This window comes from Cupressus sempervirens, chromosome 7, assembly GCF_028749045.1.
Source record: "Cupressus sempervirens isolate cs-2001-9-10 chromosome 7, ASM2874904v1, whole genome shotgun sequence".
NCBI lineage: Eukaryota > Viridiplantae > Streptophyta > Pinopsida > Cupressales > Cupressaceae > Cupressus > Cupressus sempervirens.
Window position 1 is genome coordinate 536940421 of NC_143124.1, and position 144179 is coordinate 537084599.

A 144179-nucleotide genomic window follows, 5' to 3' on the forward strand; every position below is an offset into this window, starting at 1 on the left:
TATCAAATGAACTAAGTAAATATTTTCAATAAGAAAGAAGAGGCATGTCCTTGTAGTAATATTCACTAGAAGGGAGAAACCTGATGCAACAATATCTCCTGCCATTGATGGCATTCTTAGAGCTCATATGCATGTTACAAGGTTCTAGGAGAGTGAGATATGCCTGTCACCCATGACTAGAACAACCTAAGCATGGCAGGGACGTGGAAGACTATAGTCCATGTTGAAGTTGTATGCCCATGAAAGGGAAGAGAAGAGTTAGAAGGTGACCAATGCAATGAAGAAGCTTAAGTAGCTCATGGCACTTTGCGCACCCACATCCAAGACATGATAGGAGAGGACTCATCCACAAATAGGCAGCTAGCACCAACAATTTTCAGAGCCCAACAGTCCATGTTTGAAGGAAAAACAGAGCATCCATGTGGGAAGGACAAGCTCCAATGCATGGAAGAATGCAGGGCTCCATGGCAGAGAAAACTCACAAGAAGGAATGGTGTCCATGGTGCACGTGAGGAGGAGTAGAGCTCCATAGCAAGGAATAGTGTCCTTGGTGGCAGAAACTACAAAGTCCCCACGTATGAAGAAGATCTCCCACAACAGCAATGGCAAGGTAGTCCACATCAAAACAAGGGAGATGCAGGTTGTGATGAATGTTGCTACCAGTTTTTATTCTTTCATAACATTTGGATCATATAGTGATGCCCAAATTGTTGGTAGCAGGTGCTTGGAGTGCCTGGCATTCTTCCAAAATTGAGTAACTATGATCAGTTATGGACAGGCCATGCGGTCTCCACTTGCAATTGGTGGTCATCTTTCACGTTTTTCTCCCCTTTATGTTGTTGGGCACACAACAAATAGTTTCCAAACATCCATAGTGATATCATTTGAATGGAAGCCACTAGTTGTAGTGGACAAAGTGGAGTGGAAGAGCAGGACAAATTGCAAACATTTTAATGGATGACGCCTAGAGAGAAGGGTCGCATCAGACCAATCCATCAAATCTTGCTTCACTTGGTGATATTATCTAGGCGGCAATTTCATGTTTTAACCCATATCCACCTGAGGATGGTTTTTTCCAATTTTAATACCATGTACATTCAATGTTATTGTGTCTTTAAAGACACATCTTTTTAAAAGATAAGTGATGCTCGACCATGGAGGGGCCCAATGTGGGGATAGTTAGCAAAGGATAGAGAAGAAGTGTTGACCTTCAACACAAAGGAAGAGATATCATGTGGCACATTTCGAGAGGCACTTTATCTATCCAAAACATGCACTATAATATACCATTAGAATCGAGAAGAGATGAATTTTCCATTTTTGTAGTTGGTTTCTACACAAGTATTCACCAGAAGCAACTATAGGCAGATTTGTAATTTTGAAGCATCCTTAGTTTAAAGTGCACATTTGATGTTTTTAGTTTGAAATGAGATCATATTTGGATGACATTTAGATAAGATTAGATTAGATTTCACTAACCAATTTAAAGATGAATTGAATGTTTTAAAGCAAGCAATTGCAAGTGACAGGTTTTTGCCGATAATATAGTTGAATTTATACCAAAAGTAGAACATGACAAACTAGGATCAAATTTAAAGCTCCAACACATATTATGATGTGTATATGATATTTCTCTAGAGGATATTTTGTTGATTACTTTAAGGGGATATATCAGATATTTCTACAATAACATTTATGGTTTTGATTACCGATAGATGAAGAAGATCAGTTTCAACAACATCAGGATGGAGACAATTTCAGTAGGACACATGTCAATATCAGATTACAAATTCAGAAACTTCTTCTCCTCTATAAATCTCTTCTCTATTCTCTTTGTAAAGGTTCTAGTTCGGGGCATTTTTCATTGCTATGTGACCACTCTTTTGGTTCTAGCCTGATTGAAATTTCCTCCACAACCGTGATTCCACATTTTTCCTCAGTGTTCCTTGGTTATGAACCACAACATATTTCTTTTGAAGCATTTTTATACTACACATTTATTCATTGGTGTTATTTTCTGAGTTTTGACATACAGATGATGTATTTATTTCAAGAAATGAATATAGAGATTTCATTTACAATTTTATTGTGAAGTTTATCTCCTTTTCTGTGAGTTTTGTAGTTCTCGGTGATATATTCCCAAAGTGCATATTGTCCATTTGCATCTTGTTATTGAAAGTTGTATGTCATTGTGTGTCTTTTTGTTGGGCCAAGGACTTGGGTAATTTTCTTGATATGCCACTGACAAAACTACAAGGATGATAGGAGGATTTGTTAAGTATGAACTTTGTTTAAAGATTGATATCTATTTGCAAGATAGATAGATAGATTAGATGTCTGGATGTACGAGTATACTTTAGATGTCCATGTGTATGGTTTGATTTAGTTTTTTCCCAATGGATAAGGGGTTGATCGGCTTGAAGATTACGTGTTTTTCTATTGCATACCTGGTTATGTTGATGATTCAATCATTAATTGAATATATTTTTCCTTTATATTTAAGAGTTGAAAGAGTTTCCCTCACTTGTTTTATCAAGTTCGTGTGCTCTATTATTAGCTATTTCATGTCCATGAATGCTTGCATAAACATAAAAGATTAAGGAGTTTTATCTGTTATCTAGATTTAGTTATATGCCTTTACATTAGTACCATATAAAGAATCTAAGGTCCACTTACATAGGTCTTGCAGAGCCTGAAGAAGAAGAAGGAGAATTAAATATCCTTATAGTTGGCCCTATTGTCTAAGTATGTGCATTGAGGATGGGAATCAGCTGCCCCTAGGTGTAAATGTTCTTTCACTAGGTTATTCAAAAGTTGTTAATTCAGAAGCCAACATGGAGATCAGATAATTTTCTCTCAAAGAGTAAAATGCATTAAGAGAGAATGAATACATTTACCATTACTATCCTTATAAAAGGAGAAAGGTAAAACCTTAAAAGGTAGAAACCCTAAAGGGAAAGATCCAAGGTCGCATGATAATAATTAATAAAAAAAATTATTATTATATGCCTAAAGTTTAGCTTAAGTAAAATAGAATTAATAAGAAAGCACCTTATTACTCTAACAAATACAAATCCTACCTATACAATGTACATTGCATAGGTATCTATGTTGGTTATCTTGCTATGAAAATCATCCTAGTATTACTCATACCTATTACTTTTAACTCCTAACACATGTCGTAAGTCTAAATTTAACTCTTAGTAACATTTTCGTATTACTGACCATAAACCTAAGCCCTTACCACAATCATTATACATAATTTTACACTAAATATGATACTTTGGATAACTGCAAACATATCCTTTTACAACTGATGACCTTAATCTCATGCTAACCCTGCTCTAATCACTCAACCTAGCGCTAATCCTAACATAAATATTATTGTTGTCTTAAGTATTACACTACTCGTAACTTAAACCTAATTTATACTCTAAGACCAACCTTTTACCTACCAATAGCACAAACCTTAATATTAAAATTATTTGTAATGCTAATAATGATCTTGTAAGGTAATCCAAATCGAATGAGTAATCTTATTGCTATTTATAATTGTAATTGTAACTGTTCACATAATAGTGCTCCTAGGGTCAAATAGTAACAATGACATAATAGTTATCCTAATGTAAAATTGGAAAGCCTAACACTAACCTTGTTGTATGCCTAACTCTAGCCCTAACCTAAACCCAAACCAAACTCTAATCTTGACCCAAACTGTAGGTCTAAGTCTAACTGTAACTCTAACCATAACTCTAACTCTAACCCTAAACCCAATCGTAAGCCTAATACATCCTTATCATTAGCCTAACCCTAAACCCTAACCCTACTCCTACCCCTAAGCATGACTCTAACACTATCCCTAACCATAACATTACCCCTAACCCTAGCCCCAATCATAAGCCTAATCCTAACCCTTATTGTAAGCCTAACTCTAGTAGTATCTCTAACCTTAACCCTAATCCTAACTATAACCTCAACCCTAACCCTAATCGTCAACCTAACCTTAACCCCAACCCTAACCCTGCTCCTAATCTTAACCCTAACCCTAACCCTAATTGTAAGCCTAACCCTAACACTTATTGTAAGTCTAACTATTATGATAACATTGACTCTAACCCCAACTCTAACCTATACCCTAACTCTAATCATAAGCCAAACACAAATCATTGTCATAAGCCTAAGCCTAACCTTAATCCTAAGCCAAACTCTAATCCTTATAGTAAGCTTAAACCTAACCCTAACCCTAAGCCTAATTCAAACCCTATCCCTAACTCTAACCCTAACACTAATCCTTATTGTAAGCTTGACCCTAACTCTAACCCTAATTGTGCTCATAATCCTAAGCTTAACTCTAACCCTAACCCTAGCCTAAATGGTAAGTCTAATCTAACCCTTATCATGAGCCTAACTCTAACCCTAACCCTAAATGTAACCTTACAAGTATAACATCTATTCAAGCTATGTCATATGTTTATTTTCTTAAATAAAAATTAACACTAACTTTAACAACATTAAAAAATCATATCTTCAAGTTATTCTATCTATCTGTAACTCCTCACCGGAGAACCCAAAAGAAATAAAGTTTCACTAAGTTTTCCAAGCATTTTTTTTGAAAGATAATAACTTAACAACAACAGATATAATATAGAAGAAACAATAACATATACATATACATAAGCAACACATAAACATATTATATCTCTTCAGGGTCCCACGATGTTGAATGACATTTAAGATTAATTAATACTAAAACCAATATATAGCAAATCCACATTAAATAATAATTACAAGTACAAATCTATTTAAATAATATACAATTATCTCAAATGCCACTTAAGCATTAATTAGAATGCATAATCATCCACTATACAAGTCATAGGGTATGAAAATCTCAAAGAATAATACACCATAAAATAAATTGCATCATCTCGTAAGATCTCTAAAATCAAATAGAATGCAATAAAGTATAATCACCCATCATAGTACACAAGAACAGAATGAAACGTAACACAGAAAAAGGAACTCCAACAATGACATTGAACTATCAAATCTCAATGGTAAAAGTAAAAAGCACTATCACCTGACCTCGTGAAACCTAAATGGTCCACTCCCACCACACTGAGGAGATAGTCTCAAGTCCCATATGGATATAAAAGCATAAGTCATAACCAACATCTAGCTCAAGGAAATCTTGATAGAGATGTATCTCAAAGGGTACCAAGACACAAGTGTCATCTAATCCCAGAGGCAAAAAAGACACATAGAAATCTACTATGTAAGTGGGCAAGTGTCGTCACATGAGCCAACTCTAAGGTTACCCTAGCAGCCACTTTGGACTATGGCCCCTTAGTGTCTCTATGTGGCACCAGTATCCTTTCGTACAAACAAGGCATACTAACGAAGCAAAGTTGCAACCAAGCATCCTCTCTACTCCCATCCTAGCATGTACTAACACTTGAGGCATGGGCGAGGAAAAATAATAAATTATTAATTTATTTTACTCTCATTTACTAAAATATTATCACTTATTAAAATATCTTACAATGGGTTACCCAGGCAACTACTTAGAGCTCTCCCTCCATTGCAAATCACTTCCTAACATACACATAGATTTCCTTGCCACCCCTCCCTCTACTCTGGATCTTCACTCCCTTGCCTTCCACACCTCTACTCTCTATGATATTCCTAGACAACCCCCTCTCCATCTCATCCTCCCCCCCACCCATTGTCACCTCTTCTCCTTTTGATGCAGTTAGAGTTATGAACAATAGTAGAACTCCAAATGAGGAAGGATTGGAAGCAAAAAAATTCATGTTGGGTATCTCTATCCTGGGTCCCTTTCTTACAGTGCTCTTTAATTGAGTGGTTTGTGTTGGCTTCCCTAACTCTTGGTCATGACATATTTATCTATTTGATCCATAAATTTGGGCCAGCTTCATACCCCAGAAACTATAGGATCATCATGGTTGGGCATAGCTTCACCAAACTCTATGTGACTGTGTTGAATGGTATCTTGTCCAGGTAGCCCAATCAGTGATATTGTTAGGCTAGAGGTCAGGTTGGGTTTCGTTTAGACTTTCAGACCACTAGTCATGTTTTGACTTTACAGGCCATCATTGAGGAAGCTCGCCACCGCTCAACAAAAGTTTATTACTGCTTTGTTGACTTTTGCAAAGCCTTTGACTCTATTCCTCAAGTGGCTCTCTTTCAGTGTCTTAGGGATATCAAGATTTTAGAGATTCTTTTTATAGCTATTATGAGGTTATACAAGCACGTCGAGGGTAGATTCAGGACTCCACAAGGTTTCTCTAATCCTATCTAGAGTACTATCAGGGTGAAATGGGGTTGTCCTCTCTCCCCCAATATTTTTGGCATCTATATCAATGAGCTTGAGGAATTTCTCTATGATTTCTCACTCCCAGGCAATGGTTTTTATCTACATTAGGTATTGATCTCTATTCTCTTATTTGCTGATGATGTGATTCTCCTGGCATCTTCTCTCAATGGTCTATAGTGGCTCCTTGAGGGCTTGGCCTCTTTCTGTGACTCACATGAGCTAGTTGTAAATATGCACAAGACTTGAGTTATGGTCTTCAATTGTTTGAGGACATCTCATCTCCATTTTTTTCTTCCATGGTACCAAGATCGAGATTGTATCTTCATATACTTACTTGGGGTTTAAGTTTTATGGACCTCAATTCAACCTAAGACCAGCCATGCATCCCAGAGTCAATAAGGGGCTTGGCTCCCTTTCTATTCTTGAGCGATAGTGTTCTTGACACCACTTCTAGGACACCACAACTAAGATGTCTCTTGTTGACTCCCTGGTTAAGCCAACTGTCCTCTATGGCTCTACTGTCTAGGGGCACTCCCTCTTGGAGTCTGACTAGGCCTCTGTTGAGAGAGTCCAAACTCTTTTCCTTTGGTGCATTATCAGATGTCACTAGCTCACACCATACAGCATTGTTCTAGCTGAGTTTGGTTTTCACCCTTTCAAATTGGGGACCATCTTTCATTTCGTTGGCTTCTTCACTGACTTTGGAGCTTTGCCAATTCCTCCAATGATCTTCACAGATATTCTTACTTAGCTTACTGTTCTTCTATGGAGGTTGTAGATTCAAACTCGGGTCATAGGTCTCATTGTTGGTACACCCAGGTCTCTACTCTCTTGGGCTCGATCGGTATTAGCTTGGATTGTCTTTCCCCCTTCTAGTTTTCTCTGGATGCTCCAACCCATCTTCTTCCACCTCAGTGGGAGTTGAATGAGCATGTTAGACTTGACATCTACAGACAGTATGTTATTACAACCTAGAAGAATCCCCCAGGTGGGCTCCATCCATGCATGGCCTTCTATGCTGAGCACTTTCTTGATATCTAGGACAGGATCATCTTACGTCCCTGGTACCTCACTCATCGTTGGACTCATGCTCTTCACATCTCCTTAGGATCTTTTAGGGTGGGATCTCATAGGCTACATATTCAGACTGATCACCAGATTGGTAGGGAGGATAGGATATGTCACTTTGTCACCATAGGGAGGTCGATACTGAGTCTCACTTTATTTTTCATTGTCCTATTTACTATGAGATCCAAGGAAGATTCTACTATTTGTTTAGAGAGTGTCGGTCTCTTCCCTCATTCTTCAAATATATTGACCAACACTATCTTGCACTCTACCTTTAGGAGACCATGCAGCTTTATAAGCATATTATACAGCTCCCTCTTTGCTTGACTTCGACCCCTACACTACTCATCACCTCTTTCTTCAGTCCTACATTTACAACTCGAGGATTGAAGCAGCCTCTCTGCACTATCTTGGTTTACACAAGATCTATGAGACCCCACAGAGATTATACTTGGCAATGTCCCTCTAGTAGACCTCAAAGGTTACCTTCTAGGGTTTTTGATTTCCCTAATGTCCACCTTTCCATTCTGGACTACTTCTTGCCTATGAGAAGTTCTTAGCTTTTGTTATTTCCTTTTCTTAGTTCTTTTGTTGTTTTGCTTTCACATTCTTCCTGTGGACACTGTTTGGTGCTCTCCCTGCTTGTGTTTGCCCTTTGTACTATTTCCAGTCCCTTAGACCCTTGTTGGTCTCTTGTTGGACATTAATAAATTTATCTTATCTTATCTAGGCTCATAAAAAGTATACATCATAGAATCACAATTTTCACCTTAGCCCTTTACAAGCAACTTGAAAAGCGCCTATAGATAAAACACAATAATCACCTCAATCCTTTACAAGTAACTGTAAAGCACCTAAAAACAAATCATAACATTCATCTCAGTCCTATGCAAGCAACTGGAAAGCACCACAAGACAAATTGCAATAATTACCTCAGTCCTAAACAAGCAACTGGAAAGCACTAGAAGATAATCGATCGAAACCTCAAAGGTTACAACAAGAAAGTCACAATTATTACCTCAATTCTATATGAGCAACTAGAAAGCACAAACAAGCAATGATCATAACTCATCATAGAAACATGTGACACATCACCATGGTCAGGTATAAAAGATTTTATACATAACATCATCACAGAACAAAACCCCCAAGCCTCTAGTAAAAATTCTGATTTGGTCAAAGTACTAAGTCAAACCCGAAACCCACAACTGTAAACCACACATCATATAAAGTACAAAACAATGTAATTTTCATAACTCATTTGGTTTTGAAAACACAACAGTTCAATTTTCACTCAAGGTTTCCAAGTTTTTGTTTCATTTTTTCAAGAATTACAATTTGACAAGGCTTTTTTATTACAACTAGGGTTCATGTTTTCGTTGTTCCAAAAGTAATCATTATTGATAAAGTTTTCTTTTATGTTCCTAAAAGAAATAAAAATCAATTTCATATAAACTAAATCCAACGTTTAGATATAACACCTCCAAGTCTCAAATGTTAAGTTCTCTAAAAAAAACAAAAATAAAATCAAAAACATGTCTATTCGAATAATTGAAATTATAACACCTTGTAATATAATGCTATTATTAAAATTTATCAAGTATTATTAAATTATTAATACTAATCATTATTAACTTACTAATAAAATAATATATATAATATACTATTTATTAACAAATAATAATTATCAAGTTAACAAATATATCAATATTAATAAAATAATTATAACCATCATGTTTTAATACAATTAATATTTAATAATAATTAAAACTATATTAAAATTTTTAATTAATAAAACATTAAAAAAGAATATCGTAGTCAACAAATGAAAAAGCCCTAAAGGTTGTCATTGCTTTAGCAACCCTTGGCTGTCATAACAGTTTTGGTTGCCTTTGCAGTCGGGGACAGGGAAGTGGTGACCCTAATCTACACTAAAATATATATATATATATATATATATATATATATATATATATATATATATATATATATATATATTTATATTTAAATAGGTTTATAAAAATATACACACACCAAATTTCCCCGCCCCATTAATATGATTTTTTAGGATTTCCAGTATGTGATAAAAGTTATCATAGTAAAATATTTACTGTGGTGATTTTTATTAACATATTTATAAAAAAAATTCTAATACAGATCTGATAGGGTAACGAAATTTAAATAGTCAAAATTGGTAAATTAAATCCAGTTATCTTTTCCAAACCCTATCCCAAATTGAAATCAGATAAGAACATGGATCTTAAAATTTTAAAAGCTCAAACGAAGAACAATAATATCACAAATAAGGGTTTCAACCCAATTTAAATTCTAAAAGACCATTCTATTTAGACACAGAGAAGACATATATTTTCAATGAAAGAACTATTGCACAAAACCCTCAAGATCCTACCTGGATCTGATGCTAACAACCGAATGCACAGAACTTGCAAGTAATTTTTTTTTCTTTCAAAACCCTCTTCTCCAATTTTGGTTCCTCCAAACCTTTGTATGGAGAAATGAACTCTAATTTCCTAATAAAGAGTTTTCCCTCAAATTAGGACTTCGATTTTGCAATTACGCAAAACCCTTTTCCTTTATTATTTTTATTATTTTAATTTCATGTACAAACATTTTGTAATTAATTAAAATAATCTTTATTAAATCAATTCTTTCACTCTTTAATTAATTCTCGAGACATTTTTGATAAAATATTTATTAACTTAAATAATAATAACATTTAGAGTTTATTATTAAAAAAATGAACTCCTAAATATATTATTATTAAATTATATAAATATGATCACACCAAAATTAAAACTTTAACTATATCTTTAAATTTAATTCTTCTATTTAATTAATTTCTCAATTAATTATATATAATTGTATATTGAATTTTCTTTATTAAATTTTCATTAAATTATCTTCTAATATGATTTAATTATAACATAAATCACAACAGACCCACAAACCAAATATGAAAACTCAATTAAAGACAAAGAATAAAATCAAACTTTAGGGTCAAAATCACAAATTCACGTCACTTAACAAATTCGGACGAGTAAACAACTTGGATACTTGTCCTACTTTCTAGGACAATTGGCTTAGGTTAGGATTTAGAATCAAAAATTATCTCCCCACTTTTACCATTGAGATATTGTGATAGGGCACGTTCATCCTAACAATTAAAGGAAGTTGATGTCTGGTACCTACAATCTACATAAAATTCGGGCATGTACATACACATAATATAAACTAAATAGGCAATGGCAAGAAGTGGTGCATCATGTAGATCCCAACTAGTAAGTGATTACGACTCCCTCCCTCAACTATATCAGAAACATCAAACATAAAGTAAAACAAACAAGTACACCATACACATGCAAGTATGGGGTAAGTAACAATAGAACTGCATATAAATAATTCATCTACTTATCATCATGAGATAATAGAAAATCACTAATTGAACATACATATATCATTATCGAAATAATTATGAATGCATGAAATAATTGAGCATCAATAATAGCTCATCACATATAAATCCATTAAGTATGAAATAACATCTAATCAAATTCGGTAACCAAGTATCGTTAATCATAAGACATATCCATCAAATTGGCCTTAAAGAATCCAAAAATCCAACATGAAAAGTCAACTAGGGGTAGGCATTACACTATCTAACCAAATAAAATACACTGTATAAAATAAAGTTTAAAAATAACAAAATTAAATTAATAATTTTATACTACACTTTAGAAAATTAAATGTCTTTAAGTAACATAATAAAATAATAAATTAGTAAATTAATTTAATTATTTGACACTAACATTAACAAAATTAAAATTATAAAATATTTTTAATGTTGCTTTACAATCGCTACTAGCTTTTATATATAAATTCTAGAATTGAAGGCCAAAATTGACAACTACAATAGCTTATTTGCTTTATCTAAGCAATAGCCCCGACTATTTATATGGGTTAGTTGGGTGGAGCTTAAATAATAGAATTATGTAAGGATATCCATGCAGTGGATGGTGCCTGACTATAGACCTCACATAATGGCACTTGATGCCCCTACAATCATGACACCAGTCATCAAATAATGTAACAATTTACTTGTTAGTACAAGTCACGTGTGTTATTCAGTAGATACGATATATATCACACACTCTAACCCACAATAATAAATAATAATTAATAATAAAAAATCCAGACTCCTTAAGCTCTAATCACTTTTCTCTAATAGAAAATATATGGCCTCACTTCAAATGCACCCACACTAGAAAAACAAAGCAACCTAAATTGGCTCCAAATTAAAACATGTCTTGTTGACTCCTCCTTTTCAACCACATACTTTCAAAAGACTCTTTAATAATGTTCTATCATGTATTTTTAAATTGAAGCTATGTATCTTTAAGTTTTCATGAGTCTTCACTTTATCAATACTACCTCTAGAAATAAATAAAAAATTAATGTCCACATGATAATATGTCTATTTTCATGGCTGCATAACCACTGTGTGGTTCCTTTCTCAAATGAGAATATCACACACAAACTTCCTCCATCCCAATTGAAGCTATGTTTCTTTAAGTTTTCACGAGTCTTCACTAAATCAATACTGCCTCTAAAATAAATAAAAATTTAACGTCCACTTAATATGTCTATTTTCATAGTTGCATAACCACTGCCTGGTTCCTTTCTCAAATGAGAATATCACAGACAAACTTCCTCCATTCCTTATGCATTGAACCTTCTATGTTTTTCGTGTTACTTTTATCATTGTCTTTGACAATAATTCATAGCCAAAGAGAGACGTCACAAGAAATTGCATAGACCTATGACATATATTCTGGTAGTATTTTTAGAAGGCATGACATAATGCAATGCTTGATTATTTTAAAAACAACCTCCCAATAAAGATTGGTGTATTCTTTCCTCTCAAATTTCAAAACCATTTCTCAAAAATTCAAACAAATAACGCATGATATATATTCCTGCTCACACTGTAATTGACATCTATATTATATTTCAAATTGAAGCTAATATCTCTCAAGGCTCAAAATAGTCATGGCATCATAAAAACAATTCCCTTTTTTTAATTCAAGGGATGACATGGCATACCAGCAAGTAGGTGAAATAAACAAGCAAACAACTTGCTTAAGCAGTGACCAACCAGCTGAAGTAGCTCAATTCAATATCTAGGGACACATTTCCGACCCAAAGTCCCAAGTTTAGGGAATGGGTCAAGAACATTTCCAAGTTGTCCCCACCATAAATTATTTAAATTACCATTATCAACCTTTGATATCAATGACAACATACTCAACATTATATTTGCTTCTACACATAAAAAAATTATTTCCTAAACAAGAAAATGTTATAGGAGTAAGCAAGATTTAAAAAGTATGGGGCATTTTCCATCTTGATGCCAACTAGTTGAAATACTTCGAAGAAATATTTGATGATGAATTGTTTTTTCTTATTAGTTGGCTAATAGATGAATTGTTAATATCCACATTTTTATGAACCTTCCATTTTGGATGAAGATGGTGAACAAATGCTACCTTCATTGGAAGGCATTGTTGTTGACCACCACCAATACATTTAGAAGATTTTGTCCCATTAGAAATCAACAAAGACACAAAAATAAGGGGTACACCAAGGAGAAACTAGAAGTACTTTTGTGGGAATTGAAGTTTCTATAAGATGAGACATGTGATCCACAAAGATGTGTAAGAGTGTCTTTACTAATTTGATGTTTCCAAGAAAATAACGAGGATAGAAAACATTTGATCATGTTCACAAAATGTAACACTAAATTTCTTGTGTCGGGCAGTTATCAAATTATTGTGGCAGAACAAAACCAATGAATTCATGTCAATGGGAAATTTTTAGAATTTAAAATGAACTCTTCCCAGCCCTAGATCCTTCTAATGCACACATAGAATGTTCCAATATCCATTTAAAATTTAGGAAAGGCTATATTCCAAGTCATACAATATGTTGAGATTCAAATTTCAGCCAATTTTTACCTTTTATAAATTTCATTTGGATTTTATGATGTTTAATGTAATATTATTTTATTTTAAATTAATATTGAGTTATTTAGTTTGATTATTTAGCAATGTCAAACCATTTTGACAATTTTGTGAATATATTATTTAAATTTAAAAATAGATTGATTTATATAAGGTAAAAAATTATGTCAATTTTTTTTGAATTCTTACCCTTGTCAAATTTCATTGTAACTTTATGATCCACAAATTCGAATTCAAACCTTATGAGATAGACTATATTGTATAAATTATTTGTATCTTGATAGTGAGCCATGTAACTTATAGTTGCATCTCCTCTCTATATTTGTTCTTGGTGATCAATAATATAATAATATTAGGTAGAAATGGAATTGTAAATACAAGCAGATTTTTTTCCCCATCCAGGATTTTTCCAAAGCAGAGTTTGAATCAGTATTGAATACCTTGAACTTTCTACAACTATGCTGTTTGAGCAACATTGATTCCTCCAATGCTGTCATTTGTTCAAAGAAGTAAGACATTGGAATAATTGTATGTTCTAGTAATTTCTACAAGTTGATTTTGAAGAATTTGGGATTAATAGCCCGCTAAAAAAGGGTTGTCTACCATAAACAGATGTTGAAAACCCATTCACCCTTCGTCCTTCGTCCCCCTACACTTCAACGGTGAAATAGTGAATATTTGAATATATGTCAATATAAGTTATCTACACACCCACATTAAAATGAGCTTTAAATAAACTCTCTTAAGATTTTCTTTCTCCATGGTCAATTTTTCTTAACTTATAAGACTTAATTTTAAGCATTACTTGGGCTTCTTCATGACGTTGAGCACATACAGTTATAGAATAATATATGTTGGTGAGAAAATAACCTCGCCAAAGCAAGGAGTCCCATATCGTAAGTAGGGATGCTTAAAAGACTGCGACCTAAGAAATTCCAAGACAGGTACTTTTTAGTTATTGAACTCTGGAATTCAACTGAACCACGTAACTTCTTTTTCTATTTTGTTCTTTACAAGACTAATTCCAGATACAATCATAGGAAACTTCCCATACTATGTTAAAGCTTGTTATCTCTATGTTGTAAATAATTCATGTAGAATCAACCATCCAAGAAAATAAGCCAACTGCCGTAAAGAACTTCGAGTACACGGGGCAGCAAGACAAACCTGCATCAACTGAACTTGATATGCAATCTCTAAGAAGAAATGCAAAAGAAGCATTTCAAATCACCACATGGTGCAATATATGAAAAGAATCAAAGATTGGTATTTGACTTAAAAATACAGTAATCGTTCTTAACCAGGTTGTAATCTTTGCCAATATCTAATAGATATACAACTCATCAAATTGCATAAGGCAGTTGTATGCAGGAATTAAATGAGCAATTAATCTGCTTCTCCGTTATGCCTTGATTTGTGCTCTCATTAATACATGACTGGTTTCATGAGTATCACTCTCATGTCCTTAAAATTATTTTTATATCAATGACCAAAACTATTTTTTCGATGACCCAAATCCACCAAAGCCCATCGTTGCTGCCACATCCTGATCACAGTCATCAAGATCTTCCTCCAAGGCTTTTTCTTTCTGTCTCAAACAATAAATTGTAAAAACAAGACACGATTTCAAAAGCATGCAGCTTAATGCATCTTCAGCATAAACGATTTGTGGACAATTTGGCTTGCTTAAGTACACTTTCAAATAGGAAAATATGCAATAAGCAGGTAGAAACAAGATTGTTCTACACACACTAGCTTAGTATAAAATACGAGCTCCCTACCTTCTTTTCCTTTTTCCTCTCCTTCCTCTGTCGTTTTCTCTCTTCCTCCTCTTGCTGCTGTTTCAGTATCCTCTCATCCAAATCTGCAAATATTAGCTAAAAGATGAGTTCAGAAAGATAAGGGTGGTAAGTGCAATAAAAGATGCTGTAAATTGTATGGGTTCCCCTCTCCATATTTGCCAAACTCAACATCTTAACCAGGTAAACAGAGCTTACAGTTTACAACATCTCAGTTTACAAGTAGCTGCATACCCAAGCATGATACTCTGTATACAACGCAGTAATAAAGAAACATATGCCTCGTAAGAAAGGTTCTGAAAGCATGTTTATGTAGCGCATGGGCTAATTAACATATTAGGTTTAAAATTTGTATCGAAGTTCACCTTGTTCGGTAAAGCTGCTAACAACCTTCCTTTTCTTCAGAGATTCAAACCACTGTTGGACCTGGGAAAGCAAGTTCCACAGAAAGGGAAATGTTATGATGTACACACAAAGTAAACAGAAAACTCAGAAGGGAACAATAATAATCTGCTACATAGAAGATACAAATTTCACAAAATAGTGAGGGAAAAAATTATTTTGGTTTGCTTGGTTAAACAAAATTGTTCTACTTCTTTGAAGCTAATAATCTATTATTGCATGCTATTAAAGGATGCAATTACAGAACAATCCCAGTAGAGTAGAAAGTGAAACATCTGAGAAAGTGCTTCTAAATGCATTGAACTTTGTTTTGCAAGCTTGTTTGTAATAGATGTCAAAATTTGATGTCTTCCCAAATCACTTCAAACAGACATCAAATACCACATGTTCTGAGACAGCACAACTGAGCTGTACTTTTCCAATAGCAAATAAAGACATACGTCAGACAGTGGGTTTGAAGCTTGAAAACCTAGCTGTTTCTAGATCTTTTACATCTGTCTTACAGTCCATAATTACAAGACTAGCAAGGACTTACCCTAATTTGATGAGTCCCAAGCCGAGCAAGTCAAAGCAAGGTCTTGGAACTCATGACCTGGGTATTGCGTGAGTCTAGATATGTAAACTCAACAAGGTCAATGAAAATCAAGAAAAATAGGCACAGAAATTAGAAATTGCTTTAAAATGAAAGCATGAAATTCAAGGATTTTTTGAAGGGTTTGGAGGACTTTAAAAGGATGGTTGAAAGAGATAGAATCATGAAAAATGGTGTTGCCTATAGACTCCCACTTGTGGTGCCTTCCCTTGCACTGCTGGGGGCGTTGCCCCTAGGCTGCCACAAGGGTCTCTGCAGACTGCCCTTCAAACCCAGTGTTGATGTTACTCCTAAATCCGTGCTCTAGGCTTATAAAATTGAAAAATATATATATCTTTTTGGGCCATGTTGGATGGAAGAGCCTTTTTTGGACATTTTTCCACTTGAATTTCTAGTAATTAAATTACATTTGTACTTCAAGTTTGCTAAGTCGAACCCTACCCTAAGCGATGCTTCTAAGACTGTAGCAGCATTTACAGGCATGTCTGAGATACCAGCGAATTAATCCACAGAAAGCTAGTAATGCTGGGCTGAGGGATAAAAAACTCCTTTTTACCATGGTTCGTGACTTTTTATTGTAATTTTTGGTTTTGGTGCCATGGAAATCATGAATCTGAGTCTAAATCTTGCGATACTGGTCTTAGCACTCTGTTTTTCAAGATGTCACCTTAGAGCTGTCCATAGTAGTATTTTACACTTCCTGAAAGAATTTCAGAGTTTCTGTCACCTTGGGTGTGGTTTCCCTTCCCTAGTTATGAAGCTGCCAAATTGTATAATCAAACTATCATAGATGTTAAAAGTCCTAAAAATCACTTCAAATAGATATTGTTCACCATGTTCTAGAAGATAGCAACAGAGCTTTATATCTAATTACCAATAAAAAACCATAAGGCGTCTGATACTAGATCTTTCATGTGATTTGTCTCCTTGGTTTAAACTTTAAATTGATTTAGTTTAGACTTCCTCGGAATATTTCATAGTTGTGTTGATTTCCCTATCCTGCAAATGGAGGAATTCTAAAAGGGCACAATATTTCAGACTAAGTTGGCCTATGCTAAGGAACTACAGAGCATGTACAGTTCACAAGCAAGGGTATTCATCTAAAGCGCAGGTAGCAAGTTCACACAGAACCTAAAGGAGGCTTTCTTTCAATTGTTTTCTGGCAGCTAGAGGCAAAGGCAAAGGACTTGGAGATCAAATATCACCAGAAGTCGAGAGAATCCTGTTGGGGCTCGTGCTAAAAATAAGGCAATGCCCATAATATTTTTAGGAAGCTATGATCAAGAAAGAATCAGTACTCTAGATGGACTGCTGAAGAGTGCTACAGTTGTTGTGTTAGCATGCTAAACACCAATTCTGATATAAGCCCGGATCCTCAGTTCTGCAAGGCAGTAACTAATACATTCAGGAGTTAGCATAAGTAATGCATGACCATGGTACAACAATGTCCAGAAGCAACCTGCAAATCAATCAGATGCGATTGAGGCTGACTGAGGATTAGATTTATCCTCTTGCATAAATTCATATATAAAGGATTTGAATAAATAAGTGATATAAAGCATCAGTCCACTATCCATTTCCTTGAAGGCTTTCAGCTCAGGCAGCTAGAGATTGCACGTGGTGGAGTATGTTACCAACTAAAAGATACCATAAAGGAAATTAGTGTTATGACTGTTTCTATGCATTTAGCTTCCAAATGCTATAATGTTTATTGAACTAAAAAATAAATTATGAATTAAGGAAAAACAGAGCCTCTTAAATAACCTGATCATCCAAGATTTCCCTCATTGTCAGGAAGCATCCACCTTATAATTAGCTCCATTGTAAATTTCTTAATATAAAGTTACCTACAGCACTGTTCCCAACAGCAGCTCTTAAGGCCCTCTTTCTATCAGTCAGGAAAGATTATGATAAGTAATCATTTCCTTGACAATATGGGAAGAAACAATGTTTTGTGATAATGATGATTAAACTCCTGGGTTATCAGTAAGCATCTTTGATTTCGTATATCGAAACCCTGAATCCCAGTTCTGACTCTGTATTTAGGATTTTATATAAACCTCTCAATGATAGTTTGGAAGCAACAGTCCTTTTCTTATCAGTCTATTTCTAGCCGTTCTGAAATAAACATTTTTGGCTATGTTGCAGCTGTTATTGTGGGAGTTACTAAGGCTGCTGGAAGAGAGGGCACTAAATTGAAGCCCCATTTGAACTATCAAAAAAATTATCAATGGTTCTTGAAGACATTGGGAGTTTGAAGGTTTTTTAGAAGCAGCGGCAGTAATAATCACATACTTCAAATTGTCATTACAACTATAGGCCAAAAGCTTAAGCCTTTTGTTTGTTTAGCCTGTAAAAGGCTGTTGGGAGAGATAGCCTTGAATTGAAGACCCATTTGATCTATCAAAAAAATGATCAGAGATTCTTGTAAAAGTTGGTAGCTTCAAGGTTTCCTAGAAACATGGGCAATAATAATCACAACTTGTCATGCACAAAATTTCAAGGCAAAACACAACTACAAAATTTTTTTTTGAAAGGTAATTAGGTTGTTCACACATAGCCAAGTTGCGGTTAAGTTTTATAGGTGATTAGATTAACAAATTACATCATGATTAATTTGATGGGGGAAAACTATTTTTATAAGCATGTGATCACATCTACCACTGAGACTTAATCATAGGGTCTAGGTTCTAGGTTCGTAATTTGGTCCTACATACTGTTGGATGATTGACCATCACTAACTTAGTTATTACGAGTGGCATTTATATTATGCCAAGTAACTAAAACAGGGTTTACATGCATAACATGGTCACATCATATAACAACCCATTTCTTGCCACCTCAATGGTCATAATGCAAAATACTAGATAACATAACTTGCGCAGTGTTGTTCCTCCTAGTTTTTATGTCATAATGGTTTTCCCATTAAATGATGCATATGTATTTGTGTATACAACAATCATTAGCAACGTTCGATGTATTCATGGGATTGTGTTATACACTTGTCTTATATACTGTAAGACACCCATAAGCTAATTGTTAAGACATAATATGTAATTTATTTACACTATTCCAAGTAATTACTAGGCCATAAGTTGAAGGACATTAGGTACATCAGAATGCTAACTCTAACCGTTACACACACTGCATATTATATAATATGAGTCAATTATATTTATAAAACATTCATCATTTAATATTATGATAAGTTTTCAATACACATTAAATATTAAGTACAAATACTATACATCATTAAGTAAACTGTTTGTATAGAGATTTTGTACATCTTCGTCAATTGAATAACACATATATATTGTATGTATCTTGATCCGGTATAGTTAGCATAAGATAATATAATAGGTATATGTATATTATAATCTCTCAAAATTTGTATACATAATATACCACCCCCTATCCATAACCAATTATATACTCGCTAACACACTGACTACACTAACCAAATTCCTAACTATTCATGATCCACTTTCTCTAATAGTAACACTTAATTTAATATTACCTATAATATTTATTCCACTTAATATTACCTATAATATTTATTCCACTTTCACTAATCCAATACTAATTTCTTCCTACCCACAACATTATTTCTCAACATTTTCCCATGCACTAACTTTTATTAATACTAAATCCCTTTTAAATATCCCTAAAACTATACTACATTTCCTAACACACATCTATCCCTTACTCAACTATTTCTAACCCCTTTACACCTTTACCCAACCATGTGCTCCCAATCGCTAAGCACTGACCCCACCTATAGCCGACCTTAGAGACCAACTACATGTGAGGAGGGGGGAAAGCATTCAATGTTTCTGACATAGCCTAGCGTTGGGTGGTGCTCCTAAGCACTAAAGTTCATGCGCTATCCCGAGCCCTTTTAACCCCCACGCATTCCCACTCCCAATAAAACCATATGTGCTAGGGTGGCCACTTGGCAAGACACGTGAGCAGTGACCAACCAAGGAAAGGGTGGGGTTGCGTGTTGACCTTGGTCTCATCAATTCGCATGCCCTTTCAAAGCTTGGCACATGGGTTTAAAAAGGGGATGTGCCTTGGTAATGGCATCCCACATAAGTTCCCCTTTGTTTTGTTTATTGTTTTATATGTGTTGTGAATAAGATGTGTATATCCTCTCCCAAGGGTCACGTGACCCTTTTAGGGAGAGCTTTTAGGAAGGGTCCTTAATATTTTAAGATGTATTATATTTTTTGTTAGAGTTAATGTTTACTAGACTTATGCTTTTTGGGTTTAAAAGTTAGAGGTCCCAGGGAATATTCCCTAGGATTATTTTACTAGTTTGTAATAGGGAGAGGGATATTTTCCCACTACCCATACAATTTCCAGAGAGTAAAATGTGCATGTACAGAACTAATTTCTTGTGGGAGTTTGTCTATTTGCTCCATGCTCTTTAATCAACTATATTGCTAAGTATATGAGTTTGGTGGTGGTTTGACATTATTTATTTTTATGATATTTGCTTTCAACATATATATCTAATTAAGTGAATCTATTTAAAAATCACTTGAGAGATAAATTCAACTCATGAGATACATTTAAAACAAGATCGAATATGAACTAATAGGTTAATCTATTCCATCATTAATGGAACTTTATATGATATTTCCTATTGAACAATCCTTTGAAATAGATTGATTCTTGATTCAAATTAGCATGATGCAAACACTATAAGTTCATTTCAGGTATCAACAATGGTCCTATTCTTTGGAATGAATCCCTTCCATACCCAACTATGATACAATAATCTTTCCTTTTCATTACATCTAAATGCATAATATAGAATTTTAAAATGCAATTACATATGATCATATCCCCAAATTCTTCATTCCTTTCATGGAACCATTCTTCACAATGATGTACATAGGATAAAAATCTCACTTTTACAATGCAATACACAAAGACATAAGTGAAGGATTCAACTTTTACATTTCAATAGATAATAACATGGAGAAGGATTTCATCCCTTCAAATACATTACAAAATGGCATTTCCTTTCCTTGTGTTCATCAAGACATGGGTGACACCAAGCTTCTTCCTTGGATCCAATGAGCACAAAACCTACAAGAATGTTTACACAAGAACCATGGAGGCTCACCTCCCATCCGCACCGAGCTTGGGGAAACAAGGCTCAAACAGGTTACAACATACAATCTTGTAAATGCATCAACATCGCAATGCAACACTTGAACAATCCCAACTCAAAGTTTTCACAATGGTTCACAAATGGAACCATGAACGTAGGGTGAAAGTGTGCTTTTCAAAGAGGAGACTTGCCATATCAAACAATATCTGCAATAAGAAATTGCCATGCTCTTTCAGGGCTGTTATAATCAGCAATTTCCATGCCCTTTCGGGGCTTTCATAATCAGTAATTTCCATGCCCTTTCGGGGCTTTCACAATCATCCTCCTCTTCACAATAAATTCCCAAACACACTACCATCAACTATAGCTTTCTTGGAGCCCATACTCCATAAACTTCCTCTCTCCACCATACTTCCCTTATCACTGCCAAAGCAAGATATGAATGATTATGGCAAACAGTGGAGCCCATACTCCAAGGTTCTCAATTTCATTTTCGAGCCCAACTAAGCCCTTTACCCAAGGCTTTTGTTCCTTCCCAAGGGTGAGTGAAGCCTTCTGTTACATCCCAAAATTTTGACCTAATTTTAAACTTGTTCATAACTTTTGGATTTAACGGATTATTCTTTCATGATCATGTGAAATAGGTAGTTATTTATATATGTTGTATTAACTGTTAATGAAGATGGTCGTTAACCATTAACTATTAATAGATGATTAGTAGTTGCTTGATTTAAAATAATGATTAATATGTTTATATGAAATTATTATAGAATTGTTATTATGGCAAAAGTGTTTTCATGGATGATTGCAAGAGAAGATGAAGAGGGGGGAAGCATTGTTAAACGGGATCATCGTAATGGGATGTTTGCTTAGTTCAGTGACCAGGATCGACAGGTATGACCTTAAACTCTTTTGGAAAGTATGCAACAACTTGATTACAAAATACATTTATGGGACCCGCATGAGCTATTAAGAAAAATAATCTAGGAAAACATAAAATAATCTAATTAAAATATAAAACATACCTCAAGAGATTTTAATTGATCATCCATCATATTATTATAATAGATATTTATATACGTGCATATAAATATAAAAATGGAATGGCATCATTAAATTATAATAACTTAATTTAATGATGTCACCCCATTGATATACTTACATGAATGTAAGTATATATTATAATAATAGTGAAATTATGATCTTTCCAACTTTATCTTCCAACCTTTTAATTTTTCTTTCCTCTTCTTTGTTTTAATCGAATTAAACAATTGGAAATTCAAATTGACACAATCTTTTAAAACCGGTGGGAGCCAAGAAGTCACGATTTGTTTCTTTATATGAAAGCCGTGAGAGGAGTCGAGATCATTCATTCCACACTCGGCCACATATCTTACTCTCTCTACCACCTTTAGACCCCAGCTACACACCATTTTGTGAGCCAAAAGTCCCTTCTCTTTACCAATCTAATCTGTAATGTCCCCATCTTTTTAGCATCTCAATGGAGTTCTTAGCCTTTACATTCTTTGAACGCTAAGTGTAGAAATAAGGAAAAATTGATTAAATTAATTTCTCATAAAGTCATTAAATAAATTAAAATAAAAAAATGACTTTATATTTAATTAATTTAATTTCCTAGAAGCACAATTAATTATTGTATTGCAAGAAAGAAGCTTCTAGAGAGTGCATTTTTTAGAAATACAACTAATTATTGTATTGGAAAGGGGGAAGCTTTTAGAGAATGCAATTAAATAATATTTTATTTCCTTCTAGAAAGAAAAGAATAAATAGAGGTGAGAGCTTCATTGTTTATCATCTGATTATTGTGAATTGCATTTGATATAAACTTGGGAGAACTAAGGTTTCTGATTTTAGTCAACCATTGGAGAACATCAACTCTTTAGTGTTGCAACCATTTGAGTTGGTGAAATATCCTTTGAATTTGGCATTCGAGAGAGCTTCATTCTGGAGTTATATTTGTGCTTAAATTGGAGCATACATTTTGATTGCTACAATATGCATGCGCAATGCCACCCTACAGTATTTATGTTTGATTCATTTCCATTCTTGGGCATCACTATTATCAGGTTCCTCTTGCAACTATTAGTAGTTAGCATTGTCATTTTTAGGCATATGATTTTGCTGTGATAATTCAGAATCAGATTTTGGCATCACTGTAGTCATTATTGTAAGCCCATGAGAATGAATTCAATAAAGGAGATACATGTTGCATGCCATTTGCTTGACAAAATGTCCATCTAATAGCATATATGATCAGCATAATAGTTGTATGTCAATTGTTTGTCAAAATCTCAGTTCATTGTAGGTATGCATTCCATATCTAGTTTCCATGTATATGCATTGAAAATACCAAAAGAACTGCACTTGCATATTAGTCCATTGTAGGAGGCATTGTAATATCATTTGCAAACATTCTAAATTTCTTAGCATTAAGAGGCAGCACACAAGTGTTTGACAATATTCCTTGAGCTAAAATCAGTCAGTTCGGGCAAAGGATATTACATTGGTATCAGAGCCAAATCCTATCATCTTGAGGGTTTAGCAATCACAAGCCACCTGGGGTTGACTCTCACAGATTTTACACTATTAGGCAAGCTTTGTTTGACAAGGAATGAGATTTTGACAGGCAGCTACACACCATGGGTGACAGGCAAGAGCATAGCCCACCAAGAGACAATAGGAATGAGGATCAGGAAACAAGGGATTTTTGCAGAACAATGGTTACAAGACAAGAGCGAATGGCACAAGCTTTGCAAGCACTCACCACCATGGTTGAGCGCATGAACCCATAGGCCAGACAGAATCAAGAATAAGGGGATAACAAGAGTGCAGTGGGATCGGCTAGAGCTCATAGAACTCTTTCTAGGACAGCAAATAGGCCCACATGTCCTACCTTTGTTAAAGAGGAATCGGTACAGGAACCAATGGAGGAAGTTGAGGATGAAACATTTGCAGATATCCTTATGGTTGCAAATGATGAATGGGAATTATTAGTTCCTCAAGTTCGGGAAAGGATGACATTTGAACACTTTTTAAATCAGAGGAGAGAACATTCCAAGTCACTCAAACAGGATAGAAGGCCTAGGGGTCAAAATAGTGAGCTGAAGAGGGCTACAGGTAAGCTTAATATGACTACATTTGATGGGAGTGGTAAGATGACAGCTCAAGCTTGGGGTCATAAGCTTGACACATTCTTGGCACGAAGGCCAATGACAGAGATTGAAGCTATCAAATATGCCACTTTTCATTTGGAGGGAGTAGCATATGATTGGTGGTACCATGGTATGGTAACACTTCAGCATAATCAAGTAACAGAGTACCAAGAATTTGTGGATAGGTTGGTTGAAAGATTTGACAAGAAAGATCCAGAGGTTTACTTCTGAAAATAAGCACAGCTGAAACAAACAGGAAACTTCGAGTATTTCATTGGTGAATTTCAGTGGTTGGCAGTCATGGTGCCAAACATTTCAGAGCGCAGATTGATAGTTCTTTTCATTGAGGGTCTATCCGAACCACTAAGAGGTTGGATAAAGGCATTTGATCCCATTTCTTTACAGGAAGCTATGAAAAAGGCAAGAAGTATGAAACATGCAGTCCCAACAAATAAATTTCTGTCCAAAGAAGCATCTTCTAGTAAGGATAACAAACCATTTTATAAAAAATCAGAGAGGACTGATTTTAAAAATGATTCTAAAAATAAAACTCCAACACTTTTTGATAGGGAAATATTAAATGATTCGAGAAAGAAAAAATTATGTTTCTACTGTAAGGGACCCTATGATGCAAACCATGACTGTCCTCTTAGACCAAAGGGCAAAGCTAACAAAGTTATGTGGGCATACTATGAGGAATCAGAATCAAATAATTCAGACCAGTAGTCTAATATAGAAAAAATAGATGGTGAAAAAAATGAAGACAAGGCTGAAAACTTGTCTAAAATGGAGTCCAAGGATGGGAAAGGAGATGGGCAACTTAGGGAAGTTCGTCTCACTAGTATTAAGTAGGAAAGATCATTTCGAATGAGAGGAGTACTTGCTGGACAGCAAGTTATAACTTTGGTTGATCCCAGTGCCACTCATAATTTCATTGATGTTAGGTTGGTGGAGAAGCATGGCATACAAACAGAGGAGTTTGGGGGAATTAGAGTGAGGGTAGCTAATGGCTATGTCCTCAATTGTGATCGCAAGATCACTGGACTCCCATTGAAAGTTAATAATTATGTCTTTAAGGCAGTTTCTATGTTGTGCCTATGGGAGATACAAATATAGTCTTTGGGATGAGTTGGTTGCATGATATTGGTGAGTTCACTCTTAATCTCAAGGAGATGTAGATGAGGTTTACAGTGAATGTGAAGACATAGATTCTTAAGGCAATCAAGTGGTCTCTTTCCGGAGGATGGCTAGATTGATTCGACATGATCAGGTAGAGTGGGCAGCAGAGTGCATGTTAATGCCATCATAGGAGGGACAACAGAAGACTGAATATCCTCCTAATATTTAGGAGCTTAGAGTTAAACACTCTAAGGTGTTCAGTGACATTCCACCAGGTAGACCACCAGACAGGGTTATTGAGCACATCACTAAGTTAGAGGAGGGGACTAAGCCCATCATGATTACACCTTATAGGCATCCAAAGAGGTTGAAGGATGAAATTGAAAAAACGATAAAGGAGTTGCTATGGGCCACATTAGACCAAGCAAGTCTCCTTTCGCTTCTTCAGTGGTGTTGGTGAAGAAGAAGGATGGGACATTGAGGATGTGCATTGATTACAGGGTACTTAATAGGACGACAATTAAAAATAGGTACCCTATTCCTAGGATTGATGAGTTGATAGATTAGCTTCATGGAGCTTGCTTCTTCTGAAAAATAGATTTGAGATCAGATTATCACCGGATCAGAGTTAGAGAGCGGGACATCAAGAAGACAGCCTTTAGATGTCATTGTGGCCATTTTGAGTTCATAGTTATGTCATTTGGGCTAACACACCTATTACTTTTCAGGCAACAATGAAATAGGGTTTTCCATCCTTAGTTGAGGAAACTTGTATTTTTCTTCTTCAATGATATCTTGGTGTACAGTATATCTTGGGAGGAGCATTTGGTTCACCTTGACACGGTGTTGGATATTTTGGGCAGAGAGTCGTTGTATACAAAGGAGTCAAAATGTGATTTGGATATGACAGAGTTGTTGTGTTTGGGTCACATCATCAGTGTAGAAGGCGTACGCATGAATCTTGAAAAAATTCGTGCCATTATGGAGTGGCCTTCACCAGTGAACCTTACACAGTTGAGGAGCTTTCTGAGATTATGTGGTTTCTATAAGAGGTTTGTGGATGGATATTCCAGGTATGCAGCACCCTTGACAAATTTGATGAGCAAGGGAGCTTTCTTGTGGACTCCTGAGGTACAGGAGTGTTTTGAGAAATTTAAGGAGTTGATGTCTTCTTGTCCAGTGTTAGCATTACCAGATTTCAGCAAACCTTTTGAGCTACACTGTGATGTTTCTGGAGAAGGCATTGGGGTAGTGCTTATGCAGGAGAAGCACCCTATTGCTTATGAGAGCAAAAAATTGAGAGGGCTAGAGCAGATCTTCAGCATATATGATAGGGAGATGTTAGCCATTATGCATGCTTTGGCTAAATTTAGACAATATTTGGTAGGTAGCAAATTTTGTATCAAAACTGACCATAATAGCCTAAAACACTTTTTGGGGCAACAAGATCTCAATGATAGGCAGAAAAAGTGGGTGAGAAAGTTATAGTCCTATGACTTTGATATTACATATTTTAAGGGGACACAGAATGTAGTTGCTGATGCCTTATCACGTAGGCCCCATTTGAGTTTATTGACAAACATATCGGAGGATTGGAGACACTTGATCCTTGCAGAGTATGTAAAGGATGTGTGGACAGACGGATTCATAGATGGAACTATTTAGGACAGCAGATACACCCTTGTCAATGAGCTCATCATTTACAAAGGGCAAATATTTTTGTTCCAGGCTCAACAACGAGGAGGATGGTTCTGAAATCTTTTCATGATTCACCCATGGCAGGACATCCTAGTTTCTACAAGACATACCAGCAAATTAGAGAGCACTTCACATGGAAAGGGCTCAAAGCGGAGGTACTTCAATATGTTAGGGAGCGTCCCACCTGCCAGCAGAATAAGCAAGAACACTCCTATCCATTCGGTCTACTTCAGCCAATTTCGATTCTTGATAGGAAGTGGGAATGTCTATCTATGGACTTCATCACAGGACTGCCTAGAGCCCAAGGCAGGGACTACATATATGTGGTTGTGGATTGTCTTATGAAGTTTGCACACTTCTTTCTGATCACTGCTACACAGGTGGCAGAGTTGTTCTTCAAGGAGATATCTAGATTATATGGCTTACCTCAGAGCATTGTAAGTGACAAAGACAATAGGTTTATGAGTCATTTTTGGCAGGAGCTATTCAGGTTGTGTGCGACAGAGCTCACTTCGAGTACTAGCTACCACCCTTAGACAGATGGTCAGACGAAGATGGTGAATAACTGGGTGGAGTGATATCTTAGAAATTATATAGTAGGGCAACAAAAGGCATGAGTAAAGTGGAATTATCTCTATGAGTATTGCTACAATACCACTTATCACATGTCTATTCAGATGTCACCCTTTATGGCCCTATATGGATATGAGGCACCCAATTTTATGGATCTTCTTTTGAGTGATAGTAGAGTGCCTAGTGAAGGTGATTTATTACAGGAGAGTGAAGACATTGTTAAGACTCTCAAGGATAATATAACCAAGGCACAGAATTAACAAAAGAAGTATGCAGACTAGAAGAGGACCAAGCGAACTTTCGAGGTTGGAGATATGGTGTATCTTATGTTGCAGCCTTACCGTCAATCCACTCTCAAGAAGAGTGGTGTTGAGAAACTTAAGCCACGATACTATGGTCCATTCAGGATTATCAAAAAAGTGGGAGGGGTGGCTTATGAGTTAGATTTGTCAGTAGAGAGCAAGGTGCACAACATTTTTCATGTGTCACACCTCAAGAAGGTGCTAGGACATCATATTGTTCCTTCTATAGTGCTTCCACCCTTGGATGATGAGGGAAAATTGGTATTGGTGCCTAAAGCTATCAATTTCAGGGAAAGGAACCTGAGGTAGTGCACTATAAGAGAGTATTTGGTGAAATGGAAGGACCTACTAGTAGAGGATGCGACATGGGAGAATGAGGAGATTTTGCAGCATCCGGACTTGAAGTTTCTTGAGGACAAGCAATTTCAAGGAGGGCGGACTGTAATGTCCCCATCTTTTTAGCATCTCAGTGGAGTTCTTAGCCTTTACATTCTCTGAAGACTAAGTGGAGAAATAAGGAGAAATTGATTAAATTAATTTCTTATAAAGTCATTAAATAAATTAAAATAAAAAGTGACTTTATATTTAATTAATTTATTTTTCTAGAAGCACAATTAATTATTGTATTGCAAGGGAGAAGCTTCTAGAGAGTGCATTTTCTAAAAATACAACTAATTATTGTATTGGAAAGGGGGAAGCTTCTAGAGAATGCAATTAAATAATATTTTATTCCCTTCTAGAAGGGTGAAGGAAAAGAATAAATAAAGGTCAGAGCTTCATTGTTTATCATCCGATTATTGTGAATTGCATTTGATATAAACTTGAGAGAAGAAACTAAGGTTTCTGATTTCAGTCAACCATTGGAAAACGTCAACTTTTCAGTGTTGCAACCATTTGAGGTGGTGAAATATCCACTGAATTTGGCAGTCAAGAGAGCTTCATTCTAGAGTTCTATTTGTGCTTAAATTGGAGAATACATTTGGGTTGCCACAATATGCATGCACGATGCCACCCTACAGTATTTATGTTTGATTCGTTTCCATTCTTGGGCATCACTATTATCAGTTTCTTCTTGCAACTATTAATAGTTAGTATTGTAATTTTTAAGCATATAATTTTGCTGTGATAATTCAGAATCAGATTATGGCATTATTGTAGTCATTATTGTAAGCTCATGAGAATGAATTCAATAAAGGAGATACATGTTGCATACCATTTGTTTGACGAAATGTCCATCTAATAGCATATATGATCGGCATAATAGTTGTATGTCAATTGTTTGTCAAAATGTCAATTGGTTGTAGGTATGCATTCCACATCTAGTTTTCATGTATATGCATTGAAAATACCAAAATTACTGCACTTGCATATAACTTCATTATAAGAGGCATTGTAATATCATTTGCGAACATTCTAAATTTTTTAGCATTAAGAGGCAACATACAAGTGTTTGACAATATTCCTTGAGCTAAAATCAGTCAGTTTGGGCAAGGGATATTACATAATTGTCCATTGCAAGCAGCAGCCCTGCCGAATACACCCTGTCATTGAGGAATAAGCCTTTTGCAATTGATACGTCTGTAGTGTCTTAAAAAGAACAGACTTCCAGAATTGGTTGCAAAGTTTTCAAACTTCATTGCCTCCGCACACCCATCATATCTTCCATCTCGTCCATTGAAGCCTTGTTCAAGCAGTTCAAATTACTGCTCCTTGTAGTGCAAATAATCCAGCTAAAGATCTGTGACCATATGCTCTACAAATAACGTCTCAACACAAGTGGAGAGGACCAATCAGAGTTCGAGTTCTTTAGAACAATATCAAATACTTAACTGGTCATGAATTATCCTTCCAAAGTTTTCAAATGCAATTCTATAGTTGCCAGCTAGGATCAAAACTTCTTTCTTATGTCTATATTCATGTTATTTAACTTGCTGAATAAACCATGAAGATTTATAAAGAACTTCTTAATTTCATTATATCCAGTTGAATAGTATCCCATAAAGAAGAGTTTCTAAATACAATAAGAACTTGTATGATTGTTGTTGATCTCAAGAATAAGATGTCACAACTCATGATGAAAGATATCAAGGGCAGAATGCTCATAATCTTTTAATACACTTGGAATTCACCAGCAATGTAGCCATGAAATGGTGAAGAGGTGTAAAAGGGCAAAGTGCTCATAATCTTTTAATACACCTGGGAAACACCAGTTGTGTAGCCAAGTATGGTGAAGAGGTGGAATAAATGTGCAAGAAAAAAAAAGAGAAATTAGACATGAATAACTTAAATGAAATTTACTTAATAGCTCATGCTCATCCCTGTAATGGAACATGTTGTCAAGTCGAGCGGTGATGATCAGGTCGTTGAACCTATTAGAAATCTTTGGCCAAGGTAGTTTATAGGCATGTTTGCCATCTAATGATCACTTGATGTCAGTAGCGTCAGTTATGTAAGCATGTCCATTTCATAACTGAGTGGACATTCAAAACACCAAGATGCTCTGGTGGTTGGACTTAAAAACATCCCAAGCCCGATCTCGAAGTAGGGAGGCTCTTTCTAATTTAATATAATGTGTGGGGATGAGTATGGTCCAAAGTTGTGAGGTTAAGCCTATGTCAATGCTTGTCCTCTCACCAAAGTCGAGGCTTGCACAACTAGCTAAAGATCCTTCGATGATACTTGTGTGTTCCATTCCTTCATTTCATGTTAAGCATCTACTTTTATCATTAATCAAGTTATTTCAGTTGATCATGAATTCAGTTATGATTAGTTAATCGTTAATCAAGTTATTTCAGTTGATGATGAATTCAGTTATGATTAGTTAATCGTTAATCAAGTTACTTCAGTTGATCATGAAATTAGTTATGATTAATTAATTGTTAATCAAGTTAATTTAGTGATCATAAATACAATTATGCTAGTTAGTCATTAATCTAGTTATTTCAGCTAATCATGAATATAGTTATTTTATGTTAATTGTTAAAAGTAGTTAATGTCATGTGAAAAGGATTCAATTATATATTTATGAATGTTGGGAGTTTTTAGTTTAAACCGTCTTTGTTTTAGATAATAAATTTTGTTTGTTACACCTTCACACCCCAAAACAACATTCATTGAAAAAAAGGAAAGAACACCAAGAAACTAAAATGCAACAAATAACACACCACAATATTTACGACAAAACACATAATGCACAATAATATTTCTCCATGAACATAAATTCAATGCCATAATGCAAGCTTCAGTGAGAAACTATGGCATGGGCACCAACCTTGAATCCAAGCAATTGGCAATGATAGTTGTTGAAGAGCTCCCTTAGTTTTTTTCCTTCCAATAACCCTAATTGTTTCTAAACTTAGAGAGTGGGCGAACACCCCACTAGTTTCTCACAAGTCCTCTAAAAAGACCTCAAACCCACTAACTTACTTTTGGCAAAATCATGAAGCCCACCATCTCTTACACTATTGTCCCTTCCCAAAATGAAACTTTGACCAAATGGGAATGTGAGGGTAACATCATGGGGCAACTCGATTTTCGAAATGGTTAAAGAATGCATTTTTTAGAGGGTCTTCTAAGTTAGCTAAGCACTTAAATGGTCAAATTTAGATCCCTCACATGTTATACTATCATGTGGGTGGCTCATTTTCACAAAAATAACACTTTGGGACCACATTTAGCCGCTCTAAACCCTTGTCAAGTTTGAACTCGAAATTCACATGATAGTGACCCATCCCAACACTCTCCCAAGTGGGTTTACTTAAGTATAAAATAAGGATTAGGTTTAGGTTAAGTGACCACATTCCCAAAACCCTAAGTGACATGTCATCTACACATGTACAGTTACAAGTGTCAAGTGACACATTAAAACATATTTCACATCACAATGACATGTACTTATGCAAACTCATGCAAACTCACATTTACAAATTAAACACATAACAACAAGGCATTGAATCTTCCAAAGATTTGCCTTGGCTATACCATGTTCACATAAGTTTAAACCTTGTTTCCCTTATTAAATTCCATGGTTCAATTTCCTACACACTAAATTTGAGCATTTGTAGTCCAATGAAAATCATATAGAAATACACGAATATATGTGCATGACAATTTAATATTGCATACTCACGTTGACTAGCATATTCACTTATTACAATTAACTTTCCTTTCTAATCATTTTCATATAAAATATTTGCAACATTAAAATATTAAAGCCTGCATATCCACATTAATCTTTGCTTAACAAAGTCAAATTAACATTATGAATAACATCATAATACATTTTCTATCATAGTCATGAAATACTAAATCTATAACTATTAAATCATCAAACATATAAATTAGGTCCTAGTACATATCATGAGCGAAAATCGTCAAATGTAAATGTAAAAATTAGAGGAATAATATAAATCACTAGTATCTTTTCAGTTCAATTAAATATAGTGAAATTACTAATAGTGTCTCATTATCATTATGAAATAACACATCATAAGGTGTAAGTCCTTAAAATCAATTATGGCAGGTAATCAGGATGCTTGCATAATCATGTCAACATAGGTCCAAAATCAATCATCGGATACAACCATTACATCCTATCAATCAATATAGTCTATCCTACTGGAACATCAACATATTGGTTTATCTTCCCACTACATGCACAAGAATTTATTTATTACGTCCACATCATACTTAATCATACCATGCAGACACCCAATTCTAATAAAAACTTCCTCTCACAAGGGTGAGTGTTGAATCATCCTATTAGAGCATATGATAATATTAAGTCCCCTACATAGTTCTGGGGCTAGTACCATGACATCCCAAGTCTTGATTCAATAAGGTCTCGGCATATCAGCCTAATATGACATTAAAATATCACTTTACGTCCTTAACTTTTTAGCTTTCTATCATATCCATAACATTTAGGGTTTATAATAAGGCACTAGAAAAGGGGCCTTACACAACTCCTATGGATACTATTGTTCAGAAACCCTTAAAATGAAGCCCCATTTATCTATCAAAAAATGATCAAGGATTCTTGTACAAGTTAGGCACTTGAAGTTTTATCAAAAGTGGCAGCACCGATAATCACATATTTCAATCATAACTCCTTCAACAAATACTATATGCCAGAAAATTAGTCCTGCTCACTTTTTAGGCTAATAAAGTAGCTAGCTAAGGACAGTTGGGGCACATGGCCTTCAATAGCTACCCTCCTAATGCCAAGCTGACTAGAGGTTTAAATGACATCACTTAAATACAACATTACACATATTGTGCATATTTTAAGCATAACTATCTTGGTCACCCCCAAGGTCTATCAGGCAGCAACTTTCAAGTTGCCCTATGGCAAACCAAATCTCAATTCTGGGTCTTAACAGTGCAATTCAGATTTTTTTACTATTCTTCTCAATAACAGATTTGAACCCTCTAGCCCTTCTAATTTTTCTATCATTATATTTCTAGCATCTTAGAAATTAATATTGACAGACATTTTTAAACAATTTTTTTTTTTTGTAGAAATTCACACTGTTGATAGTGGCACCCTTCAAATGATGCCCATCTGATCTATCAATAAATGGCCCAAGAATATTCGATAAAATTAGATACCCAAAGGCTTGAGGGGAGAAGCAGCAATAGTAACCATAACTTCTAATTCTTTCCTTCAACAACTGATAGGACAAAATAAGAATGCTGATATTCCACCAAAAAAAAGTAGCTAGCTGTTAAAATGCTCAACAGCGTTGAAAAATACTGAATCTAAGTTCACAGGTCTGAATCAGAACTGGTGGTATTGGATCTTCAAGAGGCAGAACATTTATAGATTTCGATAATCTCCTCTTTGTGATTGATCAACATATATAGTGCCATCAAAAGACATAAGAAGGAATGGATGTAACTGTTCAGGCAAATGTCTCTTTGAAGAGACATGAAAGCAAATACTAATTAACAAACAAACCTGATAATTTGTGGATTAACCATTGTACCTTTGGTAAATACACCCGATGGTTATCAGGCATGATTTAAATGCTAAACAATTCATTCATATCCTCCAGTCTGTTTATAGGAGGATCATTTCACACGATCCATCCTGATGCACATATGATCAATATAGATCAGGGATGGACAACCTGATCCAAGAGACAACAGTAATCTGATTTCTCAGATTTTCAAACTTAGGTTTGTCAGTTAATGTAAGGATAATCCTAATGAATTTTATGGTAGGATAATTAAGTATAAGTGTGTGTATGCATTTATACCAGTTCATATGATGAGCTGGTATACATACATGCACACACATATGCATACAGTTTGCCAGTTTATCCTTGAATTCTGACTGACACTATCATGTTTTAATACTCCCTCTTAGCTAGGGAAGATAACTAAGTATGAACTGGTTTAAATATCACCTAACTTGTGATATCAAGGAGTATACAAAATATCAAGTCACATGACATTCGTATGTCCTAGTTATGGTATGTGCACTAACATCATGTCACATGATGACTACCATAACATATCATGGCATGTCCACAGATATTATGTTACATAATATCAATCATAATTATCTCATTAAGAACATATTGATACACAACAGATATCAAGTCAGCATGATATTCATCATGATAGTGAACATTGTAAAGTTGTCACCTTACAATGTTGAATACAAGTGTACATTACATGAAAGATCGTCACCTTTCAGTAGCGTACACAAGGGGCCCATAAAGTCATAGAGTCACACATATGACAAAGGAGTTTACACGGAGTCACCACGGATTCTCTCACGTGGTGTTATCATGGCATCATACACATTACATCTGCCATGAACATATAAGAGGGTGGATCCATCACAACTATTCCCAGAGAGTGCAACACAAGTTCCACATTAAGCTTCTCTCTTACAGAGAAAAATCCAATAAGGTATATTTCAAGAAATCACTAAGGCTAAGACTCCCTCTCAGCAATGGCTTCATTCTTCACAAGTCCAAATAAGACTTGGTGAGAATATGATCCGTTTGTTCTTTTAGTGATAATGTACCTTGTCTAGAAACCATCTCTATGGTCTATTACAATAATAGATAAGTTGTCTATTATTAGTTAATGGTGTAATGACCCTGCTCAAATCTGATCCCAAAATGCTGATAAAGGTTCAAGAAAACACTTTGCATACAAGGGTCATATGACTGATAAAAAAATTTCAGTTCGATTTTATGGCTCTTTCCTTCACTTAGCATCAATAAGAATGCTTGCAAGAGAACTTTGAATTAACTAAACAATGACCTAACATGAATGTGCAACTTATTTTGACAATATTCAATGCATATATGTGACTGAAACTACTTGCAATATACAGCTACAACAACTAGTAATTTTGATAAACACTTGGGATGCAAAATTATAACATTATTTATGCCAAAAAAGAGAACCTACAGCCAATTGACATTTTGTCAAATAATTGGCATGCAAACTAATAAGCTGATCATGAATGATAAATACATATTCAATTACACTATATCAGACCAGCAACTTATGTCTCCTTTATTGCACATAAAATGTCAACTACAATGCTAGTATGAAATGACCAAGACTCTTGGCTTACATCCGCATGAATAATGCTTAAATCTGTTACAACATTTCACCTCCAACCTTACCTCTTAATATGCATCTAAATGATAAGAACAATGTATGTAATATCCAAAGGAACTTGATTGTAGATGGCTGTAATAATTTTTTCCATTCTTGCCTTTTTGCTTTGCTTTTTCCGATCTGCTTTTTCACTTGCTTTTTTCGGATCTGCTTTTTTGCTTTGCTTTTTCGAACTGCTTTTTCGGATCTACTTTTTCGGACTGCTTTTTTCGGATCTTCTTTTTCGAACTGCTTCCAAAAACTCAAACCCTCAGGTAGTCTGAGTATACAAATTAAGCTCAACTTGAAATGGCTGAATACCACTTCCAAAGTGCAACCCTTCAGAAGGTTTTTCACTTCCTCAGTTATGCAATCTCTTGAGAGGTATCGTTCTCAAGGATTATGCTGAATATTTGCAGACTATCAAGCTCCACAAATGCTCATAGAAGATGTAGTGAGTTACCAAATCCTACGTATCCAAATGGGAGCCCAAGCCATCTATTTATCTACTTTCCTAAGAAGTTACTAAGAACTTCTAGAAACATCCTTTTCTAAGAAGTTACTAAGAACTTCTAGAAACATCCATTATAAAATCCCATTATAATGCACTTTTTTATAATAAATAACTTTGTAAAATAAAAGTGCAACTCAACTTAGAATTATAACATGTAGGCCCCGTATAAGAAGTGACGATAAAATACAAATAAATAATATCTCCAAGAGCACAATGAGCCATCTAATCACCAAATAACGCAAAAAAATGACTCTCTCATCAACCCCATCTGCCTACGAGAGTCTGCAATAGGAAAATCCACGATTAACGCCATGTCGAACTAAAGAGGGGGCATTACAAATGGTTATCTATTGCAAATATCTAATAAGCTTTAGTTTGCTTTCTTTTTTGCTTTTGTTTTTTAAAATAGAATAGTTTCTATTCTTTACGATCGTTTCCTAAGGAAATATTGTCTCATTCTTTTATATAAATTGACCATCTAGTCTCTGTTAATAACAAGCAAGTATTTACCAATTACTTCTGTAACATGGTATTAGAGCTAATACTTAATTTTTTTCGAAAAAAATGATAATTTCTTCTTGAAAAATTATTTGTTTAAATTTTTTTTTTTAAATTTAGTTAAATTCTCTAAAATCTGCCTAGGGTTTTCTACCTTGCAAACTTCAAAACAGATCACAATCTCGGGCTAGGGTTTTTGAGACTGGGTTTCTAGCAGCACACATTTTACATCTTTCAAACTTTCTGCAAATCGCCAAGCAACACACGTTTTATGTGTTTCAAACTCATCTGCAAATCACGTATTGAAAAAATCGCAGGTTCTGCAAATCGTGGTCGTTTTACTTGCTCGCAACTTGTCCAAATTTCACTTTGCAACCCATGGCAAATCGTGGTCATTTTGCTTGCTCGTGACTAGTCCAAATTTCACTCTGCAACTCGTGTTCGATATTTTTGTAGCTCGCATTTGGATTTGTGCAAATCGCATCTGCAAATCGAGTTTGTTTTTGTAGTCATTTTGCCCCCCATTTGCACGTCCATTTTGACGAATTTTGAAGGATTTCGGAGGCCAAACTCATCTCTACCAGCAAATCCCGATCTGTGAAAAAATCTGAAACAAAAATCAGCCATTTCTTTCCAAGAAATTGCCTTTTTTTGCAAATTCGACCTTCCAAGCCATTTGCTAGGATTTTGCTCGAAACCCTAAATTTTGAGCTCGAAATTTTTTCGATCATAGATTCTTGGTGGGTTTTTTGAGAGCTCATCTGAGTTGTCGTCCATTTTTTTTAGGTGCCTCAATTTTCATGCCTCGATTTTCGAGCCGGCGGATCAAAAAATCGACAGCATATTCCTTCAGGATTTTTCAAGTTCTCTTCTGGGTCACTCTAATTTCTTTGGGTCTTCCGTATTTTTGCCTCAAAGAATGTGCCTTCACAAATTTTCATAATTTTTCATTGAAAAACATGCCATGGCATCTCTTCTGCTCGAGCATAACTCCAAATTCAATGGTCGAAATTATGGCACCTAGAAGTAGCAGATCATAGCCATTTTTGAATATCGGAACATCGATCAACTTGTTCTAGGTGTTATGAAGCATCCAACTTCTCTAGGTACTGATCAAGATACATGGGATCTGAATAATTGAGAGGCAATGATGCTTCTCAAATTATCCGTGGCTGATGATCAGCTTTCTCAAATTCCATCTGGCAAGACAGTTGTCGAGATCTAGACACATCTCAAAGGTCTTCATGAGACTTCTGACAAAAGCAGAGCCTTCTTTTTGAAAAACACTCTGTTTTCTATTGTCATGGATGAGCGCACCTCACTCCAGGCACCCCTGAATTGGATTCAGGAAATCCGTGATCAATTACTTGCCATCATTCACAAATGAAGCAAGAGGATATTGTGGTTATCACTCTCCAAAGTTTACCAAAATCCTATGAGCATTTTATTGAGACTCTCAACATCACATCTTCTAATGTTGATTTGAAGTTCACTAATCTCTGCACCCTGTTGCTTCAGCAAGATCAATGGAAATAATAGTTCAGTAGCAGCTCCACCTCCAACTCCACAGAGCAAGCCTTTGCTGCGAAATCCTTTCAGAAGGATAAAGGCAAGTTTCAGCAGCCATCTCAGCAAAAATCTTCTGCTCCAACATCAAATGGTTCCAGAAAGAAGAACATTCAATGCAACTACTGCCACAAGTTTGGACACATGAAGGTTGAATGTCAGAAATGCTTAGTTGCATAGTCTAAGCAATCAGGTTTGCAGCCCAAAGCGAACAGTGCAAAGCACACTAAACAAGCGAAATTTGCCTTTTACGCCTTCATGGCTAAAAGATCTATAGATCATGTGAAGTCGTCTGCCAAGTACATTGGTTCAGGTGCCTCTCATCACTTCACTCACCGCAAAGACTATTTTACTGACTACCAACCTTATTCAAACTCTGTTATTTTTGGTGGCAGAGAAGAGTACACAATTGTCAGTAAAGGCAACACTCAGATTCAATCTATTGGAATGAATCTCAGATTCCTTCATGTGTACTACATTCCAAGGATGGAACCAAATCTACTCTCAGTAAGTTAGTTGCTACAACACTCTCCACACTTGGCAGTCACCTTTAGTTCACATCAGTCCACCCTCATTGATCGGGCGGCTAAGTCTACTGTTGCAGTAGGTCTTGAGGATCATGGTCTTTTCAGATTTACTGATTCTAGTGATTCTCAGGAATTAGCTATGGCTGCTCGGAGATCTTCTGTCAGCAAACTTTGGCATCAACGATATGGGCACTTAAATGTACATTATCTCTCACAGCTTGCTCGGGATGAACTTGTTCTTGGATTGCCAAAGATTCAAACTCAACACTTTGGAGTTTGTGACGCATGTCAGGCTGGGAAGCAACATCACACACCTTTCACCAATGGCGATTCATGGCGAGCTTCTCAGGTACTTCAACTTGTTCATGCCGATATCTATGTCCGTATGGCAACTCCTCCTATTCTTGGGTCCAGGTATTTTCTTTTGTTTGTTGATGATTTCAATAGAAAAATGTGGGTGTATTTCCTTAAAAAGAAATCAGATGCATTTCCTGTATTTCAAAAGTTTAAACTTTTAGTTGAAAAAGAGTCTGAGAAATCTATTATTACTCGTAGATCAGACAATAGGGGGGTGGGGATTTTGTTGTAATGCTTTCTCTAGCTTCTTGGATACACATGGCATCAAACGCCAGTTAACCACACCCCAGACGCCACAACAGAATAGTGTAGTTGAATGTCAAAATAGGACAATCACCGAGATGGCTCATTCCATGCTCGAACACAGACATGTTCTGAAACAGTTTTGGGTAGAAGCAGTTAACACTACAGTTTATCTGTTGAACCGGTCACCCATAGTGGCAGTCAAAGGTAAAACTCTGAAAGAATTGTTGAGATAATGGGTGTTGCACACATTGCATAATATTGTTATATTGTATTATTTTATTTTATTATGTAATGTTGTATCTAGGAGCACCTAGATGGACGTGCAACATGTAAAGATTCCCACGGAATATATTTGATGAGTTGTATTGTAACATTGTGATAATATTTTATGTAATTATTTAATATTGGGGAAAAGAATTAAATGCCCCATATTAAATGTGGGGTCAGTGGGTTAGGTGGCACATGGTTTATGTAATACCACTTAGTGGTTTTGTGGGACTTGCTACTATACAAGCAGCCGCAAAGGTAGTTGTTAGTGTGACAAGAAGGAAAAAAAGGCAAGAGTCGAGTGGGACAAGGCTTGACAAGTTAGCCAAGGGAGCATTTGTGAAGGTTGGAAGCATGGCATGGGATGTGTGGATTCATGCTTGTTCACACAGTTTGCTCGGTTGTGGCTATGTCCATGAAAGCTTCCATGATTGTATTGTTTTTGCTGAATAATACATGGTGATGGATGCTTTTGGAGGCTGGGTTTTTCCCTTAATGAGGGTTTCTCAGGTTATATCTTGTGTCACAATTTTGTGGGTATGTTGTCTATTCTCTTGCATGTGGATTTTAATTCCATGTTTATTTCAAATCTATTATGGGTTATGTGGAAACGGTTATATTCTTTGTTGCAAGTTTTCTTACACCTAGTCAGGTCGCAAGCCCAGAATAAGTCACTTGAAGGTTTTTGGCTCCCTTTCTTTTGTTTGGATCCCTGATGCATCACACACCAAGTTGGATGCCAAGAATCAAAAATGCATGCTTGTTGGATATAGCAGTCTTCACAAAGCCTACCGCCTGATCGATGTTGAGACATCTTGTCTCATCTATAGTCAAGATGTAGTCTTTGATGAGCAGCGAGGACCATTCACGCCTATTTCTCCTATTCCTGATCCAGTAGACCAACCTATGATGACTCATGATTTGAGAGTTCGGCTTCCATTAGGTCCACCTGATGGGAGGACTCCAATAGCTCCTACAGCTCTAGTTATTCCAGTGATACATGTACAGACACCTCCGGCTTCTCCTGCAGGATCACCTCACTTTGTAGATGCTTCACCTGAGTTTGCTCTAGATTCTTCTGATGATGATCCTGCTGATCAAGCATCTTCTGGTACTAATGTTGGTCATTCTCCTATCTAGCCTAAGTGGTGGGCTAAGACATTGATCTTCGTGATGATGAGCAAAGAGGACCATTCTTGCTTGTTTCTCTTGTTCTGATCCAGCAGACCAACCTATGATGACTCATGATTTGGGAGTTCGGCTTCCATTAGGTCCACCTAATGGGAGGGCTCCAATAGCTCCTATAGCTCTAGTTATTCCAATGATACTTGTACAGACACCTCCGGCTTCTCCTACAGGATCACCTCTCTTTGTAGATGCTTCACCTGAGTTTGATCCAGATTCTTCTGATGATGATCCTGCTAATCAAGCATCTTTTGGTACTAATATTGGTCATTCTCCTATCTAGCCTAAGTGGTGGGCTAAGACACTTATTGATCTTCGTGATGATGAGCTCGTTGATGGGAGAACTACTCAGAAAAAGAGCAAAACTACAGATTCTGTTAACTTTTCTCTCATGGCCAACATTCACAGTGTGTTTGAACCTCAAACATATTTCAAGGCTAAAGGCATTCCAAAGTGGGAACAGGCCATGACTTCTGAAAACCAGAGCTTGCTGAAGAACAACACCTGGGTCCTTTCTGATCTTCCACGAAGGAAGAAACCCATTGGCTGCAAATGGGTCTACAAAATCAAATACAAATCGAATGATACTTTGGATAAGCACAAAGCTCGATTGGTGGCGAAGGGCTTTTCTCAGCGTCAGGCATTGATTATGAGGAGACCTTTGCTCCTACTACAAAGATGAGCACCATCAAATTAGTCCTAGCCATCGCAACATAGTTTGGCTAGAAGGTCCATCAGATGGACGTCAAGAGTGCTTTCCTAAATGGTGATCTGCATGAAGAGGTCTACATGACGCAACCTCCTGGTTTCAAGGTTGCTGGTAAAGACCATCGGGTTCTCAAATTGGTAAAAGCTCTCTATGGCTTGAAGCAGGCCCCTTGGGCATGGTACATAAAGATTGATAAGTAACTCAGTGATCAAGGCTTCAAGAGGAGTTCTTCTGACTCAAATTTGTACATGAAGACTACTAACAATGACATCATCCTTTCGGTTATTTATGTGGATGATCTAATCATCACTAACAGTTTGGCATCCTTGATTTAGGGAATCATACAGAATCTATGCCAGTCTTTTGATATGACTGACCTTGGGGTCATGCATTATTGCCTAGGTGTTGAAGTTTGGCAACAGTCTTCTGGTATATTTATCTCTCAGTCCAAATATTTCAAGGCCTATTAGACAAATTCCGTATGCAGAATTGCAAACCTGCATATACACCTATGGAGAAAGGTCTCAAGTTATTAGCAAAGTCTAATTCTCCTTCCATTGATGATACTACATATAGGCAACTAGTAGGCAGCCTCATCTACCTCTCTGCTACTAGGCCTGATATCAGCTTCGTAGTCAACTATATTTCATGCTTTATGACAACTCCTAAGGCTGATCATTGGATCGCAGCAAAGCGTGTGCTTTGTTATGTGAAGGGCACTTCAAATTATGGACTTCTGTACTCTTGAAGTTCTAATCCTAAACTTAGTGGGTTCACAAATTCAGATTGGGCAAGCTTTGTTGATGATAAAAAGTCAACATCTGGATATGTGTTCAATTTGGGAACCAGTGCAGTCACGTGATTACTTCCGTAACATGGTCTACTTGCTCTAAATCACTTTGATCAAAAATTTACTTGGTAGATCTTCTAACAACTCTCTATTATAAAAGCATACCTTGATTTATAGTAGCATGAGTGAAATGTGAGGCTCCCTCTTCATACAGAAGGATACTCATAATCTCAATCATAAAAGATATCTTTATCCAAAAGTCTCTAGCATGAATATCAAATGACTAATGAAAACTTCTTCGGAGCTATTGTCCTGTGCATTGTTTGGTAGCATGCCTAATGTACCAATCTTCTTTTCTTATTTGCACATCAATATCCACTAAGTTGCTAGTTCAGGTTCTGATGCGGATGCGGGTTCAAGATTTGGGTTCAAAATTCGACCAAATTTTTGGGGGGTTGGGTTAGGATTCGTTTTGGGTTCATCCATACAAAAACTTTTTTTTTTTGAATTATGTGTGTATATATATACAACAACAAATAAGTCCATACATCACTATGCTAATAGTAAAGCAACATAGCAAAATATGCCACCATAGCTATGTTTTCGTTCAATAGTCTATTAATTGCATCATTTAGCCATAAATACAACATGGTGCACTTGCTTGGTCACATGTGTGGAACATATTTCCATATCAAGGGGAACAGTTGAGAATGAAAGGAATTGTGAAAAGATAAATGCAGTTATCTGAGTTTTTTATTTTCTATTGGTTAGAAGATTTCTAACCAGTCTAGATCAGAAGTTGAGATTCAAATTTCAAGCCCTAGATTCAAAGATATCATATCTTTTTAAAAGAAATTCCTCTATAATCGTCAATTTGGATTTACTCTATAAGCAAGTGTTCATTTTCATTCACAAATGCATAAATGACATATAAACCATCTTTTTTGGTTTTTTAGGGGTCACTTTAAGGTTGGGAGGATCAAATAGACAAAATTAGGCAAAAGAAAACACTTGAAAATTGTCTAGAAAAATGTTTTGAGGCCAATTTCAGCCCAGGTTCAGCCACTGGGCAGAAAATTCTTCGAAATTTGCTGCAAATTCGTAGTTCTGCAAGATAATTTGGGGAGAATTTGAATATCACCTATAATCATCAATTCTTTTAAAGAAATTCCTCTATAATCATCAATTTGGATATTCACCTATTGTCAATTTGGATTTCCTCCATAAATCCAAAAGCAAGTGTTCATTTTCATTCACAAATGCATGAATGACATAGAAACCATCCTTTTTGGTCTTTTTAGCGGTGACTTTAGGGTTGGGACGATCAAATAGACCAAGTTACGCAAAAGAAAACATTTGAAAAATGTCTAAACAAATGTTTTGAGACCTTCAGACCAGGTTGAGCTGCTGGGCAGCAAATTCGTAGTTCTGCAAGAGAATTTGGGGAGAATTTGACAAGGAGCAGATTTTGTACAGAATTGAACCAGACTTGAAGGTTATTGGAGAGAATTTGGTAACTTAGAATATCCTTGATACAAGTTACTCCAAGGAGATTCCATATGCAACAATAAATCAGAGAACGTCTCCATATGAGAGTTTGTTAAACAATGGGAATGAAACATTGATTATTATTCCCCCCACAATGTAAAATTCCCACTCTTACATTGTTGAACAATTTTTCATTCCATTAAATATGCAAACTTTAATTTTATTTAATAGATCTCAGAGCCTCAGTCTACTTGACAGTCAAAATTCTGTCCAAAATTGACTACTAATAGAGTAGGATTTCTCCTTGCAACGGTAATTACTCATGTGTTGTGCATAATCCAATTTATTATCATCATTTCACTTATCGACTGAGCTATCAATAAGAGAATCAAATTTACCATCTATATTGGCTCTACATCTTCGCCAATATTTGTTGTAACTTGTAATCTTAAGGATGTCTCTGTACTCAGTTTGGAGCGAGATCATTCACCAATATTTGTTGTAACTTGTAATCTTAAAGATGTCTCTGTACTCAGTTTGTAGCAAGATCATTGACTTATGTTTAGAGTTGCTGCAAATACTTTCAACACACCACATTCAGTTGGTAAATCTGCTCTCCTTGGAGTAACTATACAAACATTTAGGTGCCCCAGCTTGTCATAGATAACAAAAATTTCTGCTCAAACAATAGTACCACTAGAACCGAAGGAACCTCCTCAAGAAAGGGGTAAGCTCAAATATCAATTTCCATAACACAGTTAAGACACCTTATTTGCACTCAGAATCAGACTGAAGTCTTCAGACATCTAGCAGACTTAAATTTCTATGTAATCTTTCTCAACAACATACTGTTGTGTCTTTTCTTAAACAACATATGTATCAAATTCCTTAGGAGTAGAAAAGTATAGCTCGGAACATGACAGCCTCCTGTCATTTTTGTTTTTTTATAAATATTCTAATATGGGTGTTATTTCAACGACTGAAAGCCCAGCATCCATTAGATGTCAGTAAGTGCAGATAGCCAAGCTTGCACCGGTCAAGGGAAGTTTCCTTTCTCACATACATTCCAACATGATAAAGTATCAAGTTATCTAATACCATAAATCTCATAACTTGCTATTACAGCAACACTTACTCCCTTAATGCCCGATTTAGGAAACTCGTCAATGGTAAATGTAACTATAAATTTCCCCATCAAACTTCATCTAGTACCTTAATTTCCATGACCTGTCGGATCCATCTCAAGATACTCATTAACATTCTTCCTAATGGATCACTAGTGAGGATATCAATTCCTATACTGTAACCAGTTCTGGGTTGAATGCATTTCTAGCAAGCTCTTTGTCCATGTGATCGAAATACACCTTGTTGAAAATACCAACCAGTATTTCTACCCTTTGTAGAATGTGTCACCTTGCTTCAAAATCTTGAGAATAGATTTCACTGTCATGCTTTAGGACGAAGACCCTCAAATCATGAGCAGAGTCCATTTAGTGCCCAACTCTGAATATCTAGTGGTAATAAGTTATCTGCCATTTCACTTTATGATTTATATTGTTAAATAAATATTTGAGGTGCCCGAGGTTGTCTTCTCACAGCAAACATTTTCCAACTCTAACTATAACAGCTATCTGTCCATGAAGTTATTATAGATGAAATTACTTACAGATAGTGGCAAAACAAAAATATCTCCAGCCAGAGTCTCCTGAGCTTGTGCACAACGAACAGTTCACATAATCCACTTCCAATGAATAGCTATTAGTGTCACTGCACCACTGATAAATGCTTCTTGTGCAAGAGAAAACTTGCCGTCAACCTGTATAGAGCCCAAACACATAACATGCTCAACGCAGATTACTCCAATCTACCATTACTAGTTCACGCTAAACAGAGGTGTCATTCCAAATTCTCTTCTGCACAAAGAGTTCGGTTGCACTGTAATATGGAGGCCACGTTGAGAGATGAGTATTAATTGAGAACAACTGATACCTCTGAATGATAGGGTTGCCTCAGCTACTATTAATACTAGACGCCTCCATCCTGATATTGCCTGTTCAACACCCTACAGTAAGGATCTTCACATACGGAATATAGTTTCCAATTCCTCTCAAAATTAATAATCTCCAGAATTAGGATTTACTCTGAAAGAGAAACACCACACATACACTTCACGATGAATACCAGTTGAAGAACCATGCGTATACTACCTCCTGAATTTATAAAGTGGATGAAATTCTGGCCCGCACGAGTCTTTGACAATGGTGCCCGCATGCTAGCCGATGACAAAGAGAAGACGAAATGGTTATTATATTCTTAATACCGCTTCCAGAGTTGCGCAGATAATCAATTCACCTCTTTATGATGCTCAACGAATGGCTATGAAGAATTAAATCATTCCATCCCAAAGCCTTTGTTCATTTGAATCTTCATATGTAAGCTTGGCACATGATTATTCACGACAACTATTTTCTCACCAAATGCTTAATATTATTATTCACCTCACACCCATATCCGACAACCCCACATATAAATTCAAAATATATAATATTTATTTGAAATACTATACGCAATGGTCGAATATTATTTTCACTGGCATGATATATCTCACAAGATATTTTCTTGAACTATACAAGTATATGCGTCCAATACCATAAAAATGAAATGGTAAATCAAATTAAATTATTAGTTAGCCGATAGGCTTTCACCTGGGCGATAGCCCACCGAGAATTCCTCACGCTGCAGCTTCCAAACGGGAACTCTGTCATCGGAATGTTCGTTGCCGATCGTTCCTGTTGTGTTGGCAAATGCTCTGACTCACAACATCCAAACACTCGGTCTATGCTGCATGGGAGCTACTGTGGTGGCTTTGCCAATGAGTTACTGGCAGGAATGGTGCCACGAAGCTCCTACGGTGGGCTTCTCCTCATCCGTCCAAACTGCTGGATAAACATGCCATCGAACACCTTGCTTTCAACTCACATCAGACACGGAGGTGCTCACTATGAATTACCGCCCTAGCTAAAATATATAAATGATGTTCAAGGCATACTATTTACAGTGGCAGAGTTATTTAGAGAGAAGATCTCGTGACATTGGTAAAGTCGCAGGTGATTGCGACATTGCTGTAGAATCCTACCTTATCAGTTCGCTCTGCATCCTTTTCATCATATTCTTGTAGAAAGGTGTTGCTGGAAATGTAATATTATTCATTTTTACATCTATATGGACACAAGCTAGGCAGAAACTGGTAGTTGTCCCTTCACGGGCTTTAAGTATAGACTAGGTGTTAGTTTATTATCTTACAGGCATCCTTGCTGCCATTTTCGGAGGTTTTGACCCATTAGCCTCGAAGTGTATTTTCCTCTGTACACATTATGTTAGCACTGTTATTGGTGCTATAGCCAAAGTTACATTTCTTGTACAGTGAGCTCCTTTTGAAATACCACCTTATTTGGAAGTTTATTTGCACAGTGTTTTTTTGTTTCTGTACATATCATGGCAGGGGTGGAGAATAGCTTGCTAGACCCTCTTGCATGTGGCTGCTAATGTCTGCTGCACACGATTATGCCTGTTTTGGCTACGATGGGATGTGAAATTTTGAGTATATAAGATTCAAGAAGTACATAAACTAAAATGCTCACTGTTTTGTAACAGCTGTCCGTGCTTGTGCAGAATTTCTCCTTTCATCTAGTACGTTGGCTTCATTGCGAAATCTGCAAGAACTTCATAAATCTTTTGTGAATTACCTGCTTGAATAGCAGAAAGAAGGATAAATTCATGCATGGGCATGATTAAAATTTGAGATTCATCATTTAGGTCGTGCTCGAAGGAATTATAAGATGGAGAGCGGATCTCAGAACAAGCATTCAAGCAGTTATTATTACGACTGTGAAACTGAGATTATAGAATCGTCTATATGGGGTAAGGAACACCGCCATTTTTCATATTTTTTCACCAATTCTGTATCCAATGCTTTTAACGGTAGTATAACTAAGAACAGGTCTGGCGAAAATCAGATTAGGTCTAGACAAGTTTCCAGACATTTAAGCTTTCATTTTTGTTTTCATTTTTTCCCCGCCTTTAAGTTGGACTTGAGTTGCATGGATGAGGATGACGAATATTTATACCCATTAAACAGAATTGTTATAAAGGCTCCATTCAGAATGGCTGTGAACTATACTCTTGGAGTTGACCCTTGAATTTCTGAGGCAACAGAGCTATCTGTGCTCAATTGAGTAGGACAAATCATCTAGCCAGATATGTATAGAGGAACTATTGGCTCTTGCAATAAGGTGTACACATCGTGTCACTAGGTTAGCCTGCCCTCTAGCGACTGTTGTATGCCGCTTATCGTGAGAATTTCTCCACTGCAGAACTTTTTCCTCGGGCTCGAGCTTCCAAAAATGCATGAATTTATGTTTGAATATAAGTGTCAATTGCTTAAAAAAAAATTTTAAAAATTGTTGAGGCCCTTTTGGTTTATCTTCTGAATGGTGAACTCTTTGTGGTCTTGTTTTGTTTATTCTCTGGATGTGGTGAAACCTATATCCCCTTTGTAATTTCGTTTCTTATACAAGTAGTGTTTACTCATGAATTATCCCTTCTCTGGACTAGTGCGAAAGCTAGAATCGAAATAACCATCTTCATCGAACAGTTTGGAGAATGTGCTGCAGCTCTGTTAATTCTGTTGGTCATTCATGTTTATCATAAAATTTCTCTTGTAAGCTTTCACAAGTGAGGATCTGATGCAGCAAATTGGTATCTTACTGAATGGCAACCTAAATAGCTAGCATTAGCATGCATTCTCTTTCTTTGGTAGCCGACAGATAAACACCTTCTTCCCTGCTTATCGCCCGTCGTGAATTCCTCACGCTGCTGCTTCTCGCCTGCTGCCGAATTTTCCTTCCCGCTGCCGGCATGTCCACGCCATAGACCTGGTTATAACTATGATGTTCGAATGAGTATCACATGTAGACAGATAGCTGCTTTACATGTAGACAGATAGGTGCTTCCCAGATGGATGGAGGGGCCACGAGTAGGTCGTTAGGGTAAACATGTATTACCCGAATTCCAGACCGCCACGGCCTCTGCAATTACCTCCAATGCACCGTCAGAGACCCCTATAAATTCACAAAATATGGGTCTTGCTGTAAGGGGTAGCTCGCTCTTTTGCTACAGATTGAATTTGTATGTTCGTCTTACTCGTTACTCTCCATTCTGTTTCAGTCATGCTACTTTGGAATACCATTTTTGGCAAAGCTTGCAACGTTGCTTGCAGTAACTAGACAGATGACGGAAGAGGCTTACAACAAGGGGTTGGAGAATAGGCCTGCACAGTCTTCTTGCTGGACGATGGTGTTAAGAGAAATAGGAGGACGACTGGTACCATTTGTTTGGATTTGGATTGTTACTATTGGAATTTCCTACGATCTATTTTGAGATCATCTTACCCCGCTTTACACATGCTGTTCTCGGTGACCTCACTGTTGATTTTGCTTGCTATTGCACTATTCTTTTGACAGACTCTTGATCCCCAATGATTTTGAGTTTTCTTTTACTATATTTGAATGAGGATGATGATTTAATGGCCTTCTAAATGATTTTGCTACTAATTATGGCCTCCCAAATGACTTTGATGTGAGAGAATTTTGACTCAGAGGCATCGACGTCTGCTAGACCACCACTCCTACAAGTCCCTGGCATGGCACAGGTGCATACATTTAATCTTTCCTCTTTGCATTGTTCTTGCGAATGCTACCCCAATTCCAAGAGACTTCAAAATCTGGAAATACTCATATTAGTGTATTGCAAATGTATGGTGTCAAACAATCAAGAGTTGACGATTAAATACTCACATCAAATGCTAATGACTGGTCCAGCCAACCTCCAGTTCACTTTACCAGTGCCATTGAAGTTGGATATTAAAAATACTTCCAAGAGGCAGGTTTGAAATACAGCTTGTCTATTGTGAGTTTGTCAATTATTTTGGTAATAAGGCGTAAGGCCCTGCCTATAAGAAGAGGGAGGTCGGGGACTACTATGGCGATGGATAGGGGTGGGTGGGAGGAGAGGCTAGACAGCAGATAGGTATAAAGGGCAATTGGGGGGTTATCTCGGGCGGGGAGGCCGAGGCCATGGATAGCCACATAGAGATAAGGGGGGCCCTCTTCCACTAGACCATCTATAGTCCTCTGCGAGGCAATTTTCAAGCAGGTCTGATGATGGAAAATAGAAATAGCTGCCTATGTAAGTAAAGTTCTTTCCTTGTGGAAAAGGACAGTTGGTTCCCATAACCTCATCTTGCCAAGAGTTTCTCCTCTGTTGTATCCCATTCCTATTACAGGAGCATTTATTTATCTCAGCACAGTGTAAACTCCATTAAAAGTGGCTCAAAAATAAAAAGATGTGGCATACCAATGTGCAAAAAAGGAAGATTTAGAACTCACCATGATAAAATGAATGGCTGATTTAACTTATTGATTACATTAATAATAATGTTATCATTTGTCACACTATCAATATGAGGTCCAGGGAACTGGCCATTGATAAGAATCCTCTCCAACAGAAACAGAACAGATCACTCAGTCATGCAACCAAATCAATTTTCATATAGAATGGACTTCGATTGAATATGATTTTTAAATAAAGGATACAAAAATCACCTGTTGAGTGACACCAAGAGGCCATAAATTGTGTCCTCTTTAACAAAATTACCGTGTAATTGTTTCTTTTGTAGCCCAAAAAAATCCAGAATATGCAGAAGGAAAAAATTAAGAACAAATGATTTTGGCTAAAGTCACTGTCAATATCAAGCATTTAAACACCATAGGTGTATTATCCTAATATTTGGTATCTAATGCAAGACCAAATCTATAAATTTCCAAGACAAAAAAACAAGTATACGAGAACTAAATCAGAACCCATATCCAAAATTGTATAAAACTCCAAAGCCCTAAGATTCCATTAACGGTGAGAGCCATATCAATGGCAAACCCTCACTAAAACCAGCAACTTCTAGAAATTTTCTCCTAAATTAATTTTATTCGATACATATTTTTATCAATACTTCACAATTAATATTATTGATATTGAAAAAACAATAGAGAAGAAATTAGAAATATACTAAATTTCAATCATGAAAACAACTATGACTTTTATAGGTTACAAACAGAAGTTAATCCATAAATATCGTGCCTATGCAATAACTAATTTGAGCACAAGCTGATCTACAATTGTCACTTGGGGGTTCGGGTGGCATTGGCCACGAAAGCTTCTGGCTAGGGACGCCTGTGAAACCTCAGAAATAGTTTCTAATTCTGGTTAATAAAAGTTGAACGCTTTACATGATGCAATTCTCAGATCACATATTTAGACCAGGAACTGTTTCTGGCAATAAACTTGTACCCATCACTTAGCCTTCTTCACCCTAATTTAACAAGCTTACAATAAAAATGATCTCTGTAAGGGACTATTGAAGACATGAAATTTCACGGTCCACAATATAATCTTGGCAATTTTTGGATTTGATATGGATTAAATTCTATGATCCATCATTTTTCTTCCGTAGTTAACCTATCATGACAATGAATCGTGAAGGTTAATCTGAAATGTTGTTGAGTAAAAACGTTACATAATCAAATCCAGAAATACTGCCAAAATCCTTAAATGACTGTTTTTCCAGCTCTGTCTTTCTTGTGTGTGTTTTGTATATAGTCCGGATATGTATTTGTCTTTGATACGGAAAGTGTACAGTTAGCCTCAGGTGATATACCGATATGATCTATTTAAATTTGAACTTAATGTGACAAAAGTTCAGAAGAACTGAAAATAAGTTATAACTAATAAGCATAAAATGAGTGTGACTATGCACTAACCCTAAAGGGAGCCAAAGCACTTTCTTCTCACTCATATCAGCCCTCTTTGGGGTTCATAGTTGAAGACTGTCCATAAATTGCAATAATCCCGCGGAAACAGCGGGACAGTATTTGCACCCATGCCCCATACTAGGGGGCATGTGAATGCAGAAGTTCTTGTAATACTTTAGCTAGCATACAGAAATGTAACTGTAATTTTTGAAATAAGAAAATGAATTACAGCTTATGCACAAAAATGGCTTTGTTGCCAAGGTTTCAAATAGGTGGACAGATTTTTACTAAAGTACGTTCTTGTAATACTTTAGTTAGTATACAGAAATGTAACTGTAATTTTTGAAATAACAAAATGAATTACAAAATGGCTTTGTTGCCAAGGTTTCAAATAGGTGGACAGATTTCAGTAAAGTACCTTAAATGACCTATCTGATTCTTACATAAATCATAATTAGAGGCTTACATAGATAGAATGGTCACCCACATAAGCTCAACACAATCCACCCATACAGCCTTATGACTTACTCTCAAAAGAGGTCAAAATGTCGTCCTTAATTCATTCAAATACAAGATCAGATCTAAACATCCGGGTTCGATCAAATTCAAAAATTGGTTTGCCCCTGAAATGACCTATCTGATTCTTACATAAATCATAATTAGAGGCTTACATAGATAGAATGGTTACCCACATAAGCTCAACACAATCCACCCATACAACCTTATGACTTACTGTCAAAAGAGGCCAAAATGTCATCCTTAATTCATTCAAATACAAGATCAGATCTGAACATCCAGGTTTGATCAAATTCAAAAATTGGTTTGCCCTCTGTATCAAACTCTTCACGATTTAAGGAATTGGTTTGCCCTCTGTATCAAACTCTTCATCTTCATGATTTAAGGAATATTGTACAATTAATTTCTACAACAAACTAATGCTCTGTTGTCACCTCTACTCCACATTACAACAGCAATGCCTATCAGCTATACCCTTGGACCCTGCTGGGGTACAAGCGCTAGTATAAATCTTTCCAAAGCTATATCGAAGCTTTATAACCAAAGATTATATTCATTTGTATTCATGACAATGACATATAAAATATTGTCCCTTTACAATATTCATTCCACACAAAATATTCAAGACATTGCAAATAATAATAGTGACGGCCACACAAAATCGGTGTGGCAATATTTTAATCTTAGAGCTAAATGTCTAAAGTTTCCTTATCAAATGTTTGATTAAGTTCTCTTCAAAATATGAAAATGCTGACAAACACAAAACACTCGTAGCCTTGGAATGGACTGCCAGAATAGAATATTGTTCAGAAATCATATAAATGGACACTGACTTTATTTCTCCGACAACTTCACGGCAACTCTAGGCTTTATTCACGCTGTTGAAGATTTATAAATATTTTATTTCTGCAATTTTCAACCCTTAACCTGGCTCTGATACCATGTTAAAATGCTCAACAGTATTGAAAAATACTGAATATAACTTCACGGGTCTGAATCAGAATTAGTGGTATTTGGTCTTCAAGAGGCAGAACATTTATAGATTTCTATAATCTCCTCTTTGTGATCGGTCAAAATATATAGTGCCATCAAAAGACATAAGCAGGAATGGATGTGATTATTCAGGAAAATGCCTCTTTGAAAAGACTTGAAGGCAAATACTAATTAACAAACAAAGCCGATAATTTGTGGATTAACCATTGTGCCTTTTGCAAAAGCACCCGATGGTTATCGAGCGTAATTACAGGCTAAACAATTCATTCGTATCCTCCAGTCTGTTTATGGTAGAGGATCATTTCACACAATCCATCTTGACGCACATATGATCGATATAGATCAGGGATGGACAACTCGATCCAAGAGATAACAATAATCTGGTTTCTCAGATTTTCATACTTAGGTTGAGAAGTTAAATGTAAGGATAATCGTAATGAATTTTACGGCAGGATAATTAAGTACAAGTGTGTGCATGCATGTATACCAGTTCGTACATGCACACACATATGCATACAGTTTGTCAATTTATCCTTGAATTCTGACCGATGATATCATGTTTTAACACTGACTAAGAATAATATGTAAAAGAATGAAGGATCTCTGATAGAGAGACACAGATATATGCTTTCAACCGTTCTGATTATTTCTGCAGAAATATTGATATGATATTTATCTAATTCAATATGTATGCTTACTGAATCTGAAGTCGATTCAAGACAGAGATATACTGTTTCAGACTTATGTTATCGACTTGGAATAGCTTAATAATGCTTATTGTTTATACTGCAGATTGTATTGCTGAAGGAAGGAGATAATTACCGTTGTGATTGATGATTCTCTTCACCGGCGATAGTATATTAAATATAATAGCAAAGAGTAATGTTACCGTATGGACATGACTCAACATGGCCAAAGGCCACATAGGGTCATGGCCATACGTATTCATGATTCTTAGACTAATGATTGGTTAGTTAACCAATACAAATACTAAATCATAGCAATCAAAACCCTTAAGGTAAGCATAGATTAGTAAACGCAAAACAATGATTAGCATAGGTACAGTATACTTCACTTCTGCTAAAGCTATACTTTAACACTCCCTCTTAGCGAGGGAGAAGTGAAAGACCAGGGATATCTTAAAGACTCAAAATATATAATAATATCAACATTATTGATATTCATTCACCAAGCAAACTATCTGACTATAACACTCTGAATGTAGTGACTTGTCAAATAACCAAAATCTCAATGTTATGAACACTATCATAACATGTATTACGATCTCCAGCATTTCCAGATCAATAATTAGAATGATCGTGATACGTTTGTTATCAATGACTTCCAGCATATCCGGATCAACACCAAAATTCATCATGATAACATGCCTATCATTTGTAAGATCATCACCTTACAATGATTACCTTTTGAACATATATGTCTCTGAAAGATCGTCATCTTTCATTACATTGATGCAACTATTCAACTAGAAGAATAAACACACATACAATTGAAAATCTCAAATTTTATATTCAATAATTACAATTTGATCATACCAAGTTTTCCTTTGAAATGTTGCAATTTAACCTTGGCAAGAGGCTTGGTATGAAACTCTGGAGTTCGCTCATTAGTACTTATGTACTCTAATCTGATAACATCTTGATATACCATATCTCTGATTCAATATAATATGCTTATATCGAAGAGAAAAACTGAATTTACAGATAACTGATTTATCTTTAGGTCTTGAGTACAACATTGCATATGTCATTTATGTATTCAACCTTTGGAAATGTATCACTCTCCCTCTGATTCCTCACTTTGGGATTCTCTTTTAAATTTATGCACTTTACCTCTTCATTCAACTACATAAAATGCAAGATTTTCATCCTTTTCATACTTAACTTCTGCTAGGGCTTCTTGAATTTTCTCCTGTTCTAAACAGATGTTATGAGTGTGACCAAATTTGTCACATTTGAAGCATTGTACTTTGGACCAATCTCTTTTCTTGTATGATTTGTTGAATTCCTTGTTTTGATGAATTCCCTTTCTTTTTCCCTTATTATTGGTACTGATTTGAGGAGCTTGAAATTCTCCCTCTTGATTTGAAATGATTCCTCTCGTAATTAATCTTGACTCTTCTTGAGTGCATTCGCTTTTGAGTAGTTCAAACTTAGGAAGTTGTGGTCAAGAACTTAGCCCATGAATAAATGTCTCCCAAGATAGTGGTAGTCCTTTTAGGGCTATAATGCTAAGTTCTTTGTGATCTACTTGATTTCCACTGGTCGCAAGTTGATCTTTCAACTCTAAGATTCTTAGGAAATAGGACGTAATAGTTTCTCCATTATTCATCTTGATGTATAATAGATCTTGCTTTAATGTAAGCAAATCCGCGTGTGTTATTAATTTCGAAAGTATCCTTTATAGTGGAGAACATCTCAAAGATTGTCTTAAGATTTGCTATGGATGGAAGAATGTGGTCTCTAACTGAATCTATGATGATCTTCATGGCTTTGTTGTTGCGTCTTTTTCAAGTTTTGTCTGGATCATTTTTTGGCATAGATTTATTTTCCTCTATTAATTCTTCTAACTCGATTTCACATAGTACAATCATTACTCTGATTTTCCATGATGCAAAATTTGAAGCCCCTTCAAGTCGATCGACTAATCTTACATGATTCACCATTTTGATTTGAAAAGATTTAAAATCTGATATTAACACTTCTGGAATGTAATCAAATTATATATCAGGGTTCTCTATCAGGAAGGCTCTGATACCATGTAAAAGAATGAAGGATCTTTGATAGAGAGACACAGATATATGCTTTCAACTGTTCTGATTATTACTGCAGAAATATTGATATGATATTTATTTAATTCAATATGTATGCTTACTGAATCTGAAGTTGATTCAAGACAGAGATATACTGTTTCAGACTTATGTTATCGACTTGGAATAACTTAATAATGCTATTGTTTATACTGCAGATTGTATCGCTGAAGGAAGGAGATCATTACCTTTGAGATTGATGATTCTCTTCACCGGCAATAGTATATTAAATGTAATAGCAAAGAGTCATGTTCCCATATGGACATGACTCTACGTGACCAAAGGCCATGTAGGGTCATGGCCATACGGGTTCATGATTCTTAGACTAATGATTGGTCAGTTAACCAATATAAATAATAAATCATAGCAATCGAAACCCTTAAGGTAAGTATAGATTAGTAAACACAAAACAGTGATTAGCATATGTATAGCATACTTCACTTCTGCTGAAGCTATAGTTTAACATAATAGTGCTAAACAAATGAATTTAACATAGTGATGTCCAGATAAAATTCCCCTATGACAAAATACGAATGTTGGTATTTCACCAAAAAAAGTAGCTAGCTAAGAATAAGAGTATTAAAGAAATGTATTTAACATTGTGATATCCAGATAAAATTTCCCAAACGAAAAACTGGTGAAATGATCTCATAATTATAATATGGAGCATGGTGTTCAACAGCTACCCTCCTACTGCAGAGCCATTGATGTTTGCATGAGATTACTCAGATATGATACATTCCTCATACATACTTCGAGCATCTTAGTCTAGTCACCCTCTGGGTGTTTCAGGTTCCTAGCCTTTGACATGGTCTGTAGAATGCAGAAATTATAATTAACTATGGGTGGTGAAAGTACTAATTTCAACAGTAGCACTTATCTTCTGACTCAGATATCTGAACTAATTTTTGAAAGCATGTCAATAGGCATTTCCATCTAACCTATTGCTCCTGGGGATGATTTATGAATTGGCTTTCCAGGACTCTTGATTTGCATGCCACAAGATCTCATAGCACTGTCTACTTCCTATTCACAAATAAAGCAGAAGATTCCAATTACATCGATGGGCCCTTCTCATTAAAGCAAAGAAACTGTTTTATTAAGCAGTAATAAAACTCAAGGCTTTCTGTGATATTCAGATTTTTCTCTTCCCTCTTTAAATATATTTCATTGTTATCTAAGATGTTATACCTAGGTGGAACAATGATGAGAGATCAATTAATGAGCATAACACTATCTAGACTCTAAGATGTAATATCTAGGTGAGCAGTGATCACAGGCCAGTTGGAAAAAGAATTAAAATTGAGGACAATCAGCATTCTCATCTTCACATCAATCCTCTAATGGGAAGACAATGAATATAATCACATTTATAAAGCTAAAAAAGAAGTGCTTTAAACTCATCAAGCAATATTTATTTCTATTTACGTTTAAGAATAATATTTGTTAACTAGAACATACAAAATATATCATTTAACCATATCCACATGGGGATGCCCAATGTTCCAAGTATTTACCTGTTCCACAGATGCTCGTTCAACTCGCATCGACATACCCAATGCCCTTTGATCTGTTAAGAAAAATATAAAGATCATTTAACCGTTGTAACATAACAACGTTTGACAAATGACAACTCCCAAACTTCTGGCAATATTTTTATAAGATCTGATCAGAAATCGGAAACTTACGCTTTTTCCTGTTTATGTGATCTAAATAGTTTGTTGAATCTTTCACTACACATTCACAAACACTGCAGTAATATCCAGCCTGAAATGACAATGAAGTGCAAAATAGTGAAATGCGATATTTTCAACATATAGGATTCACTCAACAATGATTGGGAAAAAATTAAAGAAAATCAACATAACTGCAAAAACCATCCTACTCTACATGGAGGATGCAACAAAAGCCTATGGGTAATGCATGGTTTACTAGTTCTACAGAATTGTGGACAATGACATGGTAACTATAACATTCATGAGATGTCATGAAAAGGTTTCCTAACACTTCGTTTCATCTGTCCACCAGGTTTCCAATCAGAATTCCATCAAATTTTAATGGTGGCATAATTTTTGCATATGAAGTCAAAATTAATCATTAAAAATGGAGATGAAACTAGAGTCAGAGGAGCATCTGTCCTCCATGTGAAACTCTCCAGTTCATCAGTTTGACTCCTTAAAAGGAAAGTATAGTCTTCTCTATTTCCCCGGTAACTTGATCAAATGAGCTCCAAATGAAACAATTAAAACTAGAGCATCTTCCCATACATTTCCATGTATCTAACAAAAAAACAGAAAATATATAATAAAAAAAAAAAAGCTCAACCAACAACAAAGTGAAAGAAATATATATTTTTGTGCACAAAATATAGCATTTTCCTCTTTGCTCATGGTAGCAATCTAGATTCAATACTGCATTAATTTGAGTGATATTGGTGAACTTGTTTATTGTTATTCCATCATATTGTTGTTTCTATATTTGTTTGCAGTATTATTCACGAATTATTAGTTTATATTTATAATTCATTCTAAGAAGCTTTAAGGCTTTAAGCAAGTTATCAGAAATAACTTGCACAGTAATGTCTGAATCATGTATAGATACTTTCAGATTCAAATTAAACATGGACTCATTTTAGGCAGATAGATCACAAATCTAAATCCCTAGTCAGCACTTGAATAAATTATAAGACCCCAAGCTTGGCATCCAATTTACTGTACTCAATAAAGAATGCAAACAATCTCTTCAAGAAATTACATATTGAGAAGAGAATTTCGGATTTCAGTTATTCTATGCTATATAAATTTCAGCATGAATATCTCATTTGGAGCCCAACCAGATCGAGCTTAGAGATTTAGGATTAGCCAAAAACAAAGAATATCAAAGCTCAAAAGTGTTCTTCATGAATCAGGAATATTCTAATAAAAAATAAGTAGAGCTATACATTGTAAATATTACAATTCCTTAATCTCTTCATGGAATATTTGATAAACAAAGAAAGATAAAAGGTAAGAGCCAACAACACAATGGTAACTTGTTAACCTCTCGTGTTGGAGGGCTTAGGTTTGAGTCTACTCGAGCTTAATGCGTAATAATAATTAATTACAACAAATAATAATTAATCTAAGCTTCGGGCCATTAGCTATCAAACAAAAAGGAAAGAAAAAAAGTACACAACTGCTGGCTTAAAGGAGCAACTGGACTGGCAACCTGTGTAGAGAAAAGCATGGTCAATATTTGCAAGCATTTGAGTTTTTAACAAAAATAAATCAAATTTGGTAATGAAAGGCATTGCACGTAAACAATTCATGCACATTAAAATCAGGCAAAAAGATTGTGTAATATTTAAAGGCAACTCCAATAAATTGAACAGATCAAAAGAGTGGCAAGTGCATATCTGCCCTACATGATAATCTGCCAGTCATTGAAAGGCACGTTAAAAGAGAGTTCTAACACAAGAAAATGCAACATAATGGAGCTGCACATTATGTTGCGGTGCAAGTATCAAGTCATAAGTGCAGACAACCACGACCAGCACCTTTGTCATATGCTTATAGAAGTGGCCTAACATGAAATCTAGGGAAATGAAAAGAGATATTGCATCCATCAAAACTAAAGAAATAGATAATACACTAAACTAAGACCAACTTTATTGTATCCATGTTTCAAATGATCTCTTTGCAAAAACAAAGATCTTTGATAACAAAGTTGCAATTCATCCATGAATTAATAATTTACCTGTGTTTTACCTAAGCGAGAAACCAGATCGACTTCATAATCTCGATGCTTCAACGGTTTCCTTTGCACAGCAGGAACTTTGGCTGCAAAAGAACAATTCATTCGTGAATTAATTTGTTGAGAACTATCCACATACCATATATGAACCTTAAGAAATAGCAATGTAATTTATGCAAGTTATGTTAGTATTTTAATTCTTGAACTAAGAAATTCTAAGAAAAAATGGTAATGGGAAGGAACATGCATTCATTTGTAGTTAATCACTGAGTTAATTTAAAGACCTTTAGCTTTAAAATTTTCATCTTCCTCCTCCTGCATGGCAGATTTACAACTGTGTTATAAATCAATCACAAACATTTGAAAAGCCTTTAAATAAAAGATCAACACCACAAATCCATGTTTTGAAAGGGAATAAAGACTACAAGCACACTTCTTGCTTGCATGCACGCTCAAGGTAATCATCTCGGTCCCATTTTCTTCGATATGTATTGTCAACTCCACTGGCCTGTAAATATCAATACAGCAATTTAATCAGATCATTAGAACATGCTACCTACTGATAAACAACCACAAGTTGCATAAGTAAAGATAAAGAGTCTCCAGTTTTTAGGACAGAAATGAAACAAATAACTTTCCACTATTTAATGCACTTACTTTACTGCTGGGTTGAGCCATGGTGAAACCAGTATGCACAAAATTCACGTTGCCAAAGAAAGCCCAGCACTTCACACTTTACAATAAAGATCAAACTGCAATTTACAACATATGATACATCACACAATCTCATATGTGGTATTTAAGAACTTCAACTAGACAAAAGCCACCAACGGATATTTGAGTGTGACTAACATAACTAACCACTGCATGACACACATTCCTCAAAATGGAAACAACAGTGGTACAAATAGAAAAGCATAGATTTCAATGTCAATAAGAGAGACGCCTGCAATTTAAGAAAATCTACTATTATTATATTATAAAGGAAATGCAAATAGATTATTGAAGAGAAAATGAGAACATCCCAAAGAAACTTGAGTGGCCACCAGCAAGTGCATAAAATAAGCGAGATTTCAATAGTCAGATTTATATACAAAAATATTTGTTTAGCTATCATTTTAAGTTTTTCAATGCAGTTTAAAATCTTACACTGCAACTCAAATTGTCAATTAAATATGGAAAAACTATTCCCTCACATGTGAATCCCATTGTAAAAATGACTACTCCATAGTAATCTATACAAGTTCAAATGCACTAACACTGCACTCAAAATATTTGTGATAGTTTTAATACCATGTGGCATTGTTTTAAAACTTGCAAACATTGTGCATTGCAGAGGGCATTAACTCACTAATTTGCTCATGGGCAAGTTTGGGCAAGTTGCAGGTCAGAACTTGCAGAGATTGCTCTGCAAGTCTATACTCAAAACTCACTCTATGTGCAGTTTTGCCAGGTTTTCCTGAGTTCTGCAAGGTTTATAATTTTTCATTCATTTTTGCCAAGCTTTTTCTCAGTTGTCAAGTCTGAGTCATAATTGTGTCTAAGGAGCTTTGCCAAGTTGCAAGTTGAGTGTAGACATATTAATTATGAATAACCAGTAAAGTGGCAGAAAGGAAATTTTATAGTATTCTAATATTTATTTCATTCCCTCAAGGATATGAACTTTTTGCCCCTTGTGACACATTTTGCTTCCTTCAACATATTGACACATTTTGCTTCCTTCAACATATTCTCTCTTTAACCAGAAAATTGATACATGAGCTTCAGGTTTTATTGGCAGAAAATCTATCACTTATGTTCTAAGTAGATACCAGAAGGGCAAATTCTCCCATATGCTCCTCCTTCAACTCTGAATTGTTCATTACAAGTGTATTTTCCGTTTGCGAATTCAATGTCAATAACTAATAAATTGTACTAGTTTGTTTTTATCCCTGAAGGATATGAAATTTCAATCTCATGCCCTAGTCTTTCCTTCAAACAATACCGAATTGCAGTTTTTTTTATCGGTTTTAAAATAATACCGAACTGCAGTTATTGTTACTGGAAACTGTGTCAATAAGTTCCAGCTTAGTTACATGAGTTTAAAGCTATGTTACCAAACTCTTCCTCGGCAACCCCAAAGTCTGGTCAGGTTCTTGCAAAAGTCTGCTTCAGAACTTCAAAGTCTGCCCAAATTCTGTCAGTTGAACCTGGCAAAAATTTTGTTGTTTTTATCATGAATTTGCAGATCTGCAACAGGACCCAGGCCAATTGGCCAAAAAAAGGACTTTTTAAAAATAAAAGAATTGGTCTATTTTAATCAATCCACCCTCCAACCCTAGAATAGACTACTAAAATGACCAAAAAGGTAAAACATATATCATTTGGACTAAAACATTAATATATAAGGTTGTGTATTTTGCTATGTTGCTTTACTATTAGCCTAGTGGTGTATGAACTTATTTGCTGCTGCATATATATATAAATATATATACATATACGTATATAGACACACATGTATATTTTTTTAAAAACATGTTCTTGTACGGACAAGCCAAAAATGAATTCAAACCCTCCCCAAAAAAATTGAACGACTTTCAAACCCAAATCTCAAACCTGTATCTGAACCCAAATCCAAACTGAGGTTTAAAACCATATTTTTGTTTGTTGATTTTCATTTATAGCATTTAGTTAAAATAGATTTCCATATACTGAAGTATATATCATATAAATAATTATATACACACATGCATCACATAGCCACACTAATATAAGCCATGTCACAAGGTTCAAATTCAAGTTCATGTTTGTCGACAGTAAAATTCATTGAAATTCATAAAGCAATATCATATTAAATTTAAATAAATTATGCCTATTAATGGGCCTTTGAGGGTTAAAACTCAACAAGAAGGGGTAAGTGGATTGAGGTGGTCTCCGTCAAAGAAAGGTTGGATTAAGATTAATTTTGATGGCACATCCAAAAGCAGCCCTAGCCTTTCGGAGTCCAGTTTTGTGGCTCAGGATGAGAAAGGGAGTATCCTTACCATAGGAGCAAAAAGGTTGGCAGACAGTACAAACAGTGAAGGAGAATGCCAAGTGGCAGTTGGGTCAATTTTGATGGCCGAAAAATTGGGGGTGCAAAGGCTTCATCTTGAAGATGATTTGCAACTTCTTGTGAATGGCATAGGAAAAGAAGAGATGGATACATGGTATCTCAACGAACATATTCGGAGGATCCGAGACCTTATGGGGGATTTTGTTGATTTTGGGGTGGCCCATGTTCTTTGGGAGGCCCACACAATTGCAGACAAACTATCTAATGTAGGGGTGAATGGGTCACTGGTGGACAAACTTGAATTTTTTGAGATAGGGAATGGTGTTGATTCTTTGGCTGGAAATGATTTTTTAAATCTTGCTCCTGATGTCACATCATTGTGAAGTCAAGGATTTATGAATTTGGAGGTGGATAATGTATTGTTGAGCTGGTTAAATTGGTGATGAATTCACTCAGGGGTGATTTGGTAGTGTGTGAATTGTTTGGGGCAGGATTTCTTCTACCTCGTATCCATCATAGCATAGAGTGATGAGATTTTTCGACATCATATTGGAGGATGGGAGTTTTTCTAGAGGCTTTGGTTGTCTTTAAAGGCGGGAATGTGAGTAGTATAGCATTGTGCTCTTGATTGCTCTCCTTCTTGAACTCAGAGTGTCTCTATTCATGGAGACAAACTTTTCTTTAGAGTCGCTAAGCCAACTGCCTAGATTCAAGGGGGCGATTTCAATGCAACGGATCAAGAAACTGTTCAAATTCGATCATGTGGAGTTTTGGGAGGTTGTGTGCTTGATGTTTGGGGAGAGTTTCTTAACACAGATCTAAGGCCCATGACCAACTTGGACATTTTGGTTTCCCCTGTGTGTTTGGTCCAAGGGGGCTAGTGGAATGGAGGAGATCATTGCTAGGGCAGAGTTGGGTGTGGGCTTGCACATGAATTATGGCCTTCGGCAACTCACTGGTGGTGGTGACGAGAACATGCAACCCTTGGACATTTGGACTTTGTCTTGACCAATGTCAGTAAAAATGGTGGATGTCTAGAAGGGACAAAGGGATTTGCTAGTTTTTCTGCAAATATCAAAAGTGGAGAGGCGAGGGTTGTGGAGAGGACAAGGGTGAAGCATACTCCGGTGAAATTGATAACACCTTTGGAGAGTGAAGGCATCCCTATTCCTTGGTGTCAAATTCCACCAAGAAGAGCAATTTGCAGTGGTGGTGGTCGAGATGGTGGCAGTGTTGGTGGTGTCAAGGGTTCTAGTAGCAGTGAGCGTAGGGGATCATCCTTCCCCAACTTCTCAAGGGAGGAGGCAGTGTGGTGGTTTCTCTAATGATTGGATCTGGTCTCTGACATTTTTGGCATACCCAATTTTGCTAGTATGGGTTAATGTGTCTCTGGGTTGTGTCGTTGTATGCGTTCAATGTTGATTTTCATGAATTTTGGGCTTTGTTGGGTTTTTTTTGGGTTGTATTCAGTAAACCTATCTTTGATTCTAGTGGTTTTTGGGGTGGAAAGTTTTAAAAAACAACTTGAAGTGGCTTTGTTATGTCTTTTTGAATTAATAAAATACTTATTACCGATCAAAAATTAAATTAAATTAAATTAAATTCAATACATTATAATTATTCTTTAAATTATTGGTCAAAAAAAAAAAATTTAATATACTAAGGAATTTAATTTAATTATTATCAATATATAAATAATAAATATTACAATTTAACTATTAACCTAAAAGTATATTATAATTAAAAATCAAATTTATACATCTTAAAATGTTAGATTTTAAAGTATTGAATAGAAAGCAAAATTAAATAACAAATGTGCATAGTTTAAAACATAATAGATATTGAGTTCATTACAAAAAAACTAGAAACAAAAATAAAGAAAAAACCTAGAAAATTGAACTATTAAAAATGAAAAGAGTGGTTGTATTAAGCTTCTCCAACCTAAAGGATATTGCCCATGAAGCATGATCTGTGTCTGATTCAGCTCAGCTCCCTTGTAATCCAACATTGAATACAATTCATTAAAAATAGTTGTGTTTGTACTCTCTTAATACAGAGTACAGCGTCACATGCTGCAAGCTGTGAAAAAATTGTCATGCATATGTTGCAGTAGGGCTACATCCCATTAATTTCTTCTCCTACGGCTTGAAAGAAACTTCCCAATAGAGTTGTTTCAGATTTTTCTTATTAATAAAATGTGCCCTATTTACACGTATGAATTTTAACATTTTTTTCCATTTTTGATCTTAGCCAAATTTCGACCTCATGGCCAAAGTTCAACAGGTGTTGTGACTTATTTTATAGGTATTATTTACATAGATTGCAATTTATATACAGCAAAGGTAAAGTAGCTTTTTGAACACAGACGAGCAAGACAATACGGTTTGGTGCATAAGACCTCCTTGTAAATGTAATTTGTATAAGTAAAATTATAATAACGGCAGTTTCGTAACTTTTATTGAACATTTGACTTGAATCGATAACCATAAGATAGAGAAACAGAGAAACACTTATCCAAAGTCTACTTAATTTTTTCGAGTTTTTGACAAATACCACAAACCACAAGCTAGATAACATAATTGAGAATTATTATTTTAATATGGATTTGTAGTGTTATTAGTTAAAATAGAGAAAAGAAAAAGGAAAGAAAATCAGGAAGGTGTAGAAAACATAAAAATAGATTCCAAACATTCAGAAAGCATTGATGAAAAACAAAGGGAAGCTCTTGGCTACTTATCTAGTGCAACGTTTCAAATTTAATGCCAAGGAAAGTTACATAATTCATGGCATATTCTATCAGTGGGAACAGGGGAGAGGAGAAATGTGTGGGCACACATCCCCATAGAACACAAAGACTATGGAAACCCCTCAAGATGTGTGTCAATGTTGTTTTTGTCCACATTCCCATCCACTCAAAATTGAATCTTCTTATAACCCTTCCATTATCTAGCACCTACTTTTTATCCTTCCATCCATCCTATCCAATATTTTCCATAAATCTATATCATGTTCCATCCAACCATCCATTTCCTTACCGTACCAATTTCTTTGAGTACACCTTTAATAACTATGGTCCATTATTGTATATCATTCAAGAGTATTTCTAAAGAATAAGATGATTGATTTATTTGTCCATTTCCCATATGCATACACTATTATCCAAGAAGGTCAAAAAGTCAAAAGAAGGAAGAAAAAAAAAAAGCAAATTCCATCACCTTATTGAGAACCTCACAAACAAATGTCTAGGTGATATCAAAAAAATGATAAGGAAAAAAAACATTTGTCCACTAGTGAAAACCTAACAAACAAGCACTTTAGGCAAGTACCATGATGAAAACTTGGTAAACAAGTGTCATGCATAATCTATGAACATCCTATGTTTCATACGTGGGGGCAGGTTTTGTCCATGTCATTATATCATATCCCCCAACCTATCATACTTGGGGGAAGGCTTCATCCATCTTATCCTATCCATCACATCCTTCGTCACTCATATCTATTGAGTATTATCCTTTGTCCCTCATATCTATTATCCTTCTTTACATCTTCTTTTTCCCTTTTCCATCTTCGATCTTGACAAGACTGAGGACCTTCATAAGCATATTGTGTCCTGTCTACTTCACATTGTCCATATCCTGTTTGGTCCTTATAATTAGTTCTATATGCATTCCTTTTAGTCCTTATTTGGCCTTTCAGGCCATATCTTGCTTATCCCTTTGTGTCCTACACTTGTTGTATCATTATCCTATCCAAATCCATCCCTTGATCTTGATATAAAATAAGGACGTAAATGCAAAACATGTTTTCAAAAGCCTCTTAACATATCCATCCTTGTAGATCACTTGAAATTCAGTGCACCATGTCATTACCTTATCCTATCATTATTCCATCTCTTAGCGTGCAAAAAGGAACATGTTCTTCCCTTGTCAAATAGTCCTTGGGAGTCAAATCATCCCCATTGCCATGATAAAGTCACCATCCTTAATCCTTTGTCATTCCATCAAACCATTCATCCATTCATAATAATTTCCCTACCCTGTTAGACATTCGGGCAAACAAATACATCTAGCTTAAGCATTAAAAATCTAAAATAACCAAAAAATTAAAAATTAAAAATATCTTAAAAATCCAAAAAAAATTATATAACTTTTGAAATCGAAAGCAATTATGTGTTGATTTCCAGCACAAATTTTTATTGTTGTTTTTATTTTGTTTTCAAAAAAATGTCCTTTGCAACAAGGCAAGCGTTTCAGCAAACATAATCAAGAGATGTTGAAACCTGTGCTTCATGAATCGTGTATCAAGTGACAAACCTCCTCTATTGAGTCAGAATCAATCCAATCAAACTTGACACATCAGCCAACATCATTATTTAGCATTTGGTACTTTGTCCCACCATCACTTGTCTTATACAAGATTCGTCCTTCCCAAGCTAGACATTATCATGATCCATCATTTGTTTTATACAAGATGAGTCCTTCCTGAAACCAAACACATCGATCTTTATTATTAATCTATCAACTTTAGTGATTAGATCTAACTCGCTATTGGCTTGCTTGGTTCATAAAGTCTTATCTTTCATTGATTTCATTCCAACCATGTTCCTATGCTACTAAAAGATATCACCGAGTGATGAAACTGGCCAGGATGGTTCATGGCCTTTTATTTGATTGCATTTTGTTGCCATGTTCTTATGCTTCTCAAGAATGCCACTGAGTGGTGAGTGGTTGGGATGGTTCATGGTTTTTGTTTGTGGGATGTTTTGGGGTATGCAAGGTGTCTATGTTGGCACATTCACTTGTTGACTATCGCACATACCTCGACTCTTGATATACATATGGTTCAAGACAAGTTGGGGCATTCCTTGTCTACAACAAGTTTGTTTTCATGCAGAAAGGATCACAAGATCACTTTGACTTCGTATATGTCGCCATGCAATGCACTTGAATTGCTCTAGAAAGAACTCTGCAAAAAGACAAATAGTGCAGTAATCAAGAAAAGCAAAGTTTATTTTTGTTTTTTTCCCTTTTGGTTTCGTCTTGTGTCCTTTCATGTTGTCTTTGATTCTCTTTCGTCTTGTGTCCTTTCATGTTGGTTTTGTTTCTCTTTTGGCTTAGCTTGTGTCCTTCCTTGGTCAGTCTTGTTTTGGTCAATCTTGTTTTCTTTTGGTCTTGTGTTCTTGTCGTCATTTTTGCAAAATTGGCCTATTCATTCAATTTTTCGCCAATTTTTTCAAGAGGGCATCAAGCCTCTCCATCCTTTAGTCTATTGGGGAAACTTTTCTATGCAATTTTACAAACTTTCTTCAAAACAACATTCAGCGTTGCACTAGACACAAAAAAACTGTCAACAGCCCTAGGTCACCTTTATAGTCATTTTTTATGCCTTTGGTTGATTTTGACCATTTTTTGTCAATTTCAAGACTTTTTTTTATTATGGTGAGTCATTTTAATTTATTTGCTATCCCGTTATCTATTTTGATTACCTTGTCACATTTTCATGTGTTTTATTAAATAATTTGAATAATAATTTAATTAATATCCTAATGTTTGTTCCTAGGGAATTAATCATTTAATTGATTTACCCATTTCCTAATCTCCCCTTAAATAAATTTCATTTATTTATGCCTTTATGTATTTTATTTCACATTTGAATATATTAATAGCCAAATGGCTTTATTTCCCTTTTTATGTCACATTTAAATAATGATTATATTTAAATGTCTTTAGAGTTTTTGGAGGGAACTAGCAGATTGATTTTATTATTTGGCTTTTAGTAAATTGACTATTAGCTCTTCTTTTCCCTCTTGTCAATTTATTTCTTTATTGTAACCATTCAATTTTTAAATTGGATTTCTTTATATTGGGCTTTCTTCTTCCTTATTGAGCTAGCCACGATTCGAGTATCCTCGTTGTTATTATTTTGATCATACTTATTTTTCGAACATATGAGTGCAATTTCCATATCAAGAAAAACATTAAATTGGAGGTGAAAGAAGAAAAATGGAGCATAAAGGGAAGTTTGCATAATGTTATTTACATTTTACATTATTTTATACAAATTTATTTTAAAAGCTTCATCGAGTGATTAGGATAGTTTACTTCTAATATTAGTAAGAATTAGTAAAACATAAACATTATAATCCAAAGATAATATGTTATGTTAATATAACATAAACAAGTCTAATAAGTCTACTAGTTTAAAGCCCTAAAAGGTAGTAATTGTGTGTGTGCATGATATTAAAATTAAGCCTGTATATCTTTCTTACATGATAATTACATATTAATAATAAAATAACATTAATCATTTGACTTGATTATACCCCCCTGAATTTTAAGCAGGAGCTTGCTGAAATCATGGCTTATTGTAAAGAGAGAGTTAGACACTATGTGGCAGATCGTTGGGTGGATCAGCACAGGTTAGATATTGGAACCATGGATGAGAGGCTTATTCTGATCCGGAAATTGCTGAATGGTCTGATCCCCAGGGAGTCTTATCTTCATTGCGGCTTCTTCTTGTGGTCAATTCTTTGTGGCTTCTTCTTTTCTCCTGACATGTGAGGAGGCTCTCTCCCCATACTGGGCTAAGGTCCAGTCCAAGATTCTTATCCCTAAGATTAATATATTTTACTGGATTTTTATTCAAAATAAATGTTTCACCATTGATAATCTTTGCAAGAGAGGTTTTATGATCCCGAACAGGTGTTTCCTTTGCCTTGAGAATGAAGAGTTTTCCTATCATCTATTGTTTCAGTGCCAATTTACCTCTGAGGTGTAGACTATTTTATTTGATAAATGGAATGTATCTGGGGGTATGCCTAACTCTTTGCAAGGATTTGTGGAACAATGAGTTCGTCCTTCCAAAAACTTTGGTTTGTCGAATCTCTGGAATATTATGGCACCTCACACTATTTGGGGGATCTGGAAATAGAGGAATAACAAAGTTTTTAGAGATTAATATCTTCAGTCTTCAGTTGTTGCACAAAAGATCATGTTCAATATTACGAAGAACCTGAACCTCTTATCTCTCAAAAACTCCCACTCATATGATCAAGCTTCTTGTGAGGCTCTAGAGATTACTCAAAGATAGAATTGTAACATACCATTTTTCTAGGCAGAAAATAGAGAACATATTCATAGATTATAACAGGCTTTCATAACAGAATGACATAAGGTAGTTATATCCACTGCTTCATTTAGAAAGAAAACTATCAACTAAAAGCATTGTATGGGAATAAGTAAACAAAATTAAAACAACGACTATTTCAATTTCATATGAAAGAAAACTAATATAACTTTCATAACTAACTTCTATAATTACACTAAATTGAAACTTAATGTTAAACCATATATACAATCATGCATTTCAAAAGTAACACATAAAGTATGTACGAGCAAAAAGTTAAGAATTATACATGTATCAAAATAATTGGCAACTAGTTGCGCAAGCCTCGACACCTGGTGAAGAGGAGAAGCATCGGCTTAGGTTTAACCTCCCAACCGTGGAACTTAACATATCCCCACACAATCTCTTATGAGAAAGGCCCTCCCTACCCTGAGTTTAGGCTTGGGGCACCATATCCCTACCATCCGAGCATGTCAGTGTTAGAGTTTCGGCTAAGTAGTAGACAAGGTTGAGGAATTCCTCCATCCCCTTTGTTAGCTAGCACTCTGACCTCTAGTGATCAATTGTGGCAAGCATGCCTTTAATCTACCTTGGCCAAGGATTTAGATGGGCAGATGAACAGTTCGATCACCAATGCTCAACTTGACAATAGAATATACATTAGACGACCATGAGCTGACTTGGACTAAGCAATTTTAAATGTTCACGTACTTTAGTTACTAATTCTCAATTTGTTCTTACAGGGATACCTCTCCTCTTCACCCATTTATGCTTGAGTCCACTAGTTTTGGGTGCATCCTAGGAGATTTCTGGTATCTCTGTATTCATTTATCAATCAGAATTTTTTTATACCAAACTGATTCTTATCTCAACTGGTATATGGATAATACCACTATATAAGTTAGATAAATACCTTGTGAAATATGAAGGAACCATCTCTATGCAAAATGTTCATGATTATGCATTTTACAAGTGTTTGCTCAACGATTATAATGGAGTAACTTCAGGCCTGATTGTGCAGGTCTATACTAGCAAATGTATGCATGGATAAAAGAACTATAATATAATGGGAAACAGTTTTGATATTTTTCAGAATTCTATATACTCTTGAGCCTTGGTTAGGGCTAAGATGCTTATCCATGATCGTGGATACACATTACTATAGTATTCATTCATTTCACAGTGGAAATCATCTAAAAAGAAATGCATCGTAAAAGACATAGCATATGTAATATGAAATAAGACTTGCGAAATGATTTCATCACCTGAAATGAAGATTTAGAATCCATTGTCATGGTCTAACAACACAACTTCAACACGGGAATGCCTCTTATGCTATTAGCAAAGCATGACTGATACTGCAATTGTGGTATCGTGTATAAACTAGGAATAATACTTGTCTCTTTAAAGAGTTATAGAAATGAACGAACTTTGCTTAGAGCAATCGTATGAGAAAGAAATGATTTACTGTCCGCTTGTCCTTAGCTGCGAGGAATGTAAAATAAAGCCTCCCATCACTTTATCGGTTACAAGCAGGAAGTCTTGATCAAGGCCAAACATCGGTTACAAGAAACTTCTCATATCTTTCAAAATTTAAAAGGAATAATGCTGATATGAAGGTGGCAACCGCTCATTGATATGGAGCCAAAATTAAGACAAGTTTTATCATTATATTGATGCACGCACACATATATGTATATATACATGTAGGTGCAAATTATAGATGTTAGCAAAAATAACATGGTGTCATTATATTTTATATATATATATATATCTGTTGACCACACCACGGTCTCAAAAATAAAAGGAAGGTTATTGTTTCTCTTGTGTTATTAAACATTTAAATGTTTCTCCATTTTAAATCAAAATATCAAGAAAACACAATAACTGATAATTGTCACAACGGCTACCCACCACTAACATTTATCTTAAAATATAAGCATTCATTTTTAGTTGAAATAACAATAAACAACTAACGAGTCATTTTCACATGAATCAAAATGGTTAACCATAACTTCCATTTCACAAGACCATGACATTTGAGAGTTTTTAACTAACCATTACAATGGCTATAAGATTACTTTAAAAGATCAAAATTTTGGGATGTAACAGGAACCTTTCTATTAATATTTTTTTATCTAATAAACTTGGTAGAAGGAAAAGGGAAGGCCTATGTTGGATGCATCCTCCGAATGGTTGGACGAAAATCAATTTTGACAGGGCGGCTAAGGGGAATCCTAGGTCGATTAGATGTAGGGGAGTGGTTAGAGATATGAATGGCATTGTTATCTCTGCAATGGCACTCCCGCACTCCCTTTGGGTACCTAGACCAACCACCTTGCAGAAGCCATGGGAACCCTTCAAGGTATCAAATTGGCTAAGGATATGAAGGCAGACAATGTTTGGATTGAAGATGACTATCTTAATATAATTAAGTGTTTGAGAGGGGAAAGTCCAGCATCTTGGAGTATTGAGAATATTATAAATGAACTCAAAACTATAGTAGGAAGATTTAAGAAAGTCCAAATTTCCCATATTTATAGGGAATATAATAAGGTGGCTGACTATATAGCAAATTTGGCAATGATAACAATAACGAGGAAAAGTGGAAAGGCAAGGGCAGATTTAATAATGTTTTGACTAGCCTCATTAATCATGACAAGAATAATAGGAAGCAAGCCAAGTTATGATGACACAGTCGATTTCAAGGATCTACACGTTTATATGGAAGGACAACAAGTGTATTATTACTTGAAGCCTTCGAACATTTTATTGTTTTCTTTTTGGCTTTGTGCTCTGAAAATTTATGGCGATTTCTGGTGTTTATCTCTGTATTTGGAAAGAGCTTCAGAACAAAATTTGTAGTATGAGAGGAGATCTCAACAAGCTCAAACCTGCTACCTACAAACATGTTCGTAGAGACATGGAGATATGGAACAAGCTGGTTAAAGGTAGGGTGATGCCGCTTGTGGAAAAGCTCAGAGGGTATGGCATAAATGTTAGTGACATTTTTGTGAGGGAGTGAGATAATGGTACTATCAACATTAAGGGCATGAGTTTTGCCATTAATGAGGAGCTAATTGTGGAAGCCATGGGGTTGTCGATTGATGGAATGAAATATTACAATGACAAGAAGCTTGCTAATAAGGCTTTTGTTAAGTATCCCAAGACTTGGGGGGGGAGACTCTGTCTAGACAAAGGTAACAATTCCTTCTATGATTTTGACTGATTCAAACCCTTCTCGAAGTGGATGTTCAGAGTCATTGTGGAGTTCTTCACAATGAATGGCAGGTTCATGTGCCTTCATCTTTTTCACTTCATTTACTTGAGTCATTGTAGACATAAATGTCACATTTCTTTTTTGTTTTTCATGTTGTCATCTTTGAATGCGAACATTTATGACCATAAGAAGAATCTTAAGAAGATGGTCCTGCACCAAGGTCTCATTTTGATTGTAACATCAGGTTCTTTTACAACTACAAAATCAGCTGAATTTTAATATTCTAATTATCTGTTGAAATATATCTAAACTAAAACTGAAGTTAATCTAAATTCTAAATCTATTTTAATTACTGAATTTTCAAATTCATTCTAACGTTTGAAAATACTGAAATTTAATCTTGATCTAGACTATTGTAAGAAAAACTGCAAACTATCATACTAAAAAGATTCAATTTATGATACATCTATTTACAGAGAAAGAATATTTCAGTTATATATATTGCATAAAAGAAATAAAGAAACTTAAATAAAACAAAGATATGTACTAATTTACTTGAGAGTCTTATCCAATTAATTGACCAAGCTTTGACTTTGGTGAGAGAAGAAGCATTAACGTAGGCTTAACCTCCCAACCGTGGACCTTTTACTTATCCCCACAAGTTCTAAATAAATAGAACGGCCCTCCCTACCCTGAGGTCAAGCTCGGGATGTTCATCGATCCAGTCATCGGAGTACTCAGGTGGGTTGAGGTCCCAACAGCTATTCGATTGAATAGCTAAAGTATCAGGACAACAACGCGATCATTTTGTTGTGGCATGTTTGCCCTTTTATCGCCCTGGCCAGGGATTTCAGAGGTGAGTTTTTATAACCCGATCTCCACCGCTCAGCTTGACAATTCATTATCAAAGTGGAATTACATGAGCTTTTCAGATTATTTTGTATAATATCAATTACTGATGTCTTTCTCGTTTTTCTTTTTGTCAGATTCATCTACACCTCACACCATCAATAGATCTTTTGATTGGTGATTCCTCGGTGCCTGAATCTGTTACATCTTATACTTTTTCATAAGATTATGACTCTGCATGCTCAGAATTTCTTTGGTATTCAAAGTTGATCATTATTACTGATTTTGATTGATTGGGACAGAACATTTCATGACACAGTTCAACAGATTTATGACACGGTTGACAATGGTATAGTTTTACAATCAAAAACATGGTTGAATGAAGTGGTAAGAACAAACAAAATAAGATGAGAACAAAAGTCTTACTACTTCCTTTATTGACACCATCATAAGTATCAACTACTTTTATTATTATTCATAGGTACAAGCTCTCTGTTGGTATTTCTAATATGATGAGCACATGGTAACAGCAGGATCCTACTCAGTGCACCCAACTCTTACATTTAGTACCAACTCGACCCAGAAATGACTGAGAAAAACATGAGTGAAAGAAGTTAAGAAGATTTATCATATCCTTACTTGGCTACGGATTCAATGTGCCCTATTTTTAAAAACTCTTCAATCTACCCGCAAATTCCACTGCTCAGTGATACGCAAGTAAGCTCTCATTTCTGCTCAGCAATATGATATCGTGCTAGGAAGAAATTAAGGTTGCAAGTGATACGTCTTTCAAAATAGACGATGATTCTTAACCAAATTAAATGTATATGCCGCAAATGAATCTTAGTCGGGTAGAACAGGATTCAAAGCAAAAAAGATAAAGGACAAACTCGGGTTGCAGGATATAGAGACTCTGAGACTATGGCGGAATCATAAATAGATGGGAATTGTTGTTATTGCTCGAAAACGACAAAGACCACATATAAATTGATGTTGCACAGCTTTACAACTTCTGTCGTTACAAGACTACAATGCGATTTGAATTTCCATCGATTGGAATATGAATCGTTGGAACAAAAGGTGGAAAAAGGTTTTATTAATATAATTTAATGTTATATTATTATTTTGGTTAAATTATAATTAAGTATATGCAAGGTGACATTATTGTATTATAGATCTAATATAATAGTGCCACTTTGCAAATATTTAATTATGATTTTAATCAAAATAATGATATATTATTAAATGATATTACTATTAACTAAAGGTAAGAATTTTCTTATTTAATTTTTTTAATCTTATATTATTTTTAGCTCATGTAACTTCCCACTTTGATATTTGTTATCAAGCTTTAACAATCCTGCCATGGCGACTTTTGATCAAACCTGATATTCCTGACAACTAGGTCATATGATCATTCCATTTCCGTATGACCTCATTTCGTAATGCTTCCCCTCCTTCTCGAGTCTTTATCCTGCAACCTTCAAAATCATTCTCGCCAAAACATCAATTTCATAATTCATAATTTGTTAAATAATATCGTTAGGAATTTCATCATAAATAATAACTGACTGAACAACGGCTAAAAAAAATATTTTCATGATCACAACGGCTAGAAACTATATTCACTTCACATGAACACAACGGCTAAAAACTATATCCACTTCACATGAACACAACGGCTAAAAACTATATATTCATTTAGTTCTTTAAATCGATGCAACGCCTTAAGATAACTGCTAATTTCGCATGAACATGAATAAATAAAACAACAGCTATAACTACCATGATGGAACAACGACTAACTTCACTTGAACTTGAAAATTTATTCTGGTTCAACGGCTAATTTTAACTAAGAGAAATTAAGGCAAAAATTGGGATGTAACATTGATTCTGTATAACCATTTGAAAAGCAAGAAGGTTGATAACCCCAATTTGAGAATTGACGAAAGTTGGGATGGGAAGGGTACCTCCCATGTGGGACTTGAAGAGGGTAGTGTGTCCAACAAGTCGAAGGATGATTAGGATTTAAAGGCTAAGAAAAAGAAGAGTAAGAAGAATAAGAAGCCCCAGAAAAAGATTTATTGGAAAATGTTGAGGATGGTACCGAAGATAGTGACACTAATCTGTCCAAAAAAAAAGAATAAGAAACCCCTTCCCAATTCGGCCTATAAGAGTCCTACCTTCGATGGGGAAGAGGGAAATCATATGGACGATAGTGAAGAAGTGTCCTCTACTAAAGGGCCCCCAATGGTTGGCCCTCCCCAAAGATCTTATGTGATTTTTGACAAGGATGTTGTTGGGGGAACGCTCGTGAACGCGAAGCTTGCCCCAGGAGAAATGTGTATTGGCTCCCCTGTTTTAAGACTACTAAAGAGACAAAGACTACGGTTGGCCCTGCTGACAAGTATAAGGATTTGGCTGGTAAAGGAAACAATGTTCCACTTCTTAAAGATTTCACCAGTAACATTATCCATGATGTTCCTATTTCTCCACCTGATTTTGATGAGGACATGGTGAGACCCAAAGATGTGGTTGCTTACTTGTAGTATACAAATATCCAAGGCAAGGACCCTCCTTTTGGTGCATTGCAAACTACAAGGTCGTTATCTTCAAGTGCCTACAAGGTTAACAAGTGGACTTTCCATGAAATAAAGAGCCTTAATCTTAGAATAGGGCCCTCTCTGCGAAATTTGAAGAGAGATCAATGTGAATGACAAGTTGGCTAGGGATTGGGAAAGAATACTCAGTGGACTGCACAAGAGAAGAAGTTGGTCCTTGATTTTGTAGAGGCTGAGGGTAACACCAAAAGAATGCTGGAGAAAAGCATTGACCCTCATTTCACGTGCTTAGAAAATGGAAGACACCCTCCAGAAAATCCTAGAGCATAGCTTGAACTCAAGAAAGCTTGTGTGAACAATGTGAATATGTCGGATCAAAAACTAGAAGGGAAGATGGAGAAGAGGGTTGTGCTCATTGATGCTAACAAAGACTAGGATAACTATGAGTGTTCGGGAAAGCATACCAGATCCAGCAAAAGAAAGATGATGGCTATGGCTCCTATTGATGATCTAGATGATCTCAAAAAGGTCGTCAAGAGGATGACTAATCTGGGAGAAGAGGTCTCTAACACCATTTAGGAGTTAATCTAATTCAGGGTGTTCTGGTTTTTTGTCTCTAGTTTGCGGTTGTCTGTTTTTGTTGTTTTTTGTGTTTGTGTCTCGTTGTTGACCTGCTTGCCTTTTTTGGTGTTGATTTTATCTCGTCCAACACCAATGGTCTATTTGTAACTTAACGACATATTATTCGATATAGTAATAGGTTTCAGGTCCCTATAAAACCTGCTTTTCCCTTAATCAAAAACATTAATCATTTGGTTATAATTAGAACTATCTATTATTTAGATAATCATTTATTATACATAATTAACAAATGGTTATAATTATCACATGATTGTATATTATTATTTATAACTAAAACTATTTCAAAAGGACATTACATTCTACAATATTCTAAGGTGGTTATTGGTGCTACATATACAGAGATGAAGATGGGTTTCAGGCTCAGTTACAAAGGATAGATTGTTGCTTTGTTCTTGTAGATTATTGTAATGAAAATGCCCATGTGGCTGTAGCATGTTATTTCTTGAATATTGTAATGTCATTTCATTAAAGATAATAGAAATCAAGTGTTTCTATTTTTGCAATTATTGAGTTCTTTCAATTTTCTATTTATTTCCCTATTGTGTTATTTGTATTTGAGCTAGTAACAAGAATACACTTCATCAAGTGGTATCAGAGCATAAGCTCTGGAGTGTGTAAATAGATCACTGAACATGAAGCAATTTGCACCAAGACTATGGTTGTGGGTTCAAGAAATAAGGAAAATGCCTCCATGAAGGAACCGTGGTGGAAGAATCATTAGTGTGACAATAGAAGGTTTTAGAGCCCCCTAGAGACAAGTGCAAGCATTGCAAGAGTTGCGTAGAGGAGCTAATATTAAGGCAAGAGACGAAAGTGAGAATGAATCTGAAGAAGAAGGATAGTTTGAAGAAGAGCAAGAAATGGTGAGAGATCCTGACTAGTCTAAGTTTTTGCAGGTCATTTCCAAGATTGGAAAGAGACCAAAGATTGAAGTTTCCACATTTTCTAGAAATCTTAATCTAGGAGAGTTGATTGTTTGGATCAATGATATGGAAGAGTAATTTGAATATGAAGTATCTTGAGAGGGTTAGATTCACAAAGGCCAAGCTGAAAGGTCATGCTAAAAATTGGTGATAAGAAGTTCAGTTAGAGAAAAAAGAAAAGGGAAGGAGAAGATAACAAGATAGGATTGGATGTGGGACAAATTGAAGAGACTGTTCAATCTTGTTGACTATGAGCTTGATTTATTGAAGGAAGTACAAGGGTTGAAGCAAGCAAAAAAAATTATCCAGGGGTACACAAAAGATTAATATTGAGTCCTTATCAAAATGGGTCATTCTAAAGCCAACAATGAGAAGGTGGTCTAATATATAAAGGGTTGAGGTCGAGTATTCAATAAGAGTTGATAATGGTAAGAATGTATATCATTGAAGATGCAAATCAATTTGATTTGAACATAGAAGAAAAATTGAACAAGTTTGAGAGCAAGCAAAATGGAAAGGTCATGTTGGAAAGCCTAGTGGATGGTCTTATGGAGGCCGAAATGATTAGAATAAGAATGATGACTCTAATAATTAGAATTTTAAGGGAGATAATACCTATCATAGTTGCAATTAAAACACTAGAGATCAAAGAGGAAGAGGAAAAGGATGAAGATTGGGAAGAGGAAGTTTTTTGGAATGCATTTCTAGTGCAAAAGGGCATAAAGCTTATGATTATCCCCAACATCAGGTAAAGATTTCCATTTGCAAGAATGGATGACATCATGGACTATTTGAGTAGAGCCACGTACTTCACAAAGAACAATCTAAAGAGTAGAAAGGAAATAAATATATAACAACCTTCAAGACAAAGGAGGACTTGTATGTGTGGTTAGTCATGCCACTTGGACTAACCAATGGACCAAGCACATTCGTGTGGCTCATGAATGAGGTATTGAAAGAATTTTGTAGTGAGTTTATTACTGTTTACTTATATGATATTTTGATCTTCCATAACACACTGAAGAATATATATGCATATTCGTAGGGTCTTTGAGAAGCTGAGGGAACAAAAGTTGTTGATTAACATGAAGAGGTACAGTTGTGTGAAGGACCCGATATTTTTAGTCTATGCAGATGCTCTTAAAATGGACCCAGAGAAAGTGAAGGTTATCCTTGAATGCTCTACTCCAAAGAGTGCTACTAAGGTGAGATATTTGCATGGTTTGGCTAGCCTTTATGGATTGCAAGAGCAACAAATAATTTGATTAGTTGAAAAAAAAATATTAAACAATTTATTTTAACACTTCTAGATTTTACTATGGTATTTCAAGTAGATTGTAATGCTAGTGGAATATCAATGGAGTTCTTTTGATTCAGGAAGGTAGCCCCATTGCTTATTTTAGCAAGAAGATGAATGATGCCAAAAGAAAATGTTCTACTTATGATCAAGATTTCATGCTATAGTTCAGGCATTGAGGAAATGAAGACATTATCTTTTGCCTAAATAGTTTGTTTTGTTTACTAACCATCAAGCTTTACAATATTTGAATAGCCAAAGAAAGTTGAATCAGAGGCATTTAATATAGGTTCAGTTTTTGTAGAGTTACACTTGTTCAAAAACACTAGAGTAGAAAGTCTAATAAGGTTGAAGATGCCTTGAGCAAGAGGCTGAACTTGTTAGCAAAGATGCAAATCAAAATTGTTAGTTTCCAAAAACTCAAGAGTTTATACCCAAGGATTCTAATTTTGGCGAAACTTGAAGAGCTTGCATAGAACCTGTTACTCTAGACAGGACCAGATAGTTAGATTTTATAATCCAAGACAATATGTTATTCAAAGGTAGCCAATTGTACATTCCAAAGAGTTCCATGAGGAAGAACCCAATCAAGGAGAAGCATAGTGGAGAATTGGTTGGACACTTTGATCGAGATAAACCATTGCTCTGGTTAGTGAGCATTGTTATCAGCTACAATTGCAACAAGACGTTAAGAAGTTTGTGCAAAGTTGTAGAATACATCAAATGAAAAATAGAATATAAGGTTGGTGGGAGGTCGATGCCTCCATCCCCTCTAGGTTGGCACCTTTGTCTAGCATAGACCGACAGATTTGTGACATGTGCTTAACTACTCTTGTGGATCCTTATCTCTAGCTATTGTAAAGTTCATTGACAGCTCGAGCTTTTGGTGTGACGGCAGTAGTGATTTGAACAAGTGGTCTTAGAGCGTTGGGTTACAAGTTCAAATCTCTTGGATCATGCTAAGGGGGGGTTTTTGGGAGGTCGGTGCCTCCATCCCCTCTAGGTTGGTGCCTCTGTCCAGCATAGACCGACTGATTTGTGACATGTGCTTAACCGCCTCCCATAGATCCTTGTCTCTGGCTGTTGTAACGTTCATTGATAGGTGGAGCTTTTGGTGTAACGGCAGGAATGATTCCAACAAAGGTTATATCAATCATTACCTCTACCAAAGAGGCCATGGGAGGACACTAATATGGACCTTTTTCTTAGTAGTGTTACAGGACTCTGTGCATCTTGGAAGCATTTTGTGAGTGTTTTTCGGCCTCTCGACTCTAACTTGACAAATCTAGTGGCCAGGACTCTATCATGGCCTCTTAAGCCATAAAGTGAAAAATAAACAACTTTTAATTGTTTTTAATGATTTCTTTGGCTTATATGATCATATTGCAATAGCAAGTTTCAAAAAATTGTAATGGTGATTCCCAATAAGGCAACCAACATAGAGTAGTAAAAAATGTCATGCATGTAGTATGTATAAAACATAACAGTTTGTCTATGAAGGAAATTGCCAATAGGATTTCTCCAAAAAAAATGCCAAAAAAGCAGTGTGATATCACAAAGTCCTAGAGACCAAGTATTAAAAATTTAAAACAGCACTTCAAATTGGAAAGTATTGCAACAAATAAAATACTTTCCTTTCAAGAATTCAACATCTCCAAAACAATAAAAGAACAATTTTAAGGTTTGTGAAAGATTGGAAAATAATGTTTGTTAAACCAGTCATTTGACAAAGTTAAAAGATAATGACACTTGAGCAATTATATACTTGATATCATTCCAAAAATTCATAATGATCTTTCGAATCTACTACGAACAATTTTTTTTAACAAAGCTGTTATGAAATAACTTGCATGGTAGACATGAAATATATTGTAAACAACTGATAATAATATGCCACTCCGAGGCAGCAACCTCATAGTCCACATCAAAGGAGATACTACCCATAGTCTTCAATGCGAACGCAATACTCAACATGATGATAATTAATAACCTATACCTTCTATATAATTTTAGTTCAACTTATTTCCTCTAGAAATTTGCATTTATACTTATGTGATCAATGTACATTGTAAACTGGTGTATGTGTGCAAAGTAGCTTTTATTTATCTCAACTATTGTGTCTTTGATGTTAATTGAAGTTTTAAATCCTAAAAAATCTTTGCATTATTGGGTTTTTCAATTTTCCAAGTCCCAACATCGAGTCCGAGCCCAAACCAACTTATCAAGTTCTAGGCCAGTCTGAGTCTTGTAACTATGGTTCTTGATTTATAGAGGACTCCAAGAGAACATGATTTCATTTTTGTGGCAGTAGACAAGTTCTCAAATATGGTACATTTCACTCTTTGTAAAAAGACTAATGATGTTGTTCATGCGGCAGAATTGTTTTCCAGCAAAGTGGTGAGACTATATGGTCTACCAAAGAGAGTAATTTCAGATCAAGACACTAAGCTTGTTGGGTACTTTTGGAGGACTGTGTGAAAGAAGCTACAAACAGATTTGAAGTTCAGCTCAGCGCATTATCCACAAACCAATGGGCAGACAAAAGTAGCGAATAGGAGTTTAGGAAATCTGTTGAGGTGCTTAGGTGATAACCCAAAGGGTGGGATCTAATCATACCACAACCAGAATTTGCATAGAATAATTTTGTGAATAGAAGCACTGGTAAATCAACATTCCAAATTGTATATGCAAGTAGACTTGGAAATGTTTCAGAAGGAAGTTGGGCAAAGGAGAGAAAAGTAGTGTCCAAGCTGAGGACTTTGCAGAAACCCAAAGAATTCACATGAAGAGGTGAGAAAGCATATTAAATAAAATGAATTTCAGTACAAGGCTAAGGCAAATCAGAAAATGAGATTAGGCAATTTCATATTGTAGATGAAGTCGTGGTTCATTTGAGAAAGGAGAGATTTCCGGCAGGAACATATAATAAATTGAAGAAGTTTGAACCATGCAAAATCCTGAAAAGGCATTAATCAGGAAATGCTTATGAAGTACAGTTACCCAATGAACTCAATAGTTTATCTGTGTTCAATATTTTGTATCTAACAAAGTAATGTGAAATAAATATTAAAGATAAGATAGCAGAAGCACAGTGGAATATTCCAACACCTACATCAGCTATAGAGGAGATAGAAGACACTTTGGATAGTCGTGTTGGCAAAAGCACAAGAAACGGGAAGTATGAAGAATATTTGGCAATGGAATATTCCAACATCTACTTCAGCTACAGAGGAGATAGAAGATATCTTGGATAGTCATGTTGGCAAAAGCTCATAAACAGGATATATGAAGAATATTTGGTCAAATGGAAAGGAAGTCCTATTTAAGGTTTACTGTGGCTATCAAAGGAAGAGTTTGACCACTTGGGTTTCCTCTGCACACCTGAGATGTAACAAGGTCACTTCTCATATTACCTTGAGTATCTGTTGTGAGAGTATCTAAGGTAGAAGAGTGATCTTGCATCACCCAAAATATTGTTTTCCTAATTTTTCAATAAGGGATATCTTGGGCAAGGTTGCTATTTATGAAAAGTTTACTATTTTTAGTAGGTTTTTTATTTGAGCATGGATTGTTCCACTTACTTCCCTGGAGTTTCATTTTGGATATATAAGTCTACCCATAAATTTTTATGGCAAGATCAAGTTTGGTTTTGAAGATATTGACTTTTCTATTTTATAGAATGGCACAAAGATTTTGAACTCAACTATGAAGGTCTTAGAGGCTCCGGAAAGGGTCAAAACCTGTCTAGAACAATGATACGTTTATCCTAAATATAGAGCGCTTCAAGTGATTTCTGAAAAGTGGTTATAATACAAAATCAGGAACACCATTCAAAAGTTATGGTTTCCAGAAGTTATGCTATGAAGACTCAAGTTTTGATACAAAAAAGGAAGTGAAAAAATCACTTAAAAATTGAACCGTTGGGTGCGAAAATGGAAAAGTTTCACATTCTAGAATATTCTAAGGCAGTTATTGGTGCTACATATGCAGGGATGAAGGTGGGTTTTGGTCTCAATTCCAGAAGGATAGTTTGTGGCTCTATCTTGCAAATTATTGTAATGAAAATGCCCGGGTGGCTGAAGCATGTTATTTGCTGAATATAGCAATGTCATTTCATTGAAAGTAATAGAAAACAGGTGTTTTTGTTCTTGCAATTGTTTGGTTCTTGCAATTTTCAGTTTATTTCCTTGTTATCTTGTGCGTGTTTGGGTTAGTAAGGGGACTATACCTCATCACTTCGCAAAGAGAAAGGGGCTCTCACCGGAAGACACTGTGTAGGAATGGATAGACAATTTTTAACATCTAGACAAAAATTGTTTCAGGTCAAGCAATTAGAGGATGGGAGGACTACGATGAATCCGATTTAAAAGTGTTGGTTAGCCAGCCAGGCAGTGCTCATTAGCACCCTTTTATTTACTTATAAAAAATCTTTAAAGAAATAAAGTAATGATTAGAATGGTCTTAGCCGACTTAAGGAATTAACTAAAATTTAAAATAGAATGTTTTTATTTCCTTTTTAGGGCCAGCTTAGCAAAATCCTGTGGGATCGCCTACTTAAAGGGAGGCTCTAAGGTCAAAGCATATGCTTAATTGTCTTTGAATGCCATTTGCACATAGGTCTGCTGGAACGGAAACTTCAAGGACCCTTCAAGGTGGGATGTCAACCCTGCCATTGCTGAACCGATTTCTACATCTGTTAATAGTGACCATTCTCATTACTTGCAGAAGCCCATAATTCACAGGAGGTAATAGAGTCAAGCAGCTGAAGGTAGATCACAGCAAATGCAGGAAGATAATCAAGTGAATGAAGTCTGGCACCACTCCCAGGCACCAATATCACAGGTCTGATCACAAATAGGTGGTGGTGAAAAGGCAAAGGTAGAAGCAATTGGTGGTTCCTGTAGATGATTTTATATTTGCTCAAGCTTCAAACTGTAGTAACACTTCTGCAGACATAGCCACCTCCTTGCTATATGTCTCTCAACATCAGCAGAACAGGACTGCTGGACACACAAGAAGAAGAGATCTCAGTTATCTGGCAAGGCATTCAACCTCAGAAATATCCACACAGTCAACAAAGAAGGCCCAAATTGGCACAAGGGAAGATTTGGTACCATGGACCAAGTGCTAGTAACGGTGCATAATCAAGCATCAAGAAGTCTGTATTTTCAGAACATTTACATCTGCAGAGTGCTGTCTGAGATAGTCAAAAAATCTGAAAGCGATAATCTGTCACTATCTATCTGAACTGGTAGAAGAAATATTTTTAGCTATTGTTAAACAGTACATGGAATACTGAATTTTCCCTTTATTAAATAGTTGGTTTACCATGTCAGCAAATTGGAAGAATTTTTCAGTTTGAAATTTTCTGTGTTAATTAATGGAATTCTCAGCAGAAACTTTCATAAGGTCATAGATTGTAATTATTCTGATTTAAGTTCCATACTGTTCCTAAATAATTAATTTGGTACCATTTCTATAGATTCTTCGGAACACATTGCATTTTTTCTGGTAGAAACCAGTAAGGGTCTTTACAAAGGTTTTTATTTTTTTAAGGAGTAAAGACACGTATTTTCTGTCTGTCACAAGTTGCAAACTTACAACCCTCCATGTTTTCACTCACACATTGTACATGACAGAGGAAATGAATAACAAAGACTTCAATGTCTAGCCCAATCTGCTAGAGTCGTGAAGTAGCCTTGATGCTCATGAAGGAGTCCGTGCAAATCCATTTTAGACCTTATATAATCTTCATATAGAAATAAAATTAAGTCAGAAAGTGAATCAGAAAGAAATTCTGATTCACGGGATAGAAGTCCTCCAATGAAAAATTTAAAAAGCAAATAATGCAATAGCTGGTGGAAAAGAAAGTAGTAAAGGAGAACCTACCCTTTCAGCTGCCAAATTAGTAGAAGATCATATAAAGGATCTGGCAGAAAATTTTCTTGGAATGGATACAAAGAAACCATGGAACACAGCAACAGGATTTGCAATCTTAAAATGAAGAGAAGCTGACAGCCAAAAAGAAGATAGAAACAAGGTAATCTGAATCATTACTGCAACATTAGCAGGAAGAGTTTGGGCCATTCCCCAATACAATATCAAAGGAAGCAAGGCAAAGAACCCTTGAAGCCCAATTACAAATTGGGAATCTTGACCTCATGCTTAATTTCTGATATAGAAGTAGTTTTTTTTTTTTCTTTCAACAGCAAGAGCTGATTTCCACTACTGTTATAGTACTTGAGTTTCTAAGTTTATTTGAGCTCTGTTCTTTACCATGTCATAGTCTTAGAAACATACCACTTTGTTATGAGTGACCTTGAGAACCCCGTTTTCATTGCAATGCATGTTGCATCACTTATTGATATCTTGCGTGTATGGTAAGATAAACATAACTCAATTCGAATATTTTCCTTCTGTATTCCTCAACTCGATGAAGATTCTATTATAGAGCAAAGAGATTCTTATGAACCATTGTTAAGGAGGTCACTCTTGCTATGAAATGACTTAATTATCTCATACTAAGAGCAATTAATGCCTGCTAAAAGCATCAAGTTTCTAACACAACACCCCTGTTGTACAGATTTATTTCCATCTATCAGACAATACTGCTATTCTCCAGCAGGAGAATAACTACCATTAAGTTTATATGTAAATCATCATTAAGAACTGACAGACAACAAATTATGATTATCAAAACAGAAGCCTTACTGACTCCAAGACTCTCTTAGAATTGCAGTTCATAAGAAGAATAACTGTATATATGTGCTCTTTGTAAAGTTCCCGAAGCTCCTCCATTGGAAATCCAATGTTCCTCAAAGTTGACACTGTTGCAAGCAAGCTTGGTTTTCCTTCCTAGGCAATTGATGCGGAGGCAACAAGCTATGGATATCAGAACGCTTTATGTCAATGCTTTCAAAGAAGGGCTTGAAATCATTAATTGTATTATAAAGCGGAACTTTCTTAAAGGCTCGAATTAAGTTCTACTGCTGTACACTAGATACCAGCTTGTGTATAAAACATGGCATTGAGGATAATACCTCTGGCATTAGTAAAGCTAAGATCCCTCGTATAGTAAGATAATATTGAAGCACTTATTAAAGTCGGTACTTCACATTCACTGGGGTTTCAGCCTAGGGCTGTACGCTGCTTTCCCACTGAACAAAAGTTGAAGGCAACAGTTTCAAGTTTCAAGTTTCAATGATGAAAATTCCAGTTAACCCAATCCTGTGTAAAAAACGCAAATTTAGGATTAACCACATGTTTCAGAATGGCCGCTGAAACACTGGTAGGACACATATTAGGGGTTATTGCTGATACACTTACTGGGGAGATTCCCGATACAGTTACTGGGGAGTATATCACAGTGATCAGAGCCAAAATTAGTGGTATTTAAATACTTTTATGAATGGAGCCCAATTGTGAGCACTGTGAAAATTTTCAACGTAAATTGTAACAATCAAGTTTGATGTCACGATGGAATTACAAATGAATCGGTGTCCAAACTAACCAGTCCGTGGACCAGTCATGAGTTCAATCCATTCTAAAGTTGAAAGTTACCTGGGAAATTATGGTGCACAATAGAGGGCAAAGTTCTGTTATTGGATTTTGGAATTCATTCAAAGGATTTATTTGCGCTAAAGCAATGCGTGGAACAAACCCTGCAGTACGTGGAGGATGAAGGGCACGAGTTACCGCCGTAGCCATTATATGTATGCTGGAGCCTGAAACAATTCCATGTATGTCGTAGCTGGTGATGGGATAATTCAGAAGATATCTCGAATTCCTCTCCCTATCGGATGTTCATACCAGCCATCTCTCAGATTTTTCAGCTAGGTGAAACTTTTACGTTGCACAGCAATTTCACGTCAGCCCAAAAATAGTCTCAGGCGGGATAGAACTCGAAGTTCCCTCCGGAAATAGTTTACTGGCTATTCGCTTAAAATGCCCGTGGCTATACAGCCACGAAAATGCACTTCCTTTTATATTGTTTTTTTAACTTTTCAAAAAAAATTTCCTAGTCCTCTCCTACGTAAGGAAGTGCATTTTCGTGGCTGTATAGACGTTGCCGGATAGACGGCTCCACTTTTTGGTAGGCGGTTCGTATGCATAATTTCTGGTACAACCTTCATTGCGAGAGAAAACATAATATTGGAACGCATTGTGGGCAGAGCCATGACTGTTTGATCTTGGACTTCTTATTTCGCCACCTTCCACAACTAATCATTCGATGGTTTTCACATTCACACAAATGGACACTATCGTGGTCACGTTAAGCCTTCCGTAGGTGCTACTTTGAGCACGTGTCTCAATTGGAGCTCCACCGCTATCAACTATATCATCATCTTCTTCATCAGAGAAAATGTGATGCCGAATGGAACCCTGTCAAGCCCGAGCTGCAACAATTCTATGTGGACTGCCACCATTAGATGAGAATATTTACTACGATGAAAAAAATCCTCCGTCCCTTGAGCTCAAGTGCATGTATTCTTTGGGAAAATTTAAACAAATGTATTGAGTAAGGAAAACTGCTTATTCATTGTAAAATTGGACTGGTGTTTGAGGCAGGGAATTTAAGCACTCTTTTGCCCAGTAAAGAGGTGATGACAAAGGCTGTATACCTTCCGAGTGAGTTCACCGTGAATGATTCCACGTGGAGTTGCTATCTGGCCTAAAATTTTCAGAGATTATCGCATACGTTTAATATGGCATTAATTTCATGCAGAAGCTGCATGGAATAGGTGCTAGGAACTTCTTGGTTGTGGGTCTCGCCACAAGGGTGCAAACCCTTTTATTTGACTATGTTGAATATGACCACATATAGAAGCCTTGACATCCATGACATTGTGGTAGGAAAAAAATGATGAACGATCAGGATTGACATGATGGTTGTCCACTACTTTTTTGAGTTGTTTTGATAATTGATTTGCAAAAATAGGTTAGGGCTTTCCAAACAGAAAATGCCTACACTGTAATTAATATTTATATTTTAAAAAAATATTAAATATTTGGAGAAATATCTAATTAGTTTGTTTGAAATTATATAATGAAAGATGTATATATAATTTTTTTAAATATATATAATAGTATTTAGTTATTGAAACTAAAATAGACATAGTACAAGTAAGAGTAATGTGTAGTGTGAAAAGGGTCTCAATTTATAGTTTTGGAAAAAGATGAACTTAAGTATACCACAGTCAACAAGAATATTATTATTTGAATAAGGAACATAAATATCGTGTGATATTGCTATTAGGATTGAATTGTGTAGTTTTTTAAGTTAAACTCATTGACCCATATTTCATGAGTAGTGGTTCATGTGAACCCATCTCTCATGAGAAAGAGTAAAATACTTATCACTCATTGGATCTCGGTGGTCCCTACAAAGGTGAAGCATCAAGATGTCCTAGGAGGTCATCCATCCTATTACTACTCCATCTTGAGTGTGCTTAACTATGGAGTTTCCTCCATGGTTAAACCCACTCTCTTGCAACCCCATTTGCAAAACCTTCACAAAGTGTTGTGCCTTATGAACCAATTATTAGAAATCCCCTTAAGCTTATCAATTGATAAGTAGGAAATGTTTTTCCACAACGAGTCAAATTGTGATATTATTATCAGGATTGAGTAGTGCAGTTTTTAAAGTCAAACTCATTGACCCATATTTCATGAGTAGTGGGTCATGTGAACCCATCTCTCATGAGAATGAATGGAACACTTAACACTCATTGGATCTACATGATTCTCACATAGGTAAAGCACTAGGAGTTCCCAAGAGGTCACCCATCCTAGTACTACTCCATCTTGAGTGTGCTTAACTACAAAGTTTCCTCAATGGTTAAACCCACTTTGCTTGCAACAACATTTGCAAAACCTTAGATGAACCAAATGTTGTGCTTTATAAACCATTAATTAGAAAGCTCCTTAAGATCATGAATTGATAAGTAGGATATATTTTTCTACAATAATTCAAATTTTCATATTGGTATCCAAATTTAACTATGTAGTATTTTGAGTTAAACTTGTTAAAATTAAGCGCACTCAAGTTGGAGTCGTACTGAGATGGGTGACCTCCTAGGAAGTCTCGGTGCTTCACCTTTGTGAGCATCACCTTGATCCAATGAGTTTTAAGTGTTTCATCCATTCTCATGAGAGATGGGTTCACGTAAGCCACTATTCATGAAATATGGGTCAATGAGTTTGACTAGAAAAACTACACAGTTAAATCTTGATAGCAATATCACAATTTAACTTGTGGAAAAATCTCCTACTTATCAGTGGAAATATTATCAAATGTAGGGAAGGTATGAATAAAAAAAAGAATGTGGATAGTGTTGATATTGAGGTCTTGAAGGAAATTGTGGATATTTTGATGTCAAATTATTTCATGCATTGAAAATTTGAAAGGCTTAAGAAACAATACATCACTACAAAGTTCATAGGCATTTAGTCAATAATAGACCTTATCAAGTGATAGGTATCTCATACATAAGGTGGGATGGTTCATGAAATTAACTTCTCGATATTAGCTGACTTTCTTCAATTTATTTTCCAATATGAGCTCAATACAGACAAAGTCCTCAAATGACGGTCATAGTTAATGGGCAATGTAGGCATCTATGCTTGGGCTTCTACTCCAAGTTTTGATCCTTACTTAGAACCAATCAAGGCATTGCCAATTTAGATTTGAATGCACAAACTCCCATTTGAACTAACATTATTCTTAATTAATTGAATGAATTTTATTATTTGATTAACTTGTATCATTCTTCTAATTTAAAGTTAAAATACAAATATTTAACTTCTTTCTTATAATTATGTAATTTTAGAGTATTTAACAATACTTTTTTTTTCTAATATTGATTTAATCAATTAATTAATTATTTTATGTACACTAATTGCATAATCTTTTTTATTTAATTAAATACATTCTTTTAATTTTTCTTATAATTAATTTAATTTTCCTTTCTTAGAAGTTTTCTTTTCCAATTATACACTTCAGTTATTTTCTCTTCTTTTCTCATTATTTTTGTAAAGTAGAGTATGAATTTAGAAATAGCAAGTTAATCTCTTTTAATTTTTTTGAATTGCTTTATTTTTTAGTTTATTTTTTAAATTGGTCTAGTTTTTAGTTTTTTTAATTAGTTTAGTTTTTACTATTTATATTATTTTAGTTTTATTTTTTGTTCTTATCTATATTCATGATATTTTCATTTATTTTCTTATTAACTTTTCATAATACATTTTTTATGTAGAGATTTTTTTAGATGATCATTTTATTTATATATGATAAATTAAATATAAATAATACTATGCTTGGTCTATTTTATTTTATTAAAAAAAAAAAAAAAAAAAACTTATAGAATTTAATTTACTAAGTAATTTTATTATTAAACACTTATTGACTCATCCTTGCAAGCACAAAAGGGTGCAACTACAAGTTAAATACTTATTTTAATTATTTACTATACTTAAATAAGTTCTCATCTCTCATTTCTTGATCATGACACGATTAAATAATATTTATTAATTTAATAGAATATCTTCTTGATTCTTGTCACTTATAATTAAATTCATTAACTTATTTAAATAAATCAGTTTTTCATTTCTATAACCGGATAACTATTTTAATTATGCAATTATGTAATTATCTTTTACATTTTTTATTTTTTATTGGTAATCATACAATCCTTTTATTTTATTGGTTAGGCATTAACTCCTTCATTCTTAGAAAATAATAATATCTATATAGAAAAAATGGCTCTGCAATGATTGAGGGAAGGTGGAGGATCAATTCTTTTTCAACATAATCAATGGGTGGATTGATCTTAGATGTGGCCTAGTAATTATGTGTGTTCTATAGATATTTGGGCTAATGGGTTTGCAAGAAGAAGATGGCCCTTCACCTGTAAAAATAAACACATTGAAAAGATGCTTTAGAAACCCTAGTATGTGCTTCACTTCTTCCTCCACCTCTAACAAATTTAGAGGGAATGACTAGAATCAGGAGAAGGAGAACATTGTAACGCCTTGCCAGGGAACCCAAAAGAAATTAACCTAAAGTTTCACTAAGTTTGTCAAACATTAAAAAAAAAAGATAATTACTTACCAACAATAGATATTATCTAGCAGAAGTAATAACAACAAGATATAAAATAATAGTAGAAGCATTAACTCACAAACATAACAACCATCATAAACAAACTACATCTCTTAGGGTTATGTGACATTGAATCACATCTAAGTTTAATTAATATTAATCTAACACATAACAATTCCACATCATTGAATAACTACAAGTATGAATCCATTTAAATAATATACAATTATAGGCTACCACTTGGCAATAAACAAAATGCACAATCATCCACTATACAAGTCACAAGGTATGAAAGGTTGAAAGAATATACATCATAAAATAAATTACATCATCTCGTAAGATCTATGAAATCAAATACAATACAAATATAGTATAACAATCCATCATATAAATACAAGATCAAATAGAAAGGAACATCTGCACAAACACATCTAGCAATGACAACCAACGGTCGAATCTCAATGGTATAAGAAATTGTACTATCACCCGACCTCATGGAGCCTAAATGGCCCACTCCCACTGCACTGAGGAGATACACTCAAGTCCCATATAGATAACAAACACAAAATTCAAATCCAATATCTAGGTCAAGGAAGCACCTAAAAGAAAACCATCTCAAAGGGTACCAAGAAGCAAGTATCAATTAATCCCAGAGGCAATAAAGACACATAGGAAATCTACTATGCAAGTGGGTAAGTGTCATCACATGAGACAACTCTAATGTTACCCTGGTAGCCACTATGGACTCTAGTCCCGTTAGTGTCTCTATGCAGCATTAGTATCCTTTTGTATAGACAAGGAATACTAACAAGTCAACTCTAAGGTTGCCCTGGTAGTCTTTTAATAATTCGGACCCCCTAGTGACTTTCTGTGGTACCAATATCTTATTAGTTCATTTTATACCCATTTAATGAAATGCTATCACTTATTAAAGTAACCTACAATGGTTTACCCACTAACCTCTTTAGGGCCTCGGCCTCCATTGCAAACCACTTCCCAACATGACATACAGATAACCTGCCCTAAGCTCAACAAAAGAAAAAGATCTCAAATTACTATAAACCACACATTAGTTCTTAAACAAGCAATTGGAAAGTACTAAAATATTACTGATCATAATCACATATTCTACCAATGCGATCATCCTAATAGGACTAATCCAAAATCAAGTACACATAAACCAAATCCAAGTCATAACATGAAATCACCAAAAAAAAAATTCACATAATCACCTTTATCTTATACAAGAAACTGAGAAGTAATCAAGGATAACTAATCAAAGACTCTAAGGTTATATCATGAAAGACACATCATCCACCTCAATTCTACACAAGAACTGGAAAGGACATCAAAATATCTGATCAAAATCATCATAGCACACACATGACACATCACCATGGTTAGGTATAAAAGATCATAATCAGAACATCATCATGACATCACAGAACAAAACTCCCAAGCCTCTGGTAGACATCTTTACTAGTTGAAGCTAAATCAACCCCAAAACCCAACATTAGCAAACCACACATTGCATGTAGTACATACAATATAACTTTCTCAATACATAAGATTTTGAAAACACAAAGGTTTAATTTTCACTGAAGGTTTTCAAGTTTTCATTTTCATTTCCAAATATTATAGTTCATAATGTTTTCAATCTCAAACAAGGTTTTAGTTTCCATTTCTATAGTTCTGAGATTCACTAAGGTTTCTGAGTTCACTAGAATCCTAGATGATTCAACAATCCATATAAAGTTGTTTAAACATTGTTTCATAGTTCAATTTGTTATCAAAACCTAAGATTTAATAACAACCAGGGTTACAATTTTCTTTTCCAAGAATGATTGTTTATAGAGTTTTCGATATACAAATAGGGTTCTAATTTACATACATCATTTAACAATGTAATCCTAGAATTTCATCAAATTCACTTAGATAGATTAGTTAATAAGTTCAAAATAAATAGTTTAATTAAATCCAATTGATTTAATAGTAAAACTCCATTTAAACCAAACTACACAACTTACAACTAACTTAATAACACTAATGCATTTATTAAATAATAAGTATTAAATTATTTAAAATTCAAATTATAAAATCATTAATAAAATTATACTAATTTATTAATAACTATAATAATTATTTAATAATATAATAAAAAATTATTTTAAAATTACTAATTACATTTCATATTAATTAAATTAATTAATAATAATTAAAATTTATATTTACTAAATTAATCAATAATAAAATAAAATATATTAAAAAAATATTAATAATAAAATAAAATATATTAAAAAATTTGTTAATAATTTACAATTTTAATAAATAAAAATTTTATATTAAAAAAAAATTGAAAAATTATGTTTTACATCCACTAGCCAAACCAATACTGCTCGTGGCAACCTTGGGCCTGTTGTGGCAATAACAAGTCTACCTATGGCAGTCCTTTGGCCTGCCTATGGTAGCCTAGATGCTGACCAAAAAAAAGATAGTAGAAGAAGGGGGGTGGGGGTGGCAGCCCCAGCTCACCATTAATTTTTTTTTTTTACAAGAAATTTATTTAATAAAACAAACAAACACATGCCCCCTCATTTTTAAATTAATTTTTTGTTCTTACTTATTTTTATAATTATCACAGTAATTATAAATTATTGTGGTAATTATATAAATATACATATTTTTCAATAAATAACCAATACAATCTTGGTATAGAAACCTAATCAAACAGTCAACATCTATAAAAAAAGATTGGTTTTCTTTTCAAAACTCACATCCCGATTTCAACAAATCCATTTACAAAACCTCAAATTAACAACAAGGGTTTTAATCTCTCCATTCGTTACAAATGTTGTTGAAAATGAAGAGTAATAAAAACACAAACAAGGGTTTCATATTTCCAATTTGTATACAGATAATCTCAAAATGAAGAACAATAATATCAAGAACAAGGATTTCAGATTCAATTTATATACAGAGGTTACTTAGATGAAGAATAATAAAATCACATTCAAGGGTTTCAAATTGATTCAATTCTAAAAATAGATTCACAAACATAGAGAAGACGTAGAAATCAAGGAACGAGCAACTACTGCACAAACTCACAAGATCCTACCTAGATCTAATGCTAAAATGATGAACACATAAAATACGCAAGAATTTTCCTTCCTTTCAAAAACCCTCTTCCCAAAATTCGGCTCTTCCAAACCTGTGGTATTGTAAAATTAGCTCTAGATCTCTGATAAAGATTTCTCCCCTAAATTTGAGGCTTCAATTGTGTAATCACGCATGAAGACTCGTTTATCTTTAATTTTTATTATATTTTAATTTCATGCATAAGCTTTATGCAATTTAATTAAAATAAACTTTATTAAATAATTTTCTTTCTTTATTTAATTATGAAATATTTTAATCATATATTTATTAACTCAACTAATAATATTATTTAGAGTTTATTATTAAAAATAAAACCTCAAAATAATAATAATTAAATTGAATAAATATAAATGCACCTAAATTAGGACTCTAATTAATTCTTTAAATTTAATTCTTTTATTTAACTAATTTCTCAATTAATTAAATATTAAATTTTCATTATAAAATTTCCATTAAATTAAATCATTAAATATTCTTTTAATTTGATTTAATTATAAAAGAGAATCATCACAAACCCACAAGACTAAATACAAAAACCCATCATACATAACAGAATACAAAATCAAACTTCAAGGTCAAAATCATGAATTCACGTCAGTTGACAAATTCAAAAAGGTGAAACTAACTCATATACTTGTCCTATTTTCTAGGAAAATTTTCTTAGGTTAGGAGTTGGAATCAAGAGTTATCTCCTCACTTATACCATTGAGATACTGTGATAGGGTACACTCATCCTGGCAATTCAGGGAAGTTGGCACCCCATACCTGCAATTTGCATAAAATCCACACATGTACATACACATATATTCTAAACTAAATAGGTAATGATAGGAAGTGGTATATTGTATAGATCCTGACTAGTAGGTGACTATGGCTCCCTTCCTCAACCACATCAAAAATGTCATACGTAAAGTAAAATAGACAGGTACACTATACACATGCAAGTATGGGGTAAGTAACCATAATAACTACACATAAATCATATATCTAACTATCATAATGAAATAACTAAAATTCATTAAATGAAGATATATATCATCATCAAAACAATCATGAACTAACTAAACTAACTAACTAAACATACATATATCATCATTGAAAGGATAAACATAAACACATGAAATAACTGAACAACTCATCACATAAATCAACTGAGTATGAAATGACATATAATCAAATCTAGCAACCAAGCATCGATAGTCATAAAACACAACTAGAAAACTAGCATAAAGAGTCTAGCAATACAATCCAAAAAGTCAACTAGGGGTATGCATTACAAACACAACCTTTAGGCCCACATTTGATTCAACAATGCCTCTAAACAGTTTTAAATTCAAAGATATTGAACATAAGTTTTGGATACCCAAGGCAAAGACTCAAAAAGAGGTAAGTTGTGAATATATAAACCTTAAAAGTGTCACTATGAGGGAAATTATAGTGTTAGTCAACAATAAGGTATGGGAAGGATCCTCAAATGTATTTGCAAAAAAAAAAGCTATGTTTATGAAATAGACAGGACAATGACCATCCTTAAGAAAACTACTATCTTGGGTTTCAAATCATTGGGAGAATGACTTCAAATTTAAGACTCTCTCAAATAGGTTTCTCATGGTAATTTTCTCGTCCAAGGATGATAAGAGCCTTATTTTGAAAGGATGCCCATATATGATATATGTAAATAGTTTGTATATGAGGGATTGGATTTCCAACTTCAACCCAAAAACATAAAAGATCAAAGACATAGGCACATGGTTTAGATTGAGAAATCTACCTATCGAATATAGAAATAAGGACACCCTTAAACAAATAGGGGATTCCTTTGGCACCTTTATGGAGGAAATGGTTGATCCAATAGATTTTTCAATATATCATGAAATCCTTGTGAAAGTTTAGGGTAAATATTTACTACCAGACCATGTGGTGTCAGGGTTTGACAAAGGGGAATGGTGACAAAAATTGATATTGGATTCCTTGAACCAAGGATTAGAGTGTGCATCTGAGGATCCAAAAGGGAAAGGCTTGGAAAAGGAAGTAGATATTAATGTGATAACAAACCTAATCGAAGGATGAAATTACATGGATATCTATTGTCTTCAAGGTGAATATGATATGATTTTACTAAGAGCCATTGGACCCATTTCTGGTCTAGAGATAGATAGTTTTACTCTTGGTTTGAATCCATTGGCTTGGGATGAGCTTACTTCATCAACCCAAGTGGTCACAGAGACACCAACTAAGATTTATAAGGTAAATCAACATTCATATTTCCTTCATATACATGTTTATGATAATGTGGTAGTAGTGGATTAGGGTGCAGTAGGCAATAGTGTGGCTTCAGAGGAAGGTGTTTGCAATTTTTCCTTTAGTTATCCTAGATACTTTTGAATGTGTAGATCTAGATTAAACATAAGGAACACTCTTTAGGAGAAAGATTAGGGAAACCAGTAGGAGAGTTGGACACCTCAACTTCACAAGGAACTTGTCTTCATGAGTCAGAGGAGGAGCAGGTTTTTAAGGATATCCAAATCTCACCCATCAAATATCTTGAATCCTTGGAGAGACTTAGAGATAGTGGGGGGAATTGTTTAGACTTAGAATCTGAACATGCCTTTACAAAGGATGAGGGAGACCATGATCTTTTGGGTTTAGATGATGAGTTGGATGTGATAGACACAAGATCCATTAATTAGACCCTGCATACAATATTTAAACCTAATGTAGGAGAAAATAATTAGAGAGATATAAATTCTAACAAGGAAAAGTTGGTGTTAGCTAGTTGTGCAAAGGACCAGGAAAAATTGCTGAGATCGGGAAAAGGGTACACCTTTTCCTGACAACAATGAAGGTTCTCTTGTGTAGTGTTAGGGGCTATAATGCCCCTAAAAAAGTGCCTTTAATCAAGAGATGGCTTGATCAAGCAAGGTTAGATTTTGTTTTATTGCAAAAGACAAAGTTGGATAGTAGCAGCTATGCATTGTTTGATAGGAAATCTCCTAAGTGGAAGACTTATTTAGTAGAGGCTAATGGTGCTCCAAGAAGCTTGACAATCATGTGGTAAGACTCAATGATAAGTCTAAATGTGTTGGCTTCTATTGATAATTGGAAAATATGCATGTTAGAATGATATAATAACTTGGGGGTGGGGGGTGAATCAGTTATCCTCAGGTCTAGATGTACCAATTCAACTTTTACTAACTTCAAACAATTTAAACAACCTCATAAAACCACTCAATGCATATACCAACTCATCAACAACTTAACATATCCATTCATCACTTAACTCTTTGTTCAATATATGTTGCCTAATAGATAATAAACAATAATAAATATCATGCATCACACATATAAAATTCATACATATATAACACCAAGATTTAACGTAGAAACCCAATTTGAGAAAACTACCAAGTAACATACTGCCACTTTTCACTCTTTTGAAGTGAGCTCAATTAAGAGCCAACCCTATTAAAGGTTACAAAATACACTATTAGGTGTGACCCTATTAATGAATTTAATCACCCTACTAGGAATGACTCGGTTAGAGGACTTTGGATCATTCTATTAGAATGCCACCTTGATTAAAAGATTTACAAAATGACTATTAGGTCAACCTTGATTAAATGATTTTGACAGCCACAATAGTTAGAAAGGAACAACTAAGTTTGATCTATCAAGATATAACTCACTTTGCAAATTCAAATCTCCATTCACTTTATTTGTTGGTTCTTTGACTAGACTTCATTATACTCTCCATCTCCAATATGCTTGGCAATCCTTCAAGCAATCACACTTCACCAATTTCCTCACTCTTCCTCTACTACTCTATTCTTCATAGGTGTAATGTCCCTACTATTAGGCTAGTTTGGAACAAGTAGTACCTACAAAATAATGGTTAGAATCACAACAAATAAAAAATCTAAGTATATTATTATACCCTCTATTTTAATCGCTATCTTAAGGATGTCTCTAGATCAAGCTTCCTAGATCTTAGCTACCTCACCATATTCCTAGTAGCACACTTCTTAAGATTCTTCTTAGAAGGGACACCCTCTATCCAAGTCCAATTACATATGTATATGTTGACATCATTAGAATATTCTAGCACATCGAAATTATCCATTGATTCTTGACCATGGTGGTCAGATGGAGATCTTAACATCTTGCATACCATATGCTTCGATTCTCATTAATTTCCATGGTGCTATCCCCATGAGCTAACACAATATTATCCACAAGTATGATTCATTAATATAAATAAATTCAAAAAAATAATTAAGAAAATATAATACATAAACATACCTTTATTACCTTCTTCTTTTCTTGGTCCATATGGCTCTATCATTAGTCAGTCCTTTAATGAATCATTCCTTCTAAAATATCTCAACTCTATATTTACTTTATAAAATTCATCATTTTCTAATTATAAAGAAAGGATAAAATATACCTTTTTTTATTTCTTCTTTTCTAAGATTCACAACCTTTCACAAAGAAAATCCTTTGAAAAGTCACAACACTTCATAGTTATTATCCTTTCAAAAAGTCACAACGCTTCATAACTAAAATCCTTTGGAAATTTCCTAATACTTTATAATCACAATATTTTTGAAGAGTCCCAACTATCCTCTTGAAGGTTGACATTGTTAGGAACCTGTGTGTTCCTTCTGTTTATTTTGTTAGAGTAGAGTTGTTGGACGCATATGCTTTGTAAGTCGTCCCGTGAGTTTATTTTATTATCCCACATGCATAGGTAGTATTACTTTTCTAGATCGTACCCAGTATATAAGAATAGGTTGAGGCCCTTGATGGGTACGGACGAATTTATTGTATTGAGCTTGCTCAAAGGAGGTTACCCCCTCGAAGTGGCCTGCGATCAGTAGATTTATTTTGAGTTCTGCTATCACTTTGTATTCTGTTATTTCGAGCATTCTCACGATATTGCTATAAGGAGGTTCTTCTCATCTGGTATCAGAGCACTCTCTTGGGCTCGCTGGGTGGAAATTACATCAAATTTTTTTCTGTCGTGGCCTTCAGGTTCCTCTCACTTCTAATATCTCTTGTTATTGCAATAACTCTTTTCAGTTGTTCTGTCTGTGAGTGAATTTTTTTAAGTCGACTGTTCAGAAAAAAAAAAAAAAAAAAAAAAAAAAAAAAAAAAAAAAAAAAAAAAGAGAGAAAAAAAAAGAGTAAAATTTTTTCTGTTTTTTAGTCGTAGCTTCCTTGTTTGCTTTCTGTTTCTGCTCATACTTCCGCAGAACGTCTGCAATATCATTTCGCATACTTCCTTCCTTGGCGACCCAACCCCAAATTTTACATATCAAAGCCCTAAAACCCTCATTTATCTAATTTTAGGGTTTGCCCTATCTTTTTCACCTCTCATCCAATCGCCACCAAACTGAGCCACAAGATTCAATTCCTCATTTTGCTCCCTTATCCCTCTTGGACTGTTCGCCTCATTTTGCCTCCCTACCCTTGAAACCCTCATTTTTCTTTTTCCCTTGTCTCTAGATAGTCTCCCACCACCCGTCGAACACCCATTTCCTATATGAGTTTTACCCAAATCCAAGTTTGCCGTAACTAAAAAAGTTTTTGTTTCTCATCTTCTACCCATTTCAAAAAAAAAAAAAAAAAAAAAAAAAAAAAAAAAAAAAAAAAACCTTGTTTTATGGTTGTTACGCGTACAGGAGCAAAAATCATGGAAGAGGAAATTGCATCCCTCAAAACCAGACTTCAAGATCTGGATGACAAAATTCTGGGTCTTAACTTTCAGCAGTCAGCCATGAGCCGAAACCATTCAGGAGATACTGGGTCCTCTTCTGGCAATTTCCGTGGACCAAAGCTTGATTTTCCACGCTTCGATGGTTCTGATCCGACTGGATGGATCTATAGGGCAGAGCAGTATTTCAGCTTGCATAATACTTTGGATAACCACAAAGTCTCCCTTGCATCTTTTCATTTGGAACATGAAGCTCTTCAATGGTTCCGTTGGTACATCAAGGCTAATGTAGGCCCAACGTGGAGCGAATTGTGCACCCTCATTTTGGAGCGCTTTGGCCCTAGTTCCTTTGATGATTTCACAGGAGCACTCACTAAACTGCGTCAAACAGGCACTGTAAGAGAATACCAGACAGAGTTTGAAAAATTAGCTAATCACACAGAGGGCTTGTCTGATGAATTCTTCCGTAGTTGTTTTGTCAGTGGTCTGAAGGATGCACTTCGCTCAGAAGTCAAAATGTTTCGACCTACTACAATGATGGAAGCCCTTGGGTTGGCTAAGTTAGCGGAAGACAAGATTAGTGCTCTACAACGCTCCAGATCTAATTTTGTTCCATTCAGAAATACAGGTTCTCACAACCCTCCAGTCATACCAGCTCCCAGAACTACTCCGATCAAGCACTTGTCTGAAACAGAGATGCGAGTTAGGCGAGACAAAGGGCTTTGTTATAATTGTGATGAGAAATGGTCTCGGGACCATAGATGTGTTCAGCAAAAGCTCTATCTCTTGGATGTGGATTCTCCACCGGAACTGGAAGAATATGTAGATGCTCAGGAAACAGTGGATGCTGAGGTTGAGCCTCACCAGCCTAAACCTCCTTCCCCAGAAGCTCCACCAGAGATATCTGTCCATGCTTTGGCAGGAGTCACTACTCCACAAACCATGCGGGTCCAGGGTTTCTTCAAGAAGATCCCTCTTACTATACTCATTGATTCTGGTAGCACTCATAACTTCATTGATCCACGCATAGCCAAACAGGCTGATTGCTTTATCCATCCCTGCTCTAGCTTTGAAGTCATGATTGCCAATGGGGGCACTTTACCTTGTAAAGGGAAATGTCGCAATGTGCGTCTCTCTATTGGAGATTATAACATGCGCTCTGACATGTTTGCCTTACCCTTAGGTGGCTGTGATGTGGTTTTGGGTGCCCAATGGTTACGCACTCTTGGCCCCATTCTCTGGGATTTTGCTGAACTTTGGATGCAGTTTTCAGCCGAGGGGCACCAACACACTTTGAAAGGCTTACAACCAGGGTCTCTCAGCATCATCAGTTCACACCGTATGGAAAAACTTCTTAAGAAGAATTCACATGGTGTCATCGCTCAGCTCCATTCCATTCAGATGCAGCCATCAGCAGTCTCTAGCACTCCTGCCGATCTCCAACACATTTTGGACAAGTATTCTGGTATATTTGCTGAACCTGTGGGATTACCTCCTTCTCATCCAGAGGACCACCGTATTCAGCTCCTTCCTGGCAGTGTTCTGCCCAACATCAGGCCCTACCGCTACCCATTTCATCAGAAGATCGAAATCGAGATACTTGTCCGTGACTTACTGAAGCAAGGTATTATTCGCCCTAGTACCAGTTCCTTTTCTTCTCCAGTTCTGCTTGTTCGCAAAAAAGATGGGTCATGGCGACTCTGCATTGATTTCCGAGCACTTAATCATCTCACTATAAAGGACAAGTTTCCCATTCCAGTTGTTGATGAACTTCTTGATGAACTTCATGGGGCTCATTTTTTCTCCAAGTTAGATCTTCGTTCTGGGTATCATCAAATTCGGGTTAATGAGGAGGATATACCTAAAACTGCCTTCCGCACACATGATGGTCACTATGAATTTTTAGTCATGCCCTTTGGCCTCACGAATGCTCCTTCAACATTTCAGGCAGTGATGAATAACATATTTCGACCATACCTCCGGAAATTCATTCTGGTCTTCTTTGATGATATCCTCATATATAGCAAAACTTGGGCTGAGCATCTCCATCATCTGGAGCTTGTCTTGCAACTTCTCTCTGATCATCAACTCTGTGCAAAACTATCTAAATGTGTGTTTGGCCAGGAGGAAGTGGAGTATCTCGGGCATATTGTTGCACACCATGGAGTGTGGGTGGATCCTACAAAAATAGATGCCATGAAAACTTGGCCGCATCCTAAAACTCTCAAGAGCCTTCGGGGTTTTTTGGGGTTGACTGGCTACTACCGCAAGTTTGTCAAAGATTACGGGAAAATTGCAGCACCATTGACAGCTCTGTTAAAAAAGGATGCCTTCTCCTGGACCCCTGTTGCTGAGACTGCATTTGAACAACTGAAACAGGCTATGTGCAGTACACCTGTTCTCGCGATGCCAGATTTTTCCAAACCCTTCACTATTGAGAGTGATGCTTGCGGCAATGGATTGGGTGCTGTTCTCCTGCAAGATGACCATCCTATTGCGTTCACTAGCAAAGCCCTCTCTGGTAAGAATCTAGCCCTCTCTACTTATGAAAAAGAAATGATGGCTATTTTGCATGCTGTACAGAAGTGGCGGCCATACCTCTTAGGGAGTCATTTTTGCATCAGAACCGATCACCAAAGTCTGAAATACTTCCTGGAACAACGGGTATCCTCTCCTACACAACAGAAATGGGTCAGCAAACTCATGGGGTATGATTATGAGATCACCTACAAGAAGGGTAAGGAGAATATTGTGGCAGATGCTCTTTTTCGCACATTTGATAATCAAGCTTCCCTTTCCGCTATTTCTAAGCCCATTCCCAATTGGTTAGCGTCTGTTCAGCAGGGCTATGATAGTGACTCTTCTTTATCTCAAATCATTCACCAGCTAGCCAATAATCCTTCTGCTATACCACATTACTCTTGGGATGGTGCTTCTCTTCGATACAAGGGTCGGCTAGTGCTTCCTCAGAACCCAGCTCTACATCAGGCTATTTTTTATGAACTCCATGCTTCTCCTTCAGCAGGGCACTCAGGCTTCCTCAAAACTTATGAGCGAGCAAGGAGAAACTTCTTTTGGAAAGGAATGAAACAGACGATTCAACAGATGGTGGCTGAATGTGATACTTGCCAACGCCACAAGGGTGAAACGACCCTCCTTCCTGGCTTGCTCGAACCATTGCCCATCCCTACACGGATTTGGACTGATATTTCTATGGATTTCATTGAAGGGCTTCCTAAATCCGGTGGCAAGACAGTGATCTTGGTTGTGGTTGATCGTCTCTCGAAATATAGTCATTTTTGTGCCCTCAGCCACCCCTATACTGCCTCCTCTGTTGCACAAATCTTCATGGACCAGATATTTCGTCTTCATGGACTCCCTTCTTCCATTGTCTCTGATCGTGATGCAACTTTTACCAGTCATTTTTGGACTGAACTGTTTCAGAAAACTGGCACCAAACTGAAGATGAGTTCGGGCTATCACCCACAAACTGATGGTCAAACGGAAATTGTCAATAAATGCTTGGAAACTTATCTTCGTTGCTTCACTTCCGAACAGCAACATCAGTGGGCCAAGTGGCTCCCTTTAGCTGAATGGTGGTACAATACCTCTTACCACACTGCCTCTAAAATGACTCCATATGAAGCAGTCTATGGTCAGGCACCTCCAGTGCTCCTTCCCTACACTCCCAACAGCTCACCAGTCCAGGCAGTTGACATAGTTCTCCGCAGCAGGGATCAGATTCTTCGTACCTTACAGGATAATCTTCACATGGCCCGTAATCGGATGAAACAGCAAGCAGATCAACACCGTTCTGAGCGCTCATTTCAAGTTGGGGATATGGTTTTTCTTCGTCTACAGCCATACAAACAATCCTCCCTAAAGCTGAAAGGGCGTCATAAGCTGGCCGCAAAATTTTATGGGCCTTATCAGGTTCTGCAGAAGATTGGTTCAGTTGCTTATAAACTGGAACTTCCTCCTTCTTCCCGCATTCATCCAGTTTTTCATGTTTCTTGTCTAAAGAAAGTTCTGGGTACCACTGTCAGAGCACAAACTACTCTCCCTGAAATGGATACGGAAGGATCCATTATCCTGGAGCCGGTAGCAATCATTGACCAGCGCACTCGCCAGCTTCGCTCTCGCTCCATCTCTGAGGTCTTGATTCAGTGGCATGGCATGCAACCAGAGGATGCTACCTGGGAACCCCTTCTTCAGATTCAACAACAATTTCCACACCTTAAGCTTTGAGGACAAAGCTTTTTTCTAAGGGAGAGGGGATGTTAGGAACCTGTGTGTTCCTTCTGTTTATTTTGTTAGAGTAGAGTTGTTGGACGCATATGCTTTGTAAGTCGTCCCGTGAGTTTATTTTATTATCCCACATGCATAGGTACTATTACTTTTCTAGATCGTACCCAGTATATAAGAATAGGTTGAGGCCCTTGATGGGTACGGACGAATTTATTGTATTGAGCTTGCTCAAAGGAGGTTACCCCCTCGAAGTGGCCTGCGATCAGTAGATTTATTTTGAGTTCTGCTATCACTTTGTATTCTGTTATTTCGAGCATTCTCACGATATTGCTATAAGGAGGTTCTTCTCAGACATCCTTTCAATATCATCGATACCTTTTTTAGAAAGTCACTTCCTTATTTTCTTCATATTACTTTTCTCGTCCATTTTTCCTTTTTGAACTCCTATCTTCTCTTCTTTTTGTCTTTCCCTGAAATAAACTTTTCTTCCTTTTATATCTTAATTTTAAGGAGTGTCTATTTGTTAAGCATCTCTTGACTTTTCATTAGATTTAGTTAATTTATATTATTTATTTATTTACTTATTTGTGTTTATTATTATTTGTTTTTACATTCTATTTAGAAAGTTAACATACTTTCTACAATATTATCTCCTACATTTATTTTTATTTCTTTATTTACTCATTGAAATTTTATTATTTTTTAATTATTTAAAGTATCATACTAAATTATATTTCATTGATAATATAGATTAAATAATAATTATTTCCTATTTTATATTTTAGTATTAGTTTTAATATAACTTGATTATCATCATTTATTTAATAATATTATATTATCTGATTATTATTATTAAGATTCTATCTTAAAATGGGGATATGACAATCCACCCTTCCTCAAATTGCTTGTTCTAATTAATAAAGGATACTAGTGTAATGATTCTCCTTCTGGATTAAAGTTGAATGACGTAACCTACAATCATTTGTTAGTACAATGTAGGAAATAGAGATTAAATATGTTAGCAATGTTGTGCTAATTAGATATTACTATAAATACTACCCTTACTACCCCCTCCTAATCCCTCAAAAGAGATTCTTGTCAAATTTTATATCTTGATTAGGCAATCGTCATATGAATAGCATCTCCCTCGTGTACCTTTTGGGATCTCTAATTGATACACTATTTGGTAGAGATCTCTCTTATCTTTGACATATGCATATTCTTAATCTCTACAATATATATTGTCTGTAAGAGATTCACTATGAACCTCTCTCTAGGAATTCTTTTAAGGATTCCCGAAATTCACTCATGAATGTCATCTAATCTTTGAATCTTGTTCATGGAATTTGGAATCTAAAGGGATGCCCTCTACCAAGGATCTCCTTGGTATTAATGAAAATATAGATTCTTATTTGTACTAAAAAATTGTTAAGCCCCCTATTATGTATTTAATCACAAATATCATAGTGAGGTATTCCTCTTGAATCTACATTAGAATCTCTTATGATATGTGTGTTCCTCTTCTTTGTATGAGGAGTGTAGAGATTCTATCAGTCTCTGTATATTGTTTTGGTCTTCTCTAATAAAAGTCTACTTTCTAAGACAAATTTCTAAGGCTAGCTGATCAAGTGCCATTGTAATTCCAACATACTTGCTCCTCTTTACTTAAAAACTTCACTAGTTCATCTACTTATCTCTCTTTTTAAATCCTCATCATCAGTCAATTGATATGCCACTCTATACTATTAGTAAATATCTTACTAGTAAGGTTTCTTATCACTAAAATCATAATAATTTTTCCAATTGTAGTTTCTAACAATCTTCCTCTTTAGCATTGATGACAACACCTCTAATTACCTTACAAATGCAAAATATTTTCTCATGATTTATCATTTACCACTCCCTATGTGATTTGATATAGATCTTCATTAATATCCTTAGTTTCATTCTAATTCTCATCCATAGGTGCATGGATATCTGACACTAATTTTAAGACTCTCTTTTTCACATCTCTCCTTAAAATTGAGCTTTTCCCTCTTTCATTGGATGGATGGATGGTAATTGTCATACATTCTCCCTCTTATAAGATTTATAGATATTGAATTGTAACTATATATATTCCCCCTCTTTAATAAAAATTCCAAAGACATCATCCATTATCCCATCATCTTCTCTTTGTCACTGTCTGACTGATCTTATCTAGCTTCTTTTGTCATCTATGACTTGACTCCTTCCTATCTCATCTTCTCATACTTTTTTCCATCCTTTCATAGATTTAGGTAACTCCTAAAGTGTGACCTCCTAAATCAATGCATAAGATATTCTAGTCAAAACATTTGATGCAATGTTGCATCTCTTCTCAATTTTCCTCAAATAGTGGGATGGTGCCTAACTTACCTCTTAATACTCAAAAGAATCCTTAGGTAATGCCTTAGTGAATATATCAACTATATCTCCTCCTTTGTGTTCACATACTCCAGTCCTACTTCTTCCTCTTATACCAACTCTCTCAAGTAATGATTGTTGATAGCAATGTGTTTGGTCTTTGTAAGCATCACATGATTCTTTGATATATTTATAGCACTTTTGTTATCACAATATATCACAATAGGTTCAATATTCTCTTCCTTCATATCTTTCAATAATTTCTTGATCCACACAATGTTAGAATAATTAACTACTACAACAACATATTTAACCTCTTCTATGGATTGAGAAATACAGTTTTGTTTCTTTCTTTCCCATGAAATCAATCTCCTTTCTAGAAACACATCACCTCCATGTTTACTCTTTTTGTTATCAATGTTTCTTGCCCAGTTAGCATTTGTGTAAAATTTTATCTCAAAATTGTCATTCTTTTTGTACCATAACCCATAGTCTTATGTTCCTTTCATATCTTAGAGTATCCTTTTCACATCCATCATGTGATTTTCTCTAGAATTAGTAGAAAATATAGCAAAAATTCCAACTGTGAATGCAATGTCAAGTATTCTATGTACAACATATTGTAATTTTCCAATCATTGACTTATATAATGTTTTATTCACTCTACTAGAATCATCATTCTTTGAAAGTTTGTGACCAACGACCATAGGTGTTCCAACTAGTTTTGAGTATTCCATTCCAAAGGTCTTCAATATCTCCTTGATATACTTTGATTATGTAATATAAATTTGCTTCTTCATTTAATAAAATTGCAAAGCAACAAAGAACTTGATCTCTCCAAAAATTTACATCTCAAATTATTTCTTCATCTCATTAGCAATGATTTACACAAAAAATCCTTTCTTCCAAATCTAATATCATAAAAAAAAATTATAGCTAGCAATATCTTGTTCTCAGATTCACTTTTTAAATACATATTGCTATTGTCATTAGTTCTTGCAAAACCATTTTTTACCAAATAATTATATAACCTTTCATACCATGCTCTAGGGGCTTGCTTCAAACCATATAATTCTTTGTGCAACTTGAAAACCATATTCTTTTTGCTAGGAACAAAAAATCCTTCAGGTTGATCAATATAGACTTCTTCTTCTAAGATTTCGTTTAGAAATGCAGATTTTATATCCATTTTCTATACCTTAAAACCTTTTTAAGAAGCATATGCAAGAAAAAATCCCACTCCTTCCAACCTTGCAACTAGGGAAAATGTCTCTCCATAGTTAATTCCTTCCTCTTGTGCATATCCCTTACAAAATAGTCTTGCTTGATTCCGTATGACTTCACCTTTCTCATTCAGCTTGTTTTTGAATACCCACTTGGTTCCGATCATATTATTGTATTTTTCCTTCGTACTAATATCTATGTCTTACTCTTTTCTATTTGATCAATTTCTTCATTCATTGCCTTTATCCAATCTTCATTCTCCAAATCATCTTTAACTAATTTCACTTCAATCTCACATAAAAAACATGTATTTACTTCATGTCATGACTCCTAAATCTTTTCTTCTAATTATTTGGTCAAGTGTATGGTTCCTCCTTACATATTTTGCAAACAAGTCTTTTTTCTTCTTCATGTATTTCACTTGATTCTTCTTTCTCATCTCCTCCAGGTATCTCTAGCTACAACTCACCATGGTCTCTCTGGTGCTTAGTTTCCTCTCTTTGATGCTTGACTTCTTCATTGTGTGTCTTGGCTCCTATAATCTAATGCTCAGCAGCATGTTGATGCTTGAAAATTCTTTTTTGCTAAACCTTGGTAGTGCCTAGCTATTGATGCTTGACAACCTCTTTGTCTAGTTTAGGTAATGTACTAGGTTCCCCTTCATGGATGTAGACAAAGTTTCTATAATCTTTAGGTTCTTTTTTGCATTCCTCTTCATGATTTACTACAAATTCTTCAACTCTAACATTTGCACTTTCCCCAATTTTGTTAGTGTTAAAATTCAAACACTTAAATATACCTTTCTTTTAGTGTAATTTTGTAGAAATATATTTTTATCACTCTTTGCATTAAGTTTTCCTTTCCTTTCATCTTTCAACATGTAACACTTGCTTCCAAAAACTTTGAAATAATTGATATTAGGTGCATAGCCATACCAAAGCTCAAAAGGGATTTTTCTTGTACCTTTCTTAATTTGAATTTAGTTTAGAGTATAGATAGAAGTACTTACAACGTCTCCCTAGTACTTTTGTGAAACATTATTTTCCATCATTAGTTTCCTTGCATAGTCCATGATTGATCTATTCCTTCTTTCTGCAATTCCATTATTTGGTGGAGTCCTTGGTGTACTCATTTGTCTCTTGATTCCTTTGTCATTACAAAATATATTGAACTCATCTGATATGAATTCACCTCCTCTATCTAATCTCAAGCACTTCAAACTCTTTTGTGTTTCTTTTTCAACTCTAGCCAAATACCACTTAAACATTTGAAATAGATCAAAATTTTCTTTAAGAAACATCACAATCATCATTCTATAAAAATCATCAACAAATAGAATAAATTTTTTTACCATAATATCTTTGGACTCTAATAGGATAGCATAAATTAGTATGAACCAGCTCCAAAATAACATAAGAATGGTAAGTATTTCTTTTGAAACTAGACTTTTTTATTTTATGTCACCTTATCAGGTTTGCTCAATCTTGGTAATCCTCTTACTCTTTTTATATTACTAATGCTTGCCAAATTATCAAATTTTACATCACATAGCCTCTTATAGCATAACCAAATGCCTTCAAATTATGCAAATGGAAAAATATATTTAGATATTTCTAGATAGAACAAGTTATCTCTTGTTTGATCACCACTTCCAATTAGTTCACTAGTAGCATCATAAATCTTGGGCTTCCTATTTTGAAATTCAACTTGGTAGCTTGAACTATTTAATTGTGCCATACTCAACAAGGTATATATCAAACCATCGAGCCAATATACATTATCACATTTAAATTTATCATTCAATATAAGTAATCCTTTACCTTTCACTTAACATGGTGCATCATTTCCAAACTTAACACTACTTCCATTATAATATTCTAACTTTTCAAACTTACTTGTATCACCATTCATATGATGTGAGAAGCCACTATCAATTATGCATCCATTATTCTTATTCACATGTGAAATTAATGCAATTTTTTTATCTTCATTATATTCATCTTTCATTGCAACATAAACAAATTCTTCATCATTTTTATTAGAATTACTATTAGAACCATCTTCCTCAACAATGTAACAATATTTCTTACCTTTTCCTTTTTACTCTTTGCTACCTCAACTACCTTTTTTGTCTCTCCTTCCTTGGTATTTTTTTCCCTTTTTTCTTCCTTTCAATCTCTATAAGGACATCTAGCAATAATATGTCCAAATTTGTTACATGTAAAATAGATTATAGGGAGTTTACCTTTGTATTTTGATTTTCCTCTTAGTATCCTTCTTGCCAATAGTGCTTCTAACTCATCAAGGTCATCATTTGATTTGTTGTCGCTATCCACATGCTTACTCTTCTTTCTCTTAGATCCATCAAGGGTTAGTTGAGACTTCAAAGCACATTCAATACTAGAAGGTGAATAGTTATCAAAATTTGACAATTCAATTGCAATGAGTCTACCAATCAAACTATTCTAAGTTAGATCATTACCAGGTGTACATCTTAGTTCTTGAATTGTAGATACTCTAATTATATTACTTATCATAGTATCATAAGATATGATTCCTCCAACACCTCTAATATCATTCATGACTTCCTTGATTTGGCCACAATATTGTGCAATAGTATACCCTTCTTTCATTCTCATGTTATCAAATCTACCTCTCTAAATTTAGCTTTAGCCCTTAACACATTTTTGTCTCTTCCATGGATTTGTGCCAACTTATCCTACATTTTCTTTGTAGTAGTACATTCCTTAACATCATCAAGTTAGCATAACTCAAGGAAGATGCAAGATTTATCATCATTTGATTATACTCTCGCTCCTCCTTTATTTGTTCAACTGTCATGGATCTAAGAACTTCAATGTATTCATTTTCTAAATAATACAATGCAAAATCTCCAAATCTAGATAGATACTATTTCATTAATTGTTGCCATTTTAGGAAGTTCTCTTTGTTCAATTTAGGTGCCTCTCTCTTGACATCTTGATCTTTACTTGAAGTACTTCAAACTTTACTTACAAGTACCTAGACCTCTAATACCAATTATAAGAATGATAGAATAATTGAGAGAGGGTGGGGGGTGAATTAGTTATCCTTAGGTCTTGATGTACCAATTTAAATTTTACTAACTTCAATTTTTTTTAAAAACCTCATAAAACCACTTAGTCCATATAGAAACTCATGAGAAACTTAACATATTCATTCATCACTTAACTCTCTCTTCAATATATGCCAACTAATAGAAAATAAACAATAGTAAATAGCATGCATCACAAATATAACATTCACACATATATTGCACTAGGATTTAACATGGAAACCCAATTTAGGAAAAATCACCAAGTAACATTCTATCACTTTTCACTCTTTTGAAGTGAGCTTGATTAATAGTCAACCATATTAAAGGTTACAAAACACACTATTAGGTGTGACCATGTTAAATTATTTACTCACCTTGTTAGGAGTGACCTAGTTAGAGAACTTTGTATCATTCCATTAGAATGTCACCTTGATTAAATGATCGACAAAATGACTATTAGGTCAACCTTATTTAAAGGATTTTGACTACCAATGTGGTTAGAAAGTAATAACTAGGTTTGATCTGTCAAGATATAACCCACTTTGCAAATTTAGATATCCATTGAGTTTATTTTCTAGTTTATTGACTGGACTTTATTATACTCTCCATCTATGATCTTCTTGGAAATCCTTTAAGAAATCACACTTAACTAATATCCTCACTCTTTCTCCATTACTACATTCTTCACAAGTTCACAAAATTTCCAATCAACAAAAAACCAATGTTAAAAAACATGTCTTATGTCTCCTTAAATAGTTAGCTTTGATTTGTTGTCACTTAAGCATCACTATAGATCTTAGGGTTTGATTAAATTCAATGAATCTATTCATCATTTTTTCCTTCTACTCTTTTCTTGATACTTCTAGAAACTTCTCAATGAATCCTTGCCTTGATCACATGAAAAACTCAATTCATGCATTCAATTTTCCATCTCATTAATCCTTATCATTTAGGAATTTTGACTAATCCAAAAATTCAACTATTTCAGACACAAACTCAATTCTTTCGCAAACTATTATTTTGTTGACACTTGGTCATCACTTTGTTCTTCTACTTGATCAGTACCATATAGCTTGGTCACTACTATTCTATCTTAGTCAACCTCGATTGACTTTCTCGATCTTCACTATGCTTGATCATTGCTACATTTTCTTCATTATCTTGCTTTGCCATAACTATTACTTGACTAATACTATTTTATTCACTATCTCTTAAGTTCCTTAATCTTCTACTCCATTAGCCTACTAATACTATCACTCCTCAAGCTTAGTATTTTACTTAACTTCTTATTTTCTCTTCTATACATCAATTTCCATTATCTTCTTCAATGTAATGATTAATCAATACATTATGTTGTCAAAGACTAACTAATCAAGTGCACATTATAACTCAACATACTTGGTCCTCTTTACTAAATAACTTCACTAGTTCATCTAGTTATCTCTCTTTTCTAATCCTCTTCATCAATCAAATGATATGACACTCTATACTATTAGTAAATGTATTGCTAGCAAGGCTTGACATAACAATTGTTCCAATTGTAGTTCCCAATAGTGTCAAATTTTTTCTCATTAGCTGAGAAGTAGGTTTTTTGGTTTTAATGTGTATGGTCCCAATAGCCTTGCACAAAAAGACAGTTAGGGGACAAAATCAATGATCTTTTGGTACATCATCCTAATGATATTCATTTATTAGATGATATTTTAGTGTTGTTCTCCCTTCCAAAAACAAGAAATGTGGAATGTCAAGATAATGGGTGTTGCACACATTGCATAATATTGTTATATTGTATTATTTTATTTTTAATGTAATGTTGCACCTAGAAGGACGTGCAACATGCAAAGATTCCCATGGGATATACTTGATGAGTTGTATTGTAACATTGTGATAATATCTCAAGTAATTATTTAATATTGGAGAAAAGAATTAAATTTCCAATATTAAATGTGGGGTCAATGGATTAGGTAGCACATGGTTTTAGCACACGATTTATGTAATACCAGTTGGTGGTTTTGTGGGACTTCCTACTATATAAGTAGCCACAAGGGTAGTTGTTGGAGTAAGAAGAAGAAGGCAAAAAGAGAAAGAATCGAGTAGAAAAAGGCCTGACAGGTTAGCCAAGGGAGCATTTGTGAAGGTTGGAAGCATGGCATGGGATGTGTGGATTCATGCTTGTTCACATAGATTCCTTGGTTGTGGCTATGGCATTGAAGTCTTTCGTGGTTGTATTGCAATGGTATTTTTGTTGAATAATACATGGTGATGGATACTTTTGGTGGATGAGTTTTTCCCTAAATGAGGCTTTCCCAGGGTATATCTTGTGTCACAATTTTTGTGGATATGTTGTCTATTATCTTGCATGTGGATTTTATTTCCATATTTATTTTAGATTGATTATGGGTTATGTGGAAATAGTTATATTCTGTATTACATATTTCCTTACAAGTGGTATCAGAGCTATGGTTTTATTATTATAACCATGGATTGAATCCATGGGAATGCATGAGAGGATAAAAGAAAGGTCAAGATATATGAGATTATTTATTGCAAATTTGAGTGAGATGTTGGTAGATTTTGGGCATGTGAAATTGTTGGACAAAAGGGTTTTTTAGATGTTTCATTTAAATGAGGCTTTTAGGGGGAGCTTGCATAAATGACCTCTTGGGTAAAAACAAACCTCACCATTGGATCTGGGTTGATATTTCCATAAATTATGATACATAATATGCCCTAGTTTGGCCATGTTCAGAAGAAAAGAAAGAGGCTTTCTATTTCAGCCCGTGATCTTTGTCAAATTTAATCACATTAGAATTTTCGTCACAAAAAAAAATCGTAGTAAAAATGTTAAAAAGATAGTCTTAGTAAAATGACCATAAATTTCTCTCATGATATCAAATTTAAGAGTTCTTATAGGCATTGGAAAGCTAATTCAGAGCACTACAACTTGGTGTAGGTTTGGTTCTATGATTTTAATATTTTCTCAAGTTTTAAGACCTTAAAATTTAGATGTTGTTTATTCTGAGCACAAATTAGGGCATAACTTGGGCTTACAAAGTTACATTTTAGACTTTGAGTAGTCAATGAAAAGCTATTGTAAAGCTCTACACATTGGTTCAAATCTGGTGTAGGTTTGGCATGGTTTATTTGGTGATATATTAATTTGAATAGTTTATGGTATATATTGTCTATGGTAGCATTGTGAGTTTATGCCATTGTATGTTTGGAGATTTATGATTTGATGTCATTTATACTTAGTTCATATTTTAGATTGGTCTTATGATGATATGATTATTAGTGTTTGGTTTGGATATGTATGATGACTTGTTGGGTCTACAAGTTGTGGAGTGTTGTAAGTGGTCTATACTTATATATTGAATTTATAGCTTGGTTATGGGTTGTCTTTGACCATTGATCTTTCATTATTAGTGCATATTCAGATTGGTGGCTTGGATTTGGGTTGTCTATACCCTAAGTTAGATGATTTGATAATTTTTCCTTCATGTAGAAGGGATGAGATGTTCTTATCAAGCATAGTCATGGTGGAGGATTGTGGTTGACTATTTTATGCTGACAAATTTGACATATTGAGAGTCAGATGCTTGGTTCATGGTGCCATAGATTTTGGCATGACATGAATGGATATATAGGTACATTCTTGATGCCCATTGGTTTGGATTCTTAATTTGGTTATGATGGTATATCTTCTTGGTTGAGGATCATGGTTATTTGGTTTCTTTTGAGGAGCTCATAATGTGCACTTTGATTTCTTTGATGGTTTGATTTCTTGGTTGATTCTCATGGTTAGAGGATGGTTATTTCATCATGATGTCATGGATAGCTTGGATAAATAGTTTAGTGGGAGCTTGTGATAGTGATGAGGTGATAGTGCAGGATTAGTTCTTCATTTGGTTTGTATCTTCTTAGATTTAGAGATCTTGTTTTCACTCGGTGCTAACACTTTGGTTATGTGAGTGTAGACTTGTGGGATCTTCATGTAGGAGATGGTTGTTCATGGTATGTGGAGATAGATTTCTTCATGGTGAGTGGGGGTGGTTGTATCTTGAGGACTAATGGGGTTCTTGGTAGAGGTGTGGTTTATGATTTCATTTGAAATGTTATGCTTGCTGTTAAGATGGTTTCATTTTTATGTCATGGTATACTCTTTATGTGCATTTAAAATTTTGACATTTTATAGTATGTTCATATGGAGCATGATGTCTCTTTGGTTTAGATGGTTATATCATGTTATCATATTTATGTTCTTGAGGCCATGGTTGGAACTTTGACATTGATCTTGGTTTAGTTTCTTGGTGTTGAGTACATTTATCATAAGTTGGATACTTCATGATATTGCTATGTTGCATTCAAGTTGTCATGGATTGATTGGTTATAGGTGCTCATGGATATGTAGAGATGGTGGCGATACTGATTTATTTTGGATTAGAGAGATATTTGTTGGGATAGTTGATGGTTTCAACAGGAAGTCCAAGGGGCATTCACTTGATATGGACTTGAGAGGAGATTTTTCTTAATTGAGTCTTGATTGGAAACTTGGATATCTTGATGAACATTCCCATTCCCCACTCTTGGTCTACTTGGTAGTTTTTTACTTGAGAGGAATAGCAAATTATTTTCTTAGGTGCATTATGTTTATTCTTGTATTTCATAGATATGGATCTTGAGCTATGGTACATGAGTTAGTCCTAGAGGGTTCATTTGAGAGATGATTTAGCATTGGTTATCTCCATTTATATATGTTTTGATACTGGTTAAGTTAGGGAGATGGTTTTATATTAGGCATATTTCTTATTTTAGAAGTGGTTTATGAGTTTGATCTTCTTGTGAGAGGCTTACATCCATGATTAGTTATATGGTATGGCTTGGGTGTTATTGAGGCTTCTTGTTGGGTTTTTATGGATGAGAGCATATTTGCATTGTTTACACCTGGAGGTGTGTGTAGATAGGCATGATATAGGTTATGATTTGCATGGTTTCTCTTTGGTCTTGGTTATCTTCCTAGATGCTCGATTTTGCTTACATTGGATTTGAGATTGGTTAGGGATTGTGGTCACTAGTTTGTGATCATGTATGTCATGTGACAGATGACATGGTTATTCTTTTATCTCTTTTCTCTATTGGTTGTGTAGAGCTTGGGAGAGTGTTGGAGATTTTTTATGAGAGTTTTTCTTGTAGGTTATTAGTTTGTGTATTTTGGATGTTCTTGGTACTACATGGATTCACTTATTTGAGATGTTGTGAGTGGATTGGTTATAGATTTGATATTATCTTTTGTAGTGGGAGCTTCTTGGTATATATGTGGTAGATATTTCTCTTGAGGCTTGTGATTTCAGGTTATAGATTGGATATGTTGATGATGTGAGATTCATTTGGTGTAACTTTAGACGTATGGATAGTTGGATGGGTTTGGCACTTGATGTGGGTGCTATTTCAGCTATGGATATATTTGACAACTATGGATACATGTGATTACCTTTGGATTTGTGCTTGGAATTTCAATTGGTATAGAATTTTATGATCTTCTAATGTGACAGGTTGGGTGGCTTTCTCTCTAGATAACTTCTATGTATGTCAGATGGTACTGACATAATAGAAGGTGGCTTCATTCATGTTTGAGATACTTGATACTTTGATTTTGTTGTGGGTACCATGATGGAGCACTTCATGTACTTTGATCCATGATGGTGGGTGTGCTAGGAGGAATTGTTTCTTTGTTCATTTATGTGGCTACGGATTAACCCTATGCAATGTATACAACAAATGGGAGATAACTGAGATAATGGGTGTTGCACACATTGCATAATATTGTTATATTGTATTATTTTATTTTAATTATGTAATGTTACACCTAGAAGGATGTGTAACATGTAAAGATTCCCATGGGATATACTTGACAAGTTGTATTGTAACATTGTGATAATATTTCATATAATTATTTAATATTAGGGAAAATAATTAAATTTTCAATATTAAATGTGGGGTCAATGGGTTAGATAGCACATGGTTTATATAATACCACTTGGTGGTTTTGTGGGACTACTACTTTATAAGAAGCCACAAGTGTAATTGTTGGAGTAAGAAGAAGAAGGAAAAAAGAGAAAAAGTCAAGTAGGAAAACGCTTGATAGGTTAGCTAAGGGAGCATTTGTGAAGGTTGGAAGAATGGCATGAGATGTTGTGATTCATGCTTGTTTGCATAGATTGCTTGGTTGTGGCTATGGCTTTGAAGGTTTCCATAGTTGTATTGCAATGGCTTTTTGGCTGAATAATACATGGTGATGGATGCTTTTGGAGGCTATGTTTTTCCCTCAATGAGGGTTTCCCAGGGTATATCTTGTGTCATAAATTTTGTGGGTATGTTGTCTATTCTCTTGCATGTGGATTATAATTCCATATTTATTTTAGATCTATTATGGTTTATGTGGAAATGATTATATTCTTTGTTGTAAGCTTCCTTACATGGAAAAAGATGGATGGGTTAGAGTCAAAGTGATATCTTAGACTATATTATGATGAATGGTTTAGTGGATGTTGAATTGAGAAATTAAGACTCTGTTCATGTTTCACAACTATTAAGAAACAATGTACCTGATACCAGGATTCTGAGGATAAGTGTTGATCTAAGGGTTAGCTATCTCTTATATTCAACTAAGAAATTTTTAGATCTGGATCCAACTTTAATAGAATCACCAGAGATTCTCTAATCTTTAAGTTCTACAAAACCAAGGCAAGTGCACCTTAGGGATATGTGGATATATGACTAGTTTATGGTTCTTGACTACAACATATACTTAGTAACATTATCTTTTCATTTCACTCCTATTCTTTTCAATAGAAAATGGTCCAATTTTTCTAAAACTTTGTAAATAATCCTTGATACCATCAGCTAACAATGACATACAAGGAATTATTACAACTAAGTGCTGACCAACAATTTAACTCTTCAAACAATAAAGTAAAATTTGATTTGATTTTAAAAAAATTCTTTATGAAACTTCATAATTTCTTCAACATGTAACTAAATAAATGATCAGTTCCCTATTCAGAGTCCACCCAACAAGTTTTGACCTAATTAATTTCCTTACAATCAATTATATCAGCAATTAACCCTAAACCCCATTCTTATGAATATCCTTCTTATATAACTGAAAATATTATCAATTTATTGAAGCATTTACTTGATTCCTTGAATTAAAGGCAGGAAAAAATTGATATACAATCTATGCTAGTTGCATTAAATTGCATAAATCTTGCTCATACAATCTCAACATAACCAACACATAACAATGGAGACTTTAGAGAAAAATATATGGAAAAATTCTCTTTTTGCATTAATTCTCCTTGAAAATCATGCAATACTAATGTAAACTTGGAAATAATTCAAAACATGATAGCTTATCATTTTATGTTTACATGTATTCTCATACATATAAATGAGTACATCACAAAATTGACACAAAAGACTTGTTGGACCAAATGAAAGAATAGCATAATACTAAAAATTACATAAATTTTGACCCCCAACTCCACATCTTGGAAATCATTTTATAGAAGGATTGCAAACAACTTCAAATGGGAGGACACTTGTCAAAAAACTATTGGATACAAAATGCAAAGATATTTCATCCTATTACAATTGTAAATATTCTTTGTACATGATCAAAATTTTGGGTTGCAATTACAAAACTAGTAGGTGGCAGTTCCTTTTGTCTTCAACATCCTATCATTGTCTTTTCCTTTTCCTTGTCTTTTCTCCTTTCTGTCTCTAATTACATAAATGATTTTCCTAGTCACTATGTATAGATGATATTTCTTTTGTATCAACAATGACTTCTCCCAGATGCCAACATTAGTGTCTATATCTAGGTAGGTGGCATTCTAACTGTATTGAACTCATCAAGTTGTTTGTTCCATTTAGCATCCATTATTTTTCTAACCTCTGCAATTACTTTTAACATCTCTGATCCTAACTTGTAGAGCATGTCAATCAAATCATAAACTACTATCACACCTACCTCATTACTACTATAGGTTAGGAATCTAGGATAGTTCACTATGTTGTCAAATGCTAATGACCATTTTACCCAATCCTTTACTCCTCCATCCTCATTCAAAATTGAAGGCACAAGATTTGGTGTTTCTGTAGAAATTTTATTCATTTTTTTTTTCTGAATCTACTACAACTTTCCATTGAAGAAACTACTTAGATCCCTTACCTTATGGATAATATTTCAAGTACCTATAATGTGTAGATTATGTAGATCTTTCTTTTGAGCCAACAAGGGTACATGGTTCTCAAAAAATTGAAGATAAGTGCCCCATTAAGTAAGGGCCTCTTGCAACACAAGATACTTGCTATGCACATTCTGTGATACTTATTTTAGTGCATTTATTTTGTGGATCAAAAAATTCTTGATTGTCCTTATTTCTATCTCCTTTCCTAGCTCCACATCCTCTTCTTCATCTACATCCATTGTATGGTTTGATGCTTCCCCTATTTTAGGTACTTGGCCTTCTATTTGGATGCTTTTCTCCTTGTACTTTGTAGTTGATCTGATAGTGCCTTTAGTTGCTGCTACTTCATTTTCTAGTTTGAGAGTTATTTGTTCTAGGAAAAATGTCTTCTTCATTTCTTCCTCGTAAATCCTTGTTTTGATAAACCTCTCATATACTTCTTCCACCTATGCTTGTGGGTTATGCATTCTATTTTTACTTATCAATGCCACTGAGGTATGCAACCCAAAAATATGGTCACTAGAAGTGGAATGAAAATTCTAGAAAATAAATTTTCCCCTTGGGGACTCAATATTCATTAGAGTTGGCTTCTGGTCCTCTAGAGCTAAACTTCATATTGCTATTGTCTAGGCATCAATGTTGTATCTAGAGCCTTTTACTTCTCCAAACATATTTTCATCTTCAAATGAAATAAAATTGTCTTGCCTTCTAATCTGATGTAGCAAGAAAGATGAGCTGATTTCCCACCCTAGGAAGACAATTATACCACTTCTTATCACTAAGTCTCTTTCCTCTTCCATAGTAAGGGTCTCACTAGAAGGATCATATTATTGTAGTTTTTGTACTAACCCAACAACTACCTCATTAGAATCACCTAGTTTCATTTGCATGGCTAATTCATTTTTCTTTATCTTGAACACAAAGCTTTTAAATTCTTTAGATCTAATAAATTGTCATCATTCATGAATTCATTTTCTTCAATAATTTTGTTATCTAGCATTTGAGCCTACAATTCTATCTTCTTCACTCTCTGCTCATCTTTAGATGCCTGAGATATCAGATTTCTTCTCTTAATGCCATCAAAGTATTGAGTCCTTCTTGGCATAATTTTCATAGCCTTTTGCTAAACCTTTTTTGGTATATCTACCATTTTCTACTCAGCTCTTTATTCTTCCCACTATGAACTTTTAGGCTAATCCTTCTCATCATGAGAAGCCTTAATGGTTATATCTTCATAAGAGAATTCTACCTCTAGTTTCTTTTTGTTCTCCTTAGGGACCTATGATGATATCTCATTAAAGTTCTCTACACACTTGTCAAACTTTGACTAGTAGCCTTCCTCAAGATAAAACCCCTTAAAGGATGGATCCACCTTTCTCATATCAAACTCAAAATTTAAAACACCTCTATATTTTATCATTCTCTCCCTACATTCATCCTCATTCAACCTATCAGAAATAAAATATTCTTCCCATATCAATTTTTTGGGAAGTAAATTATATCCGCTCATGTCTTTTAGGGCATGTCTAATTACATTACATGTGTCATAGGTTTTGGCTAGCCCAGTTGGTAATTTGAATTTCCTTAAAAAATCATTAGCATCCTTAATGAAATTTTTGCCAATTTCAAAATCACCTACCTAAGTACATCTACACAAAAATGTTTCTTTCTTAATAGTCTTGTCTAGGTACTCTTTATTGAATGAAATTAATTGCCAAAACACTTCTATAAACCCTATTCTTTTAGGGACATATTTGGGTAGGATATGTGGTGGTTGGGGGCACCCAAAATCTCTAATAAAAATATAATCTTCAAATAGAAAGACACTACCCCAATCATGTGTTAATTGTTTTCCAATGTCATAGCATAATTTAGGTTTAACAATGTTTCTAACACTCCTAGAGATTCTTTCATTTCCTAACCCTATCATTTTCAAAACTAGATGCACAAAATCATTATAGAAAGCAATAGCATTTGAATATTCGTGTCCATCTTTGCACTAACAGTCTTTTCCCCTATTCCTCTATGCATTCAAAGAAGCTCTAATCAAAAGAATAATGATGAAATTTGAAATTTGCTAACTATCTTTACTATGCAACAATGATTTATTCATGGATCCTATCAATGATGTAGTCCACAAAATCATATCCAAAATAATGATTTGGATCTTAGATGTTGAGTGCCATGATATAGAATTCTTTGAAGGCATTCATGGTTCCATATGAACTGAGGGATTTATTGAAATCAAAGATAGTATTCTAAAAGTATTTTTGGAAGAATTCAAGGGGTATGATTGTATCATTCTCTTTCTTCTTTGGAATATATCCCTTGTCCTTATTTGAAAAAGGGACATGTCTACTCATTTCTCTTCCCATATAAAAACGATTGTGCATCTTGAAATTCTCAATCAAATATTCAATATGTATAGGTAATGACATAGGACCTCCAAAGTTGAATGCTTCTATAAATGTTTCTTTCTCCAAAGGCAAGAAGATGCTTTTTTATTTTCTGTGGAATGACTTTCTCACTAGATTATAACACTTGATTAGTTCTTTTTCCAAGTCCACATCCACAAAGACCTCTAGCATGATCAACTTGCCTAGATTTTTGATCCAAGGGTTACATATTGGTACCTTCTCTACCTTGTTATTATGAAAGAACCAGAATAATTCATATCCATTTCTGTTAAGAACCTTTGCATCCACAAAACACATAAGGATCTCTAAAAACATGATCATTAGAAGCTTGAGCATTAGAAAAGCCAGGTAAAATATGCATCCATTCCTTGAGGAATGTGCTAGGGCCTTTTGGTTGTGCAATAGGATCTTCAATTACTGCTTGTGCTATCAACTCTCCTTATCTCTAAGCTATTTCTACAAGTAATTCTGTCAACTCTATATACTGGATGTTGAAAGTCACTAGAAATCACTTTGTAATTTAGTATTAACTCGAGAAACTTAAGAAATTATGAAAATGGTAATGAAAATTTCCATATCTTCTAGACTTTATTTGTTTCTACAATGGGAGCATGGCATTCATGGAAATTAAGAGCAACACACTTGAAAACCTATCAATCTTTGAAAAGATGGAAAAATCTATGCTTTTTCATATCTTCATACCTCTAGCTCATGTTCTTTTTATCTAGCTCATACATGGCCATCAAAATTGCTTTCATCCCTTAAAAATGATAGTTGTGATGGTGTGAAGACCAACTTATCACTTCTTTTCCATGACTTATATATTCCTCTTCATTTTGGCTGTGACCATGCAACTAGGCTTATCCTTTTTGATGTTTTGCAACCTTGCATCTTATCTTTCTAACTACTAAGTTCAATCTATGATGCTATGAATATCTTTATTCACTTCTTTGCAACTCAATTTTACTTTACCATTTAAACTACTACAATCTAACGATAAATTATTTATGTACCATTTCATACTTTCACTTCTGTTTATGCCTTAAAACATTTTATCCTTGTGATGATGCATTGCTTTATGTTCTTACCTTATCACCCCTTTGCGACTATTAGAGAAGATGATCATTCTAACCATGTGATGATGTGCCCAACATTTTTCTTTAACACTTTCCTCATCTTTCAATTTCATAAATTAATTCCCTAACTATCTATGGAACCATACAAGAATGTGGAAAACTTTATTAACTACAATATTCCTTTGTTCAAATATTCATACCATTATTTGCTTACTTTTACTTGAATTGCGAAGATGCACTCCATTTTTTTGTTTGACTAGTATCTTCTTCTCATAGCTTTGCCACTTTAATTCTATCTGTCATGTAAACCCTTGCAAACTTTCACTAGTCTTTAACCTTAGCCATCTTGAACTTATCATTGCATTTTTGCAACATCAATTTGGCAACTACAATTTAACCTTGCAATGATGTGATCCATACCATTCACCACCTCATTGGCTTTAGTCTAAGTTATTCATTAACTCTAGTGATGGTGTGATAGTGTAAAATATTAATTGGAGTGATCAATGAATCTCTCTATTACAACTTAACATATTACTTTGCATCAAACCTTTGCAAGCTAGAAAAAAACATTTCTTCTAACTATTAGGCACCTTTAACAGTTTTGCAACCTAGACATCATATTCATATTTTATTCACATGATCATGTGATTAGGAATTTATTTGGCTGACCTATTTTCTTCACTTCTTCATGGTTTAAACCCTTAACTCAACAAGTAACCCCACAAAGCACAACTAGAAGATTTCACAACCTTGCTTCATTAACTTGAGGTTTCTTTAATCCACCTACAAAAATGTACTTTCTTACAATTCTTAACCATCAATGCCTTTTTACATCCCCACAGCTTAGTCTTCACATTTTATCTAACTCCTTGTGATGTTAGACTGACATCTTTGTGAACTTCTTCCTTTTATTCGCATGATCATAGCTTAAGACATCCTTAATACTTTATGACCTATAACTTTGTGGTGATAGTTTAGACTTAACCCTTTTCCTTTTATCACAAAATTACCACTTGAAATGCCTTAAGTCAAGAATGACTTGTGATCATGTACTCTTCCTTGTTTCACTCGTTTGCATCCCCAATCTTGATGTTACTTTTAGCTACTATAAAGCTATACTGAGCTCAAGATAGACTATTTTGCCCATTTTCCACCTTGGAAATAGTTATTAAGAAAAGAAAGGTGATCTTGCAATTATTGAGAGTTCACAACATCATGACTTAAAAGATGCAAAAGATCATGAAGTACAATTATAAAACATTAACTTAAGACCTAGGGATATACAAGTATAAGGAGGTTTTTCACAATTCTCCCCTTTTAAAAGTATATGTATTTGAAATGAACTAAAATGGCATGACAAGACAAAAATTGATTTAGGGTTTTTTCATGAGGGCTATCATAACCTTTTAGAAAACCTAAGCCTTTTAGATATAGGTCTTCCTAATTTTCATAGATTTTAACAAGACTACAAGAAAGTGAAAAATCAAGCCAATAGTGGCTCTATCTGGGGATAATGGATAAGTTGTATCCATACAAGAATGTAGAATTTATGGCAGAAGAAGACCACACACTCCAAACTCATCACAAGTTTTTTAGAGAACACACCTGACCAAGGAGGAACAACAAATATATACACAAAAAATAGGAAAACACAACACCAAGACAAATAGAGGCTATATAAAATTTATAGAATAATGCAATGGAACCTAACTACTACTCATGGAAATTTAACAAGTGTTTTTAGCAAAAATACTTTTTCAAGAATTGTCCATGAACTGGTAGCTCAAGAATGTCACTAGATAACTTTCTTATGAAATGTGAGTCTTCTCCTTTATTACCATGGATCTAATAAGGGCCAAGCTAGATGAGATCAAATTTACCATGCTTTCCTTTGTTGACATATCAATCAAGTTTGTTATTAGTGACACACACTTATTCAGATTGTATATAGCTACCAAGCTTATTGTACAACTATCAGTGTTTACCAAGAATTTTAGTTGTTTCCAAGTTCTATAGTTGTTACCAAGTTACTTGGACAAATCCTAGTGGTTACTAAGTAGATTCAGTTAGTGTGAAGATTAGTAGAGTAACCCAAGCATCTTAGTGTAAATCAATTTTACTAGTGTAAGCCGAGTAGTGTAGTGCTTACCAAGTTCATAGCTCATGTGATGCATGTATAGTGTTAACCGAGCTCAAGGTAATAGTGTTTACCAAATATTGCTATGGTAAACAAGCAATTTGGTTTATTTGCACAATATCTATCAAGTCACCAGTGCAAATTGAGTTCTAGACTACTTGGAAGTGATTAGTATGGACTAAGCTTCTATGTCTACTAAGTGCATGATGATGTTGAGCATTGACAATGGATGCCGATTATTAGAACCTCACCAAGTTAGTCTTCAGAACCCAAGTGTCTTCATGTGGGCCAACTTTGTAATATTTGTGTTAACATGTATTGTGGCTGACTTTGTAATTTAAATAATTGGATTGGTATATATGTTATGTATTGTATCACATCCAAAGTATGAGTATGAGAAGAAGTGTAATGTAATCAAATGCAATTAGAGAAAAGAAGAAAAGAGTTAATTACAAAGGCTACAATAGTATAAGGAGCAGCAAAGAGATATCTATCATAGAAAGGTGATTAGTACTTAAAGGAATCTCATTCAACAAACCAAGTTGCAAATTAGAGATCAGCTATTTTTTCATCCTAACAAGTGGATCAGTCAAATCCTTTAATAAGGTAGACCTAGCAGTATTTTATAAATCTCTTTATCAAGTGCATACTTCATTGTATGTTTAGAAATCCTTTCACAAGGTGGACCTAGTAGTCCTTAATGCTCCTAACAAGGTAGATCATCAAAAGTGATCAATGTAAGCTTTAACATGCTAACTTTATACTATAGTACTAAAGTTTGTGGATATCATCGCCACCCCAGTTTTACTTTCTATTTGGAAGGCCTCTAGGCCACCAAATCAATGTGTCAAAGTTTTATGAATGCTTTCATGTTTTTAGTTTCTTATGCATGCAACTAGATCAGATTATATGTGACGAATTAAATGCTAATTGGATTGTTCGATTAAGGATTGAAATTGTTGAAGTTTTAGAAGTTACTAATTCACCCTTCCTCTCTTAGTAACTTAGCATAGTCTTGAATATTTCCAACAGCCTTTCTCTTCCAACATAACATTTCATAGTAATACTAACTCTTCAGGCTGGAACTTCCTCTCTGATGCTTTTATGTCATAGAGATATTTCATATATTCTTGAATCTTTGCATTTTGTGTAGAAGCATCCTTCCTTGTTTCATCCAACTATAAAATATCATCCATTCTCAATTGCATATCATCAACAATGTCTTCATCATATACCTGGATGGACTTGTACATATCATTTATATTTTTCTAAGGTAATCTTTCCTAGATGCCATATACTAGGTCAAAGGGGACACAACCAATAGCTTTTTTCATTGTAACCCTATCTTCCCATAATGCCAAAGGTAACTTAGAATCCTAAGTTTTCTTGTTTTCTCCTAGATTCCTCTTGATGATTTTGAGAAAACTTTTGTTGTTGGATTCAACCTGACCATTTCCTTGAGGATGGTATGGTGATGATGTAGAGTCAATAATCCCATATTTTTCAGAAAAATTCTTGTACTCATATGATTTGAAACACATGGCATTGTTACTAATAATTTTCTATGGACAACTAAATCTAATAATGATGTTGTTCAATATAAAATTTATTACAAATTTTCTTGCATTCTTGGTAGGAATTACTTCTGCCCACTTTATAAAGTAATCAATAGCAACAAGGATCCATGAATTCCTTCCACTGGATTTATTAAAAATTTCCCCAATGAAATCAATGCCCCACTATTGGAAAGGTGTTTGCACCTTTACTAGTGTTAATGGTACCTTTCCAAAAAACTTTAACTTTCCATTGAATCTCTAACATGCATCACATTTCTTTACTAATTCTTGTGCATCTTTAAATAATGAAGTCCACCAAGAGCCAAATCCAAGGATCTTGTGGGATTTTTTTTTTCTCATGTAATGATCCCCACAAACTCCTTCATGCATTTCACTCAAAATTTTCCTTGATTCCTCTTTATCAACACACTTCAGAAGGATACCCTCCATGTCTCTCCACCATAGCTAACCTCTAACAATAATATATCTCAGAACATGTAATTTTACATCTCTTTTATGATTTTTAGTCAATCCTGATGGAGTCTTCATGTGTTGTAAATAGGATATTACATCTTTGTACCAATCTGAAGTGTCCATATCATATAGATCACTCCTACATTCATCATCGAGTTGGTTAATCAAATTTTCTTCAAGGTTAGCCTCTATCGTCAACTTTGTAAGGCCTTGACCTCTAACCAACTTAATGATTTGGATATCAATAGTAAATTTTTGAATCCTATCGATCCATCTATATTTTCTTCCTAATAATTCTTGCTATGAGAATATATCTTTCACTACAAGATTTGGAACAAATGCAATTAAAGTGGCTCTCATTAGATAGCATTTGAATGCCTTTACTAATTTAACCAATGCATATTCTTGTTTCTTATTTATATCATACTTAAGTTCAACAACCTACAAAAATTTGCTAAAGAATGCAATAGGTTGTTCAAATCCATCCTTATTTTTTTGCAATAGAACAACAACAACTATATGGAAAGAAGCAAAAAGAGAAAAGGTGCATTGATTTGGAGTAATCAAGAGTTCTCAAAATAGGGGCATCCTTAATGGTTTATTTTATCTCATTGAATTCCATTCTTGGTTATGCATCCCATTTGACCTTAGAGCCTTTCTTTAACATATTGGAAATAGGCCTACTTACCTCTGCAAAGTTGGTGGCAAATCTTCTGAGAAAATTGATCTTCCCAAAGAATGACTGAATTTATTTTACATTCTTTGGTTTCTAATTTTTATCAATTGCTTCAACTCTCTCAAGATCAATTCTAGCTCCTTCTTTTCTAACTAAGTGGCCTAATAGCTTATCCTCTATGACAAAAAATGCACATTTTAGGATTCAAAGATATTCCAAATTTTAATACTTTGATAAATTCCTTTTCTAAATGCATGCAATGATCTTTTTCATCTTTTGAGTAAGTAGTTAAATCATCCTAATATACTACCAAAAAATTGTCAATCATATCCTTGAAGGCTACATCCATAGCTCTTTGAAAAGTAGCCCCAACATTTTTTAGACCAAATGTTATTCTACTATAGGCATAAGTCCCAGTTTTATAATGCTCCAACTCTTTCAAAACCACTTTATTGTAGCCTGAAAACCCATCCATCATGGACATATGTTTTGATCCAATTACTCTTTGTAACATTGCCTCCATATTTGGCAATCCATAGTTATCTTTCAATGAAGATATGTTTAGATTCATAAAATCTATGTATAACCTTATATTTCCATTTTCCTTTCTGATAGGGACTAGATTTGACACCCAAGTGGAATGCCTTATAGGTTTAATTATCCTAGCATCTCTTAACTTTATTATCTCCTCATGGATTTTGGGTACAAGAGTAGGGTTGATTGGCCTATGCTTCTGTCTGAAAGTCTTGGCTCCTTCTTTTAGTGGCATTTCATGCTAAAAGAGATCTTCTCTATATGCTTTCAAGTCATCATATGACCAAGAAAATACATGTCTATATTTTCTTAGCATACCAATCAATTATTGTCTAATTTTTGGGGCTAACTTTTTCCAATATAAAATTTCTTAGTTGCCTCATTAGTCCCTAAGTTTATTTCTTCTAGATCCTTAGCATTATATTCTTTTCTTTCTACTTTGGATCTATCTTGACTATCGAATACAGTCTCCAAAATAATTGATTCCTTTGGGATCTTATTTATTTTCATCTATAAAAATTCCTACCCAAAGACATTCTCATTAGCATTAGTATTTTTGACATATACTACACAATCAATCTCTTGTCCCTAGAACTAGTCTTCACAATTTAGAAATCTGATTATATCTTTGTCTTCTTCAAAGACTTGCTAATTCTAAACATTATCAGGAATAGATGACCTACTTTCTATTTCAACATTTGATACACCAACAAAAGAAATGTCATTAGGTCTAATAGCTACATTAGCTAACATGTTAGCCATTTTCTTATTACTTCTACCCTTCTAGGATATTCAAAATGCATCAAAACATTCAATTATATCCCAAACAACATTTCTGTATTTTTTTAATCTTTTATTCTTTAACACATAGACTGCACTGACATGGGAAATAATCAGTTTAGAATACCCAATAACATGCATTTTCTTGATTCCATGACTTACTGCAACTTTCAATCCTAACAAAAGTGCTTCATACTTAGCAATATTATTTGTGCATGCAAAATTTGAAGTAAATAAATATCTAAAAAATATTATTTTCTAGAGATATAAACACTACTCCAACTCCTGAGCCCTCCTTAGAAATTGCTCCATCAAAATACATGTTCCATAAATTGTGCAAATTCATACAACAAGTAACTTCTTGTTCAATCAATGGTGGAAGCTTCTCAACTTCTTGAATAATCAATTCTTCTCTAAAGGCATTAACATTAGTGTCTAAGAAACATGTAGCATCCTTGTCAACACTATCTCCAAAAACATAATTGACCCTCGGCTCTCTACCAATTTTGATAGCCTTGTCACCTATATGAAAAGTGGTATATGATAGGTTACATTGTAGGCTACCTCCCATTGCAAAACTCCATTTTTTGAGAGTAGCATTCCATAGTGAGGAGGAATATCAAATACAATGACTGTCATGGCATTTTAAACCTTAGGATAAACAACTAGCTTGAAAGGCAATGCATTAATAGTATCTATAATAGACACTTCCCTTGCATCCATGGACCTAAACCTACCTTATTTGGTGTCTATTTATAATCTCAGAGCCTCCATATATTTGAAAGGCATTATGGTATTATATGATCCTAAATCTATCATACAATTCTTTAAGGTTTAGCCATTTATGACTAGATCAAGGAAAAAAGGATCAATATCTTGCAAGTAAGCTACAGATGAATTGTCTAAAAACATTTGAGGTATTTGTGAAATGATTACAATATCTTCTATTACAACTTGTATCTACTATATAACAATAGGATTTTGTTCAATATTACTATTACTACTTATCCCATCCAACCAAGCAAGAACCTCACTATTATGTTATTCTATCCTAAACATTTCAGGTAAAGGAACCTTAGCAATAATTTAAGACAACATGGAAATGATATCAACTAGATCATAGATAGTAGGCTTGATAGAAATACATAGAAATAATAATGTTTGAGTGGCAGATCCTACTATTTTCTTGATGATATCAAGCTCTGATTTCTTATCTTGCACACTAGCTTTGACTCTTTCAACATTTTGAAACTGAACTTTCTTCTTAGGCTTACTATGTTTGACTTTAACTGTCATTTGACTATCCTTCTTACTATCATCAATCATCTTATGATTGATATCTTTGATAAAGATACCAAATGTCTCACTAGTATCACTTTTGACATTTCTATTTCTCAGATTATAGTTATTGTGCACTTGAGATATCATCTCTACTATAATTCTATCAATTTATTCCTTAGAGGGTTTTCTCAAACTTATGTGATTAGATGTAGCACAAACCTTGTCTTCATCACAATCTTCATTGTGTGAGAACACTTGCTAATGATGTGCTTGATAAAGATTTCTTTGATCAACAACATCATTTTTAGGTTCTTCTATGTCAGAATCCTCATAATCATCAAATAAATTCACCAAGTTGCAACTTTCATCATCAAGACCCTTTTCTTCTTCTCCCTCCTCATTTTGCACATGCTAATTTATAGCAAATGATTGGGCTACTGTACAATAATCAAATGAATAAGGTGACTGGTATATAATGCACCATGGAACATTATTTGTCATATTGATAGAATTTATTTGCAAAGGGCCAAGGGTACCTTTGTCCTTAGTATTTTGAGGAGGGTTAGGGATAGGCTTGTCATTTTTCTATTGAGTGGTATATGAGTAATTTTACATTCTAGGCTACCTATTACAATGGTTATTGAATTGAGGTTTATCTCCATTATTCTACTTATTTTTGCATTACTTGCTAGTGGATTCATGTTCTTTAGCAAATATAACACTTGGCCCATGGTGTCCTCCTTGAGCTTCTTACCTATAGTAGGCGTATCACTTTCTTTTTTATTGTTCCTTGGATTGAACAATTTGGGATCACCCCTTATTCCTAGCTTACCAAAGGCCTTTCTATTATTTTCAATATTTACTACCATCATGTAAGCATCTCTTAAGGTCTTGGGATCCTTGTCTCTCAAGGTATAGACCATCTTACTATCAAGTGCATTAAAATATGTAGTAAGACACACATCTTCTCCTAACCTCATTACTTGGAAAAGCTTGTACATCCCTTTCTAAAATTTCACATTGAAATTGAATGTGGACTCATTAGGGTTATTCTTGATATTGTTGAAGTCATTTAACATGAAACCAACATTAGTATTATCTCCATATTGTTCCTTAAAAGAATTTTCCAAGTCATTCCATGAACCAATGCTATCATCTAGCAACCTTCTAAACCAATCCCTGACATCTTCAGTAAGTGAATGTACAAAAAACTTCATGACCACATCTTCATGCTTCACTTCACAACCATTTAGCATGTCTACAAATTTTCTTAGGTGTTCTTCACCAGTAATAGCATTATTTCCTAAAATGTTCACAACCTTATCTCTAAGGTCAAAGGAAATAGGATATGGGAAAATAGGGATATCTAGAAATGATATCTATCTATATTTTTCCATGTATATAGGTCTTTTTTGAAAACCAACAATATTTGATGTACTTTCTATATTTTCTTGGTTTTAAATAGAGCTTTGATGTTGTATTTATTGAATAATAGGCATTTGAGTAGTAGTAGTAGAGGATGATGCAAGGACTAACTAAGACACATTTTGGCTTGGAATTATTGGTCCATAAGTGGGAATAGAAGTTGTGGCTTGGGTGGACATATCAAGCCATGAAGCTAAGGAATAATTGGATTTTCCATCTGGACTTTGCTTCTTGTGCTTCATTTTCCACTTTCTCAAGCTCCTGAGCTAAATCTTCTTTTTCTTTCTTTGTTTTCTCTAAATCTAGGTCCAGTTGAGACATGACTTGACTTACAGATTTGCTAGGAATGGCTTGAGGTTCATTTATTTGGATTCCTACAACCTTTTTTTTACCCTTGTTAGGATGTTTCACAATTAGATCTATGAGTTATGGTTCAATAGGTTTGTAGGTTTGTACTTGGGCTAAGACATGTCATTCCTTTTCCTTCAAAAGATTTTCCTACTCTTGGACCTTAGATATTAAAAATTCAACATCTCTAAATACATTTGGATGTACTTTGGGGGAATTTCTTCTAATTTTTTCTTCTTCTCTTTGAGAGTAGCCATTCATCTAAACAAGTTATCTCTTTCAATAAGGGTATTCATGGTTATTTTCTCTTTTTCTTTCTCCAAATGAATGTATTTGGCCTCTTCTTCAACAACTCTTCTTCTCAGGAATTCCACCTTAGAAAATGCATCATCATGATCTATATTTGTTTCTTTAGATTCTATAAAATCATCCAAATCTATCATATTTCTTTCAATATGAGGACTTGCTCAAGATTTGGTCTATTTGACTAAATACTCCTAGGTCTAAGATGTTGATTCATCTCTTCTACAATACTGGTGTTGAAAATAGTATCTCCTACATATGATACCATTTTATCTTGATAAAAACCAACTTCATCATAAGGTTTTATGAAAACATTACCTAGGATTCCAGTGGTTTTAGACTTAGAACTATGAGATGAAATTCCTTTTTCAGCTGATGGCTTGTATTGTGGGCTATCTCTAGGTTTCCAAGTATGACTAGATCCACCCTTCTTTTTAAGCCAAATTTTCCTAAAACCCTTTGGTAAATTAGTATACAATGGGATATCTAGGTTTTCCTTCACATAAGATCTCATATTATTTCTCTTTTCAACCATTTTTCACTTTTTGAAATAAGCACTAGTAGCAAAACCTAAAACTGAGTCACCACCCACTAGGGGAAAATATCTTTACTTGGCTAAAAGACAAAGAAACTTTTATGAGGAAAAGATATTCTTTATAACAAATCTAACAAAAGGTAATCCAACCCTAATATTTTTTTATCATATACTATTTATAAAAAAACTCTATTCAACCAATAAGGCACTTCCTAAACCAATTCCATGCCACAGCTTCTATGGTATTGGAAAATTTCATAAATTCTAAAGTTTTTTCACTCAACAACAACCAATACTGAGGCATAGACTTACTCACAATAAAAAAACATTAACAATAGATATGGAATACTAGTAGAGATTCTATAACTTTAAAGCTCTTTTCTTTCATCGACTTCCCAATAGAGTCACAATTTTGTTGGTTGTTCACAACTACCAAGCAACAACATAACTGATACTAGGATTATGAGGATAATTCTTGGTCTAAGGGTTAGCTATCTCCTATATTCAACTAAGAAATTCTTAGATCTAGATCCAACTTTAATAGAATCACAGGGATATTCTACTCTTTAGGCTCTATAAAATTGATGGGTGTGCACCTTAGTGATATGTGGATATATGACTAGTTTATGGTTCCTGACTTCAACATATGCTTACTAACAGTATCTTTTTATTTCACTTCTATCCCTTTCAATAGAAAATGGTCCAATTCTTCCAAAAATTTACAAAATCCTTAATACCAGTAGCTAACAATAACATACAAGGAATTAGATACAAGGAATTATTGCAAATAATTGCTAATTATAATAAATTTCCTTACAATCAATTATGTAAGAAATTAACCCTAAACTCCATTCTTATGATCATTCTTCTTATATAACTAGAAATCCTATCAATTTATTAAAGCATTTACTTAATTCCTTGAATTAAATTCAACAAAAAATTGATATAAAACCTTTCCTAGTTGAATTAAACTGCATAAACCTTGCTCATACAATATCAACATAACCAACACATAAAAATGGAGACATAATTTAGAGAAAAAGATATAGAAAAATTCTCTTTTTGCATTGTTTCTCCTTGAAAATCACACAATATTGATGTAAACTTAGAAATACATCAAAACATGACAACTTATCATTCAATATTTTCTTGTATTCTCGGATATGTAGATGAATACATAAAAAAATTGACACAAAGACTAACTAGACTAAATGCAAGACTACTATAATACTAAAAATCACATAAATTTTGGGCCCCAACTCCACATCTTGGACATCCTTTTATAGAAGGATTGCAAAAAGCTTCAGATGGGAGGACACTTCTCAAAAAACCATTGGACACAAAATAAACAGATATTTCATCTTATTATAATTGTAAATATTCTTTGTACTTGATCAAAATTCTAGGATGTAGTTACAAAACTACTAGATGGCACTTTCAATAGGTATCTTTAGCATAATTCCTTTTTTTCTCAACATCTTATCCCTATCTTTGCCTTTTCCTTTTCTTTTTTCCCTTTTGTCTCTGACTACATAACTGATTTTCCTAGTCACTATCCACAGATGGTATTTCTTTTGTATCAGTAATGACTTGCCAAATGGCAACATCAATGTCTACATTAAACCAGGTGGAATTTATAACTCTATCCAACTCATCAAGTTGTTTATTCCATTTAACATCTTTTTTTTCTCTGACCTCTATAGCTACTTTTGACATCTTTGATTCTAACTTGTAGAGGATGTCAATCATATCATAAAAACCACAATCACACTTACCTCATTATTGCTATAGGCTAGGAATTTGGGATGGTTCACCATGTTGTCAAATGCATGACCATTCTACCTAGTCCTTTACTCCTCCATCCTCATTCAAAAATGAAGGTATAAGATTTGATGTTTTTGTCACAATTGCATTCATTTCACCATAAATTTGCTACAACTTTCCATTGAAGAAACCACTTAGATCCCTTAATTTATGGATCATATTTCTAGTACCTATAATTTGTACCTTAGGTAGATCTTTCTATTGAGCCAATATTGAGCCAAAAAGGGTACAAGGTTCTCAAAACATTGAAGGTAAGGGCCCCATGAAGTAAAGAGTGGAGACAACAATGAAACTACATACAAGCACCTACACTCTACCTCTTGCAACATAAGATAGTTGCTATGCACATTCTATGATACTTATTTTAGTGCATTTATTTTGTAGATCAAAAAATTCTTGATTTTCCTTATTTCTATCTCCTTTCTTGACTCCACATCTTCCTCTTTAGCTACATGTATTGTATGGGCTAATGCCTCCCCTATTTTAGGTACTTGGCCTTCTATATGGATGCTCTACTCCTTGGCCTCTGCAACTAATTTGATAATGTCTTTAAGTGATGCTACTTCATTTTCTAGTTTAAGGGTTTTTTGTTCTAAGACAAATGTCTTCTTTATTTCTTCCTCATAACTCATAGCTAAGCTTGCAGTGTATCCATTTTGTTTTTACTTATTAATGCCACTGAGGTATGCAACCAAAAAATATGGTCACTAGAAGTGGAATAAACATTCTAGAAAATAACATTTCCCCTTGGGGACTCCTTAATCTCCATCAGATTTGGCTTCTAGTCCTCTAGAGCTAAACTCTAGATTGTCATTGTTTGGGTATCAATATTGTATCTAGAGCCTTTTACTTCTCCAAATATATTTTCATGTTCAAATGAAATGGTCTATTCTTTCCTCCTCATCTCATCTTGCAAGAAAGATGAGCTGATGTCTCACCCTGGGAAGATAATCATGCCACTTCTTGTCACTAAGTCTATTGCCTCTTCCACAATAAGGGTCTCACTGGAAGGATCATATTCTTGTAGTTTTTGTACTAAACCAACAACTATCTCATCAGAATCACCTAGTTTCATCTCTAGGGCTAATCATTTTTCTTTATCTTGAACAAGAAGCTTTTAAATTCTTCAGTTCTAATGAAATTTTCATCATTCATGAATTCATTTCCTTCAATAATTCTATCATCTAGAACTTGAGCCTATAATTCTATGTTCTTTATGCACTACTCATCTTTAGATTCATGAGATATTAGATATCTTCTCCTAATCTCATTAAAGCTTTGTGTCCTCCTTAGCATAATTTGTAGGGCCTTTTGTTGAACCTTTTTTGGTATATCTACTATTTTCTTCTTCTTATCTCTTTGTTTTACCACTTTGAACTTTCAAGTTAATCCATCAAAAACCTTAATGGCTATATCTTCATGAAAGAATTCTAGGTATATTCTTTTTGTTCTCCTTAGGGAATTGTGCTTATATCTCATCAAAGTTCTCTACACACTTGTCCAACTTTGACCAATAGTCTTCCTAAGGATAACATCCATTGAAGGATAGATCCACCTTTCTCATCTCAAACTCAAAATTTATAACATCCCTATATTTTATCATCCTCTCCTTGCATTCATCCTCATTTAGCCTATTGAAATTGACATCTTCTTCCCATAGAGGTTTTATGGGAGGTAAATTATATCCCCTCATATTTTTAGGGCATGTCTAATTACATTACATGGGTCATAGGTTCTGGCTGGCCCAATTGGCAATTGAATTTCCTAAAAAATTAATTAGTCTCCTCAATGGAATTTTTTTCCAATTTAAAAATCACCTACCTTAGTACATTTACACAAAAATGTTCCTTTCTTAATAGTCTTTCCTAGGTACTCTTTATTCAATGAAACTAATTTCCAAAACACTTCTATAAACCCTATTCTTTTAGGGACATATTTGGGTAGGATATGTGGTAGCTAAGGGCACCTAAAAACTCTAATAATAGTATAATCTTCAAATAGAAAGACACTACCCCAATCATGTGTTAATTGTTTTCCAACATCATAGGATAATTTAGGTTTAACAACCTTTCTAACACTCCTAGGGATTCTTTCATTTTCTAACCCTATCATTCTCAAAATTGGATGCACAAAATCATTATAGAAAGCAATAAAATTTGAATAGGGGTAAACCAATTTCCATACCCTTGTCCATCTTTGCATTGGTATTCTTTGTCCCTAATCCTCTATGCAATCAATGAAGCTCTGATTGAAAGAATCAACATTCTTAAATAGGATTAGATGCATAATAAAAGAGTAATAATGAATTTTGAAGTTTCCTAACTATCCTTTATATGTAGTAGCGATTTCTTCATGGATCCTACCAATGATGTATTCCAAAAAATCATATCCAACATAATAATTTGGGTCTTGGATGTTGACTGCCATGATATTGAATGCTCCTAAGACATTCATGGTTCAATATGAATTGAGGGCTTTATTCAAATGAAAGACAATATTCTGAAAGTATCTTTGAAAGAACTCAAGGAGCATGGTCAAATCAATCTCCTTCTTATTTGGAATATCTCCCTTATCCTTATTTGACAAAGGGATATGTCTATTCATTGCTCTTCCCATATAAAACTCTTGTGTGTCTTGAAATTCTTAGTCAAATCTTCAATATCTATAGGCAATGAAATAGGACCTCCCAAGTTGAATGCTTCTATTAATGTTTCTTTGTTGAAAGAAAAGAAGATGCTTCTATCTTTCCTATAGAATGACTTGGATCAACTTGCCTAGAATTTTGATTCAAGGGTTAAATACTGGTACCTTCTCCACTATGTTCTTATAAAAGAACCAGAATAATTCATATCCATTTTTGTCAGGAACCTTTTCATCTCTATATAGCACATATGGATCCCTAAAAACATGATCATTAGCAGCTTGAGCATTAGAAGAGCTAGGTAAAATATGTATCCATTCCTCTATGAATGTGCTAGGGTCTTTTGGTTGTGTAGTAGGATCTTCAATTACTGCTTGTGCTATCAGTAATTTTGTCTACTCTATATACTAGATGCTGAAAGTCACTAGAAATTAATTTATAATTCATAATTCACTCAGAAAACTTAAGCAATTATGAAAATGGTAATGAAAATTCCCCCATCTTTCAGACTTTATTTGTTTTTGCAATGGGAGCATGACATTAATGGAAATTAAGTGATGTAAATGGAATCAATTTAGTAAACCAAATTTTGGAATACATGATTATTCCTTCAAAAATCCATGAAATAAATTTCATTCTTAGACATCTCACGAGGCAAAACAAAGCATTTTCCAACACAAAGTCATCAACCCTTCTTGAATTGCATATCCTGACTTCTATACCATTGTTCATAACTTCCAATTCTGAATTTTTTTTTCAAAAAAATTTTGAAATTTTTTTCCAAATTAGGAATAATAAAACATATCCAAATATGAGCCAAAAATAATCAATCCACTACACGTTATAGTCTCTGCATGTAGACCCATTTTCTCTGTTATAAATCTGAAGTAAAACCAGTAACCCTTTCTTGGGCATCTAATAACTTTCCCAAAATGACTCCAAATGAAACTAAATTTATTTTCAATCAACCCTATATCAATCTAGTTTCTGAATATATAATCCATTAATTTTTTCAATTCATAAATTGTTCTAGAAGTACCAATCATTGCCTACAACTTTGAAAAAATCCTTAAAAACTAGTCTTCATTAAAATGAATATAACTGACACATATCTAAGTAAAAATGACTCAAACCAATTGGAAATAAAATTTGGTTCATATATATTTCCAATGAATACAACTATAGTTTCTGTTTCATCCAAATATGCCCATACCAAACATATAAATCCGACTATAGCTGGGCATCCTCAAATCTACAAATGACCACTTTTACCAAAACTAGCATAACTTCTTCAAAACTTAACAAAATTATTCCAAACCAAAAAAATAAAGAATATTATTCATCCTACTCTTCAAATGTACAAAAAATAAAAGGGTTCCAGGCTTTACATAGCTGTCCAAGACCTAGAACCAAGACTAAAATAGTTAAAACCAATCAAAATGAAAAATTCTTAAGAAACCCAATTGCTTCAAAATGATCTATTCTTCTTCTCATTCATCCCTTTCTATTTGGAATGACCAATACAATGATTTTAAAGTGGTTGTGGTGGTTTAAAACTTTCCAACCACCTCTTTAACCAACCCAACACCTTCTTTAACGCTTGTACATTTTTCAATGCTTCTTTAAGCACTCCCATTACAATGCAAATGTGTTTTTTTTTCTAGTTTTTAATACATCAAAATGAAAAGTTAAGAATTTTAACCCTTTCTTCAACACGGTTATAGGAAAATCTAAATGACTTAAATATTAGAATATTATGAAATTCATCATAATGTATGCAGGGTCAAGATGCTCCTGCATCATACTCCCAGGCTTAAAAGATTTCCATGTCCCATGGAAATGTGTAGTGGAGAGTTCTACAATCAAATCTTTTTCTTCGTTGTCTTTATCACTAGGTCCATGATTCTACTACATACTCTATCTTTTTCAAATAACTCCCACCAATGGAGTAAAGACTGGCTGCTAGCCATCATGCTTCATGCTGCTTCTTCATACCACCTTATTGTCATCTAACACAACAGTAGACTCGATCTGGTGATGCACTTCCCACTCTCGCTCAGTGGTTGCTCTCAACATCCTACTCTAGACATATCACTTATGGAGAAAATACAAAGATTCCAGCTTGAGATCTTCACATGCATAGTTGCAAATGCATCCTTCTTGCAGCTATGATGGATCCACATACCACTAATTATCTCTACCCACAAAAACACCAGATCTTTTGCTGGCTTTGATACCACTCTAATGTAAATAGCATCAATAGAGTAAACCAAATGTTGGAATATATTATTATTCCTTCAAAAATCCATGAAATAAATTTCATTCTTAGAAATCTCACGAGGCAAAACAAATCATTTTCCAACACAAAGTCATCAACCCTTCTTGAATTGCATATCCTGACTTCTATACCCGTGTACATTATTCATAACTTTCAATTCTAAAATTTTATTTCAAAACCCTTTGGATAATTTGTTTCAAATTAGGATAATAAAACATATCCAAATCTAGGTGAAAAATAATCAATCCACTGCATGTTATAGTCTCTGCATGTAGACCCATTTTCTCTGTCATAAATCTGAAGTAAAACCAGTAACCCTTCCTTAGGCATCTAATAACTTTCTCAAAATGACTCCAAATGAAACTAAACCAATTTTCAATCAACCTTATATCAGTATAGTTGCTAAATATATAAGCCATTGATTTTTCCAATTCATAAATTGTTCTAGAAGTACCAATCATTGCCTACAACTTTGAAAAAGATCCTTAAAAACCAATCTTCATTAAAATGAACATAACTAACACATATCTAAATAAAAATGACTCAAATAAAATGAAAATCAAATATGGTTCATATATATTTCTAATTAATACAACTAAATTTTCTATTTCATCCAAATATGCCTGTACCAAACATATAAATCTGACTATAGCTAGCCATCCTCAAATCTGCAAATGACCACTTTTACCAAAACTAGCATAACTTCTTCAAAACTTAACAAAATTGTTCCAAACCAAAAATAAAAGGAATTTTATTCATCCTAATCTTCAAATGTACAAAAAATAAAAGGGTTATAGGCTTTACATAGCCATACAAGACCTAGAACCAAGACTAAAACAATTAAAACCAATCAAAATGACAAATTCTTAAGAAACCCAATTGCTTCAAAATGATCTATTCTTCTTCTCATTCATCCCTTTCTATTTGGAATGACCAATACAATGATTTAAAGTGGTTTTGGTATTTTAAAACTTCCCAACCACCTCTTTAACCAAGCCAACACGTTCTTTTAACCCTTGTACATTTTTCAATGCTTCTTTAAGCACTCCCATTACAATTCAAATGTTTTTTTTTCCTAGTTTTTAATACGTCACAATGCAAAGTTAAGCATTTTAACCCTTTCTTCAACACAGTTATAGGAAAATCTAAATGACTTAAATATTAGAATATTATGAAATTCATCATAATGTATGAAGGGTCAAGATGCTCCAGCATCATTAAGACCAACACACTTGAAAACCTATCAATCTTTGAGAACTTGGCAAAATATATGCTTTTTCATATCTTTGTACTTATAGCTTATGTTCTTTTTATCCAACTCAGACATGGTCATTAAAACAACTTTCATGCCTTAAAACTGATAGTTGTGATGGTGTGAAGACCAAGTTATCGCTTCTTCACCATGACTTGTATATTCGTCTTGATTTTGGGTGTGACCATGTGGCTAGGTTTATCGTTTTTAATGTTTCACAACCTCATATCTTATCTTTTTATTGCTGAGTTTTTCTTGTGATGCTGAAAATTTTTTTATTCACTCCACAACTCAATTTTAATTTACCCTTTTTATTACTGCAATCTGAAAATGAATTCTTTATGTGTCATTTCACACTTTCACTATCATTTATACCTTAACAACCTTTATCCTTGCAATGATGTACTTCATTAAGTTCTTAACTTATTGCCCCTTCATGACTATTAGAGAGGATGCTCATTCTAATTGTGTGATGCTGCACCAAGAATTTTTTTTTGACACTTTCCTCATCTTGCAACATTGCAACTTAATGTCTTGACTGTATATGGAACTGTACGAGAATGAAGAAAACATTTTTAACTGCAATAATTCATTTATTCATAGCTTCACACTATTATTTTCTTACTTTTACTCTTGACTTGTGAATATGTGCTCCATTATTTTGTTTGACCATTATCTTATTCTCCTAGCTTCACAACTTTAATTCTAACTATCATATAAACCCTTGCAAACTTGTCCTAGTCTTTAATCTTAGCCATCCTATCCTTATGTTTGCATGTTTGCAACATCAATTTAGCAACTGTAGTTAAACCTTGCTAAGACACAATCCATCACATTCACCATGCCATGTTCTTTACTTTGAGTTATTCATTGAGTTTGGTGATGGTGTGATAGTCTAAAATCTTAACAATAGTGATCAATGAATCCCTCTATCATAACTCAACATATTACTTTTCATCAAACCTTTGCAAGATAATGACAAACATTTATTTTAATTGTTGGGCATCTTTCATAGTTTTACAACTTGGACATCATCTTCATATTTTATTTACATGATCATGTGATCAAGGCTTTATTTGGTTTTATTCTTTTCTTCATTGGTTCCCGGTTTAAACCCTTAACCCAACAAGTAACCCTGCAGAATTGTGACTAGAAGCTTTCATATTCTCACTTCATATTTAACCCAAGGTTTCTTTAATCCACTTGCAAAGGTGGGCTTGCTTACAATTCTTAACCATCAATTCCTTTTTGCATCCTCATGACTTAGTCTTCACATTTTATCTAACCCCCTATGATGTTGCATTGACATCTTTGTTAACTATTTCCTTTTAATCACATGATCATAACTTAAACATCCTAATACTTTATGACCCATGACTTTGCGATGATAGTTTAGACTTAACCCTTTTCCTTTTATCACAACATCATTACTTGAAATGTCTTAAGTCAACAATGACTTTTGATCATGCACTCTTCCTTGTTTTGCTTGTTTGCATCCCCAACCTTGATGTTATTTTTAACCATTGCAAAGCTATAGTAAGCTCAAGATATACTATTTTTCCATTTTGCCACCTTGGAAATAGTTAGTAAGAAAAGCAGGGTGATGTTGAGATTATTGAGACTTCGCAACATCACAACTTAAAAGATACAAAAGTTTACGAAATACAAAGATAAAACATTAGCTTAAGACCTAGGGATATAAAAGTATAACAAGGTTTTTCACAATTTTACCCTTTTAAAAAGTAAATGTATTTCAAATAAACTCAAATGACATGAAAAGACAAAAAAGGATTTAGGGTTTTTTCATGAGGACTATCACAATGTTTTAGAAATCCTAAGCCTTTTAGACATAGTTCTTCCTAATTTTCATAGATTTTAAGAAGACTATAAGCAAGTGAAAAATTAGGCCAACAATCTTCACTTGGACAAATAGGCGAAATGGATTTTTATTTATAGTTGAAAAGTTAGAAATATTTTTATTAGGGGGTGATTAGAGTATGACTAATTGGATATTTTATGTAAAAATCCTACGTATCATAGGTTAAAACCACTTTCCTATATGCAAATTTCTCAATGAAGATATCTCACCAGCTAGATTGCCTTTTGAATGTGAGACTATGTGAACTAAATTAGCTAACTTCTAGGATTTAATTTCTCAATGGTGGTTGAATGCGTGTCCCCATCATGGTAGTGAAGAGTTTATTTTACTTAAAAATTTACAATTCTTAAAGGAGTAGTCAAAAATATAGAATACAGAATGAGGGAAGATGATTTCTTAAGGAGTTATAACTTTAGGAAAAATACAATAAAATTCTTGCTAGGGAAGAAACTTTGTGGCGTCAAAAATCAAGGGAGACTTGGTTGCAAAGAGAGACAAGAATAATAAGTTTTTTTGTAATCCAATTAAGGTTAGGAGAAAGAAAAAAAAAAAATTTAGTTAAAGATTCCCAAGGTAACTTATTAGATAAGGTAGAGGATATTAACAAAGAAGTAATTAGATTCTTGTCTTCTATATTTTCCAAAGATGCTTTGTGTTTTAAAGTTGTTGATGATATTTTAGATTTAATCCCAAAATGCATTTCAAAAGCTCAAAACACTTCTCATGAAACTAATATCCAAGAAAGAGATAAAAAGGTCTCTTTATAGTTTGGAGGGTGACAAAGCACCAGGCTCAGATGGGTTTCTAGCTAGTTTTTTTTTTTAATAGACATGGTACATTTTAGGAGATGAATTTTTGGAAGTGGTGGAAAAATCTAGAATAGATGGTTTAATTCATAAATATTTTAACAATACTTTCCTTTCCTTTATGTAATCACTCAAAAGTGGTCATCTAGAATATTAGCCCCCTTTCTAGCATTTTTTCTTAATTTATTAATCACTCATTCTTGATCAAATCTTCAAA

At 34.6% G+C, this 144179-nt stretch overlaps 2 protein-coding genes across 6 annotated transcripts; one reads left to right on the forward strand and one right to left on the reverse strand.

The window, feature by feature from the left end:
- Nucleotides 1-14688: 14688 nt before the first annotated feature.
- Nucleotides 14689-87488, reverse strand: LOC149547880 (uncharacterized). 5 transcript variants are annotated; one of them, XM_089791931.1, is made up of 11 exons: nt 87279-87488; nt 60590-60684; nt 60366-60440; nt 60217-60247; nt 59936-60018; nt 59375-59407; nt 57889-57967; nt 57718-57770; nt 15608-15668; nt 15225-15307; nt 14689-15031 (listed from the first exon to the last, which is right to left on the reverse strand). In XM_089791931.1, exons 2-11 carry the CDS (start codon nt 60608-60610, stop codon nt 14939-14941), a joined length of 612 nt encoding a protein of 203 aa, XP_089648057.1. In that variant the 5' UTR covers nt 60611-60684; nt 87279-87488; the 3' UTR covers nt 14689-14938. The 5 variants fall into 5 exon arrangements, with proteins under 5 accessions (XP_089648057.1, XP_089648056.1, XP_089648055.1 ...); XM_089791930.1 differs by having other exon boundaries at nt 87244-87488; XM_089791929.1 differs by having other exon boundaries at nt 87144-87488.
- Nucleotides 62780-63349, forward strand: LOC149547881 (uncharacterized). The gene has a single exon (XM_089794202.1). It carries the CDS (start codon nt 62780-62782, stop codon nt 63347-63349), a length of 570 nt encoding a protein of 189 aa, XP_089650328.1.
- Nucleotides 87489-144179: the final 56691 nt, after the last annotated feature.

Bases quoted from the DNA above. Each gene is read 5' to 3' on its own strand.
- LOC149547881 (XM_089794202.1), top strand. From the start codon at position 62,780: ATGCCTATTAATGGGCCTTTGAGGGTTAAAACTCAACAAGAAGGGGTA.
- LOC149547880 (XM_089791931.1), bottom strand. From the start codon at position 60,610: ATGGCTCAACCCAGCAGTAAA. The intron at 15,308-15,607 runs GTGAACTTCGAT...TAATATTTGCAG, and splicing joins TAGCAGCTTTACCGAACAAG to ATTTGGATGAGAGGATACTG. The intron at 15,032-15,224 runs GTAGGGAGCTCG...TGTTTGAGACAG, and splicing joins AGAGGAAAAAGGAAAAGAAG to AAAGAAAAAGCCTTGGAGGA.